Source organism: Strongylocentrotus purpuratus, unplaced genomic scaffold (genome assembly GCF_000002235.5).
Source record: "Strongylocentrotus purpuratus isolate Spur 01 unplaced genomic scaffold, Spur_5.0 spur5_scaffold_9, whole genome shotgun sequence".
Taxonomy (NCBI): Eukaryota; Metazoa; Echinodermata; class Echinoidea; order Camarodonta; family Strongylocentrotidae; genus Strongylocentrotus; species Strongylocentrotus purpuratus.
In genome coordinates, this window is record NW_022145615.1 from 24,068,758 (window position 1) to 24,212,936 (window position 144,179).

General features: G+C 36.9%; 5 protein-coding genes across 8 annotated transcripts; 2 read left to right on the forward strand and 3 right to left on the reverse strand.

Moving 5' to 3' along the window:
- Positions 1 to 8,199: 8,199 nt before the first annotated feature.
- LOC763789 (myotubularin-related protein 10-A) lies at positions 8,200 to 85,171 on the reverse strand. 2 transcript variants are annotated; one of them, XM_030976463.1, is made up of 13 exons: positions 85,008 to 85,171; positions 77,718 to 77,841; positions 61,806 to 61,945; positions 58,639 to 58,714; positions 58,001 to 58,137; positions 45,969 to 46,366; positions 37,857 to 37,944; positions 29,217 to 29,305; positions 26,812 to 26,942; positions 24,437 to 24,515; positions 14,772 to 14,842; positions 11,526 to 11,698; positions 8,200 to 10,843 (listed from the first exon to the last, which is right to left on the reverse strand). In XM_030976463.1, the coding sequence occupies exons 1-13, from the start codon at positions 85,050 to 85,052 to the stop codon at positions 9,884 to 9,886; spliced, it is 2,511 nt and encodes an 836-aa protein (XP_030832323.1). In that variant the 5' UTR covers positions 85,053 to 85,171; the 3' UTR covers positions 8,200 to 9,883. The 2 variants fall into 2 exon arrangements, with proteins under 2 accessions (XP_030832323.1, XP_030832322.1); XM_030976462.1 differs by lacking the exon at positions 85,008 to 85,171 and adding an exon at positions 79,788 to 80,007.
- A 10,842-nt stretch (positions 85,172 to 96,013) lies between these two features.
- LOC587726 (translocon-associated protein subunit beta) lies at positions 96,014 to 101,367 on the reverse strand. Its single transcript, XM_030976925.1, has 5 exons — positions 101,273 to 101,367; positions 99,458 to 99,615; positions 98,626 to 98,833; positions 97,990 to 98,067; positions 96,014 to 97,614 (listed from the first exon to the last, which is right to left on the reverse strand). Exons 2-5 carry the CDS (start codon positions 99,613 to 99,615, stop codon positions 97,498 to 97,500), a joined length of 561 nt encoding a protein of 186 aa, XP_030832785.1. The 5' UTR covers positions 101,273 to 101,367; the 3' UTR covers positions 96,014 to 97,497.
- Positions 101,368 to 104,121: 2,754 nt separating this feature from the next.
- On the forward strand, positions 104,122 to 117,518 carry LOC115918396. Of its 3 annotated transcripts, none has more exons than XM_030976529.1 (12): positions 104,122 to 104,181; positions 105,751 to 107,038; positions 107,616 to 107,870; positions 108,221 to 108,349; positions 109,086 to 109,339; positions 110,320 to 110,385; positions 111,616 to 111,716; positions 113,679 to 113,843; positions 114,142 to 114,402; positions 115,069 to 115,139; positions 116,209 to 116,530; positions 117,184 to 117,518. In XM_030976529.1, exons 2-12 carry the CDS (start codon positions 105,793 to 105,795, stop codon positions 117,308 to 117,310), a joined length of 2,997 nt encoding a protein of 998 aa, XP_030832389.1. In that variant the 5' UTR covers positions 104,122 to 104,181; positions 105,751 to 105,792; the 3' UTR covers positions 117,311 to 117,518. The 3 variants fall into 3 exon arrangements, with proteins under 3 accessions (XP_030832389.1, XP_030832390.1, XP_030832391.1); XM_030976530.1 differs by having other exon boundaries at positions 114,142 to 114,396; XM_030976531.1 differs by lacking the exon at positions 110,320 to 110,385.
- An 8,171-nt stretch (positions 117,519 to 125,689) lies between these two features.
- On the reverse strand, positions 125,690 to 134,578 carry LOC587675 (guanine nucleotide-binding protein subunit beta-5). Its single transcript, XM_787388.4, has 8 exons — positions 134,268 to 134,578; positions 132,424 to 132,602; positions 131,792 to 131,868; positions 131,103 to 131,232; positions 130,489 to 130,632; positions 129,347 to 129,487; positions 128,612 to 128,708; positions 125,690 to 128,044 (listed from the first exon to the last, which is right to left on the reverse strand). Exons 1-8 carry the CDS (start codon positions 134,383 to 134,385, stop codon positions 127,866 to 127,868), a joined length of 1,065 nt encoding a protein of 354 aa, XP_792481.1. The 5' UTR covers positions 134,386 to 134,578; the 3' UTR covers positions 125,690 to 127,865.
- A 5,980-nt stretch (positions 134,579 to 140,558) lies between these two features.
- On the forward strand, positions 140,559 to 141,523 carry LOC105436664 (uncharacterized histidine-rich protein DDB_G0274557-like). Its single transcript, XM_011662454.2, has 2 exons — positions 140,559 to 140,577; positions 140,991 to 141,523. Exons 1-2 carry the CDS (start codon positions 140,559 to 140,561, stop codon positions 141,521 to 141,523), a joined length of 552 nt encoding a protein of 183 aa, XP_011660756.2.
- The last annotated feature ends 2,656 nt before the right edge of the window (positions 141,524 to 144,179 follow it).

Here is a 144,179-nt window from a genome sequence, read left to right on the forward strand (position 1 = left end):
CTAAAATGTGCAATGTTGTTCAATTTCTGAATTCTTTGTTTAAAAAACTTGCTTGCTGTCAATAGTGTATACATTTTTTATACATTTCAAATGTCTAGTCCGGTTAAAAATAGCACGTAATGATTTCATTATTTGACACGTACTTCACATTTATTTATCTTATCGATAAGCAAAACGATTTGCTTTAGTATCATATAACAAATATAACAGTAATGACAAGTATGGTTTTCCTGAAAATTGCATTATACAATGTATATTCATCGTTATGGAAAATGTTGTATAATATACAACAATGGGCATTAACATTTTCCAGACCATTATTTCAATTACGTTTAATATTGAAGCTGTTGCCCTTTGTATATACATAAACTTGAAATAATAAGTAGCCTTGAAAGTGTCGCAATAAATCATGTGTGAGTGAGTTTGAAGTTTAATGGTGTAGGTTTGTTTGAAACTGTATAGCCTTTACTCTGTTTTTTAAGAGATATATCTCCAATCAAATCAAATCAAACTGAGTGATGTTATCGTACAACTAAACAATATCAATCTTCTGTTCTCCTAAATAAGCCTGGGAAACTTGAGAATTGCATTACAATGTGAATTCATTGTCAGTGAAAATGTAATACAATACACAACGATGGGTAAATAATTGTTTCCATACCAATGATTTAAGTAAGAAAAACTTACATTTTATATTAAAACTGTTGCCGTTGTATATTCATCAGGCGCGGATCCAGGATTTCTTAGGGGGGGGGGGCAAAATTTGAAATTATGCGAGCCAAATATTGGTTCGTAATGGTGACCAGCAGTGACGTAATTGGGGGTGGGTGGGTGCAGGGAGGGGCGAGTTTCCCCCTCCCTCCTCCGCGAAACGCGGAAGCTTTGACATTTCAATAAATTATTAGAGAAAGAAGACGATTTGTTGTACCGTTCCCAAAAAATAATCCTCGTCTGAATTGAGTTTTCCCCCTCCCGCGCTAAGTGGAAGCTTACGTTTCATTAAATCATTAGAGAAAGAAGACGATGTGTTGTGTCGTTATCCCCTTTTTTTCTTTTCTTCTACCTCTTTTTTCCTTTCTTGTATCTCCTCTTTTCCTTTTTTCTTTCCCTTTCCTTCCTTCTATTTTATTTTTTTATGAGGGGGGGCAACAGCCTGGGAGGCAAGTCCTTTTGCCCCCCCCCCCTCCCCCCGATCTACTTCTTCCCTCTTTTCTTTCTTCTTCCTCTTCTTTTTTTCCCTTTCTCTCCTCTTTCCCTTTCCCTTCTTTCCTTCTCTCTCTCCTTTTTTTTTTTTTTTTTTTTTGCGTGGGGGGGGGGGGGGGGGGGCCAAGGCCCGCTCGCCCCCCTGGATCCGCGCCTGCTTTGCAATCATGTCATTATAGCCTGAACATCTTATCGAGACCCTGGTAATAACTTTGCAGCTCTTAACCCGTTGACTAATGTATTATCTAATTCCCATAGACTTAACACAGGGTCCACCAGGTTCCAGTAAGCAATGGGTTTAATGAGTGCAATTATGGAGAATTCTCACTCATTGGGTTACCGTATTGATCACAAGACAGTGAGAGGGAAAAATGATGGGGGGGAATAGAGAGAGAGAGAGAGAGAGAGAGAGAGAAAGAGAGAGAGAGAGAGAGAGAGAGAGAGAAAGAGGGAGGAGAGGGAGCGAGGGGGTGGTAAAGCGAAAGCATAAGGTTGCATGTGCAATTGAGTTTGAGAGATTTAGACTGAAAGAATAAGAGAGCAGGATTTATATAATTGAGGGTTTCATTTATGACATAAAATCCCGTTAATATATATTTGTGTCCCAATATCAAGTCAGATTTATGAATAAGATATAAATATAGTTCCACAGTAAATGTCCTCGAAGCAAAAAGGATGCATGTCATGTATGAACATTCTCGGTTTCCGTCCAAGAGGTACCTATAAATAGATCATTACGTCATTTTCTTTTTACTTTTACAAAATAGACAGAAAAAGAAGACCAAATGTAGAATAGAAAGGGTATTTCGAATCAATTATACCTGTTTTAGAGAGAAAAAAAATAAAGAATAATAAATCATTTGCCAGGCTTGTACATGTAACCATCTCTTTTTTTTAAAAAGCTCAATGCTGTATCTTTTCATGCCCGAGTTCAGAAACTGAAGTTTAATGGGGAATTCCAATGTCGATGTTGAAACAGCACTTGATGACGTCAGACAATGAAGATCAATTTCAACTTAACACTGATGTGAGTACAGTCACCCTGATTTATTTGCTATAACTGAAGCAAACCAATGCAGCCTGTAAAAGACACCATGACACCCTTTGTCAAATAGGGATTAGCCAGTAGAGCAGAAAACATGTTTGTATCAAAGTTAAAAAGTTCAAATTAGAGGGGGGAGGGGCTAATGGATTTTACATTAACATCTCAACAAATGCAAACGATGGCCTTCAAAATAAGAATCAAATTTGGAAAGTTCGAAAGTATGGTCCTTTGTTTGGAGAATGCAGTTGAATGCTAACTTAAAAACAAAGACGGATGTCAGACGTAATAATGAAGATGACAACTCTGTGCTAAAATATTGTTCGGTTCCAACACATGGATGTATGGGGATATAGACTAATGTGTGAAACTATAACTAGACTGGCTCTCCTACAGATAAATGGTATAATAATAAGTCAATAGAAAGTTCAGAAGACCTCCTAAGCCCCAGACTAGGGCACTGAGAAAAGCAACCAGATTGCGTTTGTACTTTGGGCCATTCAGCATAGTCCACAAAGTAGCAGTGGTTACATTTACTATATTTGCAAATATATCATCATTTTGTTGTTGTTGGAAACTACAGATGTCAAAATAAAGGGTTAAAAACATTATCATAAATGTGATGGTGGACCGTAATATATTTACTGCAAATTGTATCGATTCGACTTTCATGCTATGTCCTAAGGGAATTTCATCATCTTCAACGACATGTTCTGATGTTTTCACTATCATGAAATACAAGAGAGAGAATGTACCCCCCAACAGAGTGACAGTTATATCACGTGATGACCACCCCAATCAATAAGGAAATAATAATATCCAAATGGAGCAATTACATCGCTTGTTGGATGCGTGACAAGCCTCAAAAGACAGTCAAAGAGATCAACAGTGCATGGCGGTACAAAAGCAATACAATATCCCCGAGGCCATTGCATGAACTTTGAATAATATTCTCATGCATTTTTTATTCTTTCTGCGTCATCTGTTTGAGCGAGACTAACCTGGAGATCCCCACACAACAGTCTTTGTCTGGAAGACAAGTAACCTTGACGTTTTCCTAACAGTAACAGGTGTAGCTCCAGGGGTGGGGGGAGGTGAGCATGTGCCCCGAAATTAAATTGCAAAAAGGAATTAAAAGGGAAGTGGGGGGGGGGGCAGGAAGATGGAGAAAGGAGAGGGGGCAGATCATTTCACACTCTCACCCCACTAAAGGCTTGGTGTATTGACATATTTCAAGAACATGGAATGACTGACTGGAGCCCCCCCCCCCCCCCCCACCCCCTCATGGTGCCAGTGGCCCCTCTTTAGCTGCATCCATGCTACGCCATTGCACACATTTACTATTTTTATTTTCCTTGGGAAGTTTTTGGTGACTCATATATAGAACCAGGTCCTCAAAGCAATAAATAACAAAGCGAGTTCATAGCAGTTTATCATGTTAACTTAAAACATCATTTTTTATTTTTCTTGTTGGAGGGGGGGGGGGGGAATATTTTTATTGATATTACTTGTCCCTCTCTTTTGTTTGGAATTAAAAGAAAAAGTCGCGTGATATAGCCCGTTTCTTATTCCTTCTCTTTGTTTGAGATTGTTATGCCGTTTGGGGCAAATTTCCCATGCTTGATGCGTCCTTCATACTTTGTGCACTCATAACATAAAGAAACCTAAAATACACATATCTGTGAATCCCCAGTTGGTATCACCCGACACAGAAAACCGTGACCCTCTTTCATTAAAATGAAACTAAAATCAGGGCCATTGTGACATCATTCAACTGACAAAATTCAGCCATAAATTATGATATGGTATTACATTTTAGAAGATGATCTACTATAGCTCACAGGATGATTAAGAAGAAGTAATGATGATTTCAAACATGTGATGGCTGCCAAATAAATTAAAAAGGAAGTAATTTCTAATGATTTATAGTTTATCGATTTATTCAAGTTTTTATGAGAAGAGAAATTGAAACTAATGAAACTAAAATCAGTGCCATTGTGACATCATTCAACTGACGACAATATTCAGCCATAAATTATAATATATTATTACATTTTAGAAGATGATCTAGTATAGTTTAAAAGATGATTTAGTAGAATAAAGGATGATTTCAAACATGTGATGGCTACATTAAAAAGGAAGTGATTACTACAGATTTATAGTTTATTGTCTTAATATTCAAGTTTTTATGACAAGAGGAATTGAAACTAATGAAACTAAAATCAGTGCCATTGTGACATCATTCAACTGACGACAATATTCAGCCATAAATTATAATATATTATTATATTTTAGAAGATGATCTACTATAGCTAAAAAGATGGGAAAGGAAAGGATGATTTCAAACATGTGATGGCTGCCAAATACATTAAAAGGGAAGTAATATAGGAAGTTACAGTTCATTGTCTTATCTAAGTTTTAATGAGAAGAGGAATTTTTTAACAAAGCCCACAAGATTTTTAGAAAAAGAACTGGGTCTAGGTTCATGGACAGGTGTATTACAGCAAAATCAAGGAAAAAATCGTCCCGGAAATAGTTTTATAATTAATATGACATTATTTGCTGATTTGTGGGAAAGACTGTGATTTGGATTCCTGCCAAAATGCTAGTGTCTCTTTTGGATACTTTGCTGTTGATCCAACGTGAAGACCAATTTGCTCAAAAGGAAAGATTTATCATGAATATCAAATGACCTTCAGAGAACATAAAATAAACTGAACAATCAAAATTATACAATGCATAACAAACAGACCATAAAATATTCTTTTATGATTGGCTGCTCAAGAAGTGACAAAATGCCCAAACATGGTCACTAGTTAAATGGCTTGTGAATTTATGATGGTTTCTACTTTGTTTAGATATCAAGGGAAGTTTGATCTCTCCAGTCATAAAGGGTATTTTCTTTGATAAATTTAATTAGAGATTACTATGTAAAAGACAATTTACCGATCAATCTGATGTCATAAATAACAGATATCAAACACAGTTATGAAACTTTGAATCCATTAGGCAAAATGAAACTGAAATGAAAAAACCCAAGAGGTCAAGCTCATACTCTCTGTCTTATTGATTTAGGTCGATAAATATAAAGTATATTGATTTGCTTTGAACAATTTCTTTTAAATCTTCATGATTGAGAAGTATTGCATGAAATACAATAGTAGAAATCTTGTACATATCTCTGTTTATTTATTCCTTCTCATGTCTGTGTCGTTTATATGGCAGTCTCCTGCGATTTTCAATTTTGAAATGATTTGTTAACTGTGTTTTTTAAAGGTATAATTATGTAGTTGAAAGATATTATATGAGTTTAACTTTTTATAAGTATTATATATGTACCTAGTTTGCATATTACTTTCTATTATGTTGAAAAATGCAGATATAAATTAAAACAGGGAAAGATCCTGATCAAGAAGTATATTAAATTAATTGTTAATGCGAAGGTTGGGAGCTTATTTATGTTTACCAATAGCGAAGGAGTTGACCATCTGCTACTACCGGTATAAGAAAAAGGATGCTAGTCACATAGTTTCCTTTTCTCATCTTTTAAAGGAGTTGACCATCTGCTACTACCGGTAAGAGATAAAGAATGCTAGTCAAGTAGTTTCCTTTTCTCATCTTACAAAGGAGTTGACCATCTGCTACTATAAGATAAAGAATGCTAGTCACGTCGTTTCCTTTTCTCATCATTCCACCTTTATTGTAGTTCTTGTAAAATCATTTATAGGACCATGAGTAGGTCCATGATAGGACAGAGGCATCTAGTACTAAATCTGTCACATTTTAAGCGTTAGATCTGAATTCCTTACTTTCACATTGGATGACAAGGACACTGTATTTCTGAGCCAGAATGATGGTATATATTCTTTATTCTTATACATGTAGGTTCTCCATCATGTTACAGTGCACATGCAATATCCCTACAAAGTATCAAATATTCAATACAATAGTAATGAGCTGAGGCAATCTATTCTTTATCAAATTGTCACTTTTATACTGATAAAATAAGACAGGGTTCGTCTTTGATATACCTTATCTTGGCTTATTCCATACAAGATTATAGTTTCAGTATGTGAGTAGTTCATGCTTAAATACAGCACAGTAAAAAGGCACATCTCGTTCTACTGGTAAAGATAAGAATATATTCACAGTTTTACATACATGTAAGCAAAATATACATATTTCACAATTTGCATTGAATTCTAAGAACGAACATCAAATGCTAAAAAGTCCAGAAGACTTGAGAGAAACGATTGAAAGACATCTTTTTAAGATTATCCAGTCTCGACTCAGGGCTTCACACCAACAGACATCCGGTACACATCGGCTTTCCAAATTGGGACTCCAGACATCCCCCAACCCACCCCCTTTTGAAGAAAAAAATGTGATAATAATAATTAAAAGTTGAAACAGGGGGCACATGCATACAGATTCTAAAAAATTCAACCTTAACTTTTTGTAAAGAAGAAAAAAGTTAGTGTACGGCTCTGCTTTATTTGATCCCCAAATAATTGAACACTTCTACTATGTACACACTTTAAGTACCGGTAATCTTTCGGGGCTTCAATCGATCTCTAGTGAATTAATCTCTATTTGCGTAGGTATTTTTTTCAAATGATGTTTCTCATAAATGCTATTCTTACTATTGTGTCTAGGATTCACAGTTATACTCATAAATTATCCAACAAAAAAGCATACAGTATCTGTAAGTCAGTAAAAAATTGCTCAGAAATCTGATAAATATTGGTGAACTACGCAAACAAGAGTTTACCTTCCCGCAAAAAAATTCTCACCTTTGATCCGTTAACTGATTTCCTGTATTTGCGTAGACTTTGTGTTTACTCATAGATGCTAAATAAACTCTATGAAAAGCATAGTTTTCAAGAACGGACAAAATTACCAGAAATAAAAGTTAACATGGTTAGTCCTTAAATATTTGTTTTTCACATGTGTAATTTTTGTATTTGATTAATGTTATTTAACCTTGTTTTTTCCAATAACATTAGCCTATTATTTGCATGCAGTGACCTGTAAATGAAAAGCCCTATCCTATATGCAAAACAGATTTTAATATATCGCATTACAAATAAATATTTTATGAATAATACTTATACAGATGTTGTGTATTAAACCAATTTTGAATAGATACTTTAAAGCTACACAGTAGTCGGTGTCCATGTGTATTGCATCATAATTCGCTGACACCAGATTAAGTTGAATTCCCATTTAATGTGTCTGTGTGTGCAAAGGTATCTGAAGCAGCAAACCCATGGTCCCATCAGAAAATACCCCAACACACCTTCCTATCTGAAGGATGAGGAACATTTAATATTCATGTTAAGAATTCCTCATGGCGGTAGGCAAGGGCATAGTGCATTACACCAGACCTACTGGTCATAAAACTGAAGTCCACTCTTGGTGACTGACAACACCTGTTATTGGGTAAAAAACCTGAATGGTGTCAAATTACCCATGAAAACCCACTACTATGAGCCTTAAAAAATCATTTAATTGCTTGTTCGGGTCCCCTTTAAGAAAGGCAGATGGGACATTATATCAAAGACCAAAGGTGTCAGATAGTCCTGTTATTATCTGATATCGATAGCAGAGTATTAAATGGGGGGATTATAATAAACTATCCCCTGCAATACACAATCACTATTCAACAACCAAATTTCATACAATAGACTGTATGGTTGACCTAATTCACTAAATGTATTGTACATGTTAAATAGCCAGGTGCGAGCACCAAGCAGAAAATGTTTCGCCAAGTTCCTGTTTGGATCTTAATTTATTGTATATAAAAGGTACAGCTGCTCACAGCAAATTGAACATGTTGTGCAAGCGTCAGGTTTAGATTCCCCCCGTTGCAACAGAATGGCATGAAAAGATCTTTCATTTCACAATGATTATGATGTTAACTCCACATAGAATCTATCTTCTTTTATTTGTCCCTAATCGTAGTCGTATTGAGAATTAGTGGTAGATGAAGCTGTAACCGGTTGTTTACTAAATTTCAGAATATGCCGCTTTAAAACTTATTCAAGACTCATTACATAAAAATGAAATTTTCTCCAGCTTGGAAGAGATGAGCACATGAATACAGAAAAACATCAATAGAGATTCAGATCTATGTCAGAACTAAGATCACTATTCCCTTGCCGTGCTGCATTCAAATAAGAAATACTATAAAAAAAAAAAAAAGGATCCAGGATGAAGCACCAAGGCTACAAACTGATTTTAAAAAGATGACCATGGTTCATTTGTTCTGTCAGACACAAAACATCAGAGAGCCTTATTAGGAGCTCATATTTCATCTTCACAATATGGTCAATCCCACTCTTAGGGTAGGGTATGCCTTGATGATTCAAAGAAAACATTTGACAAGAGCCAGAAAGGCATTAGCGCAAACCTTTAACACAAGAGTTAACCCATTGCCTATAGGAACTGGGTGGTGCATGTATTAAGCATATGGGAATTAGAGAATTTAGAAGTAAGGGGGTTAATACCTTGAATCAACACCCTCACCGTTCTGGCTTTTACAGGCAAAATACCCTAATGGCTGCAAAATTGTAATTGAATCAAAACACCAGTCTACCACCTCTCCACTTCTTTTCTCCCCAAACGAAAAAAAAAGGTAGATGCTCTATGACTGTTATTCTCATTTTGTGAGAATACCAGTACCCAAAGTTCAGACCTAAATGTGAAGATCTTTTAGAACAAGGCTCAATCGTATATTACCCATGACTTTGTCTTGATCAGATTGTGAAGTGTGCTGCACATTTTTCATGACACGCTTTATAGGGCATTAAAAACAAGTTGTGACATGTGTACATGTATCTCATCTGAGGGTGGATTCTATGACAGGCTCTTGTGGTGTTCAGTTCAGTGACACTTCATAAACAATTGTAGTTGTTCTGAAGTCATTTGTGATTTTAAAGTAAAAACCCAACAAAATTATTAAAAAGAACATAATAAAATGAAAAGTAATATCTTTTCTCATGAAAGATATACTCTCCCTGTTGAACATAAAACAGTACTAAGTTAAAGAGGATAATATATACCTACTAGTTGTATCAAAAATGTCATACTGGACACTTAAATCACAGTGACAAACCTTCATTTCAGAGAGAGTAAGATTAGCAAATTAAGTAGTTTTGTACATTATGAGAAATATAAAACATATCTAGATAAATACACCAATCATACATTAAATGCCTACTATCATTTCCTTCGTTATTGCACTCCTATTAGAATGATATTTACAGTTAATCTAGTCTAGACTAACACCTAGGTGATCTTCAATTACACTGAGATATCAAAATGCAAGAGGACACTCTCCATCACTTATTACTTTACGGCCTCAATGATTTTGACTGGAAGAACTGAATGATGAAAATGAGATCTTTACAAATGAGAATGAAATAGTTCTAGTGATGTTGAGTGTGTACAGGAAGGAAAATATCACAGGAAAGGTTGTGATGATTCCCAGAGAAACTTGGTGTGGCAAGTTAAAGTTTCACAGAGATACACAATAGTGATTGACATCAAAGTCAAACTTTCTCCGAGGCAAATGCAGTGTTCCATCAATAGGCACTGTCAGTCTCCTAGTTCAAAATGAATTCTGCGACTATGCAATCACATTTCAAGTTCCTCTACGGTCTCCGCGTCGCTCTCTGGTATCTCACCACCCCCCTCCTGCTCTAACAAACTCTGTCCTCCTAGAAACCTTGCAAGGGGTGTGGCCAAAAAGGACCTTCGATCCCCACCTAGAAACTCCAGATCGCTGATGGAGTAGGGGAAGGCGGAGGTGAGCGCCTCATGGTTCCGTTTCAAGTCATCTTGAGAGGTGAAAAACAACCTGCTCTTTCGCTTGGGCTTCGTAGGAGGCGCGGCTACGGATTCCTTGGAGACCTTCAGGTTCTCCAGGGTCTCTCTGAGTTGCTGTATCTCATCCACCAGCCGACATTGTTGCTGGTAGATTGCGGGACTTCCCCCTCCCACCGTGTGGACACTCGGCACCCACCGCAGGTAACAATGATTCCATAAGGTGATCGTCGGCGTCTGCAGTAACGGTATGATGATCTCCTCCTCGCAATTGGCAAACACACTACTCGCCGAGTTGGCACCGTTCACATTAGGATTCTTCCTTCTCTTCCCGCCATTGAATGTCCAGCTGTCCATCTCCTTGAAGTCGGAGCCGATGTACGACTTGCCATTGTTCAACCTGCGGATGCTGCGGTAGATACCGGCATTGCATCCCTGCCTATAGTCAGGCTCGTCGTCCAAGAGGTCGTTGTACTTGAGCTCAGACTTGGCAATGTAGAGAGGGTTGGTGAAGAGCGCCTGGTCGTCTTTGGTGAACTGTAGCGTCCAGGCCCATACAGTGGCCAGCTGGGTGGTCTGGTACTGGCCCTTGCTGCTACTGACGCAGGTCCTCATCCGATGGCGCTCGCTGTTGAACAGGAATGTACCAAAGATGCCTGAGTGCATGCTGTCCCAGAGGGCTATCAGGAAGGTGTCCGTGAACTCAAAGGCCGATGGGAACTGCTCTATCAGCTGGTGGACACAGTCAAGGAATAGCAGGAAGATCGGGGACTGGTGAAGAAAATAATGAAAGATGAAGAAAGGTTAGAAAAAGAGCTCTTTAATGTCATTCTAGTATCAAATGGAGCCTGAACAAATCATACATGCAGATTCTACCAGCATTTTTTAAATCTTAAAAGCAACTTATTCATAATAATTTAAAAGCAACTAAAGAATGTGTTTCAATGGCAATAAAAGCTATTGCACTACACACTTTTTAATCAAAATATATATGAATTACAGCACACAAGACTATATATTCATGAGTGATGTATAGTTAGCGCTCCTCTCACCTGTTAGGTAATAAACCCTCTTAATCCCCAAACTACCAAATTGACCATGAAATGACTGCACATCATCATAATCTCAACCATTGAGGATGGTGTCCGTTTACTGTCAGTTATACATGGACACATGTCTATTATCTGCGTTATGAGCCTTTTAGCAGTTTGGGTTGATGACAATTGTTTAGGTATATCTGGTCTTTTGAATAAGCTTGAAAGGTCCTACATCTACAACATGTTGGGGGCTTGTCAGGTATCAGTCCGGGTCTAATGGGTGACAGTTCCGCAAAAGAAAGTGAAATTGATCATCTTTTTTTGGTCTATAGTTAATCTCTTGTTGGGTTTGTCAGAGTGACTGGGATATAAAATTGACAATACAGTGTAATGAGTTGGGTATCCTGCAATCCTACCTCTGTTCCGCTGCTGGGGACACAGTGTCCACAGCGGTCAAGGAACGGGTGACCGGCTACTATCCATTCCTTCTGTAACAGGCTCTGGAAGCCCAGCTGACTGCGGTAGTGACTGTCTAGCATGATCTGGGAGAGGCTTGCCACTACACACGAGTAATCTCTACCCTGTGATTCTGTACATGGTGGAATCAAGTAGAAAACAGAGAAAAAACAATATTAATACCAACAATATCAAGAATATTAATAGTGGGTTCTTGTCTGTCTGACTTGACACTCCTGACCTGGCGCTTCACAATTATATACCTCGGCTTTAACACGGCTGCTATTAAGGCACTCTAGCATTTCAAGGAATTAATTCCTGCCAGGTACCCATTTACCTCATCTGGGTGGAATGTGGCAAATGTAGATTGATGTCTTGCCATAAAAGACATTACCAATAGTCCTCTTTTTCAAAGTGTATCTTTGTCAGATTCTTTATTATTTGGTGTGCTTTGTTTTCTCATTATTGGTTGTTTGTTTCTAATTGGCACCAGGTAGGATAGTAAATATCTTAATTCATAAAGGAGAATCAAAATGTTGGCGGAAATAGAAATCCATTAGGCTATTAAACATAATCAGATAATTAAACTGCATTAAACTGATATGGTATTAGTATTCATTACAGTTAAACATTTTCAGTCCCCAGACCTTAATTAAAGTAGAATAACCATGCTGGCATATTTATCAATTGGTTTCATCGCACTTTATCTAAGAATAAGTTTTCAATCAGTTTAAATAAGGAATACCTAAACCACTTTTATCCATGGCTTGCAAACCTTGCCTGAGGGCATTCCCACCTCTCCTGGGACCCTTTTTAGGCCTGTCTTCATCAGCTCGAGATTGCCAAATATCCCGCTATTTCAACTATCCCGATCGCATATTATCCAGTCAATTTGCATCTTCATCAGCCCGAAGTTGCAATTAGCGGGATATTTGGTCGAGATGATCATCCCAAGATATCTTGGGCTAGTTTGCAAAATATCCCGCTATCTGTCCGGTGCGTCTTCACCAGCCCGAAGACTCGCACTAGCGCAAACGCTGAGGAAAATATCTCGAGCTAATTTCCAGAGCTCGAGTTTGAAGTTTTGAAGTCGAGTCTCGAGCTGATGAAGACGCGATTTGTAACTTTGGGATAGCGGGCTATTTGGCAATCTCGAGCTGATGAGGACATACCTCATGAAGCTCAACTCCCGAGGCGAGGGCATGGTTGACAGGAAGGAGAGAGAAAAGAGGGAATATATCGAGAGGGGACAGGAAATTCTAGAGGAGTTTTGACCATGATAGGATGGAGAGTGACCTTAATCCTTTAATAGGGAGATTCTTACCCTGCATTTCATCTAGTAATAATTACCCTTCCTAGGGGAAAAGTGTTTAGAGTGCCACTCCCTTTCAATAATATAAAGAGGTATCTCTCTTTCACTCTTCTTCTTATAAATCCATGTTGCATAGACTTAATTGTTGGTTAATCATTTTGCCACAATTCTAACAAATAATGCATCTGTAGGATTGTGTCCTGTTGTGAAGAAAGGTTACACAACATTTCATCTTTACATATTAGTAACCCGTCTAAAAAAAGTATAAGTTGGTACCCAATTCTTCGTTATAAAATAATGGATACCTCTGTCAGATTTGATTGTACCGGTTAAATCTAAGCACCTGTGTGCTTGGGGTTTGATACTAATGCAATTTACAATTATGGAAATTTTTCTTTAAAGCCCAGATAATATGTAAATTAGTGTACCTTCTCCGTAGTCGAAAACAACAACAAAAACAACAACAACTTTGGAATATACAACTACAAATAGTTGTTATGCTCTTAATGTTGAATACAGTATCTACATGGATGCAAATGTAAGATTACAAATTCTATCGGTTAGTCCAGATAAATTTTATGTCCGTTGGCCTCATAAAGCGGCCATTTTTTTAATGAAATAAGACCAATAAATGGCGAACAACCACCCCTGTTGCAAGACCTACATTTTTAATAAGGCTTTCAACAGCCGGTGAAAAGAAGTACTAAAAGGAAATCTAAAAGTATTTTTCATACATATCATCTACATGTTGAGTGTAAACAGGATTTCAATTCCATTTCCTTTTCCGTCTTGCTTCCACATTTCAATCACCATTCCTGCCCCACTGACGTAGAAGCCCACTTTGCTGGGGATCATATTTCAAAATAAATTTATTCCAAGCCTTTACCCGTATCGTGATTCTGCCTATTAAAAGAAGTCTGGTTCTTGAGATTAAGGACAGGTTGGACTATAATGTACACAAAAATAATTTTCTATGCTAAATACGTCTCTGAATGCTTGACACAATAAGTTTCTCCAATAGTAATATCCTTTCATATGTTTGTGTAAAGATATAAAGATATATGCCCTTGATGAGGACAATCTTTGTGTACCTTAACAATTTCTATGTTAAAAAACAAAGATTATCTTCTGCAAATGTAGTACTAATGTACAACAAAACTGTTGGTGTAAAAAAGCACCCAGTAAGGTGGAGGTAGGGTTAGTAAATCTTTCCCTGCAGTACTTGATGGTTTGCTTGTCTTACCAACTGCTAATGATGCATGTGTATGCTTGTAAGTAAGCAACCAGGGGACCTGGGACAGCTTTAAATCCTCTCCAGGGGACTTGATAATGAGGACTGGCTATGCCTTGCCAAAGGGCACTAGTGCATCAACTTGGTCTCCAATCTGAGACCTCCCAGTTATGAGACACCAACACTCCCATTTAGCAAACGCATCTCCACAAATAATCAAATGTACAATTAAAAACTTGATAAAACGGCACGCCCAGTCAGATGCCATGTACATACAAACAATTTTCTAAAACAAACATGGTTTTACACTTAAAGATAAGATTAAAGATCTCTTCTGGCTTCCGGCACAAACAGCAGGTTATATCTTTTAGAATAAGCACCTTATGTTTACAAAGGTTTTCTACAAATTCAGTTAAAGCCGAGGGTGGGTCTAAGATTGTATTGAACAAAGGAAAACATTGATCCATGACTATTAACCTCCTTTGTTAAACATGGGTTTTATCAAAAGCTTAAGCATTGGGTTTGAATTTTAGTTGAAAACAGGTCACAGACTGTATAATCTATGTAAATAAGCATGATTGTACAAAGGGCACATGAATGTATTAGATATGAAAATCTAAATCTAATCTGCTATTAAAAGGACAACAGTTTTGTTATATATACCTTTAATGATGACGGTCTTCTCTGCAATGTAGATTCTGTCAGCTGCTTCCTTAGCTAGACTGAGGCATGTTCTGTAGAATTAAAACAAAATTGAAGATGGAGAGGAATCAATAAAATGCAATAGAAATATATCATTAAACTTCCAATGACATACATGAAGCAGGATTAGGATAAGAAGAGACTTTCTCTCTAGGTTTTAAAACAAAATCTGCTGTCTCTGAATTTTCTGTTTCCAAACAATTCAAGTACTCCAAAAGATGGATTACCCTTTAGAATTCTTAATATTTGAGAACACACCTTTAACGATGCACCTATATTCATCTTTCCATTTTTTATGAATACTTATTTCATGTGTGAAACCTTTTTTTCACTGATACACCTGACAGAGGCTTCAGTGACAGAGCAACAGTACATATGCAAACTAATGTTCCAAGGTAAAAAATAAATAAAAAAAAAAAAAAGGAAAAAAGGAAATGGGTTGATGGAAGAGATCAACAAAACAATGGGACAAGAAGGAGAGAACAAGAAATCACAGATGTAAACTATTTACTCATTCTTGCACAAAATTTGCAATGGTCTTGTGTCTGGTCGTTGAGACATTGTAAAGTTTAAAATTACAAGCTGAACCCATGGTCAATTGATATATTAAGACAAATTATCATTTGATTTGAAAATCATTGCAGTGACCGTCTATCACATACTCAGCATCCCTTTAAATATCAAACCAATAGTTTTTTTTCCAAATAAAAAGCCATTAGCTGAATATGTCACTACAGTGTGTACTCAACAGATGTGTTAACAACAGGAACTGGGTAATTACAATGCGAACATTGGGGCTCACATCTTCCTCATGAACAAACTGAATTTCAAAACATTGACAACTTCCACTCAGCAAATATTTTGAGGAATCATGCAAGGATCAATTACAAACAGTCATCTAGGTATTTATTTCCTGTGTTTATGGCACGTGTCAAAGGGATTTGAAGATTAGCGAAAGGAGTACAATACATTGCAGGATATCTCTTAGAGAAGAGGAGAGAAAATCAGGGTTTTTTTTCACCAGAATGGCAACATTATGAAGTTTTAAGATTGGATATTAATGCTCCTCATTTTTTTAACAGCATCCAAAAACTATTAGATTTCTCTGATATGAGTTGATATCATCAGGATGTATAGTTTTTTGTTTAGGATTTGAAGAGAAAAAATAAAATAATAAAAAACTCAAATTACCTTGTTGAATCTGCATTTGTAAATTACATTTTTCCTTTTCATTATCCCTTTATTTTAACACATCCTGTGTTAATTTCTTTAAGCATTATAATTAAGCAGTTTTGTTGGAATTTGCCTTCTTTCAAAATTTGTATTTTGGATGATGCAATAGGACTGTTCTGTAAAACAGGCAAATGAATGAATGAATGAACTGCTACCTAACATACAATTACCACTTGATCTTTGATAATAGATAAATCTTGAAAATATATTTCTGGGAATTTGTGACCTATTTTAATTTTCCTACTATACAGTACTGTACTTTATTTTAAATGTCTCTGATGGCCTTGTAAACTTTGAAACTTCCGGATCTGAAATGAGCTCATAAAACTGACAAACTACTGGGACGTGAAAAACAACTACATATTCCTCATTCATATAAAAGTTCTTAATAGTTGCACCTTGAGCACTTGATTGTCAAGTGGATTTCCCGCCTTATAAATCTCATGTTTTATTATTATTATTATTAATAATCAATCATTTGGCAAATGTCAACATCACCCCAAAATCAAAGTTACAGGTGCACATACTAATGTTTATCACAAGTAAACAAGTACCACTCAGGTATGGAATGGGGTATACAAATTCCTCTAAAAAAACTTGGAATCATTGGTGCAATCTTTCACTGGGGATTTTCTGAATAAATATGCAAGATATGAAATACCCCCAAAGAAAGGGGTTTTCACGTTCTGTTCGTTGTATTCAATGAATTATAATATTGACTCAAACTTCCTTGCTCAGAATGTCATTATGACTATAAAAGGCCCTGTTTGCAAACGATCTGGTATTGGTAAACTGCCAAAAAAAAATCATGGTGGCAAAATAGACTACCGGTAGCACTTTTAAAGGTAATACAAAGTTTTGGTATGGGGTCATGAATTTGGTTCAAATGAACATATTGGAAGCATATGCGATCCTACAATATTCAGTGATCGTTGTCCCAGTTGAAATCGAGTCTAAAGTGATGAAATTGTAAATGATAAACTCTTTATGTTGTATAGCGCCCTCTCAAGGTCAATATATTAATTTAGCTATCAAACAATGTTATTTGACTAAAATCGACCGATTTGCTATTACCGTTTGGAATATAAATATCACAACTGCATATTCTGAGATTTTCATGGTCGCAACTACCATCGTATGGCCGTAGACGCTATTATAAATTTATCAAAATTTACCGGGAGCACCGGTATATTTTTATATTCAATTTTTCTTGAAAGCAGAAGTGTTTTAGACGCTAAATTTGTTGGTGCTTATAATACATCCATAGGGGCATCCAAATATATCAATATTATAAAGAATCACTATCCACCCAATTTTCAAAATTTACCAAAACTTTGTAATACCTTTAAAGCTGCACATTTCTGTATTTCATGACACACAGATGCCCATGTTTGGTCTACCGTTTAATAGGAGTCTTTGTTGCATGCAGATTCATCTCCACTTCCCATCTATCTCAAATAAGGGAGTTTACAGATACAATCTGGGCATGGGCAGATATAGGTCATTTGTACCAAAAAGGTAAAACCCACAGAGATGAATATTGGATATGCGCTCATGAAAGTTATGTAACATTATTCATTTATGCACCAACGGTACATTCTATGATACGCAGGTGGAAGTATTCTTTTGAAGAGGGCAAACAAAAGGTATTCATGAAGCGCATCTAGGACATTGGCAGTTATTATTCTAAGATGCTCAAAGTGGAACTTCTCTCTGTGTAAAAGATCTGTGGATATTTGGGGTCATTTGTACCATGTGCTATCTGTAAACTCCCTTATTAAAATGTCTTCATTTTGCTAGAAGCAATCAAGCATGTAAACAAAGTGTCACAAGAAGACAGCCAGCTAAGTAATTCTATCAATCATTAAAACATCATCTCCACTTCTTATTCTGTGGCCTTTTTCTCCTTTTATTTTTGTTGCCAATTAATTGCATCATGTCTAAATGACGCACACATGTCATGGAACTGTCTCTGAAGGCAATCAAGCATGTAAACAAAGTGTCACAAGAAGACAGCCAGCTAGGTAATTCTATCAATCATTAAAACACCATCTTCACTTCTTATTCTGTGGCCATTTCTTTTATTTTTGTTGCCAATTTATTGCATCATGTCTATGATGCACAAACAAACGTCATGGAACTGTCGCTGGAGAAAATCAAGCATGTAAAACAAAGTATGACAGGTATTACAGAAAGGAAGACAGCCAGTTAGGTAATTCTTTCAATCATTAAAACAAGGTTTGATGCAACGATGTCTGCAATTGATAGCTTCCTTTCTTCACTAATTTACAAACAGTTCTTCCTCCAATCTACGGCTAGAATTCAACTTTGTTTTGAAATATTTGAAAGAAGATGTGGAAATGAAGTTAATCAAGTGACTAGACCCTGTACAAACAACCACAGGCAGGGGGGCTTCAGAGGTTCCCATCCATCCTATGAAACAGACACCTATCAATCATCTTCAGGATCTTTAGGGAACCCTTATCACTTAAGATTCTGCTTATATCTACAGTTAAAAACTGAATTATTTATACTCCTTGTAAGTTCAATGTTGTTGTTTTTGTAAGGTGGACTGGTTGAATTAGGGACTTTGTTGAATACTTTTACCGGTAGATGTAAGCCTTTATATGTCACATTCTCAAAAACATGATTGGGGACAAATCAACTTTTCACATACTTTCACATACGATTAAAAAACTTGGTCAGGGTAAACATGATTTTGTTGACTGTATGTTCATGTCCAATTAAAAAACTTGGTCAGGGTAAACATAATTTTGTTGACTGTATGTTCATGTCCAATTAAAAAACTTGGTCAGGGTAAACATAATTTTGTTGACTGTATGTTCATGTCCAAGCATACATATACATTGACAGAGACTGTGACATCATAAATGTCCGCTCTGTAGCTTTATATTACAGAAGATATTTCAATAATAGAATACAAAGCACTTCAAAACTCCTTTTCAATAAAAAATAACAAAACAGCTACCAGGTACACTTATATTTCCCACATACCGAACTCACCCACGGGATGCTCAAGGTGCCTAAAAATGTAACCATTACCCTAAATTATTAAGCTAAGCTGTCCTAATGTGTTGAAAGTATACAAATAATTAAATATTGGATTCCATCAAGTAACTCTACTTCAATTTTAATACTACGAGTCAAATACCAATATTCTAGTATTATCAAGTGCATATTCATGTACCGGTAGATTAAATATTCTGAAAATCCCCACAAAAACACTTAAATAAACAGGACAAGGTAGACCATGGTTAAAATCTGATTTACTCGGAACTAAAATGGTGCCTGTAGCAGGCAGTCAAAAGGTATGTCTTCATCAGCTCAAGATTGCCAAATAGCCTGCTATTTCTGATTTGGGAAATAAGCCCAAAGTTCTTCATCAGTCTTCATCAGCTCGAGACTCGACCTCAAAACTCAAAACTCAAGATATTTTGCTCAGCCTTCGCGCATGGTGCGAGTCTTCGGGCTGGTGAAGGCGCACCGGACAAATAGCGGGATATTTTGCAAACTAGCCAAAGATATCTCGGGATTACAAGTCCATTTTAAGAAATGGTCTATCAAGTTTAACTGAAATTTAGGAGTAGTCTTGCAAAGCTCTGTTGTCATTAACATCTTCATTGGCTTTTTGAACTGTAAACTTGCCCTCTGGGAAAGTATATGAGTGTGAGTGTGTGTGTGCGCGTGTGTGTGTGTGTGTGCGTGTTTATGGGTGCATGAGTGCGTGCCTGTTTTGTAGTTTTAAGATGATATTATATTTTATATTGCTGCTTTTACTCTGTTAATTTTTCAGAAAAAACAATAAAAACAGAAAGAAAAAAAAGAAAAAAAAGATATCTCGGGATGATTATCTCAACCAAATATCCCGCTAATTGCAACTGCAGGCTGATGAAGACGCAAATTAGCTGGATAGTTTGCGATCAGGACAGTTAAAATAGCGGGTTATTTGGCAATCTCAAGCTGATGAAAACAGGCCTAGACAGACATCATAAATTTGAGAGCTGTCAGAAGTCAGGGGGAGAAGGCTTCCTTCCCAAACTCAGCTTGTCTAAATGTCAAACTCGAAGGCCAGGAAACACTTAATCCATTGACTAGACCAATTACATTAAGAAGAGCCAGAAAGGGGCGCTGAGTCCATGCAGCAAAACATTCCACTTACTATCTGACAGGGATGTTGTTATTGTTGTTGTTTTGATGCCAAGTCATCGTGAGAACAAACAGTCGGAACATGAAATCATTTAAAGCTCAGAAATGGGGGGTTCCAAACAAAAAGCGGAGGGGGAGGGGTGGTATTATATTATGAACAAAGAAAGGTAAACATTTTTCTTCTCTTTGCAAGTTATGCAATGCATACATTCAGTGTTCTTGAATGAAAAAAAAGCTTTCGTCTATGTATCCTCAGCACTCGGACTATCTTATGTTCTTACATTGACCTTTTTACTCTTTGTTATCACTGTTAAGGCTATTACATGTCTGTTGTGGAAGTAATGACTTAACCATGTACATTTGCATAACATATTCCATCATCAAGCTGCAAGATACATTTATAGAGGTAGAGGGCAAACCTATTCCCAACTTCAAATTTCATGTCTAATGGGAATATCTGCACTTTGTTTTTTATTTTATTTTGTTTTGAAGTGTATAAAATAAATCTCAAGATACACTCGTCTTTCAAATCTTGAATACTGATTTCCATTACAATTCCATTCCCGAGATAAAAGTGGTATCATATTTCTATACAAAAGTCCTATTTTTAACCCTTCATATTCCATAATCATACCCCTAATTTAAATAGGTTTGGCAGAGCCTATCTTGGGTGCTATGCCTCATGCATGAGAGGAAATGATATACGCCCGTTTCACCTAGACTGATTAATGAAGCATGTCAACGCTCTAAACTGCTCAAGTTTTCCTCATTATCAGAGAGAGAGAGAGACAAGGGAATCAAAGGCAACACATAAGGAAGGACTAAAGGAGGAGTGTATTTTTGCAAGCACATCTGTAAACAATCTACATGTATATAAGGGACTGAATTCAAGGGTATATCTTTTTTGAAGAAAATACATGAAGCACTTTTGGATTACATTTATTTCCCATGTTCCCCTATTTGGTTGTAGGACACATGCTCCTGTGACAATCGTTTCATGGTCAATGGCCAAATTCTCAACTTAAATCATGGACCCAACACTACACCTAACCCTAAACCTAACACTAACCTTAAACCCAACTGCAACCCTCAGGCTTACTCTATACTTTTGATGAAAAAAATCTGGAGCAACTTTCCCCTGAGCATATGTCAGATCACCCCCTCCCCCTTCAAGAAGGTTGTCTATAGATGTACATGCAATCATCTGTGTTAGTAATTGCCATATGCCCTCAGGGTGACCATATAGTAGGAATACTCCCCAGGGAGTGGAGATGGTGCACATTGTGCCTGAATGAATCTGATGACAGGGGTAATAATATCTGTAAGCACTTAGAGACGGTATTTCGTATTTATCTCTTTATAAACCCAGACTATTTTTAGTAAGGAAGTGTTTTATAGATGATCTCATATCTTATTCTTACCCCTCCCTTCTCCTCCCATAGCATACTATACCTAATAGCCTCTCACATCTTTCTTTTTCTTTCTTTCTTTCAAAATCACGGTACTGTGGAAGACGTTATGATTCATGGGGTGACTGACTTAGAGTACAGTAGCCAATGACATCACCTCTGCTGGGGTTTATTCACAGATCATCGAGAAAGAGATTTTAGCTCATGGATCATTGACAGAGACGTAGAGAATAGTGCCAGAAAGAATGCGAGAGAGAGGAAATGCAAAGAGATATATGCAGAAACAAGTAGAAAAGATCATCAAGAAAACGGTGAATATAACTTGTGGAGCAAAAGACTTTGGAAAGAGAAGAGTAAGAAGACAGACAAACAAACAAAGCAAAACAAAAAAAAGTAAGAGAAATGGTAAAAGATACCAAAAAGTAAATAAAAGTCAGGCAAAAGAGGGGCAAAGCACCTAAACATCAGTACTTAACATTAAAGGTATGTAATACAGATGATAATCAAAAGCCCTTATAAATATCAGTGCAATAAATAAAGGAAAAGTGTAATAATTATTTTGCTATGTTGTTGCAAATGCTTTAAGTTTTCGTCAAAAAGGTTGTTTTCTTCTTCTCAAAAGGATGACTACGGACAATGAATGGTAAAAAAATTGTTCAAGGTCCGTCATAGAAAACAAGAAGTAACCAGACATCTATTTAGAAGCTATCAGACAAGAGATAAACACAAAGTGACTGTGCAGATAAAAAAAATCACAGCTTTTCAGAAAGAATACTTTCTTCAATTCTTGATAATCATAAACAAATAATTACACCCCAAAATCAAAGTTTCCAGATAAAGACCAACTGTTTATACATGTAGGTAAGCAAAGAACTTGAAAAGAAATGTACTTATATTCTAGATAAATTTCTAGACAAATTCCATGTAATTATTGACAGAGATAATTAAGTTGTCTGTACACCAGTCATAGTACAAAGGAACAATACAAATAATGCCAATATGTATAAGGAAATATTAATGGGAGGGGTAAGGTCCATGTTTGAAAGATAATTTCATGAATGAACAGAATTGATAGTACTGGTACTCATAACAACTGATTTTTATATATCTCTGAGACATGTAGTTACATGTCAATGGACTTTAAACACCATCTACTTAAACAATATAAATTTCTTAATCAAATGTGGATAAGAGGAAAGTTAGGGGGAAATGACCCATTTCTAGTACTCCTGGTAAACTTCTGACACCCCAAACAGTCAATAAAAAAGTTCACTCAAACAATTGCCCTGTGATTATGTATTCCTCAAAAAGGAGCAAACATTTGATATCATTCTTCATCCCAGGTGACTGAATGTACATGTATATCCCTATTCTCTGCGTCACCACGCTTTCAAAAGAGTCATTTACAAATATGTCATGTGCAGCTACAATGATCGATAAGCGTAAGTTGTAATAAAAATAACAATAATATTTGTTTCTTGTATAGCACATATCACATAACATTTCTATGAGTTTCCAAAGAGCTTTGGAAATTATGTGTATGAGGGCAACTACTTGATGCCTCTACTGAGAAATCTTAAGTTTGCAGTGCAAGACTTTTAATATTTGCTTTCTTCTGATGGCAAAGTACAGAGCTGCAAATCTAATCTTTTGTCTCAAATCTCTATTCTCAAATCTCTATTTCATAATTAAATTTGGCTATAAATGTCTTTTCTTGGAAGTTCACGACATGCCTTTGATTTTGACAAGTAGCTTAACCTCTTCTGTGTGGTGGCTGGCACATACCACACAAGAATATGAATGTTCCACTATATGTTTAAGGAAAGTCGTTGCTATTAATTTTAATCCTGAAGCAGAAACACAACTCTGTACATCATGACTTTTCCAATAGAAGATATTTATAGCAAAATTTAATAATGAAATAGAGATTTGAGACATACGATTTGATTTGCAGCTCTTTACTTTGCTGTTAGAAGAAAGCAAACTTAAGATTTCTCGGAAGAGGCATCGAGTAGTTACCCTCATAAACTAAAGCTTATCTATCATTGTAGCGTCGCGTGACATATTGGTAAATGAGTTCATAGAAAGCATTTTGATAGTTGATTCAGAAGATTGTTTTGCAACCCTCCAGGGCACAGAAAGGGTTAACATGTCACAAATTAAAGTTTGACAAAGTACAGTCGAACCTGCACAGAAAGACCATCCAAGGGAGATACAAAAGCGGTCTTTGTGTACAGATTCAATGAGAATCAGTGTTTTATAAAGGAAACAGAAAATGTGGACTTTAAAGACGATGTACTCTGACACTTGTTTTTTAAATAAGGAACAGTGTTTTGAGGTAAACAGAAAATGTGGTCTTTATGTACAGGTTTAATCACTAACTCATGCTTTTTAAATGAGCATCAGCGTTTCGAGAGAAGGTCTACTGTACCAAATATTTAAAAACTGAGAAACAGTGTTTCCGGAGAAAACAGGAAATGTGGTCTTCAAACAAAAGTCTACTGTATCACATATTTTTTTAATGAAAAACAGTGTTTCAAAGGAAACCAAAAATGTGGTCTTTATACAATAGTTTCCTCTAACACAATTTTTTTAAAGGAAAAACAGAAAATGTGGTCTTTATGTACAGGTTTAATCTCTAACACATGCTTTTTAATGAGAGTCAGTGTTTTTAGAGAAAACAGAAAATGTGGTCTTTATACGAAAGTCTACTGTAACACATATTTTTAAAATGAGAAACAAAAATGTGGTCATTATAGACACGTGGTCTCTGTACACAGGTGGTTGCTAAAGCAGACCGACTGTTTACTATCTTACCCTATCGTCTGTAGCCACTTGGTACTGTCCAACGTTGAATACCACTTCTCGTCTGTCGTCCAGAAGTCTTTGATGTTTTCTGAAAAATTATACAAAAGTATGAAATAAAAACTTGAAAATCAGGGAAATAAGATAGTTTTTACATTACCTTAGCAGTGAACTATATTCGTCACAGACTTATTGTGTATGTGTAATAATAATCATAATATATAGGATTTAAAGGCGCCAAATCCACTTCAAGTATGAAAAAGTCCTAACAGAGAAATATTAGGGCCTGGAAGCTGCCCACATGCATAATGGGTTTGGGTAATGTAAGACAATTTACTTATTATATCACATCATAAAGAAATACCAAGGGCATCGTTTCACGAAACTGTCATAAATATAAGTTCAACGGCGTTGAGTCAGTGGTCATTTTGTTGAACTATTTACCTCCGAATCAAAAGGGTCAAAATGCAACATTAATCTGTCTGAAGCAACTGTCTGAGCAAGGACCGAATCAGTGGCTATCCATAACCCCACATTTATGAAACGTGAGATTTCTACTCCTGCTTGGTGTTAATGATTTAAGTCACTTTATGTAACAGAAAACTAAGAATGAGCTCAAATTCCCAGAGCCCTGAGTCACATTGCCTTCAATGCATGAAGGATTGCCAAATTGAATTATAAAGTCATACCCCTCTGATCCCCCCCCCCCCCCCCTCCCTTCGATGATGTCATAAACATTCTATGAGTTTCTTTTTTGGTAGTGACTTGGCAGAAATCAATGGTTTGATATGAGTGCAGTCTACCATGCTCATGTTCTGTGCTAGATAGTTTATTAAAAAAATATGGGGAGAATACAGGTATTTTGGAAGGAGGACATTACAGTAGTAATGGTATCTATCTCGAATAGATGCATCTATTCATCATTCCATTCCTTATTGACTTATTATTTCTGTAAAAAAGCCATTGCTCCAAAAAAGTTACAAGTTAAATTCCTCTAAATAATTAACAATGTAAAATTTACACAATTAAAAATAAGTTGTTTAAGCCATTCAATATTACCATTTCATATGAAAATGATCAACAGTATGTCAACAGAAATACGTTTACTGACAAGCCCTTTTTAAGGCAAAAAATTGACCATTCTGACCAACTTTCTCAACAATACCATCCGGTATTTGTTACAAAAATAAAATGCTACAGATACAATTTTGTTGTACAGCGCTGCTTAACAATATAAGAAGCAAGAAAATATTGCTATACCAAACACACCCTTTCTGATCTTTAAAATGGATTTGTCATGGGGACTATAAACAAAATAGCAAAATGTATGGAATGGGCAGTCAGGGCTTATAAATTTGTTGAAATTGAATTTAGGGGAAATCCACGAGGAGTCTGACAAAATTAGAGTGCCATGACAAGATTAAGTTTGACACAAGTTTGACATTAAAAAAAACCTCTTTCAAAAACCAAGACAGCCAATTAGCCTGGTTATGTAATCAACACGGGACTTACTAACTTGGCAGTGACTTCTGGAAAACTGCCACATTCCTTAGAGGCTATTTCTGAAAATACCTGTTTTTTACTCAAATGGGATTTATGAAGGAGGTAATCCAATTTGTTTTGATGCTGAATGAAGGCTTTTTTTTCTTCATAAAACGTTTTGCTATCAAAGAAGAGTTGTGTGGTTCTACAACACCCATGGGCAGCTTCTTGAGAAAGCGGAGACTGCAAAGTATTTTGGTAATGGTATCCATCTCAAGAACAACCTGAACTGGACCTACCCAATTGAAGCTGTCACTCAGAAAGTAAGCAACATCGGTGCCGATCTGCAACAAAACATCGAGGCCTTACCCAAGGAAGACTAAAGCACTGTGCTACTTAGCACTTGTACGATTGCTTTTTCTTCATACAACGTTTGCTATCAAAAAGAGTTGAGTGGTTCTACAACATCCTTGGGAAGGTTTTTGAGAAATCAGAGGCTGCAAAGTATCTTGGTATTGGTATCCATCTCAAGAACAACCTGAACTGGACCTACCACATCAAAGCTGTCATTAAGAAAGCAAGCAACATCGGTGCCTTTCTGCAGCGAAACATCAGGCCTCGCCCAAGGAAGACGAAAGCACTGTGCTACTTAGCACTTGTACGTCCCTTCTTGGAGTATGCTAGCACGGGATCCTCATAGTCAAGACAACATCCAGAGACTGGAAAATATTTTTTTCATTTATAAGCGAACCTCTCTGCTTTCAAGGTTTGCTTATTAGTGAATCTCTCTGCTCTTAATGTCCGCTTTAATAGCTAACCTCTCCGCTTCCAAGGTTTGCTTATATGCAAAGTGGCTGTTCATTGTTTCCACCATATCTCTATTGAGAAATGCTGCATTGACCTACCTGGCATGCACATGGACTGAAGCTTGAGGTAACCGCTCTGTAGTTCCTGTATACTGGGACATTCTTTGCCGATGTCTATGATGTCTGGATGCACCTTGGAGGGATGGATGTGAATAACGCTGTCTAGAAACCTGGATCGGGGAAGAAAGATGAGTGAGTGAGTGAGTGAAGAGGGATGGAGAGTGAAGGAATGATGAGGGGAAAATGAAAACAAGAGAAAGAGATGAGAGAGGAAGGAAGAGAGGAGCAGAGAAAGAAGGGGGAAAAAAGAGGGAGACAGAAGAGTGAGAAAGAGAAGGGAGAAAGAGGGGGGGAAGGAGAGAAGAAAGAGGTAGTGAGTGAAGAGGGATGCAGAGTGAAGGATGATAAGGGGAATATTAAAATAAGAGAAAGAGATGAGAGAGGAAGGAAGAGAGGAGGGCAGAAGCAGAGGGCAGAAATATAACAATGTGAAAAAAAACATGAAAGAAAAGTCTCAGAGAAAAATTTGAAGGGGCAATGAGAAGGGAAACAAGATTGAGAAAGAGGGGGTTGGTTACAAAAATGAATACTAATCATAACTTGGCAATGGACAGGTGAGGTACATATATACCTTTTATCAAATAAGAATATAAACCAAGTTAAGGACAGTCCATTGTTGCTAGATCTTATCAGAGTGGTTTACACAATCACATCATCTATTTCTGTACCACATTAAATGTACTTATAGAGGATTAAGGGGGTACTTCTAGCATTACCCCCTGGTATCTGTGTATTACTCATTTCATGTAACTCTTGTAAAATCATATTTCTGTCTTGATAAAAGTGTTCCATACATTTCTAACAGAATTTCTTTATACAGGTGAATCATAAGCCATGAGATTAAATGAGTTGGGGAATAGATCCATGGGCATAATATGATTTGGTACCATATAGGAAATGGCAAAATTGAATCATGTCACTTGATGTTTGCAAATTTACGGATATCCCTAAAGACTTATCATACATCAGATGACACAATGTGCAATATTTCTCCCCCTTTGTATCTGAATATAGATTTCTAGCAATGATAACAAATGAAACAAAGTAAGCATTTGCAAACTAAGTTACCATGAAACAAAAGCCACCTAATTCAATATTCATGCAGACCAAATCTTTCCATATTGTGTAGGTGCTCCTTTCCTTAATAACTCCATGAATGTTCCAATCATTTCCAAGTGTCAATCACCCAAGAGTTCTGTCTCTCTCCTTCAAAACTCTCTTTCAAGTCCGCTCCTCAAAAGTTATGTTTATGATAGAAGAAAACAATTTGATATTGCATCATATTGACGGGGCTCCTGCATCTTGACTTATGTGAAATCAAACTTCTATTTTATACAGTTGATCTTTTCTAAAAAATTAGAATTTGTCAAATGTTTATGAACAGTGTAAATGTATATTTCTTTCATATTGCTGTGACATGTTTTAAGATTAACAGTAATATCTAGAAACCAATGTGTAATACTTCAATATGAAGTCAATGTTGGATCTTTGATTTGTATTGGCCCAATATTTTTTCTGGCTTTATTCATTTTTTTTTAAAGGTTTCTATGACTTCTAAAGACTCCTACAGCCACATGGAGAGAATTGAAGAGGCTGCCTGTTTTCTGTGAGGGGATGTGAATTTTTCACACCTAGATAGAATATTTCTTTGAAAGGCAAGGTGCATATGTTATCACCACAGACACGGTGGATATGTTCTCACTAAGAGATACGATCATCTGCGGCTTATTTAGTCATCAAACAGAACCTGAAAGTTGTAACAAGGTTCCGTTGCAAGCACGTCCCAGAGACTATTGTTTCTAAAATTATCATCACGGACTCCCCAGTGCTTCTATTCTTACGGGAGAATCTGTCTAACATTTCTGTGTGAACTCCCATTGACTCCACTCCTATCCCTAAAAAGCTGAAATTTTGGCTGAGGGCTTCATGAGTCATGTGATAGCTGGGTCCCCATGGTCCCATCGGAGCGCGCGAAACTCTATTTATGAATTTGGATGGATATTTTCAGGAGCTTTATCAGGTTGGCAGCACCTTAGACCCTGCATTAGCAGTCCTTCTCCCGTAATAGAATTATATATTAATTAGCTAAAATTCAATTAAGCATCCATCTAGTTAACTGTACTTTGGAAACATGAAACTTCTGTCAATCTCGACCGCTCCTAAAATTCACTTCAGTTTCATGCTCACTGAAATTTCATGCAGATATATGCTTCTGGTTCTACAGTTACTGGTTGCGGGATTTTTCTACTTTTTTTTGGTGGTAGGCTCTGAAATACTTTAAGAATATCTGAAATGTATGATAAATAGTCATCATTGACAAGTCGCAAAAAGGTTCAGGTCAGAACAAAAATTATGGTTGGAGAGTATGTAACCCTGATGCTTACCACTTCTCAGACTCGTTTTCGATAATGTTGTCAGAGGGTGCCGTCATCCTCATTAGCATACTCCCATTCCTGTGACTCCAACACCAGAACTAAAAAGAATAAAGAAGGACAAAAAAGAGGGGGATAAAAAAGTTAGAATAAGAAATACTCAATGATGCAAAACAAGAACTATTAAGAATAATGAATACAAGGAGTCCATTAACATTACAGCTCAAAACATTGGATTTTGTCTCATTTTTTAACCGCATTAACCATATTCTTTTATTTTGTATATCTCTGTCAAATAGACATTCCGTCTGGGGGAGGGGGGGGGGGCTCAAGTTTAGGTTCTCATTTTAGTTTCCAGAGCACATTTTGAGTTTTCCAGAGCTAAACTACTAAATTCACTCTCAGCTTCTGCACCTGTATATTCATTATCAGTAGAAACAACTTTCAAAGAAAGCTAGTGCGAACAGAATTAGTGATTATCAGAAATCAGGACATAGAAACTGGGAAAATGAATGAAACATTTTTTTTGTGTCATAATGAAATATGAAATGGGTGTAACTTTTCAAAAATTGTACATTCCTACATTATGATGGTGACCATGAAACATACATGTCTACATATAATGTAAGCTCAGTTCTCTTGAATCTTTGATGTTGTAAATCTCGTAAATCCATAATGTTTCCCTTTACGCACAGGGATTACAAGATATATATATATTTGTTTGATGTAAATCCTCTGCTAAGTTCTGGACTCAGACAGGGGTGAGAATTGATTGATTTCCATGGCAACACATCCCTTCAAGGCAGGTGCCGTAAATTCCAAGAGCTCAAGAAATCTAGAGCATAATAGCTGATGAAAAGCCTTGGCTGGAAATCTGGTTCTCAAAAAAAAACAGGAATAGACATGCTGTCAAGTGTCAGTCAGATGACAATCTCAGAACTGTTAACCACCATAATAGCACCATTGCATTGCTGTCTGAATCGGAGGGGCCCCCAACAAGGGATCAGACCCTCTTCACATCAGTTCAATAAAAAATTTCTTTCTATATTATTCTCAGACCTGTTGACCACCATTGCATTACTGTCTGTATCTGAGAGGCCTCAAGCAAGGAATGATAACTGGGATGAGACCCTCTTCGCACCAGCTAAATATATTGCAATTCTTTTCATGCAATTTTGCCTGTTTCATTGGAGTTTATAACATGGAAGGACAAACAATATGAGACACTGTTCACACTAGCTAAAGACAGTGTTACTAGTAAACTGTTAACTGTGTTATTCACCCCATTAATGCAAACCGGTCTACATCAATCTCTACAAAGAATGGACACAGCAAGATCAAGTTCGTACCAACAATATTCCCCATTTCATATAGGCCCCATTCACACCAGATACATGTACACGTAAAACTGCATTTCTTTTTATATCATTTTTAAGATCAGCTGACCACCAAAATGCCATGATGTCTGTATCAATGGGGCCCTAAAACAAGACAAGACGTCACCAAAGAGGCTGTTGAAATACAAAAGTTTATTTCCTTCATAATCTTCTGTAATCTATAATGTGGTTATTCTACAAGGGATCATGTGGCTTCAAACTTGTCTGTCAGAAAAAAGGGGGAAGTACGGGTCCTGTACTCCTGTTTAGCCTAGCTTACATCAAGTTTTTATTAAATACTGTGGTATACTTTCACTCATAAGTTAACCTATTGACTCCTGAATGCTCTTATACATGAATCCCTGGTTCCAGTCGGTACAAGGTTTAATAGGCAACTACTAAAGCCACAGTTCTAATCTCTAGCCTGATATAAAACCTCTATCTCATGATGATTATGACATCGTTTAGATGTGGCTAAACTAACTGTTTGATGTGGTAACAACAAACTTGCAGAACTGAAGCTGAGCCCCTGCTCTTCAAAGTAGAAACATGATCTGTCAAATATGTTGTCAAACTCCTCTATGAATAGAATAGAAAATCACGTTGTCTCATGACAGGTATTCTTCCCTATCCAGAAAAAATACAAACTAAACAACTTGCTCATCTCTTTTCATTATCGCCGACTGCCTGCAAGAAAGCTTGTTATCACCATTGACAATACATAACTTTATGGACTTCTTGCTGGCAGCCAATATTCTTTGCTATCTAAAGAATTTCAGAAGTTCTTCATGATATAAATCATGCTTATCAGATGCCAATCAAAATCTAATTCATTTGATATTTATATATCATGTACATGTAGGATGAGAGGAAGAGGCCTGTTTTGTATATCATGACTGAAGTTTTATCTGAAATTTAATGTTGTGCATTGAAACATTACGGATAATTCCAATCACGTTTCTTGGCATCTCAGTGATAAAGCATGTATGGTTTCATCAATCTTGGCTAACCATAACTTTGCAGTTTATGTTTCGTATTATCTAGAAATATCAAGTGATTTCCTTTCTGCTTTGTTAAATATTTTTAATCTTGATGACATTCAAATCAATTTGCATCTCTTTTAAAGATAATATCAACCATTCCAAAAATTTAATAATATAGTATTAATGACTGCTTTGAGAGAAATAGTTGTTTTTATACGCTCAAGGGAAGGTTAGAATTGTGCTATTACCCGAGGCGTGCCGAAGGCAATAGCCCAATTGTAACCTTCCCTAGAGCGTATAAAAACAACTATTTCTCGAATATTAAAGCAGTCATTAATACTTTTACATGCCAAAAAAAAAAAAAAATTTAAATAAAAAAACTTTTGTCGAAGATGGGATTCGATCTCTTGCGTACAAAAGGTGATGAAACTAAAATCACCGCCTTAAACTGCTCGGCTATCGCGCTCTGTTACCATACATAGCAGTTTTTTCTTATATATACATTAAAATGGATTGAAAACGGCTTCGCGTGGTGGATGCTTCGCGGCGGCTCCATTAAACAGGCCCTTCTTTTACTTTTGCATTGCATATTGGCACGAATTTAGATCAAGATCTATCGGCAGATGTTGTTTTTTTGTTTTTGGAAGTTTTTTTTCGTCTTCATGTCAACAATGCAAGATAAAATTGTCGGTAAGATCGATCGAGATTCAATTGTATTAAAATTAACGGTATCCTCGATCGCTCAGACCATTTTTTAACATGTAAACCTATGGGGTAACCATGGAGACTGAACTATTTTCCCAATAACCATGGTTACTGGGATTATAGAACTGTTTTAACCATGGTTACTGGAAATTTTACAGAAATAGTTGAAGTTTATGAATGCAATTTCGACCAATCAGATGGCTGGATTTCTTAAGTGAGGTATATAAATGTATTTACTCGCTTAACTAGTATGTTGGATGGGGTGTAATGTACCAAGTAGCTGAATATTTAGATTTTGCATACCGTACTATTAGACATCGCAAAATAAATAAAACGACGCAAAACAACACCCCCTCCCCCCCCCCCCCCCCCAAAAAAAAGGAAGGGGTGTTGTTTTGCCTCGTCATTTTATTAATTGTGTTTGTTTGTTTTTATTATCATTGTGCTGTCTAATAGTAAGGTATGCAAAAATCTGAATGTTAAGCTACATGATACATTACATTCCATCCAACATACGAGTAACGCAAGTACATAGTACAGTATTTACAATGAGTTGAAAGTGATACCAACATTTTCCATAAATAGAGCACTGGCTAGGATTAGCAGCACTGGTATGGACAACATGAGCCACAATCCATAGGATTTTCAACTCAATACAGTTAACCCTTTCCTCCCCGGTGTATGGGGGAAGACCATAACCCTGACAGTCTGAGTGTTAATCATGTGTTGGGTGTTTGGTCCAGACAGACAGGGAAGGATAAATAGTACACGGGACACTGGTTAAGTTTGCTACTAGGAGGGGAGACGATTTAAAAAAAATGTATTACAACAATACACATTTCTTCACATCCTCCCCCTCCTAGCAGCAGAATTGACCCCTATCTCCCTGGTAGAAGAGGGAAGACAATAACCCTGAGAGTCTGAGTGTTAATCATGTGTTGGGTGTTTGGTGCAGACAAAAGGAGAAAGTACACAAAGTACACGGGACTCTGGTTGAAACTTGCTGAAATCTATTACCCATTTCACAGGTAGAGTTTCATCTAACTCCTTCTGTGCCTTAAAGTGGTTGAAAAATTGTCATAAACAAACCAGGTATTATAATCCTTACTCAAAATGTGTGTTTTATTGTTAAAACAACAATTATATCCCTACAATCCCTTGGGTAGCAATTTTACAATGAGACTAATATTTCTTCATCAGAAAAGACATGGTGCAACTAGTGAGTATAAACTGTTAAGCATTAATAATTTTTGATGGAATTAGCCACCACTAGCATTTCACTGTACGCATTTCATGAGATTATGCCTCTGTAATTAAATACATAGAATTATGCCGATTTATTAAGCGCACTGAATGGAAAGGCATAAAAAAATACATCTGCATATCAAGTCACTTGATGTGCAGAAGTTATATAAAAAGGAAATCGATGTGATTATATGAAAAGGGTCAATATCACAATGTCAAACTTACTGTGAATATTTTAATCTTTTGCGTTTCTAAATTTTCATGTTACGGCTATTATCATCTTGAGCTTTTTCCTTATTTTTCTTTATTGGGAGTTTCCTCTAACATGTGATAAAGTTCCTAAGATGGTAATCTTAAAAATTTCTTTATACAGGTCTCATAAACCTCACTGTAATCTTTAATTCTCCCCTTCAACATAATAAAAAACACAACCTAAGATCTTAATAATGATGAACCTTAAAGAGGGCCTACATATTGAGGTGTTGAGCCAGCGATTGACTGCTTGCAAATCACTTAATGAGTTTAATCAAGTCAAAACACACCTACTTCGAGAATAAGCTACACCTTGGATATTAAAGTCTTCAAAAATACCAAGGAGTCTCTCTAACTTTTTCTTTAAAAAAATCCTACAAATGCAGGGTGTACCTAAAGCCTTCAGAACCCCAGGAGCCCCATTCCAATATGTTTTCACTTGATTAAATGATTAGTTTAGGGATCAAAAAATTGTGCTATGCTAGGACAAATATCCTGATCAATTTCCATGCACTAAGATATCCTTCGGAGATAAGGACAAGAGATACACATTGAATATCTACACCAACAATCATGGGGGCAAGAACTGGGCCCTGTTTCACAAAACTTGTCATCAGTGAGAAATGACAGTTTTTGTTATAAGCTACTGAAATCCTTGCTTCTGATTGGTTATAGGCAGATATGTCACTGATTTTTGTCATTTGTCATTGAAAAAAGGCTTTGTGAAATGGGTCCCAGATCACCATCACCAATGCAAGGACTATTTATTATTCAAACAAGCCATTTGATTTTCCTCTGCTCTTGATAGTTACCTACAGTAGGACAATGCACAAGGAAGCCATGATTAACATCAGTTTTGGTTTCAGCATGGAATCTACCACACTAACAAATAAATTATTAGGTTGTTGTCATTTCTGACCACTATTAAAGAAGACAGCTTTGAAAAATGGGATTGACAAGTAATTCATCATCCCAATGCTTTAATCTCTGAAATGCCCTCCTGGATAAAAAGTATGATACAGGGAAGTATCTGTAATTACGCTATTTCATAAAATGCCATTCCAAGACTCCATCCTGGTCATTTAAACAAAAAATGCTAATTTTCTCCCCTCTGCCCCTTCATTTGTTTAAAGCTGCGTATACATGTTTCAAAGTGAATGCCCACGAATGTGTTCTAGTTCTCCGAACCCCATGGCTACTGAAATACTATTTTCTCTCTTAACTTCATCCTTGACGGTTGCCAAAATTAACTCCAGGAACCCGACTGGAAAATAACGGAAAACCAAATGTCTCACCAGGGACTGAAATATCAGCCAGCGACACGTTTTCTCTCTTCTCCTCGCTTTGGTTCATTTTCACAGAAAGTGTTTCTTTAAACAAATATTTTTTTCCCTTCATTTTGGGCTGGAAAAACCTGACTTGCCTTAATGTGATAATTATGTGGCCTTCCTGATCAATGAAAGAGTGTGTATCGGGATCCTACTTTCCATGAAGTATGCCTAAAAATGTCTCTTCTTCACCCTTCCTAGTCGGTTCTCTGTGTGGAAAACTCTGGATTATCCCAGAAAAGTTTGCCTTTGCCAGAATTGCTTTGGTGAGGTTACGGCATGATTTGGGAAAAATATACAAGGTCTATAGATACTTCTTGCTGATTCCATTTAAGTAACACCAACGTATGATATGGGTTGATTCTGAGGATGAGGTCATGAGGATGATGATGATGATGATGATTATAATGTCTGATTACCGGTAATGATCATTATCTGAAATGCAGGCACATGTAACGTCACAAAAAATGTTACTCCCCTAAGAGAACTTGCAATGAAAGATGCTTGCACAGCCAAAGAAAGAGTTAAGACTCCCAAAACAGGAAAGTTCTCCCACTTTAATAAAAGGAACGAGACTTGAAGGAATACCACTGGGATTTTCATGTAAAACTGAGATAACATGTTTCACTGACAGATGCATTACCTGTATAAATTAAACACCATGCCTACAGTAAACAAGCTTCATATCAGCATTAAGCATAAACAGTGCATATAGGAAACACTAATGTATTAAGAGAATTACCCAGAAGGGTAAGGCAAAAAATGTAATTAAGTGCAACTGGGAATATTTCAACAAGCTTTGGAATAGAGACAATTGCCAATTTGTGTATATTGTGTGAATATTCAGGATTCCTAATTGTAAGCTTTTATACATCAAAACTGTTATCTTCTTCCTCAATATTATATTACCTACATGTAGCTTTGCCCCCTATCCACAAGTTATAAAAGAAGTTGCTATGTCATTGCTATGGCACTACTATTTCAGTAGTGCCATAAATACAGATATAATGCAATGTGTCAATTTCAAAAACTCCTTCTTTTTTTTTCTTCTTCTGCCTTGTCTTTGTGGGTGTAAATCACGTACAGATATAAATCTAGTGAAAGTATGAGTAAATTTGGATCCGATCAAAACTTCTCAGGACTTCACAGAACTATCGGTAAGACCTAAAAATTTCAACAGATTGTTCCTCGGATGAAAAAGAATCAAGAATGACAGAGGAATACAAGATTGCATGGTTGACAATGCAGGCAAACAGAGATATGAAAGACTTGCTTTCCTATGACTTTTCTAACATGACATTTATGGATCAGTTAATGTATAAATTAAATAAACTTGATAAGGAAATGAAAGGAGGACTGGCACATGTTACAAGGAGAAGCAGGAAATATAAACATTTACACCGTCATAGCATTCTCCTCAAGTCCTCAGGAAACCTGAGATCTTTACCAAACTAATGCCTCTTTCATGAATATAAATATGCTCAAGCACGTCAGAATGTATTCATCCTTGAATTGAAACTGTACTACCAGTTCTCCAATCCATTCATTTTCATCCAATCTTACATGATTTAACATGGAACAGAAGTAGTTAATACCAAATTACAGGCAGAAGGTCATGCAATGGGGGCATGCTGACTTGGAGCAAAAAAAGAGATGGTCTCTAACCACAAGGTTATAGGTTCAATTCCAAGTTGATGATGCAGTAGTGCCCTTTGCTTTACTAGGTACTAATTCTCAACTATCAAGTCCCTAGGGTAAGACTTAAAGATGTACACTGTAGGTCCCCTGGTTCAGTATCTACAATCAAATACTTGCTTTAAATGCTTGCTTTCTTAGTAGTAGTCGAGAAAACTAAACCATCATCAAGTCTCTTTAAGGTCAACAAACTTTGACGAATTGGAGGTGAATCACTTCTAAGGCAATGCCTCTTCTCAGAATGAACTACATCATATTTCTGTCATCCGAACTTATTCTCGTCCCAAAGAATAACATACCAAAAAAGTACTTCAAATAACAAAAAAATCTCAAAATAGGAAGAATCTCTGAGACACACACTCGGTGGAGATTTACAAAATTAATTTCCAACGCAGTTGTGTTGATCTACACCCAACACCTGATGGGTAACTTTGTGACATTGGGAATAGAAACGGAGGAACACATTCGCAAGCAGGTGATAATTAGCTGGTAAACGCCGGGACAGGATAGCTCGTCACATGCTGGCCTTGCCTCCCATGAATTCACAACAGCTGGGCGATGCGGACTAACGGGACTGCGTGGAGAGCGTGTGCAAGTCTCATGAGAGGATTAACGTTGGCATAAAGGCGTTATCAAATTAAGTTTCATGGCAGTTTGGGCTTTGGGTCAATTAATGCAGAGTTTGTCCAAGAATAGAGATAGAAGCAATGGACACAGTTGAGTCTTTATAAATTGCATATGAGGTGAAAGAGAAAGAGTTACTTAGGTAAAGTACTGGTTCCCTTTTCAATCCAAATTCTACATAACTGAACAAGTGACATGCATGTAGTATTCAATACAAACTGCATAAGGATTTGATCTTATCTCACATGCATTTACATGTATTTATGACTCCATGTGCTTCAGGTTTTATTTTGTGAAAGCTATATGGTTGGGTTGAGGTGCACAGAACTAGAAATACTGTATATCAAATGTAAGTGAGATATGATGAAATCACTTCTTTATTCTTGAAGGCTCCTGAATTTAGCGTACTGTTACAAGTACATGTACATCCACATATCTACTTACAGGTACTCTGCAATCTTCAAAGTTTGTTGATGCCTTCTTTAGCTCGTAGTCTGAACACGGGTCTGGTACCACGAAGAACTCTGGCATGCTGTGTGCAGAAGAGAGAGAGAGAGAGGAGAGAGAGGGAGGGAAAGAGAGAGAGAGAGAGAGAGAGAGAGAGAGAGGGGGGGAGATAAGGAAATAGTAGAGAAAAGATAAAGAATGAAAAATATAAAATCAAATTAATATATATATCTATAATCAATAAACAGGTGAAGCAATAATTTAACAATTATAAGAATTATAAAAATAAAAAAGTTCAAGGAACTGAAGGGGAAAAACACATAAAGTAATCAATTAACACTAGTGAACAAGGAAATAGAAATATAGTATCATAGTTAGACATGACAAGATTCAATAGCAGGGTAGCAAAGAATTAAGGAACAATTTTTTTTTTAAAGAATAGAAATACTCAGTTTTTACAAGTACATCACAGTGGAGGCCCCTATACTTACTTTGTCAGAGTTGAATATAAAATTTTCTTTTGATAAATACAAATATCTCTGCAACCCCCTTCTCTCCCCCTCCCCCTTCTCTATTCCTCCCCTACCCTCTCTCTCTCTCACTCTAAATAAGTAAACTGTATCTTATCTCTCATCTGAATCTAAATTCTATTGATAATCTGACAATATTTGAGTGTACAGATGTACATATATACCTTTAAAGAAGGCTTTGACAGTCTTCTCTGATTGCCACCTTATAATGCACCCCAAGAACGCATCCCTTTCCTTCTGACACCACACAATGAACCCCTAACCCAGAGGGGGCTACAGGTTCTATTTAGAGATGCTACAAATATTAGCAGGCTTCCTTCATAAAACCTACACATCCTCTCGCATTTCAATTTCCATTTGTACAAGTTCCTTAAAATCTGGTAAATTGCCCATTTTCTGTCGAAAAGCAACGCAATGATTCTATTTCATACAGATGTCTTTTTATTTAAAAAAACACTTGTTAATAGAATGTGAAAGTGTATTTGTGTGATATGTAAATGTGTCAGATGTAATTGACACTACGTGTATGAACATGTAGCGTATCATTACAGCAATGTTTATTAAAGATCCATTTCTGTTTGTTGAACAAGGAAGGAAATTACAATTAGTTTCTCACATTCTCTTCGAGCTTGAGTGTTTCCTGTAGTGCACAAGGATATTTTGTCCTTCTAATGTAACTTCTACACTTAATTCAGGTGGGAAGAAGCATGACTACCAACCTATTACAAGGTTTACAAACATTAATGAATTCCTTCCATTTTTGCCCAAAAGCCAACTTTTTGAGCCAAATGTTTTAATGTTGCAATACCCTTTTTGGCACCTGTCACAAGAAAGAACTTGCCCTATAAAGCATTCTTATTGTTAAGTCTCCAAACTTGGGATCAGCAATATGCATGTTGTACTAAGTGAGAATTGGTATTGGGTACGATTCATATCATAATAACGTTCACATGTACATGTAACCTATAGAGGGTGTACTTGAAGTGCGAGTGACAAAGCCCAATTATCAAAAGCAGCATGGTTTAAATAGAGATGACAGACAATAGGAGTGCAAGCAGACAAGGGGATGACGAGACCATGCCAAACACCTCCCTCTATCAATGAACGCTAATTTCCCCCTGTCTGGTCAGGAGACAATAGCCAGCATAGGATTGTCTTACGGCTCCTGGGGACATGAGGGTGTCAAGACCACACAGTCTCGTTACTCAACAGAAATAAATGCATTATGGAGAGTACTATCCCCATCAGCCATCCAAGAATATCACAGGGTGATCTCTCTGTGGTTATGTGAGCATTTGCCTCTTTTTCTCTGTAAAGCATAAACATATACATGTACATGTAACAACAAGGTCTTTCCTCACTAGCAACACAAGAGAGATACAGGTTGATTTTGTGTTTGTTTTTTTGTCATATGCCTCTATTTTTTTTAGTCTTTTGCCTCTTCTAAATGTAAAATATGCAAACCACCAGGTTTCCTGTCCCTTACGAAGTAAAATTCCATGAAAAATCTTGTGATTATTCATTTGGCTCATCAACATGAAAATATCTCCCAGGTCTCGAGCGTATCTTTTTCTATGTACTCCACATTTCCTTCCCGTTCATCAACGTTTATGCCTTGTGGTATGTTGCAGGAACGAAGAAAATCATTCTGTTCTTGACTCTTCCTGTATAAGAGGAAGGTGGAATATTATACAGGGACAATATCACTCTCCAATTAATCTTTATTACAAAATTCAAATTATATTTCCCACAAAATGTTACCCTGTTATCATAATGATCATACTCCTGTAGAGAAAGTTAATTGAATATACAAGTGATAGATTTCCCTTCATTGGTTGCCTTTTTTCCTCTGATGATATTTTACAGCCTTATGAGTTTGTAAGCTTACCATAGGGAACACTTCTTTCAAATATTCTACATATGAAATCAACAAATCAAGCAGATTTTTAAAACCACAATAGCATGTGGGAACATCTCAACCAGAATATATCACTACCACATATTACATAAATCATGTATTTGGTTTCACCTCTTACTAAATCATTATGTTTTCTTACCTTTTACCTATTACGCCAGTTCATTTAAATCAGAAGTAATTTGCCTTCCTGCAGGTTTAATTAAAATATATGTTGTTTCACTTTCTCAAAAGTGTCATCTTGTTGTCTCTTTGTTGATAAACGTATCCTGCTTCAAAAGCCAATGCATGTGTACAGCAGAGTCAGTTGGTCATTAAAGGGAAAGTCCATCCTGATACTAAATTGGTTTTAATAGAAGTGGAGCAATGGTAGGAACGGGTCAGTGAAAGTTTGAGCAAAATCCAATTAAAAATAAAAATAAGAAAGTTTTGAATTTTTAAAGGTGCAATCAATCAAACATAAATTGGCAACTCTCTGTGATATATCTTGCAAGCTTCCCTCTCATTTGCTCTGTACTAAAAGAAAAACACCTCTATTTAAACCTCTATGTTTCAATAAATGAATAGATCAAATATTCCAAAGGGCTAGACATTCATATTATTCTCCAAACATATTAAAAGTCATGAAGATGCTGATTAAGAGCTTTAATCCACCACCTTTACATCATAGTGTAACTCTTAGCCCTGAAACCATTTCCTTCTTCGCTTTTGCTTAATTACCCATAGATCACGAACAGGTGGCAGCACCGTGACAAACTAGTTTCACAAGAAACCATTTAACCATTAATCTCTCTCTCTATCATAAGAAGCTATAAAACTTACTTTCTTTCTTTTGTTTGCCTTGTGAGACGATGTATAAATATGAATGTACTTTACCTACATATTGTTATTGTGTAGAAAAGATTGTGGGGCAATTTGGAAATTTTGGATTGTTTTGATATTTTAAGTATTTCTGAACATTTTCCTGCCCTTTCTTTGGATCGTTCAATCTCTGAATACTTTTCTGAGACTTTTACAATACAAACTTGCCACCAAAAACAAGGTGAACTCATGTTTATAGCTGTTAACAAAAACTGCATATTTTTTAACCTGCATACATGTACACAGGTTTACAATTTCACCTAGCTCTTAAATTCCTTTCTCAGCAATATCAAAATCCAAATTTTATTTATCACTCAACAATTATTTTTCAAAAGCATCATTGTTGTAATCCATGGGAAATTACTTCATCATCCCATTGACTGCATCCCAATGGGTTCCTTCCCATCATCACTATCACTATTCCTTTCCCAACTTTAACATTCAAATAAACTACCCAAATCACAATCCAGGCAGAACCAAAACAACTCTCTGTCATGTAACATGAGATCATCCGAACTTGCAAATCTCCCCCAAAACCGACAACTGCCTCGCGTCTCTTCGTTTTGATATATCCAATGACAGATCCTGGTGTAAAACAAACTGCAGGATTACATTTAATCTCCGCGCATGATCCGTCATTTTTTCCTCCGAGTCTCTCAGCGCCTATGTTGTCAGAGAGGAGCTATATTTAAATGAAATCTTGCTGTGATTCACGCAGGAAGTGGATCGTTCCGTGTTCGATTTCAACTCTGGAGTTGCTGGAACGAATGTATAAATGGTATTCAAAAATAAACAAAAACAATATTGATGATACTGCCACGAACAATCATGAGTATGATCATCATGATCGTGACGATTATTATATTTTATTTTAAAAAAATCCTATTTATGCACTTCAAGATAATACTTTACAATGGTTTTGTACTCATGGTTCAAGTTCCATGTTTTTGTTTGTATGTCCTGTTATGAGATAATTTATGTCCGATTTAGATATCGCTGAAAATGAATGACCTTGTCTTTGTATGTTTCCATTATATGTGTGCTGATACATCCTTCGTTTCATTTTCTGCACAGGAAATGTAATACGGGAATGTCTTTGTTGTTCTCTTTCTATCAAGTACAACATTTCAAGATTCATAACATTAAAGGTGAAAATAATTACCATCTGCTAGATAATGACAACAACCATCACAAATAATTAATTGTGTGCTGGTAATAGCAAGTCATAATAACATTTGAGTATGTTTTGGTCATGATCCACCTTTGGATGTAACGAAACATAAAAAACTACTGATTTGAAATTAAATGCATACAAATTTGTCAGGGGGAAAAAGATGATAATGTAAGTTTCATCTTAGTCTAGGGATCTAATTTATTGCCCACCTCTCATTTTCTGAACATTCCATTTTTTAGAAAGAAAAAAGAAAATCTTACCAATTGCTTAGAATTTTGAGCACATGTATTAGCAACTAAAATCTAAGAAATCTGATAAATTACTTTTCAGGCTTTGTATTCCCTTTTGCTTTCAACTTAGGATTTTGGTAACATCCAACAGAAAAACATTCATATTAAAAAGTAATGATAATGCGAACAGAACATTTAAATGAAGGAAACTTTCTTCCCTCCACAATTCTTATTAGATTTGAAAGAAAATTAACCAAAGTGAAATGAAATCCATAAGCAACAGTAAAATATCCTTCAATTTGAGCCAATTTCCTGTGTGGCCACACATCCCCCATCGACTGCTGTCAAATGATTAGGAAAAAAGTGCTTTGTTCTTCATTCAATTACCCTCCTCCTATACATGTATATATATTGAAAAAGCAAGAACGACCTCTTAACACATCGGGTTTAAGCAAGGGCTGTTTGGGTATCGCAACGATATTACTTCTGACAGTGGGCGCTGTTAGGATTAACACAGACTGTCCGGTAGGTGGTGCGAAGGAGGAAAAGAGGGCAGAATAGTTGTACCCCCCCACCCCCTATCATACACACATAACCAATTAAGCACATACCCTGGCACAAACTTCCTAATGCACTCTTGTAATGTGCATGTAAATACAATACAAACTATATCGCATACCTTCTTTGATATTCTTTGCATTTCAATATGATATTTCTTGAAGACTTTTTTGAGTATTTGCTCTGGACTGTTTTTAACGTTCCATATGGTTCTCACCGGGTCCATAGAATCCAATAACAAAATAATGAAAAAGAAAATGACACAAACTGTGTAGGAATGACTTCTCCTTTATTAATCAGGAAAAAAGTCTTTTTCAATCCCCTGACAGAAAATAACAAATTTACTTGGAGGCATTTTTTGTAAAGACCTATTTTTCTAGAGCCCACTTTGAGACTTGCCAAAGCTATATTCAAAGCTAAATATAATCACTCCAGATTTTGGTGTATTTTTTGTTTTCCCAGACAGATGTAATGACATTGAACTGATCTGATCTATTTGGCACACCTATCAAGCTAATCTGAGCTTGGATGCAGTCACAGTGAAACCTTCTAAGGGTCAAACTTGAGTCTGTACTTGCAGACGGCCAGAGAGTTATCCCATGTTGCAAGTACAAAAGGGGGACAGTAAAGAGACCAAGAGCAGACCTTCCCTCGTGCCATCACCACTGCCGAAGCAGCATCGTCTAGCTAGCGGAAGGAGGGATTTAATCAGGGCTGGCCCGAAATATTGGGTGGCACGGTCAAATTGATTATTGGTGCTCCGAGCTGCCAATTTGGGTTTGGGTTAATCTCTAGCGACTGGCTACCTGGTGGCTGTGCGGAGAAGAGATAGTGGGGAAGGAAATTCTGCAGGGAATTGTATCTTGATTGGTCAGATGGCCGTATCAAAGCAAGGTTAAAGAAACAGTTCAGCTGTTAAAGGACCGAAAGGATGTTAGCCCTAAATACTTTGTACAGCTCTTCTCCTTCATGTGATACCAATTTACCTTGGACCAATGTCTTTGGTGTCCTGTGAGACCTTCCCTGGGACTTGTGTCTAAAGTTTTGTAGCAAGATACTCACACCAACATGAGCGCAAATACTTTCCCCAATGGATCTAAAACCATTCCAATACCCTTGCTCATCGCCTTTTGAAATGTGAGAACACTACAGTGACACATTACATAATATGAACATGATTGGTATTGTAATTCTGTCCTGAAGTTGGTTAACTTCTTCAAAGTCTTTGCCACCATAATAACCAGTTAAACCAAATGTAGATTCATCACTTACTGTTCTTGAAATGCGTGCTAGATATCGATTTTCTATCCCTGTTTAATCAGATTACTCCCATTTTGTCTCATAAGTGATGACATAATACAGTCAAACCTAAATAGCAATCGCCCAAGGGAAACTCAAAAAGTGGTCTTTGTAGACAAGTTCCTTTAGTATATGCATCAATGAGTAACAACTTTCAAGGGAAACAAAGAATATGGTCTTTTTAGATAGGTGGTCAATAAACCAAGTTTGACTGTATATAACAATGTATTAATAGGATAAGGGTATTGATCAAGTACACAAGCAGACCCCTTCTCTGGACAATTTACAAATGAGCAAGCACTTTCTGAGTATGACTTTTACTCTCAGATCTCTTTTTTTGTCCAATATTTTTTCAATCCCACCCTAGTGAGCCCTGTCAATTATATCATTTCCTGGTCCCATGTTTTCATACCTTGCAGAACACACATGGGTTGGTCTCTTCCACAGTCTGTTTGCTTTAATACTGGCTTGGGTTCCACTTTTCTCCCTTGACCTCCATTTTTTCTGACCTTATGACCTTTTGACCTTCTGACCTGCAGGTTTATATGTCTTTCTTCAAGTTATATACCAATCGTCATCTTGAATAACCAATTTTAGTCTTTCTGATTGCCCTTCAAGGAGCATTTAAAACAAATTTCTGACTTTCTGACTGCTTGATTGTAAAACTGTAAGTTACCTCTCCATAGTGACCCCGTATCGATAATTTATAATATATATATATATATATATATATATATATATATATATATATATATATATATAATATCTCTTCAACATTTTTAACTGTATCCTACAATATTGTAAGTGCTTAGGCACATCGTTGGATCGGTGTATTGAGCGCTATATAAAAAAACGGATTATTATTATTATTATTGTCTTTAGCTGTACCTGCAATAGCTTACATATATCTGGGTGAATACTGAGGTCCTTGTCCCTGTCTTATACAAGTAAAGTATAGCGATTAATCCAGATTAATCGCACATCCTCCAATCAATCAAAAACTCATGAAATCCAACCACTTCAGTACAGAGTTGTGATTGAGGTCAAGTTGATTGAAATCAATCATAACTCTTTATTAGACAGGTCCCTGGTTATCAAATCTTACCTTTTGGGAACAACTCACCTTCCACCCCCTCCACCCCCTCCCCTCCACCCCTCCATCCATCCCACCTACTTCTACTTTGTTTTCTCACCTGTCTGATAACCTGAAGTCTCGGTTGACCTCCGTGACCCGGACGTTCCTTGCCCCCGTCTTCTTTATCTCACCTCCTACCCTCCTCCTTCATGTCTTCCTCCTTCCCTCCACCCCTCCCTCCCCTCCACCCCTCCCTCCCCTTCACCCCTCCCTCCCCTCCACCCCTCTCTCCATCCCACCTACTTCTCTATGTTTTCTCACCTGTCTGATAACCTGAAGTCTCGGTTGACCTCCGTGACCCGGACTTCCTTGCCCCCTTTCTCTTTATCTCACCTCCTACCCATCTTTCCCCCTCCCCTCCCCTCCACCTCTCCCTCCAACCCACCTACTTCTCTTTGTTTTCTCACCTGTCTGATAACCTGAAGTCTCGATTGACCTCCGTGACCCGGACGTTCCTTGCCCCCGTCCTCTTTATCTGTTGCTCCCAGTCTGCTACCCGTCTGAACTGGGGTGTCCTCCCGTGCCTCTCCCGATCCGGTTTATTCGGCGGCGGGGGCGGAGGCGTGGCCGATATTCTGTCACGGTACGGCGTGTATTTAGGCTGAGGATGGAGGAGTCCCTTGATGCGGGTTCCGCTGCGGACGGGTAATGCCTTCTTTGCTTCGTGTCCGTTTGTGAGAGAGTTGTGAGTGGATTCGGTGCGTTTGGGGCGCGAGTTGGGCGAGTTGGATGGAAGCTCAAAGAAGAAGGCAAAGAGAAGTTGTGGGTTCGTCGGGAAGGCATGATGCAAGATTGTGTTGATCATCTAGACATGAAAAGAAACAAAGAATAAAAGTCTATTAAATAAAATTCATCTTAATTTTCTACCATCGCTGGATAATTCTCTACTTTTAGAATAACTCAACATGTTGAACGATTATATTTTGCTTATATTACTTTAAAAAATAATATTATGTTAAGTAAGCAAGCTTATACCTTACTTTCTGCCAACCCTATCAAAAAGATATGTGATAAATACACAATGCAATGTGCAACTTATGAGCTGACAATTTTAATGATGGATACCATGTTTCATCTTTCTTTGTTTATATTATGAGGAAAAGGGTCATACTTCATGTAAGAAAAACATCCTAGTCTGTACATAAACTGTGAGACATTAATCTTCATCCAAGATAAACTGCTACTCTTCAGACAATCTAACCTCTCTATACCCTTCCACCCTTATCCAAAATAATCCAAAACCAGTTGAAAACCTGCCAAGATTGGTGTCTTTTCACTTTACAGACCAAAATCGAATCAAACACTTCTTGCACCACAAGACAAGTCTCTCAATCAGGATTGTGCATTAGTCACCCTCCCGTCACTCTTCATGTCCTTAGCCAGGGCAGCTAGGAGGTGGGGGTTATCCTTGGTTATCCCCCTCTCAGGAAATTAATTACCCACATGTCTCCTCACATGGTCGACTTACTGCCCAAGAAGCCTTGATTGGGCCTCTGTGGAGTAGTTAGGAAAGCTTCTTTTCTTTTTCTTTTTTTGCCGATCGCAGAGAGATGTCAGAAAGAAGACTTTCAGGTTTTAAGTTACTTATATTCTGTACTTAAATACAAATGTTTTTCAATACACAAACCAGCTTTATTTGCTGACATTCTTTCAACTGAAAAGCCCAATGGTCTTCAATCATTCAACTAAAAATGTAAAAACTTTAAAAGACACTATTACAGGTGATGATTTTTGTTATTGAATGATCGATAATGAACTTCTTCTCCCCGGTGTGTATTGAGTCTTTACAGACGTGTATCAATCAGATAAGATCATTTACGTCTGGAGACCGACCTTTAAACGTCATCATCCGAAAGACGTGACTCAATTTCAAACCTGCGTCCTCGGCTGAATCAGTTTGTAACTTCCATTGTTAGCTGGATTACAGGCGCATGCCATAACATGTACAACATGTACATTTATTACAACAACAGATTGAAGAGTTCATTTGATTTGTGAAGTTAATTAGAACGATTTCTCTATACACGATCAAGATTTATTTATCTTGTGAAACTTCAGCTTACAAACAATAGCAGTCATTATTAGACGACTGGCAGCAAGCCAAGCTGTAGCTGGGAAAATGGCTGTCAAACTGTCAGATTGTCAGAATGTACAGTGTACGACTGTCACACTGCCATTCCCCCACCTAGGGCAAGTCTTCAACACTAGTTGTTTCACGGGACCTACCGTTGTTGTAGGCAAAAGGCTCACAAGGGACATGCATATGAATTTGATTTCGTAATCATAATTGTTTTCTACTGCACAACTCTGATTTTCCTACAATCGTTATCAACAATTGTAACAAGAACTCTTTCCTTTTATCTAAATTATTACTGGTCGTGTGTGTGTGTGTGTGTAATTGGGTTTTTACAGACGTGTATCAATCAGATATGATTATTTATGTATGGGGACCGACTTTTAACGTCACCATCTGAAAGACGAGACTCAGTTTCGAACCTGTGTCCTCGGCTGAATCAGTCTGTAACTTCCATTGTTAGCTGGATTATATGCGCATGCCACAAAGCCATGTTGTGGCACTGATAATGTGCACTTTAATACTCAACTATTTTGCGTTTTTTAACATTCAGCACCCAAAGTACATGGTCTAAATTTGTGCATGTGACACTTAATTCCTTTTTAATAATTACATTTATTATGTACAGTTTGCATAAATGATTGCATTTATTAATAGAGGAGGGTTAGGGGGTTGAGAAATACAGATACAGGTAAAAGATGAAGGTGAGTCATGAATCAGATATGATCAAGGTTTTCTCCTCCTTTTTTTCTTACTGACATCTACGTCCCACCTATGGGAGGCAAGATTAAGGGCGATTCAAAGGCACATGACTTCATGACTAGACTAACGAGATTACAACGTGAATGTCTCCGCAACCCTCAGAATAATCACATAGGAAAGCCAAACTAACATGGATGATGAATCCTTTCAATACTACATTACATTTTTTATTCAACAGTCAACTAAAATGTTTACAAGAATACTATCAAAGAATGAATAAGACTTTGAAAAAGGAAATACAATTTAAAAACCAATAAATAATGCAATTATTGTCATGGCTTTTCTCAGAATTAGGCAATTATTAATCTTCAAAAATGCAAACTGAAGTTTCTACTGCTTGATATTGCCATTTTCCAAAGAATAATTTATCTTTGAGAAGAGTGAAAAGGAGATAAGGCATAATTCACAGGATCTGGCTTCATGCTCACATAATTATTAAGGGGGGGGGGGGTGCAATTTTGATGACTAGAACTATAAATGAGTACGACTCTGCTAGTCATCAAGCAATATCTTTTCTGTATAATACTCATAACCTTCATATGAACCTACAAAGTGTGGAGTTCCTATCCTTTTACGCACGATAACACAGATTGGCCTGGATAGATTATACACAACAAAACCATCACTCTCTCTGCAGGATTATGACTCCCCCCCCCCCCCCCCCCCCCCCCCTCTCAAGCTAAAATCGTCTGTTTGGAGCCAGAAGGGCATTATCTCATGTAAAGCATCACAGAGGTATTAAAAACCCTTCTGGCTCTCAACAGTCGCGAAAATCCAAAGCTTCTGGACCCTGTTTCATAAAACTTGATATCAATATAAGTTACAAGCTACTGTTATAAGCTACTGAAATCATGGCATCTGATTGGCTGAGAGCAAATTTGTCAAAGAAATTTAGCATTTGTTATAGATAAAAAGTTTTATGAAACAGGCTCCTGGCCCTGTGATGCCTAGAGATACATGCAACCCACTAAGGACTGCCTTGACATTTCATATTAAGTTTCCTGAGTTGTCTCTGCCATGATCTCCCACAGACAGACCACAGGGGGAAGAAACTAAAATATCATGTAGAGATCATTTTGCTCTAATTTTGCTCATAAATCATTTTTTATAAACCACATGCTCTTGACCTTTTCCTCCGCGGGATAACTACCCTAGACATCAACAGAAATCCTGTAAATTATTTCCGAACAGAGAGAAAAGGAGATTAGTTGAAACCATGAATTTGAATATGTTACGTTGTACGTAATAAAAAGAAACATGCACTTTTAATTGATAAGATTAATCTACAATTAGCAAGGATCATTGGATAACGAAGGCTGATTTGAGAGGTGCAGTAAGGGTCAATTGATAATGGGCATTGTGTCTCAATACAGATAACAGTGCACTTTGAATGCCAGCCCAGGACATCCTGTCCAAAACACGGCTGATTGCGATTATTTGCTAAATTTCTCCCAGAAAACTATCCCCTTACCTACTGGAGATGGATGGTCCCTGTATCAAGCCTATGTCATTGGCAGGATTCAATGCTCGGTGGGTTAACAATATGATATTTTTTCTGTAATCACCTTAAAGGTAAAGACCAGTTATGGTCATGCGATTGCATTGTGAAAGAAACGTTGTGGAATCGTTCAGAAAAGGTTGATCATCTAGCATCTAGCATCTGCAAGGTTCTGGAATCATCAAAATGATAAGAAATTTGGCCCATTCTTCGTAAAGTTACAAGCACTATACACAGAAAGATGTATATGGGACTACCCTATATCTCTCACAGACCATGAGAGAAACAAATTTACCAAATATATGAATTAGTAGGCGGTTTCCCAGCAAATTTTTTATCATCATGTATTAGTCAAAACATATTCTTTCACATGATTGGTAATGAGAGCTTCCATTTCATTTTTTGAAATTGGGGCGTTTCCAATACTGGTCTTTACCTTTAAAAGTACAGTGAACACTCCTACAACCTAAGGATTGCCATGTGCATTGACATTTTAGGAGGTCCTCTTTTACGAATAATTTCTTAAGCCGTTTCTCTATTCATATGATATTATAATATATGTACATATCAGCACTACAGTGTACATGCAATATGTAGGTGCATATACATTAAAAATGAGGATCTGCTATATTAACAGTTTTTCTTGAACAATGACTGCACTCATGACTATAGTGTACTCTGTCTCTTTACAACTGCTGACCATTCATTTTTCTACACTGTTTCCAAGGAGCAATAACTGCAAAAATGCAATAATACAGGCAATAATTTTACATGCTTAAAAATTCATAAATGCTTTTCGCTTTCAAAAGTTCGAGTCTGAGGTGAAGCAGCAAAAAAAAAAAGAAGAAAAAAATGTCCAGTCATATAGGAAGCATTGCCAAGTCATGTGTAGCCATGGGAGGCATGCACTTCCCCCAATCAAATGATGAAGAAAGAGAGAAAAAAGGAAAGAAAAAGAGAGAAAAGGGGGAAGGATGAGCAAATGTGACGATAGGACCCCCTCCCCCCTCCAACCCACTCCCCTAATCAGTAGCCTAGTAAACTAATATTTCATATTTCATTTTCTAAATGAGACCAGCCCACCCAACCCCCCCCCCCTCATGCAAGGTGACCCTTCAATGACTGGACTCACTCTATACTACAGAGCATGAATGTGTTGTGCACTCATACAAAACATGTTAGAAATGTGATCCAGGGAAAAAATTAATATTTATTTTTCGGGGGCTACTTTTCAAGCTTGCCTGCATGAAATTAACACTCTAAAATTTGTTTTGCATTGAACTCTATGCAAATTTACAGGGGCTCTTTTCTGATTTTCGGGGCTCTTTTTAGCATTTCGGGGGCTAATTCGCCCCGAGCCCCCGTGTATTTTTTTCACTGATGTGATCTGGGGTTGCATGGACCTGGAAATATCCTAGCTCCAAACCAAATACGATAACCAACGGCCTTGGAGGATATCATATCCCGGACAAGTTAATGAATCTCTAATGAAACATGCAAATGATTTCACAGCTGCTGCTACTGGCCAAAAAGCTCACGCAAGTCTCATGATATTTCGTCCTCTGTCAATATGGCCGGGTGGCAAGTGCATCATGTGGGTTCCGGAATTCCGGCCATGAGGAAACCATCTGGAGGAGGTGTAGGTTCTGTAGTCTCAGAGGAAAGACGAATCACATGGATCTGAATCTTCCAGACATATCCCTACTGGGATATGAGCTCTAAAACGGGATCGTGGTGTATAAATATACATGAATTTGAAAGAAATGTACCAGAAAGTAGTACATCTTGATCTACATGTATGTGATCTATTAAGGATTTCTTTATTGGGAACTTTTCAACATAAATGCTCTGCCCTTTTCTACCAAATATATTGTCTCTTTCTAAATATACACGCATGTAAACCATGCATGAGATGTAAAAACATTTTATGTACACATGTATGGGGTCCTTTCCCACAATCTTCTTTGCACGTCCCCCCCCCCCCCCCCCCCCATCTCTCTATCTCTCTCTTTTTCTATCTCTTTGTATCTCTTTGTCTCTCTCTGTCTCTCTCCGTCTCTCTCCGTCTCTCTCTCTCTCTCTCTCTCTTAAACATTGTAGTTCACATCAGCAGCCCCCTCCGAAATTGGGGGGGGGGGGGGGAGATGTGGAGTTGGCTACATGGATGATTACTACCAAAGTTTAAATCTTGAGTGTCTTAATTCTCCAATTATTACTGCTCGAGTTCAGTTAGATATTCACATCCCGTTTGATACATACACATACATACATGTACATAGCTCTACAGGAAATGGCGTAAGTGTTGTGTGGAACAAAGATGATTGAGTACTGTTCATTAACTGAGCTACAATGAACATCCTTCAGTTTAACCTGGCTCATCAATCAAAAGGGTTAATTGCGAGTCTACAGGTTGTCTATCAGCTTTGTAATATATATTCTGGATTAATGCTACATTCAGTTTCTGAAGGTATCAATGTTTGATGGAACATAATCTTTGCTGCTGTATGAAAATACAATATAAAATATCTTTGCAGTCTAGGTAGAGTGACAGTAAGATAGACAAGAATGAAATCTACTGAAGAATATGATTTCTTATTGCTCTTCCAAACAAGAAAATTTCAATGATAATAGAGGCAGCGATATCAAGACCTTTCTGACTTGCTGTGATTATTGGTACTATTGTAATCATTATAACTTTGTTTACCTAGGGAAGCCTCTTCAGCACCAATGCTGTTTTTACTGAGGGTCCTGCTATTACTATTACCGACGATTGCCAGGTACCCACTTCCACCTGGGTGGAGAGTGACAAATGTAGATTAATGTCTTGTTGAAGGACGATAGTGCCAGACTGGGCTTCGAACACTCGACCCTAGGACTGAGTCGAGTAAATGAAGCACTATACCACGACACCTCCTGTTGAAGTATCATGCTGAACTTTAAAACTAAACTTCCTGAAAGTTAATATTGCGTGATATTATTCAACTACCTTATGATAACATGAATAATGTGGAACATCTGTACTAACTTGTGAACGACCACGCACCCAATATCCAATCAGATGTATTCCAAACAAGAGTTCCTATTGCATGTTTCAAACAGGATGTCACAAAATGATACGCCCTAGCACTTCATGCACAGGTGCATGCATGCAAAGCAAAGGCCTAATGGGAAGTTTATAGCCCAAAATAATTGCCCAATCGACTCGAAACTGACCGATAGCAGATAGGGTCGTGGCCATCTGGGTAATGTAATGTTTTTTCTGTCTATTGTCAGTCGCATATTGGTCCAGTCAGTGTGACCTGCCATATATGTGTAGGTACTGTACATGTATGTGAGTGAACTAAAGGTTGAATGTGAAACTGACTCTGAACTGACCTAAACTGAAATATAAATACCCACTTGGGCTGACAGGCTAAGGTAGTTTAATAAAATATAAGTGATTTACCTGCAAACATTCATACAAATGAAAACAGTAACATGAAACAGCGAGAGTAACATGAGTAAGCTAATGTCGAATTCATAAATAATAAAAGTACTATCAAACAGATGTTCAAAAAACTGATATGATTGCAGGAATGAGCACTATCGTATCAAAGATGCCAGAATTAGAGCGGTTTCTGGGAGTCAGTTTGATTTATCTATTCTAAAAATAGAATTGAAGAACAATGGAAACATTTTTCTGAAATATATAGAATATTTATGTTCTTATAACAAGTCCAGAACATGGCCAGATTCCAATTCACAGAAAACATTATACGCTATGAAGCACCGTCTGTTATGCTTTGCTAAATAGGATCTGGCTTATACAATTACAGACACATGAATCACATAATTAATTACTCCCAACAAAAATATTGGCTATCTATCATGATTCATTGAGAATAATGAGGTCAGAATTGTTACTCTGCCGGTCTCCCGCCCCTATCTGACACTAACAGCTGGGCATGGTGGATCAGCTAGTTAGCGTCACGGTCAAAAGCTTTCCGAATTATCGACACGGCATTGACGGAAAAGTCGTCTTATTCCATAAAAAGTTCATTGTCAATATTCCTGTATAATTGGGGCAAAGGATTAGGTGGGTTTTACACTATGGCAGAAGAAGTGCAACAAGTTTGATTTGATTACGGTTATTTATGAATTTTTACTTTTGCAGTAACACAATGGTACTGTGACTCATGCTTAATTTGACAGAATTAAAATAGTTTGTAACTCTACTCCTGTTCACACATACAGGGTCGTTAGAAGCACACATAGTTGTAAACTGGGGAAGGTAGGGGGAGAGAGGATCTATCTGAAGTTTATGATTTTCAACTGAGAAGACGCGATAGTTCAGTGGTAAATCAGTGGTCTCGTAACTGTTGTAGGTCCCAGGTTCGAAACAAGATTGATGCGCTAGGGCCCTCTGCTTCTGGTAAGGCATTGATTCTCATTTCCAAGTCCCTCGGAGAGAGCACTTAAATCCGTTGGTCTCCTGGTTGCTTACTTACAAGCATACACATGCTTTCTTAGCAGTTAGGTAAGACAAACCATCAAACTAACCACTATTAAAAGAGAAATGGTTTTACATTTACAGAGAAAACATTCTTTTCCTGTCAGGCAGATCAATCACACCTTTTTGTTTGTTTTCTCACATAATTAGAAGACTCTGACCAAGATTTAACACAGTTCACCAAACCAATGGCTTTAGCAGACGCTGTGGTTCACCAGAAAAACATTCACCAGGAATATAGTAGAAAAATGGAACTACAGGGTTTGCTTCTGTAGTGTAGAACCTTTCAGACATGAAGCTAGATGATCTGTGAAAGAGAGTCCCTTTCAGTTTTGGTACAATTTTTTTCAGAGCATGAAACTTTTGCAAATCTGAGCCATTCTTGAAATTTGTGTACATTTCATATACACAAAAAATTCTGGTTTACAAAAGATGAATACAGGTCCATCAAACTGAAATGTTCTATGATAATCCTTCTTCGCTAAAAGTACAGGAAACTGTGTGGTGTATTCTTATACATACTGTTACATCGGTATCAGTTAACACAAGGAAACCCCAAATTCTATCATTTGTATTCACTACAAATGAATTTTAATGAGGAAACTGCAAATGAATTATCCAATACAAATATCATATTTCTAAAGCCCTTTCTCAACCAGACATCTTACTCAGAGGTCGAATGCTGACCAAATTCCGCTTTGACCGAGATTCATCCTATAATCCTTGCACAACGAGGATGAGGAAAGATTACAATTTGACCGTAGAAAGACAGATCTGGAGGGAAGGAAAGGTACCTGGAAACATATGTGTAATATCCATTTCATATCTGTCCTTCGTTTAAATAGCAACAAAGAAACTTGTAAAATAAGACGTGCAGATGTAGTTGTCCAATTAAATTATGGGGAAGTGACAAATATCATATTTCTGAAGCCTTTTATTACTCAACCAGACATCTGTAATACTCAGAGGTCGAATGCTGACCAATTCCATTTTGACCTAGACTCATCCTATAATCCTGGCACAACGAGGATGAGAAAAGATAAGGATGATTCGACCGTAGCAAGACAGATCTTGAGGGAAGGAAGGGGCCTGGAAGCATATGTGTAATATCCACTTGGTATTTGTCCTTCATGTAAATTACAACAAATGAACTTGTTAAATAAGACGTACAGATGTAGTTGTCGAATAAAATTATGGGGAAGTGACAAATATCATATTTCTGAAGCCTTTTATTACTCAACCAGACATCTGTAATACTCAGAGGTCGAATGCTGACCAATTCCATTTTGACCTAGACTCATCCTATAATCCTTGCACAACGAGGATGAGCAAAGATAAGGATGATTTGACCGTAGCAAGACAGATCTTGAGGGAAGGAAAGGGGCCTGGAAGCATATGTGTAATATCCACTTGGTATTTGTCCTTCATGTAAATTACAACAAATGAACTCGTAAAATAAGATGTACAGATGTAATTGTCCAATAAAATTATGGGGAAGTGACAAACTCTGGTGGCCTTTGATGCACTCCCCTCCATTTTGTACCCTCACTTGCCTTTCATTTATATCCCAGGTGGTTTCAACTTGCCGCTACAGATTTTATTGTTGTAGGCAGATTACAACATTGTAGCATCAGTTCTTTAATAGAGCCAGAAAGGCATGAATTCATAACCTGTAATACAGAGTTAACGCCCTTCTGCCTTTGAACAGATGATATGTTAATGAGGCTCTAAGGCAATGTATGCCTAGATCAATCTTAGAAAGGCACGATAGAAACTCCCAAATGCTTTCCCGGAGACTACACAAAGAGATTGGGGCTATATCGCCTTCACCTGTCTGACTTCATTCGATTTGGTTAGAAGATGCATTCTCCCTGACCCTAGAAGAGTTATCTCAAGCTTTGCATTTGATAAATCAACACGATGGGGCCCATCAGCTGATGATGATGATGATGAAGATGAAGATAAATCTTAAACGGTATAGACTACAGCTTGACCATCCCAGGCCACAGATTGACCATCTCAGACCACAGATTGACCATCTCAGAGCAGCCACAGGTCCCAAGACGATGAGACGATGGTACGCAAGCATGACAGGCAGAATCGAGAAGGAGGTCAGCTGATGATGCGATCGGTTAGTACCTCCAGGTAAATGGGCCGAGCTTTCATCAACCACAGAGGCCAGACTAGCCGACAGGGTCTTACGGGTCAGTACGCTGAATGACGCTCAGAATTAAGTAATGAACAAACACCCCCAAGGTCCAATTTTCCATCCCATTTTGCCTGCCAGAAACGGGTTATTTCGACTATAAAAAGAAGCGAAGGGAAATGGAAAATTAAAGAATTGGACGTCTGGAAGAGGGTCTAAGCAAACTGGTTCCCCCTCTCTTGCTCTAGGTTTCATGGCCCAGCCTGGCCTCCACAAGGTAAACATATTTCTCCCCTATTAACCTCTTTTTTTCTGTTGATTTCAATTTATTAAAACAAGATAAGAACAACCATCCAAAGAGAGTTTTTCACTCTGCAACCTGACAGAAAGTAGACATGAAAGATAAAAGTTAATCATGGCTTTTTGTCCATACAAAACAATCCTGGCAGTTCTAATCAGTAACATAAACTACAGACACTATTTCAAATTCGTGGGACCATTCAGGAGATCTGAGCCTATCTATACACAGCTTATATACCCACGATCTCAGTTTCCTGGAATCAATCACCAGTCCCTGTACATCCGCAGCTCCACACCACCTCTTCGTGAAAGGCCGAGCCTGATTACTCAATGAAAGATTGAACGATTGATTGGAGGAAATGGCAAATCAAACCTACGCTTTGTGCTACAGAATCCAGACCATGTAATGTAGATATCCGTGGACCCTGGGGCATGTTTATATGCTATGTTTTAGTGCCAAGGGTTCATGTTGGAAGGAAACCCAACCCAGACAACGTGCTTTGAGTAAAGCAGAAATGGTGCTCAGAAAATAATCAGGGAAAGTTTGAAAAAAAGTCGGACTATTTATAGTAAGAAATTGATAAGTTCAAAAAGTCATCTACACGTATATTGGAACCTCAAAGCTATTTAGAAATATATACGACTTATCTCATTTGTCAACTCTGTACATGCAGTTTTTGAAGATACTATCCCTAAGAAGTACACATATGTTTACGATTGAAGGAATATTGATTTACTTGATTGAGATTGTTTGAGATTCCCACATGTATAGTGATCAGAGCCTTAATGTATTGCATCAAAATGCTTACAATGGTTAACCCAATAGGAATCTTACATGCAAAATAGTACACATTTTTTTTCTTCCAAAAAGAGAGATTTTGATTCCGTGCAAAAACATTATCTGGACAAAAACAGCAAACATAATATTCAGTGAAACCTTCTTGCCACCCTTCAGTGGTCTGTATGTTCAGGTTCCTTTAGTATAGGTTTCAATGAGAAACTATATTCATGGGAAAAGAAAAATGTCGTCTTTATAGACAGGGGGTCACTCCATGCAGGTGATGGCTAAAGCAGGTTTGACTGTAATGGGTATAAAAGAACCTTTAAGCAGCAGGCAAACTGGCACTCGCTTCACAATCCTTGGTCGGGTGGCCATCATGCTTTTCTTACCGATTTCACTGTGCTCTTGGGGGCAAACTTGAAGCTGAACATGTGTACTTTGAAGTTCTTTGATCTGATCTCGATGAGCTTGACATGGCTCGTCGACCCCATCCCAGGCAGCATCTGACGTCGCTTACCGTTACTGACTACTCATAAAGAAGGAGAAGAAGAGTTAGGTTTGGAGAGAGGAGTTAAATATTAATATGCAAGATTAATGTGGTTATTTATTAATTTTGAAAAGAATTAACATCAAATTAAACAATTCATACAGTTATGCATGGGAAAAGATCTAGAATTGTATAAAAAGGGGGCAAAATTCCAAAAAATTACATATTAAAGTAAAAGCTGAATTTTGTTGTTATTGTTGTTGTGTCCTTAATGTATGTCCGTTAGTAGATTTCCAGAAGGGGGCACCAAAACTGTAGGTATACTTTCAACTTGCCATGTACTATTAATGGTAAATATAGGGAAGAACAAATCTGTCTACTGTAATGTATAGTGCATTGAGTATCTTTTTCTTGTTCATTATACCTATGATTTCATTTATACTACTTTCAATCATAGTTCTTATCCTTGTGAATAAGTCAAGTACATGTATGTCTTCCGTTGTAATACACTCAATGAATGGATGCGAGAGTTGAACTTACCATGAAAGAGCTGGCTAACTGCTGTAAGTGGAATGTCATTCTCTTTGAAAAGATGATTTCTGTGGTCAAGCTCAATCTAAAAATACAACAACAAAAAGACAGGAAATAGGCATTGATTACAAAGTACATGCACCTTATTCAAGAAAGCTAATTTACATTTAATCACCAATTGAAACCTACATACATGTACAGTACTACCATCGGCACTTTACATCTACATGTACATGCAGATCATTTTGCTTTGTGTATTCTTCAATCTATTTTTTGTTTCATTTTTATATGAGTACATGGAACATACATGTAAGTATTCACAGAGTACATGAAAAGAATGCTTAGAGCTGGTGAATACATGTAGATATGACCTTCAAGTTTGATACTGTCTGTATTAAACTGTGCTAGAATTACCAATCAATAACTACCAATGGGTGTCGCCTTTATAAACAATGATAACTGTACACATATACATGTAGGATATCAAAAGAAATATCAATAGAGTAGAAAGAGCTCTTCATAAGGCACTGTATTCTCCTGAACTACAATGAAACTCATGTGAATCTTTCATGAAACAAAAAGAAAGAACAAAAAGAACAAAAAGAACAAAAAGAACAAACAAACAAAAACAGTTCATACATGTATATGAACGAGGCACAAACAAACCAGACATACATGCATAATTGGTTTGTGGTTCATCTTGTACTTGTACTTGTCTCGTGTGTACACATAGGCTACAACGTAATATATACTATGTAGTAGTACCAGTAGGTTATTTGTATTTCATCACCAACCGGTAACAGGCACATCTGCAAAATTCATTTTGACCCGTGTGTTTAATAAGGTTACTCTCAGTCATTCTATAGCGGTTTTCTCAAGTGATTATGACAAAACTGCCTTACTTTGAGAATTTTTTTTTTTTTTTTTTTAAAGATTTGTAAAGTCACAACATCATGTGAACTGCTGTTTATTTGCCTTGGGGGTATTGAAAATAGTTTTTCTAGAAACTTGGCACTTTTTTCAGTACTCAAATTGAAGTTGAATAGGGGTTCAGTTTGAGGTAGTAGGATGACATCTCATTTTCAGTATTAAAGATATTTGCCTGATATATTCTTCTAATATTGATTTCATTTGTTTTTCTTTGATTCAGATATTTGACCATATACTGGCCAAAGTTTTGTCCATCCCTTCCCCCCCCCCCCAAAAAAAAAATATATATATATATATATATATATATATATCAAGTAAATAATCATAAACCCTTCAAAATCGTTACAAGAATCATAAGCTGCCTATACCACCCCCCCCCCCCAACAAACACACACATCAAGCATATCATCAACTCTTGAAAACCTTGAAAACCAGGGGGGCGTTTCATGAAACAATTAGTTATTATTATGGAAATCCATTTGAATTGGTAAACGATAACATTGATACTAGCTGACCAAGAAAACTCAAACGGTTTCATCATTAATTAAATTAATCCAACGGCTGTCATGTAACTTCCTGTCTAGGCTTCTCAGACATGGTCATTGCAGACAACTGACATGGTTTGTCTGAGGCTTCCAAGAAAAATAAAATACAGCTTACTGATTGACAATGAGATGACTCTTCATGTAGTTTACATGAAGAAAATTGTTTGAACTACCTTAAATCTTGTAAAATATGTAAGAATTTACATGTAGTAAGCAGTTATGACAGAAGCACTTGTGGTTTGGAGAATTTAACTTTGCTCAAAGTTTTAAAACCACACATGATCTCATGGTTAGGGCAAAACTATGTCCAACAGATGATCCTCAATTGAAGTATCGTGCCTTGACGCAATTACAATCGCGTCAAAGCACAATCTCGCTGTGATATCCCTAGCTTGGGAGTCCTCTTTAATATCCTCTCAATACTTTTAAACCATTTTGATGCCATGAGAACATATCTAGAGGGACATACATGTACATGTATGTGTTTGTATGAACATGAAACTGAGGAATATGTGAGCATAGCTACAGGGACATACACCATAGTTGTGGACCAATCTGGCTTTCGACGTCCCTGGCCTGGAGTTCCTTATTCTCCCAATACTTTAATGCTACAATGGTGCCATGTGAACATAGCAAGAAATAAATACATGAACATGAACCAGGGACAGTCTTCAACCAATCTTGTTGTGATATCCCCACCCTAGGCCCCGTCTTACAAAGAGTTGCAAGTTTGCAGTCTCCTATCTCTAATGTACATAGTTTCTATTGCTATCAATCGCAAATAAGTTGCAATTTAAATCAACTTTTTGTAAGACGGGGGCCCTGGGGTCCCTTATCCACCCAATACTTCCTGCACCTGTCTCAGAAGGAAGGATGTTATGGCTAGATGAACCACCCTGTCCATATAACCACAAACCAAAGATGATCTTCACTGTCCATTTATCACCACAAACCAACCAAACTTATGGTCAATGGTCTAGAACTATCCTTGGAACTAGATGAGAACATGGTCAATAGATTTAACATACTTGGTATCATACATTCAGGCTAGAATTTACGAAGGAGGTCTTTCTTCTACCTTTTAACCTTCAGTATGCACATGGCCTTGTGTCCAATGAACTGGTCATATATGTACACTATGTTTATTTTAGTTCAGTGTGGAGGATTAAACCATTCCGCAAGACCTGGCCTTTGGTCAAGTTCAGATTGCACCGCAAGTTGTCTCTGTATAACCATAGTTAAATTTGATCTTCCTTCATAAATTCATGTCATAGATTTCGTAAAATGCCCTCATGACAAACTTTTGTCAGGGGGAAGAGATTCTGTGTTGGTATTTGTACACTACAGGTGTGTATTGAACATACCTCTGCATATGTTGTAGGAATAAGAACTACATATATGTTCACTTTAATATACATGTATGTGTATATATACATAGCTATGCCAGCCAATCCTCAAGCAAGCCTTAGAATTGCTCAGTTTGACCCCCTTGAAAAAGTTGTCTGCATTCGGAAAAGAGGAAATATATTACAAAAATAGTCTTTTCAGGGAGTTACGAAAATGACCAGTATTGGCAAGAAGACTTTCATCAGAACTGCGTTGCCAATTTTGATCATAAAAGATAGTGTGGTCGTCAGTGATCTCCTAAACGGGTCAGTCCTTGGTGGGCTAATGGAGGATTAAAAAGACCCATGTACTAACCACATGTTGCGTAGGTCTGTTGGCTGTGACGAAGCTGATCTTGAAGTTGGTACAGAAGAGAGTTCCAGATATTCCACGGTTCGACCCATTGTAGGAGTCAAACTTGAGCACGTTCGGCGTTTGACAGATGATCACCTCACCTGGAAAGATAAAATAAAAAGATAAAATAAAAAGATAAATTTCTTTAAAATTCTGCTGTGAATATTAAGTTTGTAAATCATACTGAATTTGATGACCTTCTTTTGTTTTTATCAATGCACCCCTATAAAAGGAAATATTCTTGTTAACATCTCTTTGAAACTTTATTTTCTACTTATAAATGTCAAAAAGGCCATATTTTTAATTTACCAAATCTATATTTACCGGTTGCTATAATTTCTTAAATAATATGTACTTGTGGTAAAATTTCATATTTCAACATTCTAAAATAAAAGTTATCATTCTATAGAATACTATCTTTAATTTTTAATTTTAACTACAAGAACATCCAATATGGCACATCATGTACCAACTCTTTATCTTTTAACTTTTTATTCACACTCATTCTACTTAATAGAAATAAATATGATCTACATGATTGTCTACATGCCAATGGAGGAGAAGCTATTTTACACTTACACTTAAATCTAAAGTTTACTTTGGTAATATATGGCAGAAACATATATTTCAAAACTATGGATGAGTGAGTACTCATAAACCTTCTGTACAAAACATGTACATGGTTTTGTGAATTAAAATGCCTCATGAACTGTACAAATAAAAAAAAAGTCATTGACAACATATGTATTGATTAATGAAGCATGAAAACACGGTTCAAAGGCACACAAAACTGCAGTGAAACCTGGTAACATGACAATGACCTTCAAATAAATAACAACGTAAAACAGGATATGAATAAGTTTAAGCCCACCATCTATCAATACAGAATGCTTTCAAACTCAAGGTATAGAAGAGCCACTTCACTGGTAATTCATTAATTAGCGATTGAAAATATTTACTTTGTGAATCTACATGTGAACAAGCAAAAAGACAAATGTTACACTCTGATGATATTAAAGTTGTACACTTGAAAAAGAGGGGACATCTGTGAAAGAAAAAAAAATATTGGGGGAGATTGCAAAATGCAAATGCAGTAAAAATTGAATGTGGAATGATATACCGGCAGGATATAAATTTGATTTTTGTTCCTGTTTATTGGGTATATCATACCAAACTTTTTTGTTAGAGTGTGCAGCAAATTGAACGACAGAATAATCCCAACTCATTCATGTAGACTGTGTGGGGAGGGGTTCTTTCAAATTGTTTTTACTTTGTTTTGCCCCCCCCCCCCCTCCAAAGAAAACAAAAAAACATTGGATTCTACCATTCTTTAATTATTTACTAAGATTCACCAATTGAACAAACACAAAACTGGTATCAAACTCAACTGTTTGTAGGCCAACATATTTTACGCACAGTCAACCATATGCTGTAAACATGTAGACTTCTCATCTATTATTAAACTGCAGTAGTACATTGGGGAATGGTGTTACTGTCACATTAGCTCATCATCAACGATCAGCTTTTTCTAAATTTAAACCGTTTGGTGCCTTCACATCAAGGCGACAGCCACTGACATTGATGACATAGCAGTATTAGTCCATCTTTTTAGACTACCGCCTCAAATTTTACAGCAACATTTTTTCTTACCAGGATAAAGAACATGATCTCCAAGTAAAAACTAGATGGAATTTTGACTGCGCGCAGTCGAAAATGATGCCTCCGCCATAGAGCAATTTAAACAAGTTTGGAGTTTAAATCTCCAGTGGTTCTTGAGATATCATGATAACAATCTCAATGTATGGAATTTCATAAGTTGACCTCTGTGACCCTTGACCTTTGACCTACGTGCTCCAAAATCTAATCAGATCGTTTTCCTATAGTGATACACACTATCACTAAGTTTGAAGTTTAAATCTCCAGTGGTTCTTGAGATATCATGATAACAATCTCAATGTATGGAATTTCATAAGTTGACCTCTGTGACCCTTGACCTTTGACATACGTGCTCCAAAATCTAATCAGATTGTTTTCCTATAGTGATACACACTATCACTAAGTTTGAAGTTTAAGTCTCCAGTGGTTCTTGAGATATCATGATAACAATCTCAATGTATGGAATTTCATAAGTTGACCTCTGTGACCCTTGACCTTTGACATACGTGCTCCAAAATCTAATCAGATCGTCTTCCTATGGTGATACATACTATCCTTAAGTTTGAAGTTTAAATCTCAAATGGTTCTTGAGATATTGCGCTAACAAACTCAATACAAGGAATTTCATAAGTTGACCTCTGTGACCTGTGACCTTTGACCTACGTACTCCAAAATCTAATCAGATCGTCTTCCTATGGTGATAAATACTATTCCCGAGTCTTAAGTTTAAATCTTAAATGGTTCTTGAGATATTGTGATAACGGTCAAACGGGACGGACGGACGTACGGACGGACGGACGTACGGACGGACGGACGTACGGACGGACAACCCGAAAACATGATGCCTCCGGCACCACCTTCGGTGGCGGAGGCATAAAAAAATTAAGTACCATACAAACATGATAGAACTTGGGTTATATCAGTAAAAGTTGAACATTCCATAATAATTTTCAAATTTTCAAAATTTTGCAAAATTTTCTAAATTACAACCTGCTGTATAAAGCTTTCAAGTGTAACATTTGGCAAAATGATTTTTTTTTTTAATTTTTATTTTAGGCAGAGTTAGATAGTAAAAATGTCTAAAAACCAATTGATCAAACAAAAAAATGTGATATCAAACTCCACTGGAACATTAACAACTGCACAATGATGTACTGTACATACCAAACTGTAGGCATACATATTATACACAGAGTAAACCACATGCTATATTTTATGAAGACTTCTCATCTACACTGTATTAATTGCAGTAGTACATTGTACATTCAATAGCACATCATCAACGATCAGCTTTTTCTAAATTTAAACCATTTTGTCCCTTTACGTCAAGATGACAACCACTGACATTGATGACATAGCAGTATTAGTCAACATTTTTAGACATACACGTATCACCTCAAGGTAGCTGTTTTCTGATTGTGTGAATACATTTTTAAAAAGTTCACATTAAAACTTCAAAATCACAAGCTCAATCTTTTTAGAATATCTGAAAAAATCATTACTTGACCCGGACATGATTGAAAAACACAAGAAAATACAGGGGAAAGGATGTACAGTGTAGGAAGATAGGAAATATACCAGAGATTTCCGAACGATACTTCCCTATCTAATTACAATTCATTATTTTCAAAATCATATCCTGAAACTCCCTAGGTAATATTATCTTACCACAACAATATATTTCATATGAGGATAAAGAATAACATCACCTTAGGAAGAGAATAATGTGCTTATATAGCATGAGAGGGAATGGGCTATACATTTATGTTATCTGTGAGATGAGATTTTCATAAGTGACAAGTTAAAAATCGAACATTTTTCAAATTACAATCTCAAGATTTCAAGTTTAAAATGTGGGAAAAGATTTTTCAACGCAGGGCCAGATAGCAAGAATGTCTATAAAAAAAAAAACTTATCTGTAAGATGAGATTTTCGTTAGTGACAAGTTCAAACTCGAACATTTTTCAAATTACAGCCTCAAGATTTCAAGTTATAGAGAGAAATATCGCCTAAGAGAATATAAACTACATGCACATGTACAATGTACATTTTCTTAGAGTACATGATGAGGAAATATTGCCATAAAACACACTTCACTTCACTTTCCTTTTCCTTCAAACCTCAACAGATCCTGAATAGAAAAAAATATCTTTCATTAATATGTTCAAAACCTGAAACCAAGACAGGAAAGGACAAAGGTTGTTTTTTTATGTTGAAATATTCCAGGAAATATGAGGCCTCCCTTGTTTTACAGTAATTTCAAAATCATAACAATACCACTTTTACAAGAAGATCATGAGAATGAGGTATTTGAATAAATCATGATTTCCTATTCTCTTTTTCGCCTTCATTTAATCACATCCTGACCCTCACTAATGACAAACACTTTGTATCTAACCAGGAGTAGTATTAATGGGAAATATACCACAATATATTATCTTTCAAATTCAAAATAACTTTTTAACTTTTTTTCAAATAAATTTCACAGAAGTCATTATTTTCTTACCATGATATAAGGTAAGATCACCAGAGTACGAGAATGCAGTGCCATACATGATGGTTAAATATTCCAATAAAATCCTCGAGAGAACTTGCAACTGTGGAGACTCAACAAGTTGCTTTTGAGTAGTCACAGCCAAGAAGGGGAAGGACTGTCCCCCGCCAGGACTCAAAACAGAATGGTTTGGTTTCCTCTACGGAGACTGTGCGAGAGTGAGAGTTGCAACTCTTGTCTCAACAGCTGCTAAACAGTTTGGTGACAGATGATTGCTTACTGTGCATGTTTTTGTCACTAGAGGGCACTAGACTGTTTAATAGTACCGGATGTATTGGTTGTATAACTAGAATTTAAAGTGTACGTTGTTTTTTCTTGTTACTGCTGAACCGTTCAGTGAGGAACCCATTTATGAAATAACATGTGCAGGTTTCTGCCACAAGAGTGTGCTAAAGACTTTATCAGTCATGGCTGTATTGATAATTTATTGCAAGGAAATAGACTGTAAAAGGTCAATAAACTTGTAAATGAAAATCAATGGGCCATGGTAAAATAACAATAGTGAAATTCCTAAAGGTATAAAACAATGAAAAACTGGAAACCAACCTTACATGTCTATGAACATGTGGCATATTATTTTGAATAACTGTTGATCATCAAATTGCACACTATTATTGAATCTCTTGTTTATACTAATTTTTCTTTCAGAACCATGATTCTCCCACTCATGCAGGCTTTGAGTCAACAATTGCCACCTGTATGTACATATTAAAACTCACCATATTTGAATGTTAGTACGGTACTAGTACATGTTCATGTATGCATTAAAAATTAACACACTGATTTATCTATAATTAACGTTCCATATACCGGTACGATACATGAGCCCAATACAGTGGGCATATAAATTCTTATACATGTAGGATTTTGGCATCAAGAATTTAGCCCCTACATTTTATAAAAATTCATGAACTACTGACAAATTGCCATTTAGTAAACAAAGATTGTACATTTCAACAGAGAAAATAGTGCATGTCCTGTACTTCTCTCAGACAAATACGTAAGCCATAGCAGTGTACATCACAGAGGGCAGCACACTCATTTTACAGAAAGGTATTATTGTATGTGTGCAATTTTGTCAACTATAAACATGTGTAGGTTGCTAGAATAACATTATTTCACAAGAAGTGCCAAGAAACGAGCGCAAAATAGTAGAAATGTCAAACCGAAGCGCCATGTATCATGCCAGAAAAATCATTATCTTCCTTGTTTTCATTCCTATGAAATTAGATTGAAAACTAATACCAACTACAAATGTCACCTTACAATATACAGGAAACCACATCATATCAAGTTGGGTTTTATAGTTTCCTGAAGAAGAATTTATCTTAAAAATGGACCCACATTTTCAGTAGAATGTCAACCTGAAAAGCCACAAGTCTATTAACCCCTGTAAAATATAATTAATAACATAGGAATAAATCAATCAATCAATGAGGAAGAACACATAAAACAAACTTAAATTCAATCAATGAAATTTCACATATGATTACAACATGCACTAATTATCATCAATTACAATACTAACATTAATCAGCTATATACAGCTGTATAAATATGTGCACTCTTCCTGTCCTTCTACACAAGCGAACCCGCTGCTGTCATATTAATAGAATGAAACCAATCAAGTTCCACAATCGTGAGAAGTAGAAGAGGCTGTAATACCATACATGGAAATGTGTAGGAAGAATATATATCCGAAGACCATAGAAGTATACAGGAAGGCAGCAGCTCTACTTTATATAGGTCTACAGTGTATATAATCGTAAATATTTAGCATCTGATTAAAGTATGATCAATTGTCTCACAAAATGTCACAGAAAACAGTGGAGGTGTTGTGGTCCAAAGGATATAAATCTCCGGACTGTGAACCACAAGGTACAGTGTTCGAATCCCTCCCACAAAACTAACGTCCTTTGGCAGGACAATAATCTACATTTGCCACACTCCACCCAGGTGAGGTAGAAGGGTACCTGGTAGGATTATTCCTTAAAACGCACTGTGTGCTGATAACGGCTGCCAGAGCTAAAGCTAGGGTAATAATTTCCAAAGCTCCTTGGAAGTGCATAGGGACAGTATATCATAATGTGTTATGTGCCATCAAAAAGTTTTTGAGAAAATAATGGGCATGCCAGAAAGCAGAGCTCCACACTTTCAGGGGGGGGGAGTCCCTCATCAAGATTATAAGGTCCGCATGCATTGGGCCCCCGAGGCCCTGACCCCTGTTTAAAGTTTGAGATACGGGGGAGGGGGGGGGGGGGTCATGTGTACCGGTATCTGGAATCTTTCAGTGTTGGGCCCTGAGTAAGGTACATTGTAAAAGTTTTTTATTTATTAATTAGAATGGTAGTAAATAACAAAACAAAAAACTCTAGAATCAAGATATTATTATGTACAGTTCAACTACAGGTACATGTAGCTACAGAAGTCATTAAAAGATTATTCACCATTCAAATTCTAACAGCCTATGAATTTGGGGGATTGATCTAAGTACACTGTATATGTAAGGTACATTGATTCCGCAAATACAATAGCACTGCAGGGACCGTAGTCTAATAAACCCATAAAAACTACTCAACCATTACCTTTGATTCTTGTTTCATAAAATAATACAATTTCCAGTTCATGAAGCATGCCAAAAGAGTACAACACATTTCACAGCAAGTTAGACCCAACATGGAATTACATCCATCTTTACCTTCTAAGGATGCATCTAAGGAAATTAATATTATACAGAACTGAATGTATTAATATAATAATAATATTCCGCTTTTATATAAATACCTTACCCCTTTTAACCCAACAGGCCGACACTACATGTATACCTAACCCTAAACATAAAACTAAGGTGTCATACTATATCGATTATAACCCAATCCTTAAGACTAGAAACTTCACACAAAATAAAGCAAGGAGGCTGGAACAATTGTCGCCAAAGAAAATACTGGACTATTTTTTGTTTATCATTTACATATTGGGAAAAAATGCCGCATGTACAGTAACTGTGTCATACGGGAACAAGTCTATAGAGGCTTGTGAACTGAAAATAAAAGAGTGTACTGTATATGCTAGACTATAGCCTATAGGACAGGCACATTGTAAGTTTGTATTGATAGGACACCGGAGCTCTGGTCTATGAGCTTCCTTGAATCAGCATTCCTGTTTAGTACAACTACTTCCTGAACACTCCAAAAGTTCCTGTGCCAGTGAAACTCTTTTCCCATCATAGGTTTCAGTTGGGCTTTCCCTAGTAAAATCACAAGAATTACAAAATCGACACCAGCTGAATTAAAAAAACAATCATACACATAAGAGAAAAATCAAACATGAAAAATATTATTCCTTACGAACATTCCGTAATCAAATGGCAGAAACAACAGCAACAAAAGTTTAGTTGTTACACTGGGTTACTTTCACTGTAAAAACAAAAACCTTATGGCGCATTCTTGCACACTAAATTAAAAGTTATTTTACTATATTAACAAAGAGCTTTATCTTGAGGTTTTTTTTAATGAGCATATCCTCTGAATACAAAAATATGGCAACAACACTGGTGGTATACTTTTGTGGTTATGGCTACACCGGTATTATGCACATTTTTTTGGTCAAAATCCAGATGTATCTTCCTGTTTTTTTACAAACTTTTAGGAAGTTAGAGCAGAATACAGGTGCATTAATTTTATTACAATCGTTTCCCCCAAAACTGACAGATTTGCATGTGATCTGCCTGTTACAGGGCCTGAGCGATCACAGAGTGGTATACTCTGTACAAAGCCAGAAGGGCTTTAACTTGTTGTTAAAGTACCTGTCTAAACACATTTTTTTAAAAAGTTAAAGATTAAACTTTTAAACACATATACATGTACATGATCAAATCTCGGTTTGTTTGACTTTCGACTCAATTTCTTTCTCAATCTCTTTCTCCCTCATTCTACAGATCTACTTTCCCTTTTCTAGAGCTTTTGCAATCATTCATTTTCCCTGTTTTGTATCCTTCTTTCTTTTTGTCTTTTACTATTTTCCTCTATTTGTTTTTTTTTTTTTTTTAAATCCCCCCCCCCCCCCCAATTTGGAATTTCTTAGCTACATTTTTGTCTAAGCATTTCCAAGCATACTTCATGTTTTATTGTAAAACAGCATCTGAGGAACTACATGTAACACTTCAACAAGCTCTGCTTCAAATTAGTTCCTCTTTTCTCGTGCTATTTCCATTATATTTATTGTTTCATTGCATATTTGTTGTAATATAATTATTCTTGTATTATGTTTTGCATAAAAAATAAAATCATTTGAATCATTTGAATCAAAGTATATGAGTTTAATAATGGCCTTCTGGCTCCAAACAGACAATATATAGTTACCAACAACCATGGTCGGCTTCCTATGTAGACCTGTCTGGAAATTTGATTCATCCTGAACATAATTTTGACTTTGAGACCTCACTTTCAGCTCCATTAAAAAAAAAATTGTTTAGTGCACATGTATTTCGAGATTAAATCTTGGCAGTCTAAAATAGACCAGGATGCAACAGAGTAGTCTTTAAATCATATCTTTGGAGCCAAAAATAGACCAAAAATCATTACAGAAATCTGTAAAACCATTCTTTGTTATAGATCTACATGTACACTGTACATTGTACTCATACTTACTGTAGTACATGTAGAAGTGATGTCAACAAAAGTGTGAACACTTTGCTTGAATTAATCTATGAATATTTGGAGAATACAAGTATAAGTTCCTATTAGCAGGTGAAACTTGTTTATTTGTAGAAAATGAACAAAACTCTGCGACGATTATATTTATCGATAATATTGTATCCAAGTACATGTACATACAGGGTAGATACATTGGAAAAGTTCAGTCCCTGATCATACAGTGACTAACAGAGGGGCAGGAAAGCATTAATAATCCTTTCCCTTTGATCACCGTAGTGATAGTTACTTGTATGGGACTTCAGTTGGACTAGTCTTGTCTGTATTAAACTGTATACTACTACACTGATGAATATAAAATGTGCACATTCTTGGCATCAGTTTACCTTCAAGCTACAACAACACACTAACTGGTAAAAGAGCTCTGGTAGTCTCGTAATATAACAAACAAATAAATGAATATATCACTGTGAGAAATATCACACTTATACAACATCAAATCCTATAACAGCTCCAAAGAACACACTTTTTTTTTTTTACACCGGTGCATGGTTTTCATACAAAATGCAATAATCCAAAGCCTTCTACATGTACATGTACATGTACGTACATCTTGTTCATAAAAGTTATTAACATGTGATAATTGTGATTTATATATTTTTAGGTTTGATGAGTGATTATACAACTCAATGACTCAATATGTACATGTACATGTGTACATGCAGGCCTATATATATTCCTATACTGTAGTCTTTACACGAGGAGATTGATGTGTGGAGTACATTACATTCCACTTCAACAAATAAAGATTGGTAATCAATTCTTCCATCACCAGTTGACAGCCTATAGGGGCAGTGTATTTGTCTTTGGATCTCTTTGGATCTCTTTGGTTATTAAAACTGTTATGACATTCCAAAGATCAAGGCACTGTTTGTATATTGCCTGCAAATCTCTGCTATAAACACAAAGACACTTCAATGTAATTTGTTTAGTAGATGATACAAATCGAAGAAGATCCACCCTGGTAAAACTGTAAATTGGGATTGTATTTGCCATCTAAAAATAACCATACATGTTTGGTACAGCATTGAACAGTACATGTTACTAGGGCATTTGCTTTAACATCGACCATACGTGTGTGTTACCCGTCGTTGCGTTTTTAGATGATGGGGTACACATTTTCTGTTTGAATTAAAGGTAAAGACCAGTTATGGTCATGCGATTGCATTGTGAAAGAAACGTTGTGGAATCGATCAGAAAAGGTTGATCATCTAGCATCTAGCATCTGCAAGGTTCTGGAATCATCAAAATGATAAGAAATTTGGCACATTCTTCGTAAAGTTACAAGCACTATACACAGAAAGATGTATATGGGACTACCCTATATCTCTCACAGACCATGAGAGAAACAAATTTACCAAATATATGAATTAGTAGGCGGTTTCCCGGCAAATTTTTTATCATCATGTATTAGTCAAAACATATTCTTTCACATGATTGGTAATGAAAGCTTCCATTTCATTTTTTGAAATTGGGGCGTTTCCAATACTGGTCTTTACCTTTAAAATGATATGCAGGGGAAAAGTAGTGATATGTATACATGTACATAACATGTAAAATAAATTACAAAGCACTTAAATGTAACAGCTCTACTGAAGTCTAGATCAATCACCAATCACCATTGTCATTAATGACAGCTTGAAAATGAAATAAAGCCATAATTGATTAAGCAGGGCTCGTTAACACTAAAATGTACTCTGTACCATTCACCTAATAAACATGGGTGCGCGAAATGCTATTATTAATTTCTTTCCTGCTGCTGCTGCTGCTGCTGCAGTTTAAAGGTATGTGAACGAGGCCTAAATGTTGTTTACAATGTATCTTTCATCATTATCTCAAGATGTTAACCAGACTCTGAGGTTAAGTTCATGACATTTAGACAGGAACGTTTCTTTCCTCCAGTGGCACAGGTCCAGGGTCTAGTCAAATTATGGGAAGAAAACAACATCAACTATCTTGTCTCATGCTCTAATGCTCTATTGCCTCTATAGGTCTGTTTTCATCAGCTCAAGTTTGCCAATCAATCCGCCATTTTAACTATCCCGATCGAAGATTAGTCTTCATCAGCCCGCAGTCGCAATTAGCGGGATATTTGGTTGAGAAAATATCCCAAGAAATCTTGGTCTCATTTCCAAAATATCCCACTATTTAGGAAATAGCAGGCTAATTTGCGGCCTTCTGAGCTAGTTTGTTATGAGCGTATCAGTCTGGTGAAGACGCAATTTCGAGCTTCGGGATAATATCCAGAGTCTGAAAATAATGGGTTATTTGACAAACTCTAGCCGATAAGGACAGGCTTAATGACCAGATCCAACCTATACGGATCCGACCCGTAGGGTATTTCATTCACATGTACCTCCTTCCCCTTGCTGGTACAAAGAGTCCTAAACCCTTTCCGCAACAATCATTCAAAATTTTGTGGTTTGGCTCAATAACTTTTGATTCAGAGAATGAAAGCCTGTAAACAATAAGCCAGATGCCTGAGTAGAAAGGGCATACCGGTAGGTATCTGCACGCAATGCATCCATTTTTGTTTCATCACTATATCGCATTTGACGGTATGAATTTAAAAAAGGAAAATAAACATTGAGAGATTCAAAATCTTAGTTTTTTTAATCAATATTTGGCAATTTTTTCATCTTTTCGACAACACCCTCGCACATAATATTTTATTTCAGCTACGGTGTGCTCAGTAAAATAAAAATGTCTTTGATGCCAATTTAAAGAACATTATGTGATCAATTTAGCCTAAAAATAAATCATATCCTGACTCCTGAGAGGGATCATATGATCTATAATGCAATGTACAGTACAATGTACATGTTTGGGCAAATTATGCATTGCATACTTTACATGTTCATCATCCTCATAGGTCTGCCACTCAAACAATAGCAGATCCCTTTAAAAGACCACTTTAGCCAATACCTGGTATAAATAATAAAAGTCCACATTTCATAGGAATAAAAGATTTCAGGAGTTTCTTAAACTGGTCAACAGATGGAGCTATCTTCAGGATGGTAGGTAATTGGTTTCAGAGTGTAATTATCAAGCAATTTTTTTTGAGAGTCGATGCAAAGAGAGGATGGTGAGCATGCCTCTTCCCCATATACTGTACATGTATGATGATGATGATGATGATGATCCATCACACTTATGGCGCTATTTCTCTGTTTAAAACATTCAAAGTTGCCCGCTCCTCCAATAGTTAAATGGACTACATGTACTTACTCTACAAGATGGGTTTTGATGCCTGCTTTGAAACTTTCTAGCTTGTCGGTGTTGCAACGAACAAGAGGGAAGGAGTTCCAGAGGCATGGAGCAAATGAAGAGAAGGCTAGATCACTATATATCCGGAGTCATGTACGTGGAATTTGGAGAAGATATCTGCAATGCATTTAGTTCTACAACACTTGCTACATGTGTACATAAAGCGACAACTGCTCTGTGTCCAATTTCAAGATATCTGCAATGCATTTAGTTCTACAACACTTGCTACATGTGTACATAAAGCGACAACTGCTCTGTGTCCAATTTCCTATGTACACTGTACACTCAATGTATTCCTAACATAAAGCCTGTACCGAGCACCATACATGTACCATCTAGTATATCTACATGTAAACTAAACATCACTAAAACCAAATCACAACCTTAACCCTAAATCTCACCTTTCACAAATGTTGAAGGAGCAACTATCGAACCACAATTCATGTGTATCATTATTGATGACTATGTAATAACAGATCAAGGAGAGCGACAAAAAAACCTGACACACTGAAGTACTGATTATTTGATCCTTGAGAGGTTAGAAGGAACTGTCTGCTAGTAAATTCATAATATTTTTTTCCCCTTCTTCCTTAAAGATGAAGTTGAGTTCTAGTCATGTGATTGCATTGTGAAAGAATCGGGTGTGGTTCGGTCAGAAAAAGTTGATCATGTAGCATATTGTATTGGTGTGTACTGTAAGGGACTGAAATCATCAAAATGATAAGAAATTTGGCCCAGTCTTGGTAAAGAAAGGCCAAGTAAAAAATATTCATATTTAGCGTCCCCGCCCGCTTCCTTTTTTGGGGGCTGCCTCCTTTTTTTCTTTCTTTTTTTGTAATAATTTTTTTTTTTTTTTGAATAAAAAAACATGAAAAACACTGCTAAAATGATCTACCGGTATTTCTGATTTAAACAAAAAAAAATGCTGGTGGCCATTTTGAAAAATAGCCCGACTGTCAGGGAAAATGTACCAAGCGGCCATTTTGAGCGGCCATTTTGAAGAAAACAAAGAAGAAAAAAAGGGCCTCCTCCTTCCTATTTTTCAAAAAGGCAGGACGCAAAACATGTTGTTTTTTTTTATTTGGCCTGACAAGCACTGTACATGTACAGTACATAAACATGTGACATAAAAATGAGGTCCTCATTTTAAAGGGAAAGTTGAGTTCTGTTTTCATATCGCAAATGCATGGTTATTGCTCTTATTCTTATCTACCGGTATGACATTTCTAGTGCCCTTTTAGGACCTAAAATTGCTAAGAAAGTAATTTTGGACCCCAAAATGTGTGAAATTTAGCCAATACGATCATACCAATTCAGCTCTACTTTAACAAAAATACGGTGACCGTTAATTAATTAATAAATTAATAATAACAATACATGGGCCACCTGATTGTGCGTAATATAACCAACACAAAAAAGCCAACAAAAAAGCCAACATCGCCATTGCCTGAAATTCAACGTAAAAGGCGCTATTTTGTCTTTTCAACAGCATTCAACGGCTGATTCAAATCATGTAATATTTGTGGTGGTATACAAGTATTAGAAATTATTATATTTATGGATTTTTTAGCCGTCTCTGAACTGATTTTGATCAAACAAAGATGATTTTGTCATTTAAATTGTATGTTCTTTCAAATTTGACACCCAGTTTTTCATTACCTCACAAAAAAATTGTTTTGTGTAGCGCCCTCTGCAACAGAAATGAACTATCCCTATAAGCTGTTACATGTCATATTTAGAATATGAAAGAATATGAAGGCATTTGAAGAGCCATGCTTTTCAGGGAACATTTTTTCTCTGTTGTTCTTCCACACTTGCAAAATAACCAATGAAAACGTTTCACCTCTCCCAAGAACTCAACCTTCTCTTTAACTGAACGCTAAAATAAAAGTTTATCTGTTCAGATGTTCTCTTCAATTCTTGGGGTGATACACACTGTAGCTCCACTTCATTTACATTATGTACAACGTATATTTACATACAGGTACATGAAATGTACATGAATGTAGACGGCTAGATACATACAGTACATGTATGTACATTGTTTACAACATATTCAAAAGCTCTAAACATTTCCTAATGACTGTGATGATATCAATGAAATTTCCCATCTAAGGCTTGTTTACAACAAAAAGTAATATTACTATAGAAATTTAATTGTAAATCATAACATTATTCCAAGACAATGTCAAAACATGTCAAAGACATTTAACATATTTTGTAAATATGTTTGTGTTTGCGTATATATCATTACATCTCCTGGCTGAGTGATGCATTCTAGATGCCCACATTTCAACTAAAGGCCACAGCCCCGCCCATCCACACACAGAGTGCCAAGTTTCTATGTGAAATTGTGACAAGGGCATGCTGGGACAGGCAACAACCCAACACATCAAATGTCAATCATAACCAGTCACCTCGATTTTATAAACAGCAAACCACAGCTGTAAACGTAAACATTCAGATGATGATTATAGCAGGTACAAATTGGTAAATGTATATACATTTAGTTTATATCAAGTTTGAAATTTGAACCTTTATCTAAAATGTACAAGTAGGTTTACACTCGGTATTAAGTCATACAATGTAGAATCTAGCATTCGGGTTGAACAATTCCAGATTAGAAGGTGTTCCATTGTCTGCTCATCCTAAATGGCGCACAGTTTGTACTTTTTCATTAAATGTATATCACCACATCTGCCTCACAAATTATATTTAAACACATACTGTATATTTGGTGTACTGTCTGATGTAATCAAATCCCATTGGTTTCTACCAGTCATATTGAGAAACTGGAAAACCTTCCAAAGTGCATAAGTATACAACAAGTGAGAGTGTCAAAACTATCACTTACCCAGTATTCTACAACTTAGCCAATATTGAAATAATGTAAACACAACTGCTAATCAATATAAGTTACCTGGGTAGAGTACGTGTACGATGAAACAACGAATGGAGAGTATTATTTTGTTTAGAAACAAATATTGCACTACACCATCTTCATCAAATCCCAATTGGCTAATGTTTTGATGCTGTTCAATTTTCATCTATTAAAACTCTCCCTTGACATAAAAAATCTATTAGATTAATTTCAGACAGTTTTGTGACTGTTCCTATTCGGCAGACTGAAGTAAGCAGCCAATTTTCTGATCGCCAGTGGTTGTCGTTTTGGCGATTAATGCTCCCTGTATGTCAGACAGCTGGTATAAACAGGCTGCTTACTTAAGTTTTCCAATTCTCATCTGAGGAAGGAAGATGTCTGATTTCTAGTAGGTCTTTTCTAGACATCGATACTGTTACAGGTACACTTTCCCTTTGGATGTGATAAAAGAACTTTAAAATCATTAATTACAACCATCCTGATGGAACTCTGTCATAAGATATCATACATGTTTACAGATTTCCCCTCTCAGCAACAAGAGGGCAGCACATAGCAAGAGTCATTTTTGTCCACCCAAAAAAGAACAAAGAATTTACCAAAGGCAAAAATTAATGCTTTAAATGCCAAATTTCCTAACTTTACGGTTTGGCAACGATACAGAGGGAATTACCCAGTCAGTCCTATTATACTTTCCATCCTTTACATGTAGAACTAGTTATTATTTTTATGTATCCTGTTGTTACATATTAATATTGTGTAGCAGACGTCTATGTTTTTGTTTCACTATCATGAGTTAGTCTTACCATCAAGCAGTCGAGGAGGGTCCGTCTTTACTACATCACCATCTTTGCTGGAGTCTTCTATGATTCTGAATACAGACGGGATGATGCGATGCAGAACAGTACTTGTTCGCTTTGGTAATGCAGGCTGCATGGTAGTAAAGAAAAAGAGAAGAGTTGTAATGAGGGCCAAGTCATAAACTTTTTGTTCTTAAAACTGGTTTTAAAAAATTAATGACCAGTTTTGTCATAAAACTATTGCATGCTCTATAAAGTTACCAAAAAAAAATCAATCACTGAAATGTCCTGCAAGAGCAAAACAGCTCTCATCATCAATACCTTATCAACCATACTACACTCCTTAATCGCCAAGCTTGACATGATGTGTACAATGTGATCATCTCTTTACGAGCAAGCATAATCTGCAAACTTTTTCAAGTACTTTTTTAATGTAGGATAATCATAACACATCAGGTCAATATGATACCATCTCTAATTCTCTACATCATCTTGATCAAGTAAACATGTTCAGCTTTTTATTATCATCCCATGCTCATGGCAGCCAGTGATCTCGCTTCTTTAACACTGACACACACATTCAAGAACATGCACTGACAATCCTAGCATATTGTTCAAAGTCGCTGCTGTATCTAGTCACTCATACGACGTGAGAGACGGCAAGTTATCCTGGGTATATTTGGGGTATGTACAGGTGTACAAATGTATGTGAATATAAGTGTAAATTACCCACTTTTAAGCCATTGCTGTGGCATTTGTTTCTAGGAACAATGGCTGCTTTATCAGGTTTGGTTTTCCATGCATGTATGGATAGCCTAATAATAAGGGCATGGTGATAATATGAAATAGTCTATGTATGTACATGTATGATATTGATATTGATGAAAGTGATTAGTTTAGCATACTTACATATAGGTGCACGCACAGAGTTCGCTGAATTTAGCGAACTCCCTGCTCGCGCGCAATTTTACTCTAATCCCTATCACCGTAAGTATTAAAAAAGTATAAAATTGTCAACGTGAAAACATATTTTCTTGTGTACTCTACATGTATTTGCATTTTAGGCAGAACCAAAATTGCGAACTCTGGTATTACCGGTAAAGAGATCAGTGTTTCTTGAATGTAAATCGCACGTTAACTCATTATCATCAGGAACATGTGGAAAGGAAGCAAATCGTGATTACTCCGGTATCAAAATCTCATATTTTTGGTTAAATTATTGACTGATTTCAAAGTGCTTTGTATAAGAAGAAAGAAGTGTCTACTAGCAAACTCTGAAGCCTGTATGCAATGTTTGTCGGGTGTGGTGCGGGAAGGGGTGCTTGTTTACCTACATGTAGTACCCTCTTCGTGCAGGGGTATGGGTGCTAAGGTTAGGCAATATCAATATCATATTTCATATTATCACCTAGGCGCATATTTTATATGGCTATTGTGCAAGTGATAATCTGATTCTGACAAGGGGGATTAGGATTTTAAAGGCCACAGATGCAGATCTTAACTTTGGCTTTTTTGGACCAGGACCAAAGCCATAGCCAACACCACTCTAATTCTAAACATGACCAAATATTGTATTTATTGCACAACAAAAAACAAAAACAAACAAACAAAACAAGACCAACAAATATTTTTAAAATTAAAGGTTTTTTTTAAAACAAAAATAAATATGCTTTAGTGTCAGGTGCAGGCTCCTACAAAACAACCACACCAGCCGAATAAGTATATAAATACATTTCCACAGATGTCTCATCAGCATCTCCTACAGTCAGACTACAGTACAATCATGACAATGCTGCATCATATTCATACATGTAGGAGTAATATCAAAATAACAATCTTCAAAGTTCAGACGTAGATCGTGCAAATATATAGTCCAGCTGCTCAATATCCAATACCAGCCAGTCGACACCATGGGCCCGGCGCGGCCCGCCCCGGTCCGATCCGGGCGGCCGGGGATGCGGTAAGCTAGTGGGTAGGAAAGAGCCGTAGAATCGTCGCGGATGCCCGTGCGCTACCAGTACCACTACTTGCAGTGCCAGTGCCAGTGGGAGTGACAACAATGTAAATTGTGCTTACCTTCTGTTTCTTTTTCTCCTCTTCTGCTACGTACAAACTTTCATTCAAATACGATTTGAATGAACCGGTATTTCTGTTTAGAGACATGCTGAATTCTGAATGACGAAGGAACCAATATTATATAAAAGTAAATTAGAAAAAGGTCTTGAAGTATGATGATACCGGTGGACGTAAATACCTATCTGTCCACCGCCATGTTTCCGCACAAATTGCATTGACAGGTCAAAAGGTCATCCAGTCGACGGGCGTTTCACATACATGCACTTAATTGTGTAGCCTTGAATTACAGCTTTTATTTGAACGAAATTTCATCACATGACCACGCCCTTTTTATGAAATTCTAACATCTCTCGCTCGCTACTGATGGATATTGTAGACGGCGATCCTGGAGGACCCCCCCCCCCCCCCCCCCACACACACACACAGAAGGCTTTCCTAATAACGTATATGCATGATTTATATTAACATAATCTTCATTTCAGTTGAAGTCTATCCACCTTTCTGCTCGCAAAAGGGAAATTCCCATTTTTAAATTATACGTTGAGATAGTAGAAGGAATTAAACGAGGTATGTGCAGGCCACTTCTCACGAATTTCAAGTTTTAAGTATAACTTAGGAGAAAGAAACACTTCAAGTCAAACAGTTCTTTCCTATTAGACGGAAACGCAAAATAACCGGCCCTCGAACATACTTTTATTTAAGAATTAAATTCCACTTGATTCCACCCCTTATCATTTACCAATATAGTAAATTAGTTTCGGAGGGTTTCTTCGGGAAATGTAGGCCTATATAATAGGCCCTATTTTCTCCTATATGATAACACAAGTAACACAAGATTTTAGTTATTCGAAATTATGAAAGCTGTTGTTATAGTTCAAGGAATTAGGCTACTAGAATATAAGGGCTACCCATCCCATCAAAATGCAGCACCCCCCCCCCCCCCGTAAAAGAACACACAAATGAAGGTTTGATTGACATACATATTATACAGTCATGATGACATATTTGAATAAAGTCAAAACAAAACATGTCAGACAATACTATTTTAAATTCACATTCCGAATACCCCCCCGCCCCCTTCCTTCACTTCGCGACGCCCCTTGCACAGTTATGTTAAATTCGGACAAAAGTCAGACTGGGGACGGTACACGATTTTATGAGGAAATGGCAGAGAGGTAAGGGCAAAGCGGGCATGATATGGAAGCATTGGTGTTTCCATATCCCGCTCACGCCCCACCCCCAGTAGGGGTGATCACACACACCACTTTAGTCACATAATTATTTCTAGATACGCACTATGGTTATCTACAATGGGTTCTATCATCCTATTCCAACATTCCTTCCCCTTCACATTTCTTTATTTCCCTCTCTATCTATCGATATCCCTCCATCCACCCCCTCTCCCAATCATCTCTCTCTCTCTCTCTCTCTCTCTCTCTCTCTCTCTCTCTCTCTCTTTTTCTCTCTCTCTCTCTTTCTCACTCCCTTTCTCCTATGTTGATGCTGTCATTTATATTATTGGTATTATAGGGGGCTACAATACGGACCTGCTGACCTATATAGAGTATGCAGGGGCGTGCCCGGGCCTCTAATGTAGGGGCGTATCAAGGAAAGATCGTTGCTATGCTTCTTGGGCAATTTAACTAGGATGATGTTTGCATAATTATTAACACAGATCGTAATTACTGCAGATTGATCATGTAGGATTGTTATAATGTATCATGATTGTTCTCGTTATGTTCAATTTGACACTAATATAGCGTATTTGAAGGAGGCGCATGGGGCATTTGTGACAGAGAAGAAAAACTGTAAGTCAATTATTATTGTCAGGCTGTACTTGAAAATGCACGAAAATTGACATACTCTAAAATACAATAACCATAGTTGAAAAGAAAGAACGATAATCTGCTCGATCGCAACAGAACCTCGCACACTATGTATATTGGCTAGTGATGCCATACTTGCAAGTTGCAACTTATACGACAAGGGGTCATGAGGCGCCCCCTTTTTTTATAATGTGACGATTGCCTTGGATTTCCGTATAAAGCCTAAAAATATTTTGCCCCTCGTGAGGCCAAGGTCTTGATACGCCATCGCCGTGATAGTTGACTGATTTCCAAACTGAGGGGGCTCAGGTCACAAGTATAAGTGTGGATGGCATTATATTTCGACTGAGAGATCAATTCATTTGTTGGCGGGTATCGGTTAGGGATTAACTTTTTACCCCAAACGTTAGATAATTATTATTATTTCTATACTTATTAATTAATCATTAGTTATTTTATTAAATACTTGTTTTGTACCCCCCCCCCCCCCCAAGAGTGCCAGCGAACGCCCGGAACACTCTCAAACAGGGTAGACTTGAGTTTAATCGATATATAGAGCCATATTTTGTGAATGATTTCTTCTAAAATAGAAGAATGGAGATATGGAAAATTGATAAAACTCACATGATTTAAAATAATAGAGATTCACACTTATTTCATGCCGATAAATTGCAATCTAGGAACTGTAAAGGATAATTGACTTAATGCGACTATGTCCACTGTGAGTATTATATTTATTTTCTTCTTTTCTTCATCCTCTCCTCCTCCTATAATACCCTCATGGGCTTCTTCGTCCTCCTTTTCCTCGCTTCTTCTTCTTCTTCTTCTTCTTCTTCTTCTTCTTCTTCTTCTTCTTCTTCTTCTTCTTTTTCTTCTTCTTCTTCTTCTTCTTCTTCTTCTTCTTCTTCTTCTTCTTCTTCTTCTTCTTCTTCTTCTTCTTCTTCTTCTTCTTCTTCTTCTTCTTCTTCTTCTTCTTCTTCTTCTTCTTCTTCTTCTTCTTCTTCTTCCTCCATCTCCTCCTTCTTCCACTAATACCAAGTACAACTGACTATTTGCTGACTTAGTTGATGGAGTCTTTATCCTCAGTTGTGCTTCAACCCAAAGCATACTGTTCTCCCCTCCTGTTCCCTGTCTAATTACTACTTTTTCAATATTTCTAAATTTTCCCATAAAATTGGTGTTTTCTCCAACTGTAAGACTTTCTTTCAGGATTTTTGTTTAATGACATACAGCATCGGTAACGGTGTCAATGCCCTGCGTAGTATATACCTTGTGCCAAAAAGGAAAAAGATGTCAATTATTCAGAAATAAGAACTGGATATAATCTTATTGAGCCATGTTGTGAATAGAGAAGGGGCTAGTCTGATTAAACTCTCCCGTGGGACAAACTATATGTTAGAAGACAGCTTTATCAAGATTTATCTTTTAGCTACACAGGTCGTGGAAGCGTTGCATTTATGCATGACTTGCCGAAAATGTTAAAGTTCTTGAAGATAAGTTGTTTATTCATTATTCATACATTCTCGGTTATAGAGGGGACAGGGGAGCTCACCACCCTTCCCCCCATAAATTCTGCAAGCCTCCCACTCCCCCCCCCCCCCCCCATTTTTTTACACACATAGGAATTGAAAGTAAGAATCTCTAAGCCCCAGCGCCCCCCCCCCCACAAAAAAAAACACTCTATAGAACCGCACCTGATAATCATTCGTATATGCTGCTCGTAATTATCAGTTATTCTCTCCTTTTGCTTATAAAAAATTATTTGTCCTGTTCAATCCTGTGTATCCTCCGTTCTCACAGCATTTATTGGAGTAAATTATGCAATTATTTACAACATTTAATGATATAATCTACAGAACTTTTAATAGAATACTTTATTATTGTAGCCACCAAATGTGCCCACCACATAATTGTAAAGGAAAATACTCATATCATACAATATTATTGCTAAACAAGTTTTAAATAAGACTGTTTTATTGCTTCGTACATTGAAGGGCGTTATAACGATGACAGAATCACGAGAATTAATTGTAAATGTGTTCCGAGGTTCACTAACATTTATTTAAAGAAACTAGCTGTAATCATGATTATATCAAATTATAATGTCAAATTTGCTTTGGTGTGTAGACATTTCAACAAAGACAGGAAAATAAAATGAAAAACACGAGGCGACATTTCCGCATACTAAATAGTGACTTCCAACATCTGAAATCAGTTATTGATGATAACTTATAAAGGCAACCGGATGCATATTTAATAACATTTTAATCATGTGAATATATATATATATATATATATATATATATATATATATATATATATATATATATATATATTATGTGTCATGTGCAGTCTGTTTTAAATTTTGCTTAATGAGGCTTACTCTTTTTTTATAGTTATGCTTTCTTCCTTTTTTCCTCCTCATTCGTCCTGCCTCGTTCAATACTTCTAATTCACCCGACCTACCAAGAATATGCAAAATAATATGCACCACAGACTGAAAATATCAAGAAGTTGATAAAGATGAAAGTATTCCCCCGGACCCGGGGGGGGGGGGTGGGGTGCCATTTCGCATGCTTTAGACTAGATATCTATCCACTTAATAAACAGGTCTACAAGTAAGAGTGCACGGTCATTTAGGGAGTAATAATTTTTAGGGATTACTTCGTTTCGGCGTGCAAACCCGTGCACACTAAAAAATCAAAATATAACTAAAAATCAAAAATCAACATAAACGAACAAAAAATGAAATTCGCTCTCAAGGGAGTCATTCAACCATTACTTTGAGTATAATTTTGGAGTAGATTTAACTCCAAAACGACGTGATCGCTGAAATGACCCCTGAACAGGTATTGTACTTATTATGCAGTTGCCAGTTTAACATGTGTAGTGATCTTTTCTCCCTTGCCGTTCAAAACTCAGGGGCGCACCCCAGATTCACCCCATGACGAATACGTCATAATATTATTTTAGTAGCAAGAAACTTAAATATGCCAAATGGCCATGATGACTATATGGAAGTAGGCATAGTTTGACATCATAATATCTTCTCCATGCCAGATCCGGTTGCCTAACGAGAAATGTCAATCTAAGACGCTTACTCACCATGACCTGCTTGCTCACCATGTTGATGTAGAGTCGAGTGCCTGACCTAAATCGGTCAGTTTCTTTCTGTAAGACGTAACATTCACCTCATCCAAACGTTAATGATGTCTACATGAACCTTTGTAGTCATTTATTGAATCATATACGACCTATAGAACTATGCTCATTGTATTTTCAATGCTAGCCTTCGAATTTATCATCGTAGACGTTTATATATCAAAGTCTATGGTACACATATACATGTAATAACTTGTTTTCTCAAAACATGGAATTAGAACTTTGCACTTACCCAGCTTAGAAGACCAAAGTGTGACATAAAGTTATTATTTTCCATGATCCTGAATGAAGTCGATATATTTAGTATCCAATAATACAATTAATTATTGATCAACTGCCGGGCAACTATGTAAACGCCTGTGGGAGAACGTTTACAATCCGTAGCACAGAAAAATCCACTCAAAGTCAAACGTGTCCTATGCATGAGAGGTGAAAAGGTGCACCTTTGTATCACAGGCATGCAAGTGATGCTCACACGCATCTATATAAATCAGCAACCTAGATCGCTGTTTGTGAAGTGTTTCAAACTTCCAAGTTCACATCTGCTAATTCCAAACTATCCAAGGCTGATTCTGGAAAGGTCAGAGGCGAACGACACCATAACCTGTTGCAGACATTCGCCTCATGCTATCAAAGCAGAAAGTTTCTCTGATGTCTTCCGCGTGTCTGCATTTTAAGTTATAGTCCATGGGAGAGAGACAACAAAGTTTGAAGAAAGTTAGACAGCGCGAAAGAACGAGCGGTGAAAAGCACATCCGATTCGTAATTGCGCCTGCATGTGTTGCAGTTGGCCCTAGCTACTGCACTAGGTCGAGTAGATACGTCTTTGCCAACGGATCCCGTCTGATGATGAGTGATCGGGTAATACAGACAGTTGCGACAGACAAACAGGGAGAGAGAGAGTGAGAAGGAGAGAGAGAGAGAGAGAGAGAGAGAGAGAGAGGGAGATGGAACTCGAAGAGACAAAGAGATACACCGTTACATGGTTAGAGAGGCAGAGGTATATGCAGAGAGAGGTGGGGGAGTCAGATAGAGAGAGTGAGGGAGAAAGAAAGTGAAGGGGGGGGGGGGAGGAATGGGAGAAGGGTTTATATTTACACATCCATTATTAGTATTAAACGTACACTCACCTTTGTTTTCAGTTATTGGTGGAGGTATTAGGACGGTAGGCAATATTTTATGAACATTAGAAGGACTTTAACATATTACAAATAATGCAAGGGATTTTCTTTTTTCTTCATAAAAAGTTAGACTTCATAATTCCGCATTAATCATTTTGTTAGGATATTTATGCTAGATGAGATTATCTTAATTATCTGTATTTCACCATGGCAGGAACTTTTGTTTAATGTTCTCATGAATATCTCTTTGTTCGTATTTTGTGTATTGCCATAGCTCCTTGATTTTGTTGTGCTGTACCCGGCTGTTTTGAGTGTTGCTATGTTTAGATATCTTCATTTTTGTAAGGTTCGGCTGTTGTGTGATGTCATATTTTCTGGCTGCTGTACTTTAACACGCAATGTTATGAATGTCATTGTCAATATGTTACCATTATGATAAAGATTATCGTATTTGTTTAATTAATTCTACAAGATTTGTATCAGTTTTATCATTTCATTTTAATGGAGAGGGGGCCTCAGTAAAAATAAACCACTGAATTTGACAAAGTTTAAGCATATACATAATAATCAGATATTATTGAAATAGCGTGGGTTTTTGTACGTAAAAAGTAGGGGAAAATGAATAATTTTAGGCTATTCAATGTGCTGTGAAAGGTTGATTCCTTTTTTTTTATCAGACGGTATATCAATTGACTTTTTGTTGTTGTAAAGTACACGAAAAGTAAGTTCAAGGGAGGAGAAAATATCCGGAATGGTTTTAAGATTGCTTTATGTTGCAACAGTTGTCAAATAGATTTACAAGTTCGAGGGCGGATCAGGGGAGATGGGGCAAGGGGGGGGGGTCGACCACTTCCCTCCCTCTTTTAATAAGTAGCAAACTTTTGCGAGACGCTTCCGAGGGGTACGCGGGCTTTTGCGGTACAAAACATGTACATATTGTGTTATACAACAAGATATAACGTCCAAAAAAGGTCATGATCTCATACACTCTTCCTACATAGCCATCATTTTTCATTCCTGATTATTTTTCAATCATACTCTATAATCAATCTTGATTGTTTGCAGTTTTCTCTGTCGATTCGTAATAATGGCCTTTCAGTTTCACATTTACCAATTTTGTAGAAATGGCCTCACTGCAACAAGCTCTTATTGACTCAATAGTCTCTGTATAAAATCGTCGCTGTAAACAAAATTTATGCCCCATACACTCAGGATGTGTCATGTTAAGCAAGGTCCTAAATGTTAATTAGTCATCTGTGCTCACTCTATACTTGTCCTGAGTTATAACGTCTTAATAATCGCCCGGATATTGCAGGTGACGGGGTTTCAGACCTTTTTAAAAATTCACATGCAGACTGATCATCGTAGCCTTCCATTTGATACAATGTTATGACGGAAATACGTGAGGTTTTGCTTCACCGTGGTTACTAGTTTTAATGTATCACCTTTTAAGAGGGGGGGGGGGGGGAGGGAGCAGAATTGTCGATTTTTTTATTTTTTTTTTGCTCGTCGACCGTTTCACTTCCCTTATTCATGACGAAAATTAGGCCAGTGACCCGTCCTCGGTGAAGAAGTTTCTATCACGTTGTATTCTACTAGGATTGTTGAAAAAAGTTGTTTGCTTTTACTTAATTCATTAAAAAAAAAAGCATTTTGACTTTCTTCCAGAATCCAGAGTATATGTAGCCTACCTAAATTTATCATCAATTTGTCATACTGAGTTAACGATTTGTGATATTCTCTTTTTGAGTATTTTTTTCCACATAATAATGGACCTTAAACATAACTCCGAATTCGTCTAAAGTAGATCATTTCAACTTCATGGCAAAACGTAAATAAAAATTAGAGTATCCCAATAAAACTTGTTAAAATGCCAAGAAATTGTGATCCATGTTACGGCCCTTAATACGCATATAACACGCCCCTCACCAGGCGATGACGTATTGTCATGACATCATAACCATGCAACCAATTCTAATACTTAGAAGTACTTCTCTCTCAACAATAGGGCAGGGGTTATAATACCTCAGAAACTTGGAAACTGGTAATAACATTTATGACAGCAAAACAAACTTAGGATGATTAGATGCAGTATAATGTTAGTAGTAGTAGTATCAGTAGTAGTAGAAGTAATAATAATAATAATAATAATAATAATTGTACATTTATATTGCGCACAACTCTGCCAACATACTGGCACTTTTGCCGCACAGATCAACAAATCAAATCCATTACAAGAATATGGTCAACAAATCGAATACGTTACAAGAATATTATGGTCAACAAATCAAATACATTACAAGAATATGGTCAACAAATCAAATACATTACAAGAATATGGTCAACAAATCAAATACATTACAAGAATATGGTCAACAAATCAAATACATTACAAGAATATGGTCATTAATCAAAATTCAACAAATTATAATACAAAATGAAAAGGCGACAAATGGTCAACCTAACTACAGATATAACTAATAACCAAAATTAATACAAAATATTCCATCTCAGACAATAATCCTAACACTAACGGTACGCCTTATTCATCAACAAGGTCTTCAATTTTTGTTGAAAGGTTCTAATTGATGAGCTCAACTTCAAGTCCAAGGGTAGGGCATTCCAGGCAAGTGGGGCAGTAGAAGTAGTTAGTAGTATTAGTAGTATAGTAGTAGTAGTAGTAGTAGTAGTAGTAGTAGTAGTAGTAGTGGTGATGGTGGTGGTGGTAGGTATAAATCGTAATAACGATAATAGTAGAAGTAGATGTGGTACTCCTACTACGACTACGACTACTACTATTAATAACAATGTATATTATAATAATGATGATAATAACAATGATATTATTAAATATATAATTGTATACTATTATATACACTGTTGGTCATAAAGGTGGAATAATTATTTTTTCCCCAATATTTATGGAATGATTTTGACAATGATTTATTCCTAATAGATCTAAATAATAGTATAGTATACATTCTCAGATTGTATTGAATAGTAATTTGCGAGTATTTGTTTTGCGTGACTGCTAAAGCATGTGTGTGCTACTATGCTAATTAACTAGGGGACCTACGTCCTTAAGTCATAACTGACAGTAATGAGGATTAATGCCTCACAAAAGAGCACTAATAAAGCTGATCGACCGGTTTTTATTCTGGGGCCTCACAGTAACGAGGCCATTGCTTAGCCACTGCATCATGGCTGTACGCAGCAGGGGCTAGGGTACGTTGCCGCCCCCACAAATACAAAAAATAAAGAAAATGCAATAAATTATCAATAATTCATTGCATTTTCACCAGGTCCCCAAAATTGAAAAATTCCTCTGTAGGGCCATGCATTATGGTTCAAGGCATGCCCACATAGAGGATTTCGTTGGGGGTAGGGGGAAAATGCAATGAATTATTGATAATTTATTGCATTTTCTTTGTTTTTTTTTGTATTTGTGGGGGCGGCGACGTACCCTAGCCCCCGCTGCGTACAGTCATGATTCAGTGGCTCAGCAATGGCCTCATTACTGTGAGCCCCCAGGATCAAAACCGTGTCGATTGGCTATATTAGTGCCCTTTTATGAGGCATTAATCCTCATTACTGTCAGTTATGACTTAAGGACGCAGGTCCCCTAGTTGATTAGCATACAAATGCTTTAGCAGTCACGCAAAACAAACACTCACGAATTAGTATGCAATAAAATCTGAGAATGTATTCTATCATCTAGATCTGTTAGGGATAAATCATTGTCAAAATCATTCCATAAATTGGGGTAAAAATAATAATTCCACCATGATTATGACCAACAGTGTACTACTATAATGACTTAGTATTGCAGAAATACATGCTAAGTGCGCTTTACAATTAAGTTGACATAATCGATAAGTCAGATCATGGATAAGATTGAGAATTATTTTGTCATTATAATTATACAATCAACTCTTTGGAATTATTTTGTTAGTCCGTAATCGTGTGGAACTTAATTGACATGATTGTATCACCGCCCATACCATCATTACGTCATACTGAACTTGAAAGTAGAACATTTAGGCCTACGTGGGCCCAGAGAAAGCGATTTCAAGATTTAAAAAGGAAAAACATTGCCAAACCGAGTTAATCCTGTTTGATACCCATGACTTTATTTGGTAAACAGACACCATAACCGCAAGTTATATGAACAACGACAAACAGGTTGCTATGGACAACGCTAGAAGTTGAATCGAAATGTCATTCTTTTTGTTTGTTTCGTTCTAATCGTGTTTTTTAAAAATAATTTTAATACGTATTGTATTGAATCATATTGCACATAGGAACGCGAAAGGAAAGCATAATCTTAACGCAGTCTGAAGGACTATTCTCGTACTAATGCGAAGTGGGGGTTGTGTGACCAAAGACATTAGACATAGTTTGGCAAACTAACCTTGATGGGCGGATAATTGTTTTACCTATTATGCTTGTAAGTAAGCAACCAGGATACCGACGGCTTCGCGTGACTTGGTATTGAGGATGTATGCCTTACGAAAGCGCACAATCGAATCGAATTGGGTTTTGAACCCGGGACCTCTCGGTTACGAGACCACTCCACTACCACTGAGCCATCGCGCCTCCTCGACTTACTTTAACTTTGTCACAACATGCGCCGGGGTATTTCTTTTGTTTGTGCCTTCGCCCAACATAGCGGTATTCCCCATAATTATTGTAGTCAACTAGATCCGGGATTGCTGTTGTTTGTGACATGGTTCTATAACATAGCCAAACAGGGGCTCATAAATCCCACATCTTTCCCAGAAAGCATGATCACTTTCATTTAACGAAACGAAGGCGTACTTTCTCGCCCATGGTGCAATTTCCGCTGAAAATTTTGACGATGTTCAAATTATTTGGACAAGTGCCTTCGTTGATGATGTCGTAAGAGGATGTTGTCATCATGCTTTGTTCAGTACGAGCATAGGCGCCGGAAGTGTGGGGGGGGGGCAGTTGCCCCCCCCCCCCCAAAAAAAAAAAAACGCCCCCCTCCAAAAAAAAAAAAAAACAACAGTAAAGGAGTAAACATGGTTTGTATTTTTAATCCTAAAGAACGTAACAATTATAAAAACCTGAATTAAATCACATATACAATTCCATTCAAAGAAAAAGGAAAGTTCACAGGAATTAAATTTCATAAACATTGCGCATGCCACCTATACGGTATTTATCAATGGAGGTCTCTATGATAGCGATACGCGCATGTCGTGGACATTGTGCGAGAATGGGAAAGCGTGTCCGTTTTTTTGTTATAGGAGTGAGAAGACATGAGCCCCTGAACGCTGGCGTACTGATGGGAGGGGGGGGGGGGGTGATGTATTTCTTATTCAAAACAAGTGATTTATAAATGTTGATGTTGTGACATGATTTTCCGGCATTTTTTCTCCATTTTCTTTTGTAAGTCATACCTTTTTATGCGTTTGTTGGAAAATAAGAAATTCCCAAATTACAGTCAGGCGAAATACGCTTATTTAGAAGCCTTTATGTCATGGTCTGCAAAGTGGCTGGGCCCGAGCCCCCCCCCCCCCTCCTTTTTGAAAAAGAATGTTAAAGAGAAAAATAAAGAAAGACGGAGAAAAAAATAAGTGACCTGCCAATGTCACAAATAAGGTATAAAAAATGCTCATCTGACCGTAATTAAATGCTTAAAACCCCAGAGCTTACGGGGGCTCCGCCCCCGTACCCCACAAAGGGACCTAAGGCGGGCCCCTGGATGCTCATCTGACCGTAATTAAATACCTAAAACCCCCTGACCTTCCAGGGGCTCTGCCCCCTGGACCCCACCAAGGGCCCTAAGGCGGGCCCCTGGATGCTCATCTGACCGTAATTAAATGCTTAAAACCCCAGAGCTTACGGGGGCTCCGCCGCCGTACCCCACAAAGGGACCTAAGGCGGGCCCCTGGATGCTCATCTGACCGTAATTAAATACCTAAAACCCCCGAGCTTCCAAGGGGCTCTGCCCCCTGGACCCCAACAAGGGCTCTAAGGCGGCCCCTGGATGCTCATCTGACCGTAATTCAATACCTAAAACCCCTGACCTTCCAGGGGCTCTGCCCCCTGGACCCCCACCAAGGGCTCTAAGGCGGGCCCCTGGATGCTCATCTGACCGTAATTAAATACCTAAAACCTCTGAGCTTCTGGGGGCTCCCCCCCCCCCTTGGAACACGTCAATTGCCTTACAGAGGGCCCCAGGATGCTCATCTAACCGTAATTAAATACCTAAAACCCCTGAGCTTCCGAGGGCACAGCCCCTTGACCCTCTGCCGAGGCTCATGCCCTGAACCCCACGCCAATTTACGCTCTACCTGATGGATAATACTCCACATGGAAAAACGCTCCGCTGGACCTGCATGTAACGTGTAAGACTGGTGGTGATGCAGATTTTTCGTCTGCCCCCCTTTTTTTCTCATTACGTCACTGCCCCTGGAATGCGGGCCCCCTGGAATATTTGCCCCCACCCCCCCCCCCCCATCCCAAACTGCTTCCGGCGCGCCTGAGTACGAGTTAACATAACTTATTGGAAATCAAAGAAAACCAAAAATGCTATTATTATGGTGAGACTCAAGTGAAATTTGAAGTAATCCTGATAGCAGAAAAGGATAGTCCATGCCTAGCCTTACAAGAAATAATAATTTAAAAAGAAGACTTACGCTTTCATAAATGTAGCGGCATTTTCATATCATTGTTTTCTTTTCTGTTATTATTTTTGTTAATTGCAGTATTGGCGTTTCCATCATAGGATGGGGTGGAGTCAGTGCACACTCAAACCCCGCCCCTCCAAGGGTAACAACACTCCACAACAATTTCTTTTTTTAAGGAACCGGTTTCGTATTAATATACCTCTTCGGTTGTGATTTTTTTTTTTTTGTAAAATCAATATATTGATAAATATATGCTTTTTAACAAATCAAACAATCATACACAATAAATTGAAATAACATCGTAGCATCTTCGGTTGTTACAATATTGCTTTTGGCATTGTTCTTTGTTGGATATATTTCAGAGTTTTTTTGCCGAACTATGTTATATATTGTTTCAGTTATTTCACCCTTTTCGTCATTTCATAATAATAGACTTTTAAAAATTAAACGTTTCCCGATCTTGTATGATCTTGTTAACGCAAGTGCAACAGCACTGTTTTGATAGTGGGATGACCCCGGAGATACTCACGAGACAGATCAATGGGGAAAACCTACTATTATCAGTTTAATGAAATTTTGAGGGAAAGTGAACAAAGTTTTTTTTTCATTGTGAAATATTTTATTAAAGTGAAGTGGCGTTTCTGCAACAATAATTTCATCAAGCTTCATTGAAAATAAATACTCTCATCATGTGTTGTAGGGTTCGTACTCCCATCATGATAATCTATTCAGCTGAGGTCAGAAATATTTACTCCTGCCAAGCTAAACCATGGACCTTGCGTAGGGTCCATGGTTAAACCTGACCGTCAGAGGAGGTCAAGTGACAACACGATGATTGGAATCACGAGTTGTTAATTGGCAAGGCATGGGATTCGATCATCATTACGTAATATGAATTTGCAAACATTTGGAAGGATGAGACGCTTGTTTACTTCTATCTCAGACCTTGATTACAAGCAAAACAAAATGAACACACTTCGTTAATATAGGACTTATCTATCAGTCGACTAATCATTCAATTCAACTCGATATATTACTTGTCCAATGTACGTTCAACGTGGAAATTTGTTTCGCTCACATGTATATAGACACAATTAAAAAGAAAGGCTCAAGCCTGGCCGGAATACTCCCCAGGGAGGGGCGCTTGGGCACTATCACGTGACGATTAGCAATTAAGACCGGGCTAATGATAATTATAATGTAAAGTGCCTAGAAAGGTAGTATTAATCGCTACACAAATGCGAATGTTTATAATTTACAATGAACAGACCTGATATAGGATACAAAACAATCTGGTGATGACAAAGTGATAATCATACATAACATTGGTTTTTGTTTGGTTATGGCTTGTTTCGTATCTTTATGTTATATTATGTGATTAAGCTGGTCCTCTAGGAAAACACTGCTGGTTATTTGCATAGGCAGAGTATGATGGGCTTTGAATTCGAACCTTACATATAGCTTAATAGAGGCTTACTATAAAAGCCCCTAGAGTATTCCTTTAAAGACTTTGATCGTTACTAAATCATTTATTTACGGATGTCAGATAAACCAGTAAAGATACTCCTTCCATTATACTACACGATTTTGTGTACAAAAAAAGGCTCATCGTATTAATGAATATTGTAATAAACAAGCAAACATTTCGTATTTTGAAAGGGTAAAGTGGGAAAAAGTGGATTAAATTGAAACGAAACCCAAATCCTATCCATTTATCTTTGAAAGAAACAAAAAGCCCAGGAAAATGTAGAATCACGGATATGGCAATTGTATAACAATTCAATTTAAAACATCGTTACTTTACCAACTTATTTTGTGGTTACGTTATAAACTAATTACTAACCGAAAGGAATTGGATCGCCCGTTAAGGCCTATTAAAATATCGGTATCGATGTGTTACTTCCGATTTAATCAAATTTAATTAGAATCTAAGTAAGAGTCAAGAACATTTTATAAGATTTATAATCAGTAATCACGAGATGGAAGTAATATAAACAGCCAAGATTAGTCACGTTACTCAGGTAAGGATGAAGATAAAAATTGAAAGTGAGAATTAGGCTTGTAGAGAGTATTAAGTAATTGAATCTCTGTTTCATTGTGAAGTGTGTCACTAAAGGAGGAATTTGGTTGCCATTGTTATCTATCAAAACTGAAATCGACGAATAATTCATCGTCATTAACGGGAAAAAATGCCAAGAATCGTTTAAGCTTACAACTTGAAACAGAATCCTTTGTTTCTGCGTGTCTCTTATATTCATATACAACAATGTCATGAACACTTTTGAAAAACAACTCATCATGCACGAGGGCAAATTAAAAATACCCCATTGTGTATCCGTAGAAATCGTGTTTGGATGACGTAATACGTACGTCATTGTAATGTTTGCACGTTCAAAAGGTAACTGACTAGGTTACTGATATTGCCTTAACTTGATTTTTCGAAAGCCTTTGCGATCGTTTTAAACATATCCTCGCTCCTCTCCTAGCAGGAGGGTGGGGTTCGTTTCTACATGTATAATTTTTTTCGAATGTCAAACACAGATTGACGCATTCCATGTCGTATTTCAATTATTATAGTTGGGTCCAAAGTCAGATCGAAGAAGAAGATTCCGAGGACAGCGGATGATGATTCCCGGTCACTTGCAGAGAAAGAAATAACCCGCCCCCTCCCTCCGATTCTTTCAATTGTTTTCTCTTCCTCACTCTCTCTCTCTCTCAATCTCTCTCTCCTCTCCCCTCTCTCGTCCTCCCTGTATCGTCTCCCCTCTCTCTCTCTTTTTCTCTCTCCTCATCTCTCTTTCTACCTCTCCCCCTCTCTTCCTCTTCTTCAGCCTTCCTCAAACTTTTCTCCCCCTCTCTCCCTTATCATGTCTCAGTTTATCTATCTCACTTCTTTTCCTTCCCTCTTTAAGTTTCAGCTATCACACGAACATACCGTCCACCCTGTTTAATACACTCCAGTCTTCCCTAGTTTCTTGTTCACATTTTCTTTCCAATAGTTACCTCCCATCTCCCCATGCTGACACCGTCTTTTCATCGAAATGTTCTACGAACACTTCCTTTCAGTCCGACACTCCTCCCTATCTTTTCCTCTCGACTTTACGTATTTTCTCTTAAAATGTTCTCCTTTTTATCTCTTTTATCGCCATCAGCCTTCAGCTCGATCTCATATTCCTCTCTAGTTTCTTCATCCCAGTTTTCACTTCCATATCCTCCCTCTCAAACATAATTCTTTTTATCTCTTCAATCTCATTTCTCTCTACTCCTCCTCTACTTCCGTCCTCTTTTTTGTTCTGGTATTCCTCCCAAACCATTTGGAGTTTCTGTCGAGTCTCTTCTCTTCCACCCTCCTCCCTCCCGCTCTCTCTATCTCTCTCCACATGCTCTTACAAATTCCTATCACTCTTTTTCTTTCCATGATCCGTGAATCTTGACTTCACAAAAACAACTGGTCAGTTTTGTTTTAAAGGAAGTTTAAAAGTGTTTTGTTTCTTTTATAAATTCACAAAATATTTTCTCCAAGACCGAGATTGACATTGACATCAGCAAACATAGACTTTGAACAAAAAGACCCCTCCCCCACCCCAACTTGGTCTAATTACCCTACCTATATAATATCTTACTCTTTATATGTTTATGGCTGGCTGCAAGACAAAATGGGCCATTATATGTGTAATTTCCTACCTCTTGAATGTCAAGTCTAGAACACTATTTTCTCACATAAACTAAACTGTATCATTATAGGCCAACACAAACCGATGCATCTCGTGTTAATAATACTATGACCATTTGCTATCAAATTTGAAAATGTACCAATATATGCAAGGCAAGAGGGAAAAAATGAGGAGTACATATGAAATGTGACACACATCTTACTAATATTATATTGACTGATCAAAAAGTCTATAAAAACCTAAACCCCAAAATACCCATAGAAAATAGACAAGAAATTGAAAACATACATGTACAGTATGTCTTTTTTTGTCAAGAACAAGACAGCATATGCCTATTTGCTGATCAGTTCTTTTATTGCATCGTTCTGAATTTGCACAGACACATACCAGAATATGAATAAAGGCATGAAACCTTACAATAACCTAAACAATTGACTGACAAGAAAGAAGAGAAGAAAAAAAAATTAAAGTTGTGACCTCTACTAACGTCTACACAAAAAAGAAGTAAGAATACTGCACCTATGTAATAAAATGAAATTGAAGAGAAAACCAGATGAATCAACATGTTATAAAACCCACAGTTTACTATTTGCAGCTTTTTAACAAAATTTCTTTGAAGAAAAGCATGATTAACATTCAAATTAAATCAATTTTTTTTAAGATGAGCCTGAAAGAATGAACTCCAATATTATAATTCATATTTCTTGTTGATATAGTTTGTTTTTTCATGTATTTCTCTATCATTGTCTAAAGAATAACAACCATCTTTACAGTAATGTTTCGTACCAATCTAATGTATTACTTGTTGGTATGGGATCAAGATTGCATGCATTCACAACTGAATCTAATCAAAGGACTGTTTCACTATTTCTCAAGATAAAGCTATCAAAAAAGGGATCAATCAATGATTGTAATTTCTCAACACATCAGTATTTACCTATGGAATGTATATATGACATGACAAAGCCATGGTTAAACATGTATTTTTTTTAAAATTCACAATCAGTGACTGATCCATTGTTTTTCTTCAATTTAAATTTCTTCAAGGAGCATATCAATATCACTACCACAAAACCAGGATCTGATCTTAACATGTAACAAGTCCAACAAGACAAACTTAAAAAGACAAAATTGGGCCCTCTGAAATACTGCATACATCATTTGTTAGACAGGGAAGAATTCTATCCATAAAGCATCATCCTGATTTTGTGGTAGTGATTTTTTTCCAAATTAAATAAAGGATTTAACTTTGGGATAAGGTTTAAGATACATCAATGTTTCTTGGTCTTGAATGAAAGAGCCTCATATTTTGACTTGCTTCTGAACCAGAGGAGGAATGGAATGCCGATGGGAGCGATGGTCATAACTGCAAATGCAGCCCAATCCATCTGTAAAATAAATGAAAGAAAGAAATTAATACATTGTAACTAGAATTCTAGGCCTCTAATATTGGATAACTCATTTCGGTAAATAACCGAGCCTATAAGTTGGAAATACATGACTGCCTCTTCTTACTTCTTTTATTAGCTGTTAAATATTATATCGTACAAAATAAAGACAACAACACAAAACAACAACATTAAATTTAAACACTAGTTCTTGTGATTGAACTGTTTTTCTATAGGAATTTGTTGAATAATTCTGAAAAAAGAAAACTGTGTCAACCTCTTTGCACATGTTTAAAATGTCTTCTTAGCTGCGATATGTGGTTCTCAAGTGCCTGATTTCTATAACTGAAGGTAGAGACAGAATGGAATACTTACATAATGTGGGGAGAATCTCCTATCATAATCTTTTACTGCTACAACACCGGCTTTTCCTGGAGCACTTGTATAAGCAGTCTGATGAGAGATAAATACATAGAGATTAGTGTAATATGGTGGTCAGTGCTACTCCGTATTGCTCTTACAGACACTGCACAGACATAAGTATTGAAACTAGGATTTCTTGCTTCAGACAAAATTCAAAAAAAGAAAGAAAAAAATCAGTCCACTATGCAAAAATATTGAGTTAAAAAAGGCTAGTGTTTTCAACAAATAGACAAGGATCAAGCACTCCCACTTGGATCCTTATTCCTTACACAATGCCGAAATACAATTATGAGGAATGTTATCTTTCCTAACAAACTGCATATTTTGCAATTATATACACTATTGATACATGTACACATAGACTTTCAGGGACATTAGTTTCTTTTTAAAAGTATGCAAGCACTATGAAAGTCAATGCTATTTCATTATCATAGAAATAAATGTACAGAAAAATGAACTGGCCATTTCCCACTTTGTTTTCTCTTTACAATATACTCATTACAACAGATAAGCAAATTTCAAGTTTGCAGTTGGATAGAGATATGGACCCGAAACGTTAATCAGTATTCTAAAGGCCCCAACACATACCCTAGCTTCTGATCCTTCTGATGGGACATAGGTGACGGTGGCGTGTGTGACGTTGTAAAAGCCGTTCTTGAGAGGCTGGAGGATGACTGCGTGGGTCACGTTGCTGGCCGGTGAGATGCGATCCCACTGGACCTTCAGCTGACCGCTGACCACGGCGAAATCACTCTCGGCAAAGGACTCGTCGTTGAGGACAACCTGGGATGCAGCACTGTTTGTTGGATGAGAAGAAACAATACAGGGTATACGTGTGGACTAATCAGAAGAATATATGTTATTTAACAATAATGCCTGAGAGCTTATCTATTCTGATAATCAACTGTAGCTCTCACATAATATAACACAAATTTTATTGCTGTACCATAGGGACAATATCCTTTGATTAATTACATAGGAGGGGAAAAATACCACATGATAGTCCTTAAATTACTATGGTACATCATCTCTATCAGTTGATGGAACTACAGACAACTATACTTGTGATAAATAAAGTTGGACTTCATATATTTAAAAAATTAGTCTTTTAAATACAAGATAACAAGGTAATTATTGTCACAAATTCGTAAACGAATGCTTTTTTCACAACAGACTTAGCGAACTGCAAAAGTCTGTGTTGTGGTAGTTACTATTTCAGAATTTTTGTGTTATGAAACTTTTGCAAGTCAGAAACACTCGCAAAATTCAGAACAACAACGTATTATGCCCACCAATGTTTCTACTTCCCGATCTTACAATTACAGCAGCTGGAGCCTTCCTTCCAAAACTAAGATTTTCAACATTTAATGGAAAACTGACTCGGAATAAATAGAATAAAAAGGAAATTGATGATATTTACCTGCTTCCAACATTGTAGATGGTATAGAGCACAGTCATGTCCCTGCCTTCCACCAACCATTGGTTCAAGAGAGTCTTGGAGGCCAAGAGTTTAGCCCCATCCTGGGCACTGGATAGTGCCACGAGGCAGGCAAATGCTATGAACAGTGCAGCCTTCATCTGGAGAGAAAACCAAAATAAATAAATCAAAATTAAATTACAAGCTAACAAGTCTCACATAAAGTTGAAGGTACAAGTTTCTATGCATGCTAAATATGATGATTTTAATTTAACTCCATAGATTAGATAATATAGATGTTGATAGATTACATGTACAGTATAAGCTTGGCTTCTACATTATTGTTGGAGATACTTGGAAAGTAGAAACAAAATAAATAATGTTTGCTGAGTGCAAGGTTCTCTTGATTAAAACAAAAGAAAAAAGAAAAGAAAAGACAATGTGAGCAAAATGTTGTTATGTAAATGAATGAAAAATGACAAGAGAGAACACCCACTAAAAGAGTAAAAATCTCCATGTAGAAGTAGAAGTTAGATGTAAAATAATGACATGGAATGATATTTTGCTTACACAAGTTAGAGATTTCCTACAGATTTTTTTGAATGATACCAATATTTTTCACGCTATGGTCGACCAGCTAAACACAAGTACACAGCAATCCAAACGAGGTGAGTTCTGAGCAATTGTAGTACCTTAATTTTCAGAAGCATGGGTGCATGGGTAAGGGATTTTCAGGGACTTCTTTTTTTTTGTCAAACCCAACTTGTGTATATTGGGCAATTCCTAGATGAGAGCAAACAGCAATTCTCTCTTCTAGGGTGTAATCCAGCCTACTCAATTGGTCAGGCTTCGTCACCAACTTTATTAAGCTACATAACATGTTTCTCGTCCTTGCCCGCTTGGCCAGCTATATTTAGCATGGCGGCCATCTTGGAGGAAAAAATAGCAAAAAAACGAGAAACATTATTTTTGTTATTTGGCATTACCAGTAGGCGTAAGAAAATAACCCGTTCACCATCTACTTTATGGGTGGTCCATCTTCTCAAGGATTTATCGCTCATAATCTGAAAGTCTCTGTAAAATGCATGAAGAAAATCATCGCGGAATCCGTTTTTCACATCGCCAACGTGCGGATTGGAAACATGAAGCGTCTGCGAAAATGTGTACGATCATTGTTTTAGCAGTTGCGTTTATGCAGACGATCCTTATTCTCAGGCCAGCGCCTATTGATTATAATACATGGAAACCCTAAAAGATATCCTAAAATAAACTTATCCATGACCATGCACAAGGTTTTGCATACTCTAATTTAGCTTATTTTTAGTATCTAGATTCAATTTTAATATAATTTCATTTTGGCTAAGCTGGATCAGTGATCAGAAATTAAATGAAAATTGAAATCGCCACTCTCATAAAAATAGTTCAAATTCCACAGCAACAACACCCATCCACTAGATAATACAATACATTTATCACCAGAGGATTAATATAGACTATATAAATATATTAACATGATTTTTAAGTTATAAGCTTCCCATCAATATCAGTCAATTGATGTTGGAAATTGAATTCTGGTTAGCATAAATACCTTTTACAATCATGACGCAGATTTCCATATGTGGGACTCGACAAAACTCAATGGGCAAGATCACTCATGGATAATGTTTTAATTTGCTTATGCCTGGCTCTCTTGATATCAGCCGTTCTTCGTTCATCACATCTCAAAGAATATTAAAGGGGATAAACCCATCAACAGTTAGTAACTTAAGTTAGATTGATATAAATTATCATTACTTGTAAGAAAAGATTTTCACATACCTTCACGTGTAAATGTCTGCAACAAGAAGTTGCCACTCAGGCGTTTTCTGATTGGTCAGAATTTTCAGCTTAGGCAAAGGAAGTCTCGTTCTAACATGTTTAAATCTATTTTATTTTAGTCTTAATTTTGTCATCATACAATTTCAAAATAAGACATTTAAATATATGATATAAATTTTTTAAATAATTTAATGATTTTCATTATAAAAAACTGATAAAAAAGGGAAAAAAATATGTGGTTCGATTGGGTTGCTCAAGTCAGCTACCGAAAAGAAAAGCGCCGGGTGATCTTGGAAATATGATTTACCAATTTGACAAGTGGACATTCATCACTGATTACCAACAACAAAGAAAGGGAACAAAATAGTTGACTGACTCTACATTGTTTATTTCTGAAACAGGAAAAAGATAGACACTTTGAAAATAAAATATCAACTGAGTTCAAGTTAAATTAATTGATGACAAATATATCTCTTGCCTTGCAAGTAAAATTAAATCACAAAGAAATTGCACTTTGGCCCAGTGCGTGGGGAAGTTTTGCAGGGTCTGAGGGGTGCACTATAGCTGCCATTTAGTTCCAAAAAGGAGTGCTATCTTACTTGATACATTCCTTCTTTATTTACTTATCAATTACATCATATATCTCACAGTCCAGGCGCGGATCCAGGATTTCTTGGGGGGGGGGGCAAATTTGAAATCAATTTGAATTTGAAAATCACGCCGGCCGATAATTCGCACCCACCCCTTTGAGCGCCAGGGGAGGGGCCCATCTCCAAAAAAAAGGTAAAATTAATGTGTTTTTACACGTTTTTTCCCGGCCCCCAGGCCCCGGGCCCCCCTCCCCTGGATCCACCACTGCATATAAATACAGTTTCTGCCCTTTCAAAAAATTACCATAGTACACAGTATTTTGGCATCGGTACTATATACCATGGTACTACCATGATAGTACCCAGTGGCGTACGCAGGATTTTTTCAAGGGGGGGGTTTTAAAATCGGGTCCAAAATTTCGCAACGACTCAGGAAAATTTGAAAATTGCGCCGGCCAAAAAGTCGCTCAGTGGGGGGGGGGGGGGGGGGGGGGGGGGGGGTAAGCGGACACTTTTTTTGGGGGGGGGGGAGTTAAAAAAAAAAATCGCAACGACTCAGCCAGCCGAAAAGTCGCTCAGTGGAGGGGGGGGGGGGGGGGGGGGGGGGGGGGGGGGGGGGGGTAAGCGGAATTTTTTTTTTTTTTTTTTGGTCCCCAAAAAATCGCAACGACTCAACCGACCGCTGAATAAGCGGGGGGGAGGGGGGGGGGGGGGGGGGGGGTAAGAGGAAACTTCTTTTTTTTTTTTGGTCTCGAAAATTTGAAAATTTGACATTTTGCTCCGTTGGGGGGGGGGGGGGTAAGGTCACCTTTCTTAGGTCAGCCATGGGGGTAATTTTTTTTTTTTTTTTTTAAATAATAAAAAAAAAAAAAATAATAATAATAATAATCCAAAGGGGGGGGGGGGTTTTAAGGATTTTTTAGGGGGGTTTACACACATAAAAATACCAAAGGGGGGGGGGGTTAACCCCCCAAACACCCTCCCCCCCCCCCCCCCCCTGCGTACGCGCCTGGTAGTACCAGGCGAGGATCAATGGGCCGATTCTACCAGCCATGCCCCCCCCCCCAGCCCCCCAAAACGGTTTTAAAAAATAGGATTTGAACGTTTAAAAAATAAAAATTCTCAAGATTTGGGCACCCCCCCCCCCCCCCCCCCCCCACCTCTTGCCGCAGGCTGGATCCGCCCCATAATATATCTTCTTCTTCTTCTTCTTCTTCTTCTTCTTCTTCTTCTTCTTCTTCTTCAAGATAATCTGCCTCCTTCAATACTGAAGATTCTTGCAGATGCCGTATACTCGGCCTGGTTGGGGTATGCAGGTGGACCATTACACCGGGGTTTCCCCGTGCAATGGGTGCAAGGGTGCAAGGGTGGTGACTCTCCTGTACACGGGGCCTCCATTTAACGTCCTATCCGAGGGACATGGTAGGACTGTCTGAATCATGTTGTTTTTTTGTAAGCCGTGCCTTATTGTCTATTGACTTTGGATGGCACAGGGCAAAATATATAGCAGACCAGCGCTGCAGTGAGAAACCTAAGCAAGCAATCAAAACCTGGCAACTAGTGTATGCAATTTATAGTTAAATATTGGCATCTTACATTAACCCTCATTATTAACTTTCTTAATTACTTCATAAGTGAAAATCATTATTTATACAGGTATAGGCCTACATCTATTTGCAATATCATACCCATTTGTTGTTATGTTCTCTAGTTTAAACAAAAAATAATGCAGAAATGACTTAGAAAATGCCATCCTAGGTACCTAAACTCTCGCAATATGTATATGTATTACATGTATATGTAGGTCTACATGCACAGGCGTGGATCCAGGGGGGGGGGGGGGGCGTCGTTAATTTAACCCTTTTTAACAAATACTTAAAACCCCCTAAAAATATTAGTGTTTCTTTCTTTCCACCCCCCCCCCCCCTGCTTATTAACCGGCTGGATGATTCGCTGCTAAATATTGCCTCACAACTTGGACCCCCCAAAAAAAAGTTTGAAGAGTGAACAAATCGTAACCAAATAACAATAACGATAATGATAACCAAAGACGATAATAACAATAATAATTTTAATAATTATAATGATAGTAGTGAGAATTTTTTTTTTTCAGTAAATAGTAACAAAATAAAAATCATGAAATAATATAAATCTGAAAGCCGACTAGTGGATTCTTTATTCACATCGCTAAATGATTTGTATATTGGCCATACATAGAGCGCTGCGTTAACGAATGTTAGTCGATAATTTCAATTTCGGCATATGTTTAGCTTCGCAACGCATACCGATGGTGTGTAGACTAACCCCTACCTGCTCATCGTAAGTAAATATATCTTGATTATTATGATATGCAGTGATCAATTGTATGATAAATTAAACATATAGATTGTTGAAATTTAGATTATGTGTATGGGTAGTCAATCAGTAGATTTTAAAACTCTTAATTAGGAATTAGGTGAGCCGCTCCCTGGCTGAGCTGAGCAGAGCCAGAGGCGGCCAGGAAAAGGTAGGCGACCGCGACCCCAACCGTGGCGGGGTCTGGCAGCGCCGGTGAATGGGCGTCGAGCAGTGCGCGGACAGCCGGAATTACACGTAACGATAATATATCTATGATTTCTGTTGTTACCACTAAAACGTTGCTGATATGTTGACATTTGTGTGTGAGAATGAGGATCGTCTGCATAAACAAGGAAACACGGACAAAATAAGTTGTTTTTTCTTTGGTGCTCTTCGGGTAAATCGGGTTTCACTTTCAGGTTCCCGATCCGCGCGCCGGCAATGGGAAAAATGGAATCCGCATAATAAAATGCCCCCAGTTCACTGTCTATGTATTAACGGTCGTCCGTTTTCCCGACTCCCGAGGATATATCGCTCTTAACGGAATTCGCTTCCGCATCATCAACGCGCGGATCGGAAATTGGAATCGTTATTTTTTTCCGGACGCATCTGTCCGCGTTTACGAAGACAATCCTTATTCTCAGACCAGTGCCCCTACTGATGTATATCGTCAAAATAGAAACATTTTTTACAGTTGGTGTGTACGCAAATCTATGTGCATACAAAGACAAATTCTGGAAGTTTTGTCTTGCGTCTGTTTTTGATATTCGACATGGGTCTGTTTCATCCCCCCCCCCCCCCCCCCCTACGTTGCATCATGGTTGCATGGCCTTATTTAATCAAAGTCATCCAAGAATTAGTTTCTGAAAATTTCTATTTTGTTGAGTAAATTGGCCATTGCTTACAATTTATCAGGATCGTAATATCCCAGTCACTAAATCTTTTTGAAAAATCACTTTCTAAACAATTACACATGAACATGTAGATCTATTTACATGTAGGCCTAGATCTATACAATTTTAACTAAAAGTGTCTTTTTTTTGCTTTTTTTAATATAAGATATTCAACTCGTACCTCGTTTTCCAAATTTTGAAACAAATTTCTCAATAATTTAATTGGAGAGAAAAGTTTTGAACTTGCCGTTGTCATGCTTGTAGATTCCTTCTTTATCAAGTTTACTTGAGACTCGATCTAGAGATTTGACTTCCATTTCTCTAGGTCTGCATAATGTTGGATCTAAATAAACAGTGCTGTCAAAAATGCACTAGATTTACATGCAATTTATGTGATCAACATGTATGTTGCATGGAGTGGGCAAATTTTGTCCTATTCAGTTCCAAAACCACTGTCATTTCTGTTGCCCCTCTGTGATTTTGTTTTTCCTCCATGTGTTCTTTGAGTTGGCTTTTGCAGTAACTTCAAAGGGATTTTTAAAAAGAAGAAGGAAATGCTAGTTGTGTTAGTTGTTGGCTTCATCTTGAGCCTAAATTTGTATCTATAAGTTCATTTTAGCTGATTAGTTTTATTTGTTTATATTTTTTTATTATGCAGAGAACATGATGGTGAGGAAGTTCCTAAAACCAGTCATTCAAGATGGAGACTTTTACTGATGATGAAAATGGCCAAGGTGGAGACTTTCAGAGTGGAGAAAAACTTGTTTTTGACATCAACGATTTAGATGAAACCCCAAATGATACATCAAGCAAAGCAAGTGAGGACGATCCTGGCTTATTGAAGGAAGAAGAAGAAGATGCTGATGAGAATAAAGAAGAGGAGAAGACTTTGAAACTTCCTGAGAGCGATGGCGATGTAGATGCATCTGTACAGATTGTTACATCCCTCGTAGAAGACATTGATGTCAATAGTGAGTACATGTACAATAATTGGTACACCGGTAGTGGAAAGTCAGAAGATGGAAGGAGTGACGAGGATGCAAGGAGCAACACAGTGACGTTGGAGGAAGATGGACAGACACTGGTTTCTGATCAGGCACCAAGCGAGCATAAAGGTTCAAGGAAAAATTCTACACAGGAAGAGTTGGAATTGGAGGAAAAGGAGGAGATGGCTGAAAAAGAGGATAATGTCGATGGAACTGATATCCCTGTTAGAGTGGACACTGTAAATGAAATTGAACATGTAGAAGAGTCTTTGGAAATAAGTTCTCCACCTGATGGCCGCAGTGACATTGCGTCCCGTGATAGATCAGATAATTCTAGCGTACGCCTTGTTGATGGCTTGCTCAAGAGTGCCAATGCAGATGTTGGTGATCACAAGTATAAAAAAGCAGTTTTAAAGTATGAGGAGGCACTGGCTATGGCCACCGAGGTGAACGACAAGTTCCTGATCCAGTCTTGTGCGTGTAATCTTGGTGCTGTTCTGGTGATCCTCGGGCAAGCTGAGAGAGCTGTGGAGATCCTCCACCAACAGCTTGAGAATGATCTTGAAAGGACAAATGGCATGGACACAAATGCCCTAGCTGATATCTACTACAATCTAGGATTGGCGTACGATGCCAAGGGAGACTCTGGGAGAGCAATAAAATGCTTTAAGTGGGCTGTCGTTGAGTTCGACAAATGGAAGAACGACAAGGGTAGGGCGGATGCGTACAATCAAATGGCTGAGCTGGAAGCCAAGCAAGGTAACTTGGACAAAGCCAGAAAGAATTACAGCAAGGCAGCAGAGTTTTACGCTCAAGTTGGGAATGGACTTATGAAGGCCAGGATGCTTGTGAAGGAAGCTCGGATGCTCAATTCTCTTGTTGATACTGAAAACTTTCACAGAGTTGTAGCAATCTGTGAGAAAGCAAGTGCAGAGGTACTCAAGCAGAACACTTCTAAAGGTAAGTTTAACAAGTCTATTTATAGTGAATTAATTTTTTAATTTAAGTGATGGCTCTCTATGAGCCTTCATAACTGCATTACTGAGAAAGTTTTTTTTTTTTAATTCAATGCAAATTTAAATACTTGAGAAAATTTGCAAAACATGATTTTTTATCTTTCTATTTCCTTTAGGGTATTGAGCAATATCAACATAAAATTCTGCTTAAAATGATTAAAGTTCTTCAGAATGAGCATTTTAATTTTACAAAATTTAATGATACCGGCCGTACATACAATGTAAGACCAACAAATTTGTAGCAGGGTGTTATTCTGAGGAGGATTATTACAATTTTGTTTGTTTGATTTTCATAAGGAATCCCACTTAAAATTTGTCATTGTTAAATGTTCACATACATACATGGCTACATGTATAAACATTATGATGTAGAAGACATCTGTGCAAAGACCAATTGAAAATTTGCAACTCAGTAAAATATAGTAAATCACTTTTCAGAATACCACTCAGGTTGGCTTTTAATGTAAGGCAAAATATTTTCAAAGTGAAAAATGTCAAGTTTTTATTGCTCTGATTTAAAGGTAACACAATCACCAAGGAGGCCAAACTCTTCCACGACATGGCCGTGCTCTGCAAGAAGCTCGGAAACACAGACGAGGCCCTGAGATGGCTGGAGGAGGCCTGGAAGAGATGCAGGGGTACATCAGGCACCCATCCCAGCAGAGAGGACGTTCGTCTGCAGGCAGCGGTGGCTCAGAGTCTGGCCAGGATGTACCTTCACTCCTATGATCTGATCAGTGCTGTAGAGATCTACCAAGAAGCAGCATCCTTGCATGGTATTAACATATATTAAATTTGTTTGTTAAGTTTTTATAAGAAAATTCACCCTATTACTTTACAAATTTGAATAAGAATTAAAGAAGTCATTAAGACATTGAACGGAGAATAGTCAATCAATTACAAATGTTTATAGGTACATCTTTGGATATGAATTGTATTTCCCAGAGTAAGATAATTTTTCTCGCCCTATCATGTACATACACGTATACAAATATATTGTTACAAGTAATTGACATCAAAGGAGGAATGTTTCTGGTAAGTAGCCCCACTATGATTTGTTTTTTCAAATCAGAAGTTTAACAAAAGTTGACTGTTTTATTTCTTGTTCCTTCCTGTCTATTATCAGGTTTGTTAGAGAACTATGCAGAGCGAGGTTGGTGCTTCTATCATATGGGTGAAGCCTACAGACAGCTGTGTGATTACTCTAGTGCTGAGCGGAGCTACCATGTAGCACATCAAACACTCACTGATGCAGGTAAATAGTGTCTAGTAAACTCTTTTAACTCTTGCTCCTGTAATTTGTTTGTTTACAGTGTCTCCTTAGGTCAAGATTAATTCAAAGTTCCTAAATTAAATCTTGATCTTCGGAGTGGTTGCTACAACCGGCCATGTCAGACACCTTGGCCAGGGTTGCAAGATAGGACTCTTGTAGCGTGCTCCTGAAATGAAGGAAATCATTTGTCAGCAGGCTAAAAACCATTTAAGAAGGAAAGGAGTATGATGTGAAATAAGTCAACAGTTAAGTTGACAACATGAATGAGATGATCAGAAAATATGTGCTATGCAAGAAGGTTTCATAAGATGAGGCCAGTAAGAAAGGACTTCAGAAAATATTCCTTTTTTAACACACAAAGTGTTGATTATTTTGCATTTCCAAAACTGTTTGAACCATTTGTATGAGATTTATGCACAATGAAATTTTTTATCTGCCATTTATATGTAGATATTTAAGGCAGTCAGCAAGGGGCTTATGATTTATTTTCATTGTATACATTCAGGATATCTTTAACAACATTTCACCAAAAGTTAGCGGAGAGAGTAAGTTTACTCTGGAAATTGTCATTTTCTAATCATTTTGCTTTCTGTGTGATGTAGACCACCTACATGTATGGAAGATATTTGATTGACTGACTGAGAGACAACATTTCCAGTAAATCACCCTTTCAATACTGTCCCTTAAATTTGTAAATCATTTTGCTTTACTTTACCAGGTGACACTGACCATCTATGGAAGATATCTGATGCATTGGGCGATCTGAACGTCTCCAGGAACCACCCAGATATCGCTACCATGTACTACAGGGAAGCCCTGGCTAAAGACGCACCCATTCGCAGCAGGACCAAGTCTTCCACTGAAAAGATTATCAAGAAGCTCACCAAGGCCCTGGAGAGTCAGAAGAGCAATCGGCTCAGCTCGTACGAGACGCGGCAGAAACGAGTGCCGATCGTTGTAGGCTATGACCCGGTAAGTTATACTATGTATGATTCTTTTGAAGGATCTGCATGTGTTACAACATTTAGAAGAATCTAGTTGTACACTGTACGTGTCAATCTTCATCCATGTTCTTAGTAATTTTACATGGGCAGTTGATGTTTGTTATGTCATTTTCCATCATATTAATTCAGTGCTTAGAACTGAGTATGATGCATAAGTGTGATCCTTTTTGTTATTATTTTCATGTTTTGTTTACAGCATTTTGACCAGTTTTACATGACAGTGATTTAGATAATTTACATTTCGATTCATTTTTAAAATTAATTTAAATTCATATACATGTATGAACTCATTATATGATATGGACTTGAGAGAGGAGATGCCCTTTCATGTTAAGTTTATATTGGGGTTAGCTGTTTAAGGTGTTATTGGATTTGCTGTGGTTCATATTGATACTTGGGTTTGTAAAAGTCATTTAACCAAGGTGTTTATTTTCATATCCTAAGAGATTTTCATAGATGCAAAAACAGGAATTCTATCAGCATAACATCACAGTTTATCTTAACTTTGCCACTATTGCTTCACAAAATATGCTCTAAAGCATTTCATTTTTGCCTTTGTTGAATAAAATTGTTAAGAATAATTATCTCTTGAATTCAAACTGAAAACTGAGCAAAGGATAGTAAACATGAAAAGGACAAGGATCAAATTTACATGGATATAAGTTTGTCTGATTTCCATTTGATAAGGATATACCCTAATTAATGGAGTGTTAATCATTCCAGAGATTTTGTTTGATTTTTCCATCTATTATCTGCATGCTTAAAAAAGTTTTAGTAAAACCTTTGCTAGCTTGCAAGCCCCAGCTTGTTCTCAATATCGATCAGCAGAGCAAAAAAACAGGGTATCATTAAACTCTGCAGGGTGAATTAATCACTTGATCATTTAATAATTGATTAATATTAATTTGACAATTTGCATTTGCTTTTTGATTTCTTGCCACCATACAGCAAGGGCTTTCCATCAATCACACATCAGAAACCATTCTTGATGGCGGCGCGTACTCATCCCCACAGGTTACCCATAATTCCCTCATTTGTGTGATGTCATCTCCACATTTCAACGACTAACCTTCTCTCTTGAGTCTTTTAAAGTCTTGTATAATGGTCACTTTATAAACTAACCCTAACAATCTTCTTGGAGTTTCACAGCAACTGTTGGCGTAGAGTTTTTCACCTATTGGTGCTTTCAAGACACATCTAATGATCTCATATCTCTCTCGACTTTTATAGATCTTTACTAATTGCATGGGAGCTCACAGCTATTGACACAAACATTGTTTTGTGCAATATGTATAGTCCTACTTTTCATGAAAAGATTATAAGATTACGATAACACACTCTTTTTTTTCAATGTATATATCACCTCTAATTTTCAAACGATACATGTATGTTTCATATCAAATTTTCATATACTTTCAATTTCCCTTCCTAATTTTACCTTTGTGATGCCATTTGGGAAACTACATAGATTACTAATACTTTCTTGTCGTGTGAGATATTAACCAGAGATAGCTCAATGGCAATCACAAGCATTAAAATCCTCTGCAGACTTGATGAAAGCAATGCCTTATCATGATTCATTTTACGACGACATATTTGCTATAGGTTTTTATTTATTTCACTGGAAGTTTTCAATTATATTTGTAAATGTCATCGTTGATCAAAATACCCTGATGATTATATGCATAATTGCTCAATTGATATGCAGAATGTTAATTTATTGTAATACTCATGATATACATGTATCTCCAAACTCTTTTACCATAAGTAAATTTATTGCTAATATATATATATATATATATATGTTTTGACTGCCTTGTCAACGAGTGCAGATTATATGTGCATATACAAGATGCATAGACTATCTTTCACATTATTTCAGTTTAATTTGTTTATGTATCCACTGTAACTGTGATACAGTTTGATTACAAAAAGCTCTTGAGGTAAAAATACCATGTATCTACATGTAAATATTATCTTTAAGCCTCTCTGCACTAGTTTGGCAAGGAGCGATTAGACCCCCCTCCCTGCATGGTCACTGACAGATGGTTATCTCGTCAAATCAGCTCTCAATTGACATTAAAAAAAGGGGATCATGGGGGACCAACTGTCACCGCTTAGGCATTGTTTGCTATATAGAGGGCGCAATTAGCTATATGTAGTGCAGTGGGGCTTTAATACCATGTGGTACTATAGATCGTCTAATTTGAATCTAACAAACCAATGCATTGATTTGTTTTATAGTCGGTATTCAAGGGAGTGAGGGATAGATACCCACCTGTTACATCGACCCCTAATGGTGCTTCAGCTGCTGTGTCAAAGGTCACCCCGAGGATGAGGTCACCGTAAGTATTATGTGTTTCTGTGTGGTTGATATGTACTATATCTGAGTTTGGTTGCATTCAGTTGCTCCATGCAGTGTTGATAAATTCGCGATAATATGCAATTCGCTTAATTCACGAAAATAAAACCCTCGTGAAAAATAATAGCTTAAATAGGGTCTACTCTATTTTTCACCATAACACCGGTTTATGTGTTCATAGACACTTAGGTATTATTTCCTTTGAATTGAGGCAAGTCAAAAGTACATTTAAGTGCAGGCTATCAATTTAAAAATTCATTAATCCGAGCCATGTCATGTCAACAGATTTATCCAAATTAGAGTTGAGTCACCAATATCAAGTCAACTAACAGATTTGTAATTGATTGGCAAAGAAATACTAGAAACTGCCATCAAATGGGTTAAAACCTTTCGATTTCTAAATCAGTCTCATTAAGAAATTTGGGTTATTGAAAGTCTGTGTATATTGTGAAGCCACCCTAGTCTGGGAACAGACATAGAAAGGAAAAAAGACAGAAATGTTAGATCGCATTTGTTACATGCTATAAGTAGCTTTGTGCTCTGGATGCGATCCATGAGCAAATTTCGGAGAATGCAGTACAAGATTGGAAATGAGGCAGACAATTATTTACAATTATTCAATATATGGACACTATGGATCTGTATGGTGTACATGTACATGCTGTTCAAAGCCTGATTCATTCACCATGTGTATACATTTCTTGTCATGCTTATAAGAAATTCACACAAGGTGAAATTCAAGAGGAAGAATAAAATCAAGTGGTAAGAAAAGTTGTGTTAAGTCTTGTAGTTGTGCTTGTGATGCAGAAATCTGATTGCTCTTAGTATTGCGGTTTGTCTAAAGTGGTTTGAGTTTTATTGTACAATGGTTTGAAAGAAAACATGTGCAGTACTTTGCTTTTATAACATGGGACATGATGATTTAGATAAGGCCTACAAAAAAAAAGATGTTGTATTGCCCTTTAGGTGCCAAAACATGGGTCGGTCTGTAATCTTTTTCTTTTTAAAAAACTTTTTCTTCTTCTTTCTTCTCCCGCTTTGGGCTGACATTACTCAGTTTTGAATCCATTAATATTTGTTTTCTCTAAAAAACGGTTTAAATTTGTTATATTTTTTAAAGCTGACCATAGATTTCAAGATTTTGGGGTCTGTCGCAAAGGGCAATACAACATCTTTTTTTTTTTTAAAGGCCTTAGTGGGATACTAGGATATAATCTCTACTCTCCTTTTGGTTCTGAATTTGTGAATGTGTCGAAACTGATTGTGAATTTTCATTCCCTTTTGGCTTTGAGCTTGGGTCACCTTCAAAAAGATCCTAGCTGTTAACACCTCTCATCATCGGTTGTGGGTTCACTCATTACTTTTTGCTCCTTGTCATATATGTCTCTCTCTCTTTGTATCTTCGCTCCTTTTATGCCTCCGCTACAAAGTAGTCCGTATGTCCCGTTCTCGTGATCACGTTATCTCAAGAACCTATTGATGTATTCCCACCAAACTTTGGCCATGTATCATGTATCTTACAAAGCCAATGAAATGAGTAAGTTTTAGGGCCATGAGGTCAAATATCAAAGGGTCATACATATATGAAAAATAGCTTGTAATCACGATATTCTGAAAACCTGCTAATGGATTATAATCAGACTTGAATTTTTAAAATTGCATCTGTTTTGGTATGTGAAATCGCTTTATGGTGGAGGTATCATTTTTGACTGTGTGTAGTCGAAGATCCATCTATTTATTATATTTCTGTTTGTGTACTTCTTCTATCCTTTCCCTCTATTTGACAAAATGACTGTCAATCTCTCATCTTGTGTTCCTTCTCTATTTCTCCTTTTCTCACCTCTTCCTTTATCTCTCATTCTTTCACATCTCACTCTAATTAATTCAGTCACGGATTCACTTCATCAAATTTCCATCCCTCTCTCTCTCTCTCTCTCTCTGTCAGGTCAAGGAAGAAGAAAGGCAAAAGGAAGGATCAGTCCCTCCTCCCAGTTACCAGAGGGGTTGCAGGTTATAATAGCGGGTCAGACCTGTCTCTAGTCAACGGCAGTGTGGCCTCCCTTGTCAGGGAAGCATACATAATTAAAATGGAGAGCACAGGAAGATCAAGGTATGGTCACATCTATATCTGTATAATATACATTATATATCGAGGGTTCAGTGACACAAAGACGTAACCCAGTATTTTGCCAAAATGAGTATTTGATATCAATATGTTCAGAAAAATGTGGGCTTTCCAGGAAACACAAAGACTTACCTCCACCCTACACCCCATTGAAGTCAATGGCTAGTGAAACATAGACGGCCCAAGTGCTCAGTGACACATAAACCACTTTTTCTCAAAATGGCGTTATGTGTTTGTGTCACTGACCCCTCTATATATTTGTTGTTATATTTCAATTTTCTAGACGCAAGGGCAAGCAATCTGTTGCTCCAGATCATTCAAGTAGCGAGGAGGAGGATGACGAGGAAGAGAAGAGTGACGGCAGCGAGAGTGAAGAAGAGGAGGAGAAAGAGAACCAGAGCAGCGATTCTGGCTTTAAGAACATGTGGCAGAGGGCCAAGGATCTTGTGTCAAGACTTCAGTCGGATTCTGGGGATTCTGAGCTCAGCAGCAGCTCGGAGGAGGAAGACGAAGGGATACAGTCCAAGGAATCAGTCAAGTACCGGTAACATTTTATTTATTTATTTTATTTATTTTATTAAAACATCTTTTAACAGGATAACATTGATCAGCTCGCAGGCTGTTTTACATAATGGTCCTGCATAAAGAAGGAAGATGCAAATTCAAGAACTGACAATAAGAGTAGTTACAAAAATACTAGCAGTTTTATACAAATGGTAAAAAACAAAACAATACAAATATGGTAGGAAAAATGAAATTAGGGAAAAACTAAAAGACAGGGAAAAAAGATACGCATAAGTACCGGTATATGTATATGTAATGTAAAGTCTTTATTTGGAGAAGCTTGCTTAGAAGTTATTTATGTAATTTGAGTGTAGTGCCATATGAAGGTACCATTCATTTGATTTCATTGTTGTTCTGCAGTAAATTGTCTTAAATTTCAACGTGTGTGCGAATAAGAGCACCTGTCTGTAAGTATAAAACTGTAGAGCAAGCAATCCTGTCTTATCAGAACAGCAGCAACATGGGTGGATCTCCTAGACTCCTACAAACCAAAACGTGGAGAAAAGATTCTGTGTAATTATGAGCTTGTCATGTTCCCCAGAAAGTTGAGATTTCAAAGTAAAACAGCTGCCTTGAAGAAAAACTAGCTTCTAGTTTTGAGAATGTTATGGTATGGATGTTTAATTACATTTTCCTATTTTGAAAGATTGGACAACATGTACATGGATCCAAGTCGACTTGGAGACAGCCATCTGTATGCAACTATCAACAGGAAAGGTTAGTTGAAATTGTATTCAATCATAATTTTATCACCATTCTATCCATCCAAATTTGCAGAAAAGGCACATGGTGAGAAAGTCCCTAATTAATAATGGCCATTTTGTTCCTAAGTAATTTTCCAGCTGATTGACTGACTTTGCTAGATTTTGTCATACTGTGCAATGGTGACATAATTATTTGCTCATTAAAGGTACCATACATGTATATCCCATTTGCATGCCAACAAAATGAAAAAGTTAAATCCCAACTGCATTTGAAAGATGATATTAATTTAGAATTTCCCTGAAAAAGAGGGGCTTGAAAATGTCTTTAAGTGGGAAAATAACGACTATTAGTTGTTGAATCGACTTAATAGCTATAGAGCCAGTAAGTAATAGTCTGATTTTCAGACCATTGTACCGAACGGTTGTACGTTTTATGCTGCGCAAAGATTCAATCAGTTTAATTTTGGACATTACAAGAAGTGGGTTATTGATGTAGACAAATGCTCATGTACCCTTTCCAGCTCATTTTATGGATGTTATTACCAAAGAAGAAAAAAGCCAGTCAGTCACTCAATAATGTCTGACAATGAAGTCTAGCAGGTAAACAGGTTTCCTTTCATAATTTGAATATTGGGACACTGCTAACATTTAAATTTGACAGATAGGACATACATGACATATGCATAATTCCTGCAAAGTTCTACAGAATTTGATATTGCCTGCAAAAGGGATATAGTATCTTTAAGGCAAAAGCTTTTCAACATGTTTTAAACGGTTGGTTGTGTTTGTCACTGAGATAGAAGCAGTGAATGCCTGCAGGTACATGAAAAATAAAAAAGAATTGTTTATTGCTTTTAAACTCATGTACGAAACGTGTGGTTAAAAAAAATTTATTTGTGTCTACAAAACATGGTCATCAGATCTAGCAAAAGCTTCTCAAGCTTTACGGGTTTTCACCAAATGCTTGTGTTTACATGAATGTGTATATTAGAACAATACTGATGTTATTTGATGTTGTGTATGTGCTCTATATTGTGGAGACACCACCAATATCCTCAATGTGCTTCACCCTTTCATACCAGGAGCGACTCAAAAGTCCAGCAACGAAGAGCCTATCTATGAGACCCTTCCTAATGGGACCACCAAGACCGGGTTTGGTGCTAGCATGCCCACCAGGAATCCCCCACCCCCAGCGGTCCCAATCAAGACCCACCCCTCCCTCAACAAGAAGAAGAAGAAGAAGAAGAAAGTCGACATCAACAGACCATCGACGTCGTACGATGAGGATGACGATGATTCGTTCACCTCGGTGACGGAGGATGAGCTGGAGGATTTGGGTGATACAACAAATTTTGAGCGCAAATCCAACTATCCTACCGTAGCTAGGATGACCAGAGGTGGATTGTGAGTAATTTTTTAGTACTGGGGGGCGTTTCACAAAACTTGTCATCAGTGACAAATGACGGTTTTTGTTATAAGCTACTGAAATCCTTGCTTCTGATTGGTTATCAGCAGATTTGTCACTGATTTTTGTCATTTGTCATTGAATTTTTTTTTGTGAAACAGGTCCCAGTTTTTTCTCTAAGGGTACTCCCTACTTCTGCAAGTTTTTCATTTCCTAGCCGCTTGACCCATAGTGCCAAAATATTGACGCATCTGGGGATGCTCAAAGGCTGGGGTCTTTTTATTGATATAAGTATTGATTAAACTAAGTATATGGGAAATTTTTAACTATCTTAGAATTCTCTTGCTTGTAAATTGTAATGAGAGTGGATCAAATGCCATGAAGCTGTAGCAAAAGTAGCTGCAGTGGACACACATGTACATGTATTCAGTGAACCAACCAAATTAGGAATGTATAATCAACAATTTATGGTCTTTTACAGAGACCAACAGCAACATTTAGTTCTGTATGTTCTCTTTCTTTAATAGCAAACATGTAGATACAGAATATCACTTTCCCCTTTCTTTTATAGATATGTGATCCATCTATCTCATTTATGCAGGTTGAAAATAGCTTTGAATATTAACATTTTCAATTACTTTTCTGTTTACAGGGAAGCAGGATTATGGGAGATTCAAAAGCTTGAACAGGAACGCGAGGGGATCCGATTATCCAACGCATCTTCACTCAAAGCTCCTGAACCTAGGAAGCCATCATCAAAGGTCTGTAGCATCATGTAAACGTGGGAGTATACCATTAGAATGAGCTCAAGTCGACTTGATCTTGGCCAATATTCAATTCAATGCCTGAATAATGTCTGTATTTAACTTTAATACCATTTAGCTTAGCTAAAAAAAAAAAAGCTCGAGACTTGTTCAGATCACATCTAAGTATTTGATTATAAGTAAAGCAGACTGTAAGCCAGAATTTTTACCGATGACCATTGTGACATCACCTGGCCAATCCAAATTCATGCGCAATTAATGCATCACATTAAATGCGCACTAATATGGCTGGGCATAGCTTATGATGACTTGTGTATGGAAATCATATCCCTGCCTATCAAGGCCTTCAAAGTAATTGCCCCAAATCTGCGAGGTACAAAGTTTGCGATCAATTGCAAGATATCAATGGCCAATCAAGATTCTGGTTGCATGAACATATTGTTCAAAAGGCTGACCATTAACCAATCAGAATCGTCATTTCAAATTTGTAATTGTACCGTCGTGAATGAAGTCTATCATATCGAGAACTCAACCATGTTTTAATATTTATTGTGGAGCGCCAGGAGTGCCAAGTATGACAGACGTGAGGGCTATACAAGAGCCCACTATCATTATTATCGTGGTCTTCTCTTCATCCTCCGGGCATCTGTCTGTTCGATAATTCCCCCCACCATAATTTCTTGCTGCTGTCCCCACTTAAAGTTGCTCAAGCGTAGGTATATAGAGGGCAGCACACGGACGTACGCACGGTTTGGCTCAGTGCTATGTAGTGATCCCCAAGTTGCCTACTTCACAAACGACTATATACCCACTCATGAACATATTTAAGCAAGAAATCTTGTTTTTCAAGTGCTGAACTGTTAAACTGTAGAGGTGTTTTGGTCTAGTTAGTAATTAACTTGGCTATGAAATGCAAGGCACTGGGTTCAAGCCCCCACCACAGCAAAACCATCCATTGGCAATACATTAATCTCTCTACATTTGCCTCTCTCCACCGAGGTGACTTAAACTGGTATGGCAGAAAAATTCTTGAATGCCCAGTGCCTTATTAGGGCAGTGAAGCTAAGCCTAAAATAATTTATACTTAAAGATAACTATTAATATATATTTAATGTGAAATATAAGTGTATTATAGGGTAATTACTGTATACTAAAAAAGGAAAACACACAGCGAGATACATGTACTTTAGCTTTAGTTTCACTGTCTATATCAACTCTGCAGGAATTGACGCAAATCCTCCTACTTTTGACTTTTTTAATAGAGGAGAGCAGAGATGAAAATATTTTGCAGTTCAGAATTTAAAATCGATACAAGACAACGATTTTCTATTTGTGATTTTCATGAAATCCATGATGATGTTTACTACTTAATATCAATTTGAATGTTAATGGTCTATACATGTTTATTTATACACAGTTGTATTTCTATGAAACTGATCATCTTGAAAGAGAATAATGTATGTATTTAAGGACTAAAAATTTGTGCTTTCACTTCACTGTCAATATAATAATCACCTTGAAAACATTGCTCATTTTTCACTAAGTGCATCATAAGAATTATGCTTATTGCAAACAATACATATGAATGTATAATATGTTGATGTGTGTGGCTGAAGGAAGTTTGTATGGGTGTTTTTGTCTAGTGTAAATATGTAGAAATTTAATATTTGTATGAATGTAACACACAATGTTTGTGCAATTCTAAACTCTTATAATAAACTTATATTTGAATGTCCTTTACAGTAACTATTCTTTATGTCAACTTGGTTTTAAAAGGACGATTTGCTTTTTGATAAAGTGCTTGCATCATTAACATTTTACTTTTCATATTTCAGTTTTATAATATCACATTGTCTGTGAAATCATTTAGAATTGTTGATACCCCCATGTGAAATCAGACCAGTACTTTTTTTAATACCTTTTAAAAAATGATACATCATGCATTTACTAAATTACTAGAGAATTTGGTCTTCCAATCATAGATATAAGGAGGATTTTTTTAATGTAGAGTGTAACCCTTTATGGGATTTTTTTCCCCCCTTTTTTTCTCTTTCTCCTTTAACTTTCATGTAAAAAAAAAAGTCTGTAATGATGTATTTATATGGAAAATTATGTCAAACTAGCTCTTTCACAAGTTCTATGTGGAATTTATAAAAAAAAATATTCTGTGTTTATTCATTGATCTTTCAGAAGCTGATATTTAAGGAATTAGACTTGTAAAAATCACTGAACTGAAATATTTGACAGAGACAATCACAAGTTATGATGGTATACCACCAGTTCTAGACCAGTAGATCAATTTATATAGCGCAGATACTATATAAATATACTCTACTGCGCTGTGATAAAGACAAAACTCCTAGCAGTGTTACTTTACAGACACACAATAAAATAAACTATTTAAAAGCTCCTAAAAACTAGTGCATCTTCAACAAACCTTTGAAGACAGCAACTGATGAGGCTTTTCTTATGTCTAGTTAGTAGGTTATTCCATAGAGCGATGCAACTGAAAGCCCAATCTCCAAGAGTTACTTTTGTTTTTGTGTAAGGTAAATTTAGAAGCTTGAGAACATTATTAAAGCCTACATGCACTAGTTTGGACAGGAGGGATTAGACCTCCCTGCATGGTCACTGACGGGTGGTTATCTCATCAAATCAGCTCTCAATTAACATAAGAAAAAGGGGACCATAGGGGACCAACGGGTACCGCTTAGGCATTGTTTGCTATATAGAGGGCGCGAGTAGCTGTAAGTAGTGCAGTGGGGCATTAACTGCTTCTTGGTCGAATTCTACCTCTGAAAAATCCTAGCTTGAGTTCAACCCAAGACCAAATGAATGTGATATCCAACCCTATTCCTAACCTTAAACCTAAACCTGTCGACCAATCATATACCAAACCCTACATATTTGATTTAATAATGTCCAGGTCTCCGGGAACATAATAATATGATATGTCAGACCATGTAAAGTGGATATGACACAAAGGTTTTTATAAAATGGAATTCATTCCTAATTTATAATGTGCAATCATATACCTTTTTTTAAATTAGCATAAACAACGAAATACCAAGATTTGTATTTATTCTGTGTAGGTTCTCTTATGTCACTGTTTCATAATAATAGCAAGTCACAGTAAGTGTATAAAAAAATGCTTATATAAATATGTCACCTTAATTGTATATTCTGCAAAAGTTCAGTAACTTCATGTACCTTTTTGCATTTCTTCAAATTCTTATTACATACATGTATTCATTGGTTTCACTGAGTTCATCTAATGGCTGTAACTTTACTATTTTATGCATTTTTATATATGTATTTTTCAAATAATTTTTACTTTATATTTTGTGCCTTGATTTTAGAATATGCTTTCATTTGAATTTCAACATAAGCTCTCTCTTTGAAAATGTTGTTGTGCTTCAGAGATTGAAGGCAAACAGGGATTATTGTTATTTTTATAATCAGTTATTGATATTTTATGGCTTTTGTTATCTCTTATGCAAATTTGTTTTCATTCCATTCAGCCAAATTTGTATCTAATTTACTTACATTTTTTTTCTATTGCAATACATTGTCTTTTTGTTGTTGTAATAACATGTCTGTGCACTTTCTTGGAGTAACTTTTTTACAGAGTTAATTTCCTTTTCGCTCATGCTGCATTTTCGTTGCTTGATGTTCATGAAGGTGCACTCAAATTAAAAAAAATTATAACGGGTTGAAGATCAAAGCATTCTCATTTTTGAAACTTTTCTATAAATAGACACTAGGAAGTGATATTTTGTAAGTGTGATACTTTTATATGAAATCACTTGGATGTATTTTGTATCATTTCTATCAATGGAAGCCTTCTTTTTAGATCTAATTATGCATTCAAAGACTAAGATATGAATGATATAGTTAAATATTTTGTAATGGAGTCACAATTTTAAAAATTTTTTTAACCATTGAATGGACCTAGATACAAACTGTAAAAAAAGACAATTACCGTATAGGATGGTATTGGTTATCTGGTATTTGATAAATTCGCTAAAGAGATCATAAAATGTAGACTATCATCTGTTCAGAGCCAGGAGGGTGTCAAGATGGCTGAGCGAAATGCGGTGTACAAAAAGACGCGTCTGGAAAGCAAATGCATAATACACCAGTTTACGGTTACAACAGCGCAGGCAGTGATGCGTTGTGCGCTCACATCATATTTGCATGGGCGCTATCTTAATTACGCGTAAACCACTGACCTCTAGAGGTCAATTGGTTTGTTTACTCGTAAATTAAAATGGCGGCCATAACCGTAAACTGCTGTATTGTGGAAAATCATAATGTTATGGTATGTAGACAGAACCCTATTATGATGACATGGATAAAGTACGATAGTTCTCCAACGTAATTTTGCTAAATAACAATGAAACTCTCATTTAGATAAAATTATACGGCCTAATTCACCAATATTATAAACGATTGCGCCTTTTGCTTTCCAGACACGTCTCTTTTGTGCCACATTTCACTCATCTACCTTACTTGGTTTAATGTCCTTCTGGTTTCAATAGGCAATATGTAATCTCTTGAGGGGCCAGTATGTCGCAAGGCACGAGTATCGAAATGAATAATATTTAATTTATTGAAAATACAAAGTTGATTATACACTATCATGGCATTGCAATGTAAATTCAAGACACCATCATCTATTTTGTATTGAAAAAAATCCATGTTTAAGCAGGCTTGTGTATATTTGTATTCATTAATCTACTGAGGACACTGTCAAAACGATTTGTAAAATAAGATTAACTAAAATTATGATTTGCTGTGGGCTCTAATAAATCACCTTGATCGGTACTAAGACTTTCTTTAATCCAGCTGCATCCATGTTTTCTTGTTTATCCTATCTTCACAAGTGATTCCTTTTATTTCCTTCATTCATTTTATCTAGTTTAGTCTACCATACTTATTTTATTTATTTATGTGGCTATTAGGTGGGTGGTTGAGGGCTGGGTGGACGGGTTGTTTGGTAGTTTATTTATTTTAATTGTTTTATTTGTTTATTTAAATGGAAAAATGATATGGTCTGCTTTGTGATTGTGAATATTGTCATAACACTTCTCAAATGCCTTAGTTGTACAGAGCTGCCAAGTTGTATTTTCAGTATTCTTATCCTGAAAAAAATATGCATGCATATCGGCAATGTTCGATCACTTATTACATTTCCGTCCCACACTAAGCACTGCACGATGGACTTAACACATTAAACTTAATGCATTTAATTTGCCCTTTCAACAAACAAAAACCCTTAGAAGTACACATACATGTAGCTTATCAAATGAACATTCATTAGTCATTGACTGGACAATTCCTTTAGTCTTTTCTGACCCTCCTAATGAAGGACTAACACATGAAAAGAAAAAAATATGCACACATTTTTTTCTTTTGTACAGAGTTGTCTTTAATTTTTATCTCTGAAGCAAAGTAAACTATACACATACACCCATAACATAAAATATTAGCAAGGTCTACACACAATTCTTTACAAATCAGAAAATTATAATCACCATACGAAGTACAGATAAATATAACACTCATATATTTTTCTTAGTCTAAAATTCACTCAATAGAGTCGATACCAAAGGAACTGTCATTTTTTTAGTCTTGACCTAAAATAGTACTTACAGGTTCATATCATAAAGCAAGGTTTATTTATATAAATCTTTCACAGATATATAAATTGCAGTAAAATACTCTAGTACAACATTGCAGTCCGATGCACTACATAGATAGATAAACCTCAACCTGAGAATAAACTACATACACAAGCACTGTACGTCAAATCATATTATGACAACTATTCCACAAATGTATTTGAAAATAACAATTGAGAGAGAGAAAGTGCAAATTGATGTTTAAGATTATTAACCAGGAAAGGAGAGAGAACAAAACTGCAAAAAAAGGGATATTATACATATGCATATACATGATATGTTCCATGTCATTCCCTACTAAAGTGCAGCACACCTTTTCTCTAATCTGTAATTTTTGCATTAGAATTCAATGTCTTTTACTTGCATCTATTCATTCATAAAAATTTAACTTGCTTCACCTCATGGTTAGAAGTAAAACTTGTAAGTGAATATCATCAAAAACGGAAAGAAAAAAAAAAACGACACAACTGTCATCAGGTCGTCAATCTATTTCATTTGTAAATAAATCGTGGATGTAAATCACTTATGTGATCAGTCACAATATAGCAATGCCAATATTTAAAAAATATATTTGTTAACTGAACCAGTACTCACAAAGAAATACCATCATCAAGCTGCGCTTACAAATAAGCATACTTGTATTGACAAAATCTCGGACACTGGAGAGAATTCTAGTACTTTTATCAAAGGTTCAATTCTATGCATAAATCACATACATCAAGGCTAAATCATCGAATGGAAAACCTTAGTCAAGATACAAAAAGAGTGCTAATAAAGGTGGATATCATGTTTAAGAATATGAAATCAACATTCTTTCATGAGAGAACATGTTTCAATTCTTAGTGCAGTGATTCTCTCTCTTTTAATAAGGATGTTCCGCAGTAATGTTTTTGGGCCATCCGGTTATGTATAATTCACCATGCACAATGCCTGGAGTTCCTGGTATTGTGCAAAGTAAATACAATATAAGCTTGCTCTGCACATGCAGCTGATGTGCGAACGAATATTACTGCGGAACGTCCTAAAGGCTTGCTCCACATGCCACAGTAAACCGCAGTGGGTCATTTTTTGTGTACTACTATAAATGAATGGCAAGTACCGGTAGGAATGCAAAAAGTAGATACGTGCATACTGACTAATCTGTGCGTTATTCAGTGCGTCCCAGAAAAAACGAAACCAAGAATTATCGATATTTTATCATAACTTAGTCAAATTTTTAGTTAATAAATGACACATATTTGGAAAGCTTAGATCCTCCTCTTTCATTTGATGCAACTCCTATGATGCAAATTTCACGCATGAGTGATTCAAATCAATTTGAAGAGAGGAAACCAAATAGTCATTTGGCGGGCGGTATCTGAATTTCAAAGAGAAAATCACATTTCTAGAAAGTTGAGTTCCTGCCCTTTCATATGACACCTTAATCAGGGAAAATGAGCTAGGAATGACAAAGTTCTGTTTGTTTAAAGTAGCGCTTGCATTTCCATAATTTTATCAAACAAATTCGTTTTCACTGGCTGCCTGCTGTAGCAATAAGCAGAATTAACAAAAGGCTTAACTCCGTCCCGTTGACAATCAGCCATGCATGAAGTCTTTCGTCTACGGCTAATTGTCAACGAAACGGAGTTAAGTCTTTTGTTAATTCAGTTAACATTGATAAATCTTGGTTTTGTTTTTTCTGGGACGCACTGTATTGTGCAAAAATGTGATGTACTTTATGTTCTACTATGTCAGTGAGCAAGCCTTCTTTTAAATATAAATCTAACGGCAAGGTTTTAATACAAATCTGATATATATTCTATTGCACAAAATGAAGGATATAGCTATGATGCTGTACCTACAATGTAGCACACATGAAACAGCACACAAAAAAGTTGGATAAGCACCACATAAAGAATGAACTACATGTATGTTCATTAAATGGCGGATTTCTATAGTAATTTCTATAGTAAAATGAAATATAGGAATAAAGACAAGTTAGTACCAATTTTTTAAGAGTTGTCAATTCAAGCAAAATCATACACATCAATGTTGAGTTATCTTTAAAATGTTGCAGAATTTGGGTCAATCTTACAAGTACAATCTAGGTTTGAATAAAAATCTTTCTTTTGAATAATAAATATTGTGAAAATATGTCTAATTATACACATACTTCTCTTGATACTGTTTATCTCTTACATGTGAATTTACATAATTTGATTATTGCACTATCAAACTGATGAAAAAGATTTTAAGGTATAATTTCTCTCTAATTGCACACTGACTCATAAGTTAGATTAATTGGCAAAAGTAGCATATTGGCATATCAAGTGCACATATCCAATGTACATGCCTGTACATGCTCATGTACATACATGTATGTTAAATGCACTGTGAGATGGTCATGAGGGAAACATTGCAAATAAACATAGACAATACAAATTATATCTACTTTTAAACAACAAAACAAAGAAACAAATCAAAGTATCACATGTATTAAATGCATTATTCATGTACACCCTATCTAATAAGCACAATTACATGCTTCTTATAGTCACTTTTATCTACTGGAACTTAATATACTATATCTACTATAATTTCTATATACAAATTTAAAAAATCATGGTGTTTTGACAAAAAATAAATAGATTATGATCAATTGCAAGATCAACATGATATACAGTACTTAGCTGACAATTCTATATAAATAAATGATAATGTATTTAAAGGAACAGGGACATTTTTATTCTCACACTGCATTTCAGTTATCTGTACAACAGATTAAATAAAAGTTACTGCATGCCTGCTTACATTGTACAATATTAAACATCGAACTACTATTCAAAGGGAAAAAAAGAGACAAAATTGATCAACTGCAGTGCAATTTCTACCCAAAGATTTCCAGTTACACCAGTAGACTCCTCTCCCTCTTTTCTTCTAGTCACTCATTGAAAAATGAATAATTATATTTGGTGCAAAAAAATAATAACTAAAATAAATATTTCTAGTCAATCCAATTCAACAAGGTTAAATACAAGAGGCATGTACTGGAATGTCTTCTATAGGATAGCCAATGAGCATCATAAACCTACCGGTATTCAAAATTTAAAAGAAAAAGATAAGGTAAAAAGTGTCGAGTATTAAAGCAAGGTGAAAAATTCTAGAATTCTAGAAAATGAGGTGCTGTCTTTGACTAATGCCATCTGCTCCAAAATACTTTGCAATAAACCAAATTAATCTTTTACCTTGATTTTGAAGGAAAAAAAAAGTTTTTCCTTTGTTTGAATGGATGGCCTTAATCTTTATGCTACTGACAGAAGAAGAAAATTTGATGTGTAATTACAACAGAAATCATAATATTCAGGTACTGTGCTGTAGCAATTAAATGTACTAATTATCTCTGTAATACAACGGTAAAGAATCAGACATCAGACATCTGAAAAATAGAACACCTACTATTGTAATAATTTCAAATAAATTTTTAAGTGGCTTTCATTCCTAGAAACATCCAAACAAGAAAAAGATGATTAAGTCAATAAAATGAAATTATCACAAATTCGATACGGATAGCATAAATTATTTATATTTTCAATAGATCTATACATACCTATCTACATGTAGAACTACATGTATAGTTCCCTCCTTTTACATGTATTAGAGATCTACATTCTCACCTTCACCTATAAATTTTGATTTTTCAACAATTGTATCATATCCTCACACAACCTACAACTATTATTTGTTATTGTTAAATGATTATAAAAATAGATGAGGGCAAAAATTCATCTTTTCTTTCTTTCTCTTCTGCCAAAAAATTCTGCGTCCTGAGTCTATCTTCTTGGTTGTTACTCTCTCAGTCCAAAGAAATAAATAAAACCCACATCCAGAAATTTGACCCAAAACTCACTACAAATATCAAATGAAATCCACAATAAATACATTCCTATCGCACTAAAATATCACAGCCACTCCTAATAGCATGTCAAAGTTGTGAATAAATATTCCCTTTCATATAAGTCCTTACTTTATACTAAAGAAGTTTTGAAGATATTTCAGACCAAAGTAGATAACTCCTCATTATACTTCAAGTCCTTGCCAATAACAAATTTTTACCTCTAAGATGACATTGGCTGGCTATAATTGTAAAGACCATTTTAATGCCAGTAAAACAATGTTTGTGCTGATCTGGGAATTTTCATTTCCCAACATTGTACACACTTAATATCTGTATCAACATCAACTAGATTTCTTATTTTCCAGACCTTCATTTCTTGGTGTAACTTTCAACATTTCAACATCACATCATATTATTTCAATGATTTCAATTTTGTATTTAATGAAAATATACACCGGGGGAGAACAATGACCCAAGGGTGTACAGTTTTCTTGATCTCATAAATAAAGATGATTGAATTTCAAAAGAAGTTACTGGACACTTAAAATCATGAGAGTAGGGAGTTTGGTTTGGATAAATATTGAAGGATGTACTGATTTTATGTGAACTTTAATCCTTAACAACTTTCATTTGTGATCACTGTGGATATACATGTACATATGACAATAGAGCCACATTACTCATGTGCATTACATGTTACACACATAGTCTCTTGTATGATGGTCAGAGTGCCACAGGTTGCTGTATGAGAAGAAAAGAATCTTGCCCACAGGTCAAAGGTTTAAAAGTCTAAAGGTGAGGTCCAAACCTTCGGTCAAAAATTCAGTCCAAATATAAATTGGCCAAACCTTAGGTCTAAGTATGGCTTGGTCTAGCCTATACTTAGACCGCAGGGCTTGAGTTCTAGTTACATATCTAGGTCCACATCTCAGAAGAAAAAAAGTAAAGCAAAGTGCCCGCTAGTCCTGCAGGTCAGTACGGTCACATGTTCGTCCAATGACTGGTCAGCATGTTAAGCCCAGATCCTGAGGGTGTAGTCCCAGCTACCAGTACACATGGCAGTCCCGTCTGGAGAGACCCTCAGGCAGCTCACCCTGTTCTCATGGCCGTAGAGCATGGTCAAGCGATGACCCTTGAGAGTGTCCCAAATGTTGACCGAGTAGTCGTTGTATCCGACGAAGAGCAGGCGCCCTGTGAAGGAAGATGTACAAACTTCCAAAATAAAAACTTGACCAATGTTTAGCATCTCTATGTATACTCACTAAATATCAAAGAAATAGAAGTACTTAGAAAAAGAAAGCTGCAAAAGCATGCTTTACAGGCAACCTTTACAGCATATCATATTCTCTCCAAGCACCTTGTATCAAGTAATATCATGCAAGATTCATCACATGTCATTGCATTATTTATATGTACATTTTAAGCATAGTTTTTTGTCAGCTGACAATCAATGACATCTCTATTGTGCTTGAAGATCACAACAAGCATCATGGCTGCTTTTAGCTTTTGAAAAAACTTTTCAGAAGAGTGAAATCAAAAAAAAAATTCTAATGTTGAGAACCAAAAGATCCTTCATTGTTCATCGACCTTCAACAACAAAAATTACTTTTCTGTGGCTTATTCCTAAGGCACTTGTAGCATATCTGCCTACCTTTAGTTGATAGTTCATTCATTTCATTCATGCATATGTACAACTATATTTTGTGCCTCAGAAATAAAATAAATTGTAAATAGACGGGGAAAGAAAGATATTCTCACCGCTTAGAGAGAAGTCGAGTGATGTGGCTCCAAAGATGATGCTCTCCTTGCTGTAGCAGCTGATCTCTCTATCAGCTCTAAGGTCGTACATACGACACTGGCAATGCAAAACACAATGCAGTCATTTAGTTTTACATCACTGTGACATATACTGGGGAAGCTATTGTTTACCAATGTGGTGGATGCAAACAAATATAACATACCAGCAATTGTTTGCATCAAACAAAATCAATCCATTGGAACAAAATTAACACAAAAATAATTATTCCTTTAAATATATTTCTCCTGCTGTAGTACAAACTATAAAACAAAGATTATATTTCACAATATTTTATGAAAGAGAAAGATCATGAAAATTCATGTTATTATCAATGTACAAGCAGGAAGGGTGTTTATCATTCAATATCATACATCTTCAATAATATCTCAAGCACATCAACCTTGAGTGCAGAAGAGAAGAAATTGATATGATATTCAGGGGAAAGGCCATTTTCACTGTTTTATGGAAGTACTTGCTGGAATACCTTAGAAATGTCGAAACATACAAAAAGTTCAGTAATCATTTGAAAACATATTTATTTAGCACTTTGTAAAATCTCACAATTATGAACCAGTGCACTATGTCCACTCCTTCACTATTCTGTTCTGTACAGGGCTTAGAGACATGTAATGATGCCAAATGCGTTATGCGCTATACAAAATCGTAGAATTATTATTATTATTCAAGAAGCTCACCGACGCATCATCAGAGGCCGTTGCAAAGCCATCTCCGCTGGGGAAAAACCTGACAGCATTGATGTCCGAGTCATGACCTTCAAAGGATTGCACACACTGGCCGGTTCTCATATCCCACACCAACGCTTGCTTGTCACAACCCTGAGAAATATCAAAGTTTACAGTCAGTATTTAAAGATAAAGTTAGGTTCCGGTCATGTGATTGCATCGTGAAAGAAACGTTGTGAAATTGATCATAAAAGGTTGATCATTTAGCATATGAGTATTGGTGTGTTCTTGCAAGGTTCTGGAATCATCAAAATGATAAAAAAAATTGGCCCAGTCTCGGTAAAGTTACAAGCATTGTACACAGAAAGATGTATATGGGACTACACAAACATGTGGCATAAGAATCTGTCCTGATTTTCATGATGTTACATGCCATGTTTAGAATATTAAGGCATTTAAAGAGCCATGCTTTTTGGGAAACATTTTTTTTATCTGAGGTTCTTCCACACTTGCATAATACAATGATAATGCTCACAAATAATTTTTTCACCTCTTCTCAACACTCAAGCTTCTGAACATATGACAACATGGGATAAATGAGAACTTTGCATCTATGTATTTCTATCAATATGCTCAGTGTTGCAAGGGGCAACATCGAGTTCACTGCCCGGTCCTCATGTCACATACCAATGCCTGCTTGTCACAACCCTGAAAAAAATGGCATGTTAGAGTCAATATTTTAAGGTTTTACAATCATTGCTTACAAAAATATTACTACAGGTGATAAATGATCACTTTGTTCCCAAGTTTTTTTATCCATTAAAATGATCAGTGTTACGTTTCTTTTTCTATGATGTATACGAGAGGACCTGAGAATACATTATCATAATGGTTTGACTAACATTCTTTGAGTTACAATTGGCAATATCTGATTTTGAGACAAATCTGTACCATGGAATTAAGGGAGCAGGGAGCAAGACCTATGTACAGCTTTGAACTTATATCTGGGATCTTTTCCGCTTGAGTCATTTCCCTAAATCTCCCCTAAAATTATAAAATATATAGAGAAGTCTGTTGTTTAAATTATTGAATCATAATTTCACACAATACCATTTCATGTTTTTACTTGACTGACATTAAAACAAATTACTTACTCCTGACACAAATGTATTGCAAGCTTCCGAGGGTGAGAGGTCGAGCGCCATTGCGTCAGCATTGTGACCATGGAAACTCTGTAGGAGCTGACCGCTCTCCACATCCCACAATGCACAGGTACTGTCACCACTTCCTGTCAAAATCTGCAAGAGGTAATGAGATTTTAACATAATACAAAGCAGTAACATTAAGTAAGTTTTCTACTACACAACTGAATGGGCAGATAGTGAATGATTGTAAGCACTACTTTTCCTTTTCTCTCAACAGACTATCTGAATTGCTTTTGACATTAAAGATATCTTTTGTGACTCGTTATAATTGGAAAGTCAAAATTTCTTCCAATACCATCTCATGCATTTCCAGCAAAGATACATGTACAATTAGCATCATACCAGGCTTTAATTACAATTACAATTATTTGAATATCAATGTTTACAAGTGATGTTAGATAATGGGAAGTTAGGAGAAAGCTGAAAACAATGTTTTCAGAAACCTAGAGGAAAATAGGGTGTTTGAAGGCAGAAAAATAGGAATCATTCCTCCAAAATAGGAATGGTTGGCAGCTATGCATTACCACAACCCGTCAACCAATCCCCATGATATCAATTCTCACCTGTTGGTCAGAGTTCATGAAGGTACAGCACGAGACATAGCTGGTATGCATGGCCACAGCTCTCTTCTTGCTACTTGATAGATCCTCCTCTTGGGTGAGTTGATACACCGAACACTTGTTATCCAGACCACTGCAATTCAAATACCGTAGAGCCAAAAGCCAGTTATTATTAACCTAGGGTTGCTGCCCCCTACGGTATCATTCATCTAGGGTCATTTTAGGAAGCCGGTGTGGGGGCAAAGAAATAGCAACTTTACCACATTACAATTCAATGTAGAATTATATTTTAAGTGGTATACAGTAGGAACAAACCAAGAATGGTATTGTGTGTATATGTGTGAGGTTAGGGTTAGGGTTAGGGTTAGGGTTGGGGTAGGAGGAGGAGGGGGGGGGGGGGCACAGTATGGAATTCCAGATAGGATCATAGGGCCAAAAAGGTGAAAACGCGTGGTGAAGTGTGACATCATCAAAAATATATTTTTACTTCATTTTCCGAAAGAGCATAACAAATAATGACCAAATGTCGAAAAACCAATTGAATAGGTTAAGTATTGGCTGAGATATGACCATCTGAATAAATAGATTTCCTATGGACACTCGGTGTTATAATGCTCTGGCTCCTAACATTATGGGATGCAGAAAGCAATGCTTGTTCGTTAGTACATTAATATGTTGTTTTGATTACTTACCCACATGCTACCATGGTGCCTGAAGGTGCATAGGCACAAGCCATCACCCAAGTCGTTGGCATTGTTATTGCATGTTCCTGTTAGGGATAGAAATTAGCAGTGACAGAAATCATTGCTGAACTGATGCATTTCAAGAGCAAGTATCACCTTCATCGACTTGTCTGCATTTTTACCAACTGGCAAATCCTTCATATATATTTACTGTACGAATTTGTTGGTTCATAAAAACACAGACTAACTGTAGGATCACCTTTACAACTTTTAGAGAGTAATGATACTGCACAAGTCAGGAAGACTTTTACAGCAATCAGACTACAATGAAATCATATGCCTGATTGGCTCAGGCTACATGCACATATCTTAAAAACTGTCTTAAGTTTATGTACTGTCTTAAGTTTTGAGAAATAGCAATACATTCAGGTATTGCTGGGCAGCAAATATAAATCCTGACTACATTCGGGTTTGTTTTTTTTAGCAATAATTTCTACCTGTGAGGTGTCTGATTTTGTTAATCTAACCTAAAGCACCAGCATATCTTTCCGGTGAAAACATTGTTCATCATCCTGATATCATGTACTTCTCAATATTGTAAGTTGCTGTTGACCGACTCAATGTAAGGTCAAAGGTCATACCTTGTTAGTTGTGAAGGCATCCCAAACTATAACCTTGCCATCCTGCGAAGAGGTCACCATGTGCCGCTGGTCTCTTGCCCAGTCTAGGCATAGGACCTTCCCTTGATGGCCCTTCAGGATACGCCTTGGTTTCAGGTTCAGAGGAGGCAGAGGCTCCAACCTCTGGGCTACTGTGTACACTGTAACAGGGTAGAAGGTCAAAGGGCAAAGTTGATTAAAGCTAGCCCACATTTAACAGGGGTCCAATTCAAGTGAGTCATCAATTTTAATACCATATCCTTACAATATGGGATCAAAAGTCCAGGGCATCCCCCCCCCCCCCTAAACAAAACAAAAAATCAAACTTGAACCCCTGTAAAAAAAAAAAAATTAAAAAAAAGGGTTTAGAGCTAAGCCAAAGAGGGTGCTTTGGGAGGACCTTGGTAAACTCAGTTTGAAATGACGCATTAACATATTCATCAAGTCAACAAACAAAATTAATTCATACATGTATTGATTAAAGAAAAAATGAAGGGGTTGGGTATACTGCTCCATGTGATATATTTTTTACCAAGATGGCCACTGCACAAGCAAGTGGTATGGGATTATTGCAGAGAAAAATTTCGGCAACGTCATCTCAGTTTCAGTTTTGTAGTGTTGTTTGAAATTGTTGTGAATGAATAGAGGGTTTCTCAACATAGTTTCCTATACAAAAGAGTATACTAATGCTCCTATGAGTGGGAAGGAGCGTGAAATTGTGAATACACATAATGCTGTGACAATCATTTTCAAGATTTTTACACTTTTGTCTGCTCTGCAAGAAAGTTGAACTCACACGCATTGACGAAAATCATGAGAGCCAGAGGATGATCTAATTGCGCCATACCGCCTCCTTTCATATTCATGATCATACAAAAAAGCCTTACAACTTGCATTTATAGTAGGGTGTATGCCCTGATATTCGGTAGGGGCGTTGGTCCGAGATCAAGAATAAGGATCGTCTGAATAAGCAAGGACCGTCTTCGTAAATGGGAATGGACGCGTCCTTAAATATAAGGATTCTTATTTCCAATGCGGGCGTTGGCAATGCGAAAAACGGATTTCTGTGATGATGCTCCTTGATGCATTTTACACTTACAGTGTACTTTGCACAGAGACTTTCACGTTATGAACGATAAATCCTCTGGAAGACGGACAACTCATAAAAGTAGACGGTGATCTTTTTTATTATGCATAAGCCGTTCTTCGCATTGCCAGCGTGCGAATTGGGAACCCTACACCCACGGAGCGGGGAAGAAGAATTTGCGGACGATCCTTATTTTTTAGGATGCGATTTGTCCGCGTTTTTGAGGATATCCTTGTTTATGCGGACGATCCTCATTGAAGTCATTCTCTGATCAGCGCCCCTACTGAAATATCCAAAGCATACGATAGAGGATTATTTTCATTCATTGAAATTTAAGACTTTTACAGTAACAAGAACCTGAAAGAGAATCTTTGCCAAAATAAAAAAAGAAAAGAAAAATGATGGCGCCTTCGTCTTCGACTTTGTCAAGTTTGTGAATTGAATTTAAATCAATTAAATGTTCATAGACTAAACAATTTGCAATATGATAACAGGAGAACTGCTAGTAGGTCGACACTAATTAATAAATCGAACTGATCAGCAAATCTATTAGATTCTGACTTTATCAGAAAGTTTCTGAGTGTCAATTGGGTTTACACAAATTCAACTCACATAAATACACGCGTATCGGACTACACAAAACATCACTAGCTCTGCTATTCGAGACATGTTCAACATAATTTGACTGCTCATATTGCAAAAACGAGGCATTAATCATGAACTAAATTTCAATACTTACTTTCAACATCATTCAGCTTGTGTCTTTCTTCTAATAGTTTCTGTTTAAGGTTTTCTGCTTCTCTTGTAAGAGCCGTTAATGTTTCCTCTTTTACTGCATTCCCATCGGTGACGGCCATTTTGCTGTGTATAATATTTACATACAAGGTTTCAACTACGCATGCGCAAAACAATGGATGCCTGTCAAGCTCTTGTGTTTCGAAAGTTGGAACGATTTTTTTTTCCTCCCACTTTTTCACGCAAATTTTAAGAATTTATCATTTATGTATTGTGAATATTCGATTGCTCATATTTATGGTCAGTCTTCAGCATTATAGAGAAGGTCGTCGTCATAAGGGGTCATAATACATTGACGGTTCGGGCAATTGATTATCTAAAAAGTTGCTGGCACCCTTACCTGTTAATAGCAGGTTATTCTTCTTTTTTTTTAAGGGGGGGGGGGGGATACACGTCTACATGGGATTATGATCTTGGTTTGCCCAAAACTTTCATGAATGTTCGACACATACGGATCTAGTAAATTGGATGACCCTGAATCTTGTTATCAAATTTTCAGGTATCCTTTAATTTGCATTTCATTTTGGGCACAGGTGTACAAAGTGTCAGATGCGGTTCTAGAAGAGTTATTTGGGGGCTGGGGTTCCGTTTTTACTCATTTTCTACATTTCTTCATTTTGCACATTGTGCATTGCTTAAATAAATAAGGGGTTGGCCGGGGACAGGGGACTGCACCCAAGAATTATACAAAATACCAATGTTCGATTCATTGCCCAAGTAGACATAATATCAAAAATGTAATTTTAGTAGTGCCCCAATGGAAAAACACTTGGGAGAAAAACACATATACCCGAATATGTAATTTTTAAATTGTATCTATTATGTTTTTTTGATGAAATAATATTAATTTGTGTTTTTTCGCTCTCAAAATCGAATGATTGTGAAATTGATATTCGGGCGATTGCAAGACGGGTGTTTGCCCCCCCCCCCTTTTTTTTTTATAGGTACATTATTCATAATGTGTTAGCCAAAATAGGTGCATATGCTTTTTTTATGAGGAGAAGGAATAATGGATACAGTCACAAAAAGAAATAAGCCAATTCATCTTAATAGTAATAATAGAAGTGTATTACACCTTTGAGTTGAAAAGGTCTAGATAAATTAAAACAATTATAGAGCAATAAATGGTACGGAGGGACATGTATTTCATTTTCGCTTCAGTTTTGACGGTGGTGTTCGATAAAACTGTGGCCCGTTAATTTGTGATACTCATTAAATGCGAAGTAACCATAAACTCGAAAGGGCACGTATACACGAGAGGACATAAATGGATGGGTTTATAAATACCTCGGCGCAATGTGTGACAAAATCATTACATATCACGTCATTTACGGCATTAATATTGATTGATGTTGCTCATTTTATTGCCTAGTCATTATATACCACGCCTTCCATCTTCTGAACTCTGCCTAATTCACTTTGCCGGGTTTGATTATATTCATCTTTTTATTTTCAACATCCATCTATATCGTAGCGTGCCTAATTCGTTCGTCGATCTCATATGTAGTTAGTCTTACTTTCTTCCATCCCGTAACAGGGGTCTATGTTCTCATTTATTGCTCTGCATCAATTAAACTGTTGCATAGTAATCTGCAGGCCTGGTAATCTGTGACCGGCTTCCTCATCATCATCATCCTCCTCCTCCTCCTCATCATCATCATCTTCACCATCATTATCACGATCATCATCATCATCATCATCATCATCATCATCACCATCATGATCATCATTATCATTATCATCATCATCATCATCAGTTCATCACCATCATTATCACAGTCAACACCGCCATCACGGCAGTGACCATTAGGGCCAAGTTACCATCAGGGCCATAGTCCGAATTCTTCACCATCTTCGCTTATTATTTATCTTTTTACATAGGGAAACGAGGAAGGACGGGAAAAACAACCACTTATCATCGGAAGAAAAAGAGAAAGATCTAAAGCAAGCTTTTATGGGTAAATATTCCATCCTACCCTCTTTCCGGATCTTGGGAGAGCCGGCGGGATTCCACGGGAATATAACTATCAGGGAAAACATTTTTGGAGACGTCCCCCCCCCCCCCCTCTTTCTCTCTCTCTCTCTCTCTCTCTCTCTTTCTCTCTCTCTCTCTCTCTCTCTCTCTCTCTTCACCCCTCTCTCGTTATTATATATATATATATATATATCTCTCTCTCTTACATTATATTTTTCTCGTTACCACCCCCCCCCCCCCCTTCCCACTGAGAGGGCCTCGAGCGAGTCAGGAGATCCCTGGGAATATTTCTGTCGGAAGAAAACAAATTGTCCCCATTACTATCAGACAATCTTGGATCCGCCAGTGATCCGCCCCTATATACCTGCCTTACTGCCGATATCTTGGTTTAATCATGGTTAAATTATCCTTATCCCATTCGTCACATTATAATTCTACTGGAATTGACAAGTTTATTCAAAATCCTGGTTGTTCTTGTTCAAAGGTTGAGGGTTAGAACCCCGGTGCGCCAATGTCCTCAATTTGACAACACTTTAATCTACATGATGGTCAATGGATTCTGGTCATTGCTTTAAGTACCATAATCGGTTTAGCTTACGTAGAGCGGGGTGCTTTAACCGTTTTTCGTAGTGGATTTTCAGTACAGGCTGAATAAATTCATTAGTCATCTCATATGGGGCGGGGGTGGGGAGACGCAGGTGTTCGAAGAGTAGGGTCTGTGTTAATATCCTTTAATTGGATGTTTGCACTCCTTATAGAAATTAATTAAGTATAAAATTAATATTGCATGGTGTCTGCCCGCCCCCGGATCGACGCCCTGTAACCAATAACGCCATGTAGCTTTAAAAATCGTCATCAACTCTATCGTCATAATTATTCCTCGATCTTCAGATCTTTATTATTAAGCATTTCAAAGAAAAGATAGACTTCGAAGAAAGGTGAAAAGTTGTGAGTTTTTCCATTCGTTTCCCTGAAGAGGATTCATTTGCTCTTTTAAAGGTACTATGTCCCATTTGCAGGCCAACAAAATGAAAAAGTTAAATTCCAACTGCATTTCAAAGATAATACTAATTTAGAACTTCCCTAAAAAAGGTGGGGCTTGAAAATGTCTTCAAGTGGGAAAATAACGACTATTAGTTGTCAAATCGACTTTAGGGCTATAGAGCCAATAAGTAATAGTCTTGATTTTCAGACAATTGTACCGAATGGTCATACGTTTTATGCCGCACAAAGATTCGATCAGTTTAATCTTGGCCATCACAAGAAGTGGGTTATTGATGTAGACAAATGCTCTTAGTACCCTTTACAACTCTTTTTATGTATGTTATTACCAAAGAAGAAAAACGCCAGTCAGTCACTCAATAGTGTCTGACAGTGAAGTCTAGCAAGTAAACGGGTTTCCTTGCATAATTTGAATATGAGGACACTGCTAACGTTTAAATTTCACAGATAGGACATACATGACATATTCATAATTCCTGCAAAGTTCTACCGAATTTGAGGTTGGCTGCAAAAGGGACATAGTACCTTTAAAGCTATTCGAAATATGACGAGAAATAGCTGAAGCGTAAAGACCAAATTTTTATTCCACATGCTTGTGTAGTCCCATAAACCAATTTCTGTTTACTGTACTGTGACTGTCCACAAGACTGGATCAATGTAATAAATTTCATGATTCGAACTCCGATATACATTATGTGCTACATAATAAACCATTTTCCAATCGCTTCCAGACAGTTTCACAATGTAACCGTATGACCAGGTCCCCATTTCACAAACTTATCATCAGTGAAAAATGACAGCTTTTGTTATAAGCTAGTAAAATTCTTGCTTCTGATTGGTTATCAGCAGATTTGTCACTGGTATTTGTCATTTGTCATTGAAAAAAGGCTTTGTGAAACGGGTTCCAGAACTAAAGTTGAACAGTGTCCATGTCTCTCAAAGAAAGTTATTACTTAGGAGAGGGCTAAGTAGAGGAACTAGAAATGTGTCGACCTGCACCTCTTGTTTACACCAGCTCTGCCCAACCTTTCACTAATTTGCTTATACATTATTAGAGGCTGACCAACGTTCTCATAAATTAGTAGGGACAATGATGGATGGAGACCTGTCATAGAGGGCGTACCTACTGGGACCAGAGACCTAGATTTGTCAAAATAATTCCATCGACGTCGATGAGTGTCCAGCCGCCCCTGCGCCCCGGTCACACCAAGAGGAGGATTGACATCTCCTCGGCCATATCGATTGGGAGGTAGTTTGGAGACACAAACCCTTGATAGTCGTTGTGCGTAACAGTGTCTGAAATATGAGACTACACTATAGGTCTGAACTTCAGCGGCTCCTACACAGCCAGAGACTGCTCCCCAGGGAGTGGAGATTGTGCACACGCTGTGTGCGGCCAAGTATTGAATCCAGTGACTGGGGTAATAGTTATCTGTAAAGCGCTTAGAGACATCGATGTTAAGCGCTAAAAGCGGAATTATTATTATACAGGCTCTGCTCAAGGCTTTAGGTATTGTAGTAAAATATCAAATTAGAGTAGGCCTATGTGCTTGCAGATTAGTTGGGAGGGAAGAGGCCTAGGGATGACAGTCTTAGATATGTGTAACATGTACTTGGGTGGGAAGGGGGAATCGGATATTATGCACATGGTATTCCAGTGGCGTATCCAGACCTTGCCTACAGGAGGGGCAACAAATCTCAACTTACTATGATCCATATACTTTCAGTAATGGTTTTACTTTGATGGCTTTGGTTTATAGGGGAGGGGGCGACCAAAATAACATATGTATTAGAGTATTACTATCTTTCGTTCGTTTCTTGACTTTAAACGCTTCCCTTGGTCGGGAATCTACCCCTCTTCCCCTCATTCAACTAGGCTAGAGATATGTATTCGTAATAATCTTGTTTTACTTATATGTGTTATATTCATATTGGTTTCAATCCATAATTTTGTAATAAATAGTTTTTTTGTATGGATCTCAAGCGAGAACAGAGTATATTAATGGCTCTAATTGGAGCAATCCACTAGTCTTCAAAAAAAAATTGTGGGTTCATAATTATGTTTGTAACTTTGTATTGCTCATAATACTTTATATGCGAATAATAAAACCATCAACAAAACCAATCATGGCATTGATTCACGATGTCGGTGAACTTGTACCTATGACGGTTTCGATAAACGCCGACATTAGACTTGATTGACCGAACAAGAATTTACATTTAACCGAATTGCCAATACATGACAGGGTTGAAATTAGTTTGGAGTCAGTCTGGCAATGTGACAGGGGCATTTATTAATACTGTTCACCGATGAAAGTTGTTCGGTAACATGAGAGTTTGCGTCAAGCGAGAGATTATTATTATGGTGTTCTCTCTGATTTATCGCCCTCGCATTATGGAGAGATGAAGGCGTCAGAGCGTCGCATTACTAAATGACTGAAAGCAGTTTAAGAAGAATGATGGCTGATTAGAAAATGATTTCACAAGTGTACAGTTAACTTGAATTGCTATTAACAAAATATTTATGAAGTACCAAATTTAAAAGAATGATATTCCATTAGAAAATTAATTCACAAGTGTACAGTTAACTAAATTAACAAAATATTTATGAAGTAACGACTAATGGGGGACATTTTAGCAAATTCTGTCATTTACTTTCTGATAAAGTTCATAAATATGTTGAAAGCATGTTAATGGTCGTTACTGGAATAATGAGATTCACGTTCTCATATCTTCATCTTCTTTTCTGTGTGCAACATTTAACTAGAATTGCTATAACAAAATATTTATGAAGTAACGACTTATAAGGGACACTTGGTAAATTCTGTCGTTTAAAAGTACATACATATGTTGAGAGCATTTTAATGGTCATTGAGTACTGGAATAATGAGATTCACATTCTCATAACTTCTTCTTCTTTTTGTGTGCATTAATTTGAAAATTAGCTTGAACTTCAAAACATCATGATTTCTCTTAACTCGATAAACGTATATAGGGCCCTCCATATTATTTCACCCCCTTTTGTATTTTTAGTTCAGTCTTTTTATTTGCTGCCTCTTGTCGTTACCTCTCGCCATTTCGTACGGGGTTAACTTCAAATAAGAAACAAAGCTGATCAGCTCCTAAGGTGCAATTTATATCTTTTGTGAAGTTCCTTCACTTATAAACAATTTTCCTTGATGAATCCTTGGTATTTCCTTTAAGCCAATCTAATCTATCTTATAGGCTAACGAGTTTAGCTTCCAAGGGTAATCGAATATGGATTCGGCGGACCAGGGTTCTTTTGATCATCGCATTCCAACCTTGCATCATTTGACGATTTAAAGTCATAACTAACATTAATCAATGTCTGGCCGGAATATCAGCAAAGAACGCGGGAAGAAGAAAGATACCATGCAGGAGGTCTGAGGTAGATGTGGATAGATGGATAGATGAATGATTATTGGGGAGAGCGAATGCGGAGGGAGACTGAGAGAACTGGGGGAGGGGGGGGGGGGAGATGGAGAAGGGAAGAAGTCGGGAGAAAGTAAGGAGAAAACGAGAGAGATTATACCATATTATGTCATTTCATACAGGCCATACAACAGTATACCACACCATACCAAACCATACCAGACCACACAACACTATACCACACCAAACCAAACCAAACCACACCACATTCTACCATATTCCATCATACCATTCCAGTCCACATCATACCACACCATACACACTTCACCGAGACACACCAAACCATACCAAACCAAATCACATCAAACCAAACCATACCGAACCAGACCAAACCAAACCACACCATACCGCACTATACCACACCCCATCATACCACACCACACTGCACCATACCACACCCCACCATACCACACCACACTATACCACATCATACCAAACCACACCATACCACACCACACCATAACTCACCCCACCATCCACACAATACCATACCACACCACACCATACCACACCACACCATACCACACCACAACACACCACTCCACACCAAACCACACCACACCACACCATACCACACCATACCAAACCACACAGAACCACACCACACCAAACCATACCACACCACACCACACCAAGCCACACCATACCACACCACACCACACTATACCAAACCACACCATACCACACCACACCATACCACACCACACAAACACATCACACCAAACCACACCACACCAAACCACATCACACCTCACCACACCATGTCTTGAACTCTTGACTTGCTCTAATTTCACCAGAGATCCATCCCTCCTTTGATGTCACCTACGTACTTTTCATGGCCCGCCAAACCCATCATCACCTGTCTATCAACTACGCAATCAACGAAGGTGTTGATAATGCCATGACCTCCATTCGGGCAGAATTGACAACAGCAGCTGATGTCTTCGTCCTCCGCTCATCGCTTAAAATCCTTACCGGCGTCATTTTTGACACCTTCCTAAATAAAGTATTTTGAAAAACTGGCGAAGGGATGAAAAAGGGCGGTCGAACTGAGGATGTTCTCTGTCTTTCTCTTTCAATCTTCATTTCATTGTTTTAGGTTGCTCCTTTGTTATCTTATCTTTGGAAAATTGTTGATTGAGTGATTCACAAATTCACCCGTTAAACAATTGTTATTTGTAATGATTCGAGTTCTAATAGAGTTTAGTGTTTAGCACATTATAAGATATCTTAATTTCATTTCATATTATACTCATATTTCATGAAGACACCCTTCTTTTATCTTTATCTAAAGGTAAACCCCCATACATAAAAAAGATTAAAAGATTAAAACCACCTGATTTGTTAAGAGCAGAAGGGCACTACCTCTATAATTTTTTAATGAAATCAACGCCCTCTCTAGCTTCCATCAAATTTCCCCTCTTTTCTTAACATGTGACGTATTGTGTACGGTTTATAATACTTGATGCACATTACTCAGTATAGTATTGCGAGGCCCATTGAGTGCTAAATCATAAAACTGTAATATTGTAGGACGGAATTTTCTCTTTTTAATTAAATTCCTCATTTTCTATTTTGATTATTTTCAGAATGCCATTCTCAAGCTTTCTATTCACTTTGAGACGTCCATTCTCTGCGACATGCTCATTTATACTTTGAAGTCCTATGGTATTTACTATTCTCTCGTAAAAAAACAGTTACTATTTACCACAGACTTACCTGCTATTTACTAACCTTAAACCCATCTGACTTTTCCCAGACCACCGTTCCATTATTTGCTTTCACTGACGTCAATGAATAATTAAAGAGGCAACTTGATCAGTTAATTGACAGGTTCCATAAATTACCAGACGGTAGCGCTCCGACCTCGATGAGAATGAGTGATGGACAGTAAAGAAGGTCAGTCTATTAAATAGATTACATTTCTCTCCCTCTTAAATACAGAGGTTGTTCAATCCTAATTCATTGGTATGTAAAGACCTATCAATAGATACATTTAAAGGCCTATACATTTTGAATTAATGTACATATAGCTTTGATAGACCCCACGTCATATGTAAAGAATGTTCAAGAGATACATGTAGTAGTGAGGGCATGTACCCTTAAAGCTAATGTATATACCAATTAATAAGCCCCAGCCCTCAACCAGCAAACAAGCCATTTTGAAACTGGCATCATTTAGGTATGGTGTATACAAGGCGGTCATATTACCCAGGCTCTATATGCTAGGTTACCGTTTTCGGTGCTCACAGCATTTGATGAAATCTTTCCTACCGGTACCGACACCTGGGTGGAGAATGGCAAATGTATATTGATGGCTTGCCAAAGGACATCAGTATCAAGGTATCATGTAGGCGTCATATCCTTACATTTCTATTTCTTTCAGCTCCCATTGGTTTCCGACGTCTTAACAGTGCAGTCGTTTAAGAATTACAATACATAATTACAATACATACCTAGCTTATTCAAACAGCATTGCTTAGCCAGAAACTTAGTTATTAGTCAGTTTGAATCCGGTTTTTAGGTTGGACAATGTCCTTACATTAATAATACTGTCTTCTGTAATTGGCTCGCTATCCAATAGAGAGCATGTGCATAATGAACTACCGGCAGTCCACTGTGTCACGCGCACGATCAGCTGAGAAAATAACACATCCTCCAGGCTAAAACGGAGACGGTCCTTTCATTCTTACTCTGGCAAACTCTGTTTAAAAGCTCCAAAAAAAAATACAAACCTTCCTCTAGCTTTAAGCTCACTTCATTCTCTCTCTCCTCTAACTCTTATACTCTCCCCTTTCCCTCCCTCTCCCTTCTCTTGCTCTTTCCCGCTCTCTCCCTTTCTCCCCCACTCTCCACTCTTTTAAAATTTATTTTGAGGTCAATGCATTTGTTTATGAGGAAAATTGCTCTCATCCTAATAAGAAGCAACAAATTAAATTGGTTTTTCACACTATATACAGAATGCACTTTTGTAAAAAATTTTAAAAAAGCCAGCTCAGCTCTCTTTCTCTCTCTCTCTCTCTTATTTTCTCATTACGCTCTACATGAGATTGGAATCGAATACACATCTTTCCTTAAAAACTGTATTGTATTGTTGTTAATTACAAGTCAAATAACATCTATATACAAATATATCACAATGTCAAATTTGATCAGCAAAATGCCTATATAACAGACGAGTAAAATGCAAAACCATTGAATAGCCTCACAGCTCCAATGACTACTTATGAATATTCTTCAAAGGCAAAGTCTGAATAGTAGAATTAAACATATCTATAGCACTTGCTAAACATATTTTTGTATTCAAAACCTTGTGTGCTGTATTGTAAGAATTAAGATCGTAATTAAGTCTTAAGATCAATTTTGAGGTCAAAATATCATCCTGAAAAAGGGAAACAAGAATATATTCCGAGGAGTATTTTAGCA

What these genes read in the sequence shown, in the direction of transcription:
- LOC587675 (XM_787388.4), bottom strand. Translation starts at nt 134,385, where the DNA reads ATGGCCGTCACCGATGGGAATGCAGTAAAAGAGGAAACATTAACGGCT. An exon ending in ATGCCTTCACAACTAACAAG is followed by an intron (nt 131,869 to 132,423) that starts GTATGACCTTTG and finishes TATCCCTAACAG; the next exon opens with GAACATGCAATAACAATGCC. An exon ending in ACTCGACTTCTCTCTAAGCG is followed by an intron (nt 128,045 to 128,611) that starts GTGAGAATATCT and finishes CTTCCTTCACAG; the next exon opens with GGCGCCTGCTCTTCGTCGGA.
- LOC587726 (XM_030976925.1), bottom strand. Translation starts at nt 99,615, where the DNA reads ATGAAGGCTGCACTGTTCATAGCATTTGCCTGCCTCGTGGCACTATCC. An exon ending in ATCTACAATGTTGGAAGCAG is followed by an intron (nt 98,834 to 99,457) that starts GTAAATATCATC and finishes TCCAACAAACAG; the next exon opens with TGCTGCATCCCAGGTTGTCC. An exon ending in CAGAAGGATCAGAAGCTAGG is followed by an intron (nt 98,068 to 98,625) that starts GTATGTGTTGGG and finishes ATCTCTCATCAG; the next exon opens with ACTGCTTATACAAGTGCTCC.
- LOC115918396 (XM_030976529.1), top strand. Translation starts at nt 105,793, where the DNA reads ATGGAGACTTTTACTGATGATGAAAATGGCCAAGGTGGAGACTTTCAG. An exon ending in TCGTTGTAGGCTATGACCCG is followed by an intron (nt 109,340 to 110,319) that starts GTAAGTTATACT and finishes GCCACCATACAG; the next exon opens with CAAGGGCTTTCCATCAATCA. An exon ending in AGGATGACCAGAGGTGGATT is followed by an intron (nt 116,531 to 117,183) that starts GTGAGTAATTTT and finishes TTCTGTTTACAG; the next exon opens with GGAAGCAGGATTATGGGAGA.
- LOC763789 (XM_030976462.1), bottom strand. Translation starts at nt 79,874, where the DNA reads ATGTCTCTAAACAGAAATACCGGTTCATTCAAATCGTATTTGAATGAA. An exon ending in AGTTAGCCAGCTCTTTCATG is followed by an intron (nt 58,138 to 58,638) that starts GTAAGTTCAACT and finishes CTTTATGAGTAG; the next exon opens with TCAGTAACGGTAAGCGACGT. An exon ending in TCCCCAGCAGCGGAACAGAG is followed by an intron (nt 10,844 to 11,525) that starts GTAGGATTGCAG and finishes TTTCTTCACCAG; the next exon opens with TCCCCGATCTTCCTGCTATT.